The following is a 144,179-nucleotide window of genomic DNA, read 5'->3' as shown; positions in this document are numbered from 1 at the left end:
CTTCTAGAAAAATGTGAACTTGGAAGACTTTCTTCTATAAAGAGCTAATTATTAAAAAAATATCTTTTAGGAAAAGAAGAGAAAAACTCTTTACATTATGTTTGGATTACTTTTAACATATGTCCTTTCCTAATAATTTCTAATGTTTTCCTAACCATCTGACAATGTGTGCATACAAAAAAAAATAGCAGGTAATGAGTTTGAAAGATGGCAAGTATATTGGTCTCAAAATCAAATCAACATTCTTTACCTAAGAAGAGAATATTGTAATTCCAATTCCATGTACATCCTACATAGCATCACAGAATGGTTTGGATTGGAAGGGGACCTTGAAGATGATCTAAATCCAGCCCACCCATACACCACGGGCAGGGACACTTTCAAGGCATTTGGGCCTTGCCTGAGCTCCGCTGCAGCCATGCCTGTGCTGGCCATACACCTTGCTGCCCTGGAGCCTGACCCCTGGCCATGACTCCACAGCCAAACCTTGGGCCTGCCTCCTCCCTGTGGGCCTGGTGTGGCAGTCACTGGACTCACTGCTGACCCTGGTGATTGTCACTGGACTTGCTCTATACTCAATTTCATTAGGTGTCACTAATAAGTCTCTTCAATTAGCCTCTCTATTGAATACCCTCAGATCTTACATGGATTAGGAGTTGATCTACATCTACATTTTGCCTCATTGAATTTTTTCCAAATGCTTATTGAATTTTCCAGCCAAAGGCAATTCTTTTGGGGATCTGAATTTACCTTCGTAAATGTAATAATTAAAAGCTGAAAAGTGTTTCATTTCTGAATTTATTTACAGACCTTTTGGCCACAACTGGTTTATTATTATTTAAGATGAAGCTCTATTTCCCCCCCAAAAAAAAACAACCAAAAACCAAAAAAAACCAACAAACCACACAAGCATCTTACTGCATGAACTGAGGTCAGTGGATGACTAGGATTTCTTATTCTTGCTTATATTAGGCCCATGCACAAACAGCAGAATTTTCCCATGTCATTTTAACTGACATGACTGCAGTAATACCATCTCAGGACTTTTTTATTTGCAGGGATGGTCACCAAAACTGAGCATTCTTCTTCATAATTTATTTATTCCATTCTGTTTTGAAAATTTTTCAAGATCTGCACAGATTGCTTCTTGAAGAGTTTTGCACAAGAGTACACTTAAAATAAGGATGGTTCAGGCCACTTGATGAAGGATATTCAGAAGACTTTTTATACAGTGCATCTATATGCATGATATTTTTAGCACAATCTGTCTTGCTCTACTCTTCTCCACAGGTGTATTATGCCTGTGCAAAATCCTTTGTGCTTGTTTCACTTAGATCAGAATTCTGCTTCTTTCAGAAATTACTTGGAACTTCTGACTACATGCACTTATTTATATGCAGCTTTCCCTATGGTGAGGGCTGAACTGGAACTGCTTTTCTAAAAGCAAGCCTGATGTTATAGAAAGCTTAGTATCTGGCACCAGCTAGAAACTTCCATTTTTGTGTTATTATCACATATTCTCTTCTTATATATTTAAATGAATAATCTTGCATTGGTGTTGGGTTGGCTTTGTATATTGCCAAAAAAACCCCAAGTTATTCTACAGAACAGGTGGCCTTCAGGAAAGAGTCACAGAATATCTGGGCCTCTTCAGGTTTGTTCAGCACTTTGACTACTACTCTACTGAACTGGAAAGGGTTTTTTCGGTCCACTGTCCCAGCTTCTGGCAAAAGTCATTCAGTTCCACCAAGTATTTTAGATCTGCATGCCCTTTTCAGCTCACCTTTCTTCCTCCCTCTCTGTCAGATTTGCTTTGATAAGTGGCCCTGACAAAATGAGTATTCAATTTTTCCATGCTTTAGCTTTGACTGACATAACCTTTTTTGTTTTATTTTGGTTCTAATTGTCCAATTGGTACTTGATGAATCACAACTTTGGTCTATATCTGTTAACATGTATCTCACCACTTGTTCTAAATTCTAATTTACACTATGATCTATTGGCTGTGAGTCAGCCTTTAAGTTTGTAAGACTGGCATTTGTTGGATCCAATTTTGATGGCTTATCAACTTAGAAATGACATTAAAATCTGCATTTCCCACCCTCTCCATAGGATGCCTATGTAGCATGAAAAATTGGATTAAAATTTTCACAAATGTTAAGAACATTAATAACAGCATAGCATAACAATAAAATTTCTAAAAATACATTGTTCCACTGCTTCAAGGCTTCAACCAATCATAAATTACAGGAATAACCTAAAAAACTCCAAACATAAATAATGCAATATGACAAAAGGGATCACTAGCCTGTAATTATTCAGAATCTCCTATGTGTTCAGAAGAGCCTCCAGAACAGGCAACCATTAGCCAGAAAATGTTCTTATTTCCCTTTTTATAAGACACGCTTACTTACTGATTTTAACTAAGAAAGGAAAACTTTCAAAAACAGAATAGCTGAAGATAATCTATATGTACAAGAGCTAATTCCCAGTTTTTATTTTCACCCTTTGCTCTGGTGAGACCCCACCTGGAACACTCCATCCAGCCTGCAGTCCCAGCACAGGAAGGACATGGACCTGCTGGAGAGAGTCCAGAGGAGGGACACCAAGATGATCAGTGGGATGGAGCATCTCTCCTGTGAGGAAAGGCTGAGAGAATTGGGATGAACCTGGAGAAAAGAAGGCTTTGTGGTGACATAACTGTAGCCTTCCAGCACCTGAAGGGAACCTACAAGAAAGATGGAGAGACTTTTTATGAGAGCATGTGGTGACAGGACAAGGGGAAATGGATTTAAACTAAATCAGAGAACTAGGCTTAGATTTGATATTTAGAAGAAATTCTTGACTGTGAGGGTAGTAAAGCACTGGCACAGGTTTATCAAACAAGCTGTGAATGCCCCAAACCTGGAAGTTTTCAAGCTGGATGGAGCTCTGAGCAATGTGGTCGAGTGGGACCTTTCCAACCCAGGCCATTCTATGGCAAGTTTAACAAATTATCAGCAACCCACCATACGATACTGCCTTTTTATCAAAACACACGCAGGAACACCTGGGAAAGGCCACAACAGCATTGCATTAGGTGTAACACTGCATTAGGTGTAGCAGCACCCAAGTCAGAGCCCTGTGCAGGCAGGGATGCGTGTGGCACGCAGCGGCGAGCGCTCAGGACAGAGATCGCCATCTCCTGGCTCCGAGCCGCGCCGGCTCCGGCAGCAGACCACGCCCGTGCTGCTGCACCAGGGAATGCTGGCTCCTAACCAGAGGCCACACACAGAAGAATGTGCAGTTTGTTGTTCCCCACATCACGGGGGAGGTCTCACACCCACAGGAAATAAACTTGTGAAAGCAGCAGCAATTTAAAAAAAGGTAACAGAATGAATTAAAACATGGGAGCAGCAAACCAAGAAATATGATGAAAGACATGGTACAGATATTCAGAATAGATTGGTTAGTTTGTCCTTAAATAATACAAATAAGCTACTAGGAAACTGTGTAATAAGGAAAAACAAAGGAGTAGAAAAATTCGTGCTGTTCAGAATACTACTTGTAAATTTACACCAGTGAGAGAAGGAAGAAGTGAGAGAAAAGGAATAGCTGTTTCTTTTTACTCAAGCTATTTGCATGGTGAGTTTTTCATTGTAAGTACTTCAGAACCAAGGTTTGAAGTGTTCACATGTAAACTGTTCACATATACTCTTCAGTATAACACATCCTTGGATAGAAAGCCCTAAGTGCTAAAACCCCCCTTAAATATCAAGAATCAGTCACTATCAAAACAAGTGAAAACACAGGTAGAATTCTTCTGTGGAAAAATTATGGGCAGAAAAATTAAAAACTCAGCTCAACTGAATGCACTGTGAATATAGCAAAGATAATGAAATTAATTTTCTTATTAGTGAGGATCCTGAGCTGTTGCCAAAAATGTCAGGAATCTTAACACACAATTCTCATTACTGCAATTAACATTAGAAACTAAGAGTCGTAACAATGCCACACAATAAGGGCAGCAAAGAAGCTGGCTTTTAAATTTGATTTTTAAATTAATTTTTAAATTTTAAAATAAATGTTCAGTTTTCCTTGGAAGTGTGTTTATTAGAATGCTGTGAAACAGAAAACTGCATACATATTAATAGAAAATTAGTATATGCATATCTGTATGTAATAGGAAGAATGCCATCTACTGGTATATAAAAATATACACCACTGTTTCTAAGTTAGCAAATAGCTGTCATAATAGGCAACAATGTTTTCATTACTATGTTCTACAAACAACAGTGTCCAGTTTCAAACTTTGCCTCACATATTCACCTCCATCCATCTCCAACTGTTTGTTCCTGCTTACCTGATACTTTTTCTTATATCAGCATCAATTCAGTTACATGAATCAGATGAGTCAGATGTTGTAGATTAAAACAATTGAAGGTTTTTTTTTTGCTCTCTGTAGTAGACTGTCTGGGTACAACTCTCCCTCACCAATTAACATCACTAATGCACATGTTATTAACATGCATCATTAATGCATATTTATATGCTATGCTACTAAAAAGCAAAATGGACAAATTTTGCTCTGTTTAGCAACTAACTGCATACTACTGTGCCTCTCCTATTTCATTTCAAAGAATACAAGGAATCAGCAAGACTACATTTGAAAAGGCAGAGGGTTTTTTTTTGAGTTATTTTACTTTGGTATTCAAGCATTGCCACACTTTGAATTAAAAGTATGCTAATCTCAGTAAAAGCCTCCTGCAAAACATTAAAGACAGGAAAAAAAAATAAGGGTGAATTTACTCAGCACTAAATTGTTCAAATTTTCATGGTAAGTGGTACAGCCCACTAAACAGGTATATACAGGCACCCAAGGGTGCCTAAAAGACTGTGAGAACATATTTCTAAGACTACTGCTTTTATATCAACAATAGCTGTTTATTAACATAAAAATGTGCATCGTCATCATCACCAATTATTTTATAATAATTTGCACATCCTAGTATTAGACGCATACCTAGATAATATGGCATACAAAATAAACTAGTAAGTAAGAAATTATCTACCTGCAGAAATCTAGTAGTATCTTCAGCTTTTGCAGAGCTGTACATAAATATTGATGAGGCTGCTACATTCTCACAAGTTGTGAGGACTAAAAGATTAAAAAAAAACATATTAACAATTCCCTTTATATTTTCTACCATATTTTTATATGGAGCCATGGAAAAAGGAAGGGCACAACAGAATTGTGCCCTCAAATTAGTCAGTCATGTAAAATATTAAGCATCAATATGCTGCAAGCTATTTACATGCTGATGTGCTTTGTTAATTCGGTGTGGAAATATGTAAAATATGAACAGATGTGCCATGCAAAACCCTAATTCTGGGACTACAGTTAAATATTCATTATTCGTTAAGTCACTAAATATAAATCCACACACAAGCACTGCCTCTTCCCTCTCTGACTGTCTTTGAAAAAAGTTCGGATACAATTAAATTCTTCATAGGCAGGAGATTAAACAAAACCAAAAAAGAATAAAAAAACCAGAACAAATATAAGTTGCTTTCTAAATAAACCATGACATTTTCCGAGGTTATTTATTTTATCCTAGTTGAAAGCTTCTTCATTTTTAATAGCAACATTTGCTTCCCTTCTGATTTGAGGTTGCTGCTCCTTATTCAAGGATACTAGACCTGGTGAATCTAGGAGGTTAAGAGCATCAAAAGTATCAAATGTAAAATACCTTAGCCTTTTAAGATTTAAAACGAGACTAACACTGACTGTGTTATAATTAGAGCCATATATTGTTCAACACAATATGTATGCAAACTGTGTTTGGAGCAGTTTCTTAAATGACAGAATCCTATAGATGTAGCACCTTTAAATCATCAATTTAATTCAAAGCAGTCCTGGGAAGGATTCATTCACTTACCCGTATCCAGCTGTTGGCCTTCAGCTCCACAGCATTCTGTGGTTCACTGCTGTACAGACAGCATAAGCACCACATCAGAGTCTTCTGGCTTTCATCTGCAGGGAAAAAAGCAAATACAGACACACTTAGAGGGAAAAGAAAAACCCAAACAAAACACAGACAGAACTACACACAACAATCCCTATTCATCCACAAAATTGAGACCCTAAATATCAGCCTCAACTCAGGCTGCTTCTATTCTACCAGATTCATACCACATACTTAACTTTAATCACTATATACTTCTTGTGTAATCATTTCCTTCAACAGCAGTTTAAAAGGTACCAAAGTGTTCAGAATCTATACAACAGTTAGACAATCTTAAGAAATTTGCAGGACCTAGTAATTCATTCACATAAATAATACCTGAAGCTACCTTCAAGGAACTTTCAACTCAGTAAATAATACCATTAATAACAGACAATAGTCTACAGTAGTAAAATAGTTTATTACATTGTGTTTAAAGCTTGCTCAAGTATGCTCAGTTACAAAAAACTAAAGTTTGTTAAGTATGAAATCATTCATAACTAGAACATAAATTGCCAAGTGCTCTGTAAAAATAAAGAGTCTCCATGCCTCAGGAATATGACATTTCTGCAGACAGCAGAATAGCTAAATGATAATGCAAAAAATCCTATTCCAATTTTCTGTTAAGGATCAGATTGGGTTTTACTTAATTCTAACCCACTGTTTGAAATTAGTTCTCTTCTTTAAGAATCTACTACCAAATGAGCACAACTCTCACTGCTCAGATGAACAGATATTACAGAGGAGCTGATTATCTGAAGTAAGCAGCTGAAGAGACATTTAACTCATAATTATTTCCCACAACTTTGTTTTCAATAGGCTTTGGTGGCTTTTTCCCTAATGTTCTTCTGCACATACTAAGATGTTCTACAGTGAATTTAATGCCAGAACAAAACTGTGTGATTGAAATGAAAATTCTGAAAACCAGATGTAGTTCAGATATAATGTTCACTTAGTAAGCAATAAGCTTCTTGTTAAAAATAATACAAATAAGTGATACTATCAGTTTTAGACATTATGTTATGAAACAATTTGATTATCAAGCTGAACAAATTCTTGGTTTCTGTGTATTTGTTATCCAGGATGCAATAAACAGTATTATTTAGAAGTGTTTTGTTGAGAAAGTCTGAGGAAAAATAAAAGGTCCATTAAGTAATGCCTGTATTTTCACCAGGTGACCAAAGATGTTAACACTGATTTAAACCAGTATTCCTCAATAAATGTCCAACAACCCTGGAGGCCATTACTGACCTCCCACTGACTAACATCTCTGCAACAGAAATGGTTTCACAAGCATACACTTTTAACCCACCACAGTTCAGGGTACTCTGCCATTGTGTGTTTGGGGACTTGTTTTAATATGGATTTTTACAAGGCTAATAACTTCCTATGTTTTGTAATTCTGCAGTTAAAGGATGCATCTTGTATACTGTTCAGCAGAAGTTCTTAAATCCTGATTATATCCAATGGCATTCAGACATCAGCACTAACAGACAACTATCTTCTTCAAAAGCACCTTTCATCAAAACTCTACTATGACATTATCTGGGAGGAAAAAATAATGAGTGGTTTATTTACTTAAATGACTAAATCACAGCAAATTCCTTCTTGGAAAATAAAGATTTTAAACATTATTAATTACTAATACTAAACATTGCCTGATTTTGAAGTCTGGCTTTTGACATACCCTTCAATTATATAAATTACATAGAAAAAGGGAAGAACACATCAACTCCAAACCTCTTATCTCAAACAATGTATACATAGTTCAGGTATTTCTTCTTTTGACTCATACAGTTAATAGTGTATGTCTACAGTACATCAGTAAGTCATTTTATTTAAATTTTGGTTTTCTTTTAACTTAAAAATTAAGAAAAAATGTGAAGAAAATACATGTAACTGCTTGAATAGATTTCTGGATGAGAAGATTTTTTGTTACATGTGATGATTTGCTGCATACTATAAAATACTTTGCATTTATTGCTCCAATATGCAAAATGCAAATCAGTATGATGAAAGCTAAAATGGTGAAAACAAAACCTAGATAATCTGAGTTGGCACACTTTGCTAGCGTAATAAATTTACACAGATTAACACAGATAGATTCAAACTTCATCCCCAGTGAAAACAACCTATGCTGATCTCATAGATAAGTCAAAAGCTTCCAAAAAATAAGGAACTGGTAAAACTTCAGATTTTCCTAGTTCAAAAAATTACTTTTTGACCAAAACTGAGGTAGCGTCTCATAGATCTGTGAAAAAAAGAAAAAGAGCCCATAGTCTTGCTGATATACCCCATGACACACTCTGAGGGAAACTCTTGGTTCACTGTTTTTACAGCTGCCCTGGAACAGGGGATGAAAGATGGGAAGATTAGGACAGATCTTAAAATAATTAGAGCAGCTGCAAAATATAATCCTATCAAAAGACCAAACACAGAGCCATCGAAAACCTACTGGTGGATTTTTCCTCCCAGTTTTCTAGCAACTGTGATCTCAATGGAAAACCTATCATCATGATGAACACTGAAAAGCATTATCAGGATACAAACATAGGCATTTGATCTTACTATGGCATGAAAAGTTGCCTAATGCCCAAACAACCAATTAACACATCCACAGAAATAAAATGAAAAACTCAAAGATGGATACTCCAGCTCAGAAAAGGTTATCCACCACCTATCTACTGGACTCCTTTAAGGAGGTTAATGTTGTATTTCAACAAAGAGAACAAAAAATTTCTGTAGGAAATTTTAGACAGCTTGCAAGCTGCTTTGGGAAAAAAATGGAAAAAAGAAAAACAAAACACCAACCAAAAAAAGGGAAAAGAACCTCAAAGCAACAAACAAGCAAACAAACAAAAGAACTGAAACACCTCCAACCAAACAACCAGTCAAAAGTCCAAACCTTTATGGTAATTTTGTACTTCTTTCCTGCCAATCTCACAACGAAAAAAACTACAAAAAAACAGACAAAGAACAAAAAGCTATGTTTTTCTCATAACACAAGGTAGTCTCAATCATCCCAAGCACATGCAGTTTATAAACACCCTGCGGCCAGACAGAAGAAAGAAAACCCTAATCTTACAGCCAGAAATACTATTTTTAGAGTTTGTTGTAAAATTTTATTGAAACATATCACAAAATGTGGATTAGCTAAAACTGAACTTTCTGTTGAAATTAGTCCATTCCCAAGCTTGCCTGCTCATATACGTGTACTGACATAGAGAGCCATCAAGAAACCTCCCAGCATTTATAGTATTAGTTTGGGATTCGAGGCATTTGGGCTTAAAACTCAAACCAGAAGGGTTCTACTGAGAAGATAATCACACAGCCCACAAAAAAACCAAACAAAAACAACCAACCAAACAAACAAACAAAAAATCAACCAACTGCCCCCCCCAAAAAAACAAAAAAAACACACACACAAAAAAACCCAAACAGAAAAACCACCACCGCTGGAATTCCTAACCAAAACTGAATTCCTCCTGTATCCCTTGTGGTTCAGGACCACAAGTACAGTCATGAGATTTTCTTTAGTCGTGCTTCCCTCACATTAGCATTCTAAATAAGGCTAACTTGGTCACCTCCTCCTCAGGAGTGTTTATGAGGAGATTATTTTCCCTCCGAGACTATACTTCCTGCACTGAGTGGTCAGCCATGTCAGCCTCCAGCACCAACAGACATTCATCTAAGGTGATATATATTGTGGTTTGGACATGATGCAAAAGTATAATGCTTTTCCTGCTCCATTTTTTAGTATGAAAGACTGAATTGAACAAAATTAGTTCCTTGTTCTGTGAGGGTGGCCTGGTCTTGACACATGCCTGAACAAGCTATTTATCCAAATGCAAAACTATATGAAACCCACTTGAGAGTCAGCATCTGCTATAGCCAACACTATCTTAAAGAATATCTTCAGAACCAGTGCCAAACAAAATGAAAAACTGCTGAATCTAAAATGCCACCAGTCCAAAGAGTGCTCAGGTGGCTCTACGAAGAGGAAGTGGTGGGAATGTATAAGCAGACATCTTCAGGTCTACTGATGTCAGAAAATCTTTAAGCATTAAAGTGAAGGATTCCATTTTGAGCAAGTAAAGCTCTCTGGTTTGGTTGCCACTTGGAGACAAAAAAAACCAAACTGTAGCAAGACTTCATTGTCAAGCAAACTTAGAGGTAATGACCAAATTGCAGAAGTGCAAATTGCAGCTTCAGAAAACGCTGAAGGAACACAAAAAAGAGGAAAGAAGTAGAGGAAACCAAGAATGTACTACTGGGATTTTTGTGAAAAGGAGCCAAAAGCAGACAGAGATGGCTTTCAACTCTGATGAGAAATATAGGTGAAGCTACTTTCTATAACACAATATACTGTCAGCACAGAAAAACTGACCATCTGAAGACTTGCATATTCTAAACAAAAACTTAGAAGCAAAGCTTGTAAACATCAATGGTTACCAACACACTCAAAACCCATGATCAGAAGGGAAACCTCTCCATAGTAAAAATAGATCTGTAAGTATGAAAAGGATTTTCAAAAAGCACACATTTGTTGCTCTGCAGAAGTGGTCTATGTCTAAACCTATGTTTCCTTCCCAAATTTTGCTTTCAGAGGTGAAATGCTGACATTACACACATCTACTATGTGTTTTACAGACAAGCTCATTTTGCCTGCGCTTGGAGCTGTCTAGAAGACAAAGCCAAAACAGAAGATGCATGCTGTGCTTGACTTAAAAAGCCCTTCTAGCTGAAAAAATTTTGCCCTTTTCCCTATTTTCCCAAAAAGAAGCATAAAGCAGAAGAGACATAATGTTATTTAATTTTTCTTTTCTTTCCCTTTTTTTATTTCTAGTTGTAATAAGAGCAAAAGACTGACAAAAAGTTATTTTAAGGGAAGCTCAGAATCAGATTTCTGCTTAAATGAGATCCCAAGTAATTTATCAAAAATTTAACAAGTCAGTTCCTGAAAAATGCATCAGAACTGCTAATGACATAGCACACTCCTCCTTCTCAACAGTTTTCCACCACCAAATTTATTTTTCTTCTGTATTCTTATCCACACACATATTCACCACCAGTAAGAGCATTTTGTTTTTCCATATGCCTTTTTCCTATGTTACTACTTTACTGTTTTAATTTAGATTTTATGTGCATTGTCACTAGTTAAGGACAGAGAGATGGGGAAAATACATCCTAAGGATTCAATAAAAACAAAGGCTATCATAACATAGACTAATTACAAAACACACATATCAGAGAAGTTATTTCTTCTGTCTTAGCATGCATGTATATTCTGATACACACAGAAGGAAACTTCCATTGTAAGTAATTTGAAACACTAGATTTTATACATTTTGAGACTCCAGCAAAATGTAATCAATACAACAAAAAATGAGAACAGAAATCCTGATGCACATAAACACTCACTGGGTTTAAAACTTACTGGTCCCAAGGCAAGATTCCATGAAATTAATTAGATCCAAAAGTGAATTTAACATTTTTGAAGCCCATATATTTTAAACACCATGGATAGCCTTTTCATCTCAAAATTTTACTTCAGTAAAAAAGAATGCTGTGTTTTTATGGAAAAAAAATCATAGTATATAACAACTCATATTTTCCTAATTTCTACAAAATAAAGTTTATGGAACTGCTGCAGAAATATCTTAACACATTCTTACCATATCCTATAACAAAAGGATTCCAACAGAGCCTTCCTAGAAGCTGTCCAATTAACGGGAACTGCTGGATTGCTACAGTGGGACCCTGCTAAAACACAAACAAAAAGATAGTAAATATACTGCACATCAAAAGTAGGTTAAGAGAACCATTAATGATACTCATTGCTGTAAATTACAATCCAAATTATTATACTGCGAAATGCTCTGAAAGCAAAACACATGCAGGTATGTAGATTTTCTATAATATCATCATTCAAGTAAGTTAAAACTTAGGTAATTTTCTTACCTAATACTTAACAATACTAGAAAATTTGTTCATTTGCCTCACACCCAGCAGATCAGTATTAGTAACTAGCAAATATACAATTTCATTGTATTAAAAGCCTAATTAACACACATTTTTGTTGATCGTCATTGTTATAATACACTGTCTCACAGTTTCTGAAGAGATTAGTATCTACTGTGGCAAAAAATTACTTCATTAGTTTTGTTTGCTTTCTTTAAATTAACTTCCTTAATAACTAGCCAGTAACAAACTGACATTTAACTTCTAACCAAATAGAAAGATGTTTCACTATAAAAGTAATAGACAACAAGTAGTTTATATACAATCCTGCGTAGTCAGTCTTACTTTTCCATTTTTGTAGCTTTACTATGTAATAAATGAAGGCTTTGAAAAATAGTGCTCCACTGGGACAACGTACAAGCAGCAAGGATGATAAGCATCTCCTGCTACTACAATAAATTCCTTACATTGTCTCATGTTTGGGGCTATATCAAGACTTCCTGGGGCCATATTCACAAAGTCCATTTCAGGCTATGCCTCAGATTACGCGAAGTAGCAACATTCTTTCTCCCCCTTAAGGAAAAAGAAATACAAATATGGGAAGAAATACCACTCCCCCAAAACCTTTTACTTAAAATTTAACATTTAAAGTCAGTTCAGAAACAAACCTCACTCTGCAGCCTACAGATAAGAATATTTTAAAAAACGAACTTCCAGAAGAAGCAAGCCTTATGCCATAATGCAGTACTTCTAAGGCTAATTACACTGAATACATACAGTGAAAAAGTGATGCTCAGAAAAATATACTAGCAACTAAACATGAACAACTACTTTTACTCAAGAGTGCAGACAATTATTAAATCAATAAACAGAACAGGCAGCAGCTTATGCCAGTGATCTGACCATGCTGCTAGAATTCACTGCGTGTGCCATAACAAACACTGGGGTTAACATGCCAGCAGACCCCCAATGATTTAAAGGATCAGTCACAGTTTTGCATGTTAAGGCCTTTAAATCATCCAATTTATGACCTGACAACCAGAATCAAATTCTTCTTTACTTAAAGAGTTTTTTTAAGAGGTTAGAGCATTGGCTGGGAAGCTTCACGTGACATCAACCAAACAAGAAGAAAAAGCCCCTTTCATAATAAACCAGGGAAACAGGAAGCACACTCCTGTTTGCATTACCTGTGACTGCTTCCCCAGTTTGCCCCTCTGATCCAGTATTACCTTAGGTCAACAAGATAAACCTTTTTGCTACTGTTACCTTCTGGTTTTGTCAAATCATGGTGCAGATTGTTTTGGAGGACCTCTTCAAAACAGGTCACTCTTCCTTCTAAAGCCACTTACCAAATGTTTTATTGTTTCATAAAGCTGATGTAGAAATTCCTGGAGCTGGGGCAAGTGAAGGCACACATCTTTCTGCGATTCCAAAGTAGTGGCTTGACCCCACTCAATAGCTTTATCCAACCAATACTCAAAGTTCAGTTTGGGCACTGTAGTGTCCTGAGCCATTCCACAATCCTGAAAAAAATATTTTAACTCCACATCAGCCAGCACTGAACACTGGCTTCAAACCAAGAACAAATATACAAAGAGAGGATTTCTGCTACCTTTTTTGTGTGCAAGAAATGGGTTGTAGGGAGTGTCTGTTTACATCTCATAAGGCTGGTAACTTTATCTGCAATATTAAGAAGCTAAACTAATAACCTTATCATGACAAAGTAGCAAAGCGGGCACAGTAATCAGTAAATTATCTTAGAATAAATGTAACACCCAGATGTGTTTCAGGCTTTTCTTATCCACATTTGTCATCATCAATATTTCACTCAGAATTTTAGAATAATTTGAGCATGCATTTGTTTCAAATACTATGCATGATGAAAAACTAAAACTGCTTGTTCCAAGATAAATGAAAGTATTAAAATTAGGCTCAACTAAAACAAAAGGCACTAGAAGGCTTTCAATCACTGTAATTTCTGTATTTGTAATTGATCATTAGCTTTATGTGAAAAAAAGAGTATTCTCCTTAATAGAAATGAATAAATTTAGTATTTCAGGTCTGTTTCTCCTTGTATACCATACAAGTAAGAGGGAAAAAAATATAACCATATGCAGCTGTACAGAACATACATATGTTCTGAAGCTGGAACTGGGCCATATGGAAGCTGGACCATAAATGATCTACATCCTATGGCACACTTCACTCTAAAAAACTGGTCTTTGTGGGATAAGCACTATCATGAAGCCAGAACATTAAAACCTAACCAAACTGCGCTGGTAAAAGATACCAAAAACCAGCATACAATTCTTTTCTTTGAGGGAAGGACAGAGAATAGCATAGCAGGCAGCGTAACAACCTATAAATCTCTCTGAAAGAAATCTCTCATAGGCTGGAAGACCAAATGAGCTCTTGCAGCCTTTCAATCATTGTTCTTTCTGTCAAAACTGTAAAGACAACTGTCAATTAACAGAATGTGGTGGCAATTTTCAGAAATTAATTGTTGCCCACTTGGAGACAAATTCAGACACTCATAGATGCCACAGAAATGAATGAATATGCATCTTTGCAAGCTATAAACTAAAAAGTAAACCAGAACCCCACAGCAGTCCTGCAAACCAAGCTTGCTTTATACAGCTAACCCTTACAAACACAGGATTTGTATAGCATGATAATCTCAGCCAGATAAAAATTCAAAGATAATTAATAAGTTTGTTTAATTACTATGAGAAATAAATAAATAAATAAACACATAAATACATAAGCCCTAGTGAATCACTACTATCATTTGAGTTTGGATCCTGTCTAGAAAACAAAGTGAAAAATAAAATTGAGGTTAAGCTGTTGGATTGCTAGTGTACAATATGTATTTGCCCCAAACTTGTTCAAAGCCAAGTAAGCAAAGCCACTGCTCTTGTGTTCTTTACTACACTCCCATTTTTATCTGCCACTGTTTCTGTCAGCAGAGCTCTTAAGGGATCTGTGCAGTACCAAGATGTTACTGATCTTCTTTGAGTATCAAAACACGCTATGAGACTCTCCATCATAGCAGCTGGCTGAAGAGACATGGGTCCCACAGGCAATTAGCCATCAAACCCTTTGACCACCACAGGGACATAAGAAAGACTTTCAGAACAAGTTGAAGCCAGGAAGTGAACGAACACATGTGGTTAAATTAATGAGCCTACTTGATGTTCCCAGACACGATCAATCCTACCAAATAACTAAAAAATCAATCCCCTAATAAAATGGCTCCTAAAGCTTCTAGGAAAGAAGATAAAAAGGAAAAAAAAATCAAAAAAAGAGGAAGCATAAAAACTCCAGCATTTTGGGGCCAATCATGAGTTAAGTATTAACTGAGAATCCAAGTAAAGTAAATCAAGCAGGATAATCTAATATACTGAGTACCTGTTTCTACTACTTTAGTATGCAGAATAGCACAGCCATCACTCTTCTTTTTCCAGAAGTCTGAGATCCCAGCTCTCCAATAAGAAAGGTGTTTTGTCTCCCTGGTTAATACAGCTAAATAAACTGGATTGCACATTCTTTTTTTTTTTTTTTTTAGGTACTGCAACTATTTAAAAAAAACCCAAAACAACAGCACAAACCGTAAGTGAAAGAAATTTTAGAAGTGTCTCTCCTCTTTATGCTGATAACTGCAAGTATGAATTTTTTACTGTTTCTGATAGCTAACTCCCTTAAAATATCTGAATAGTTTGGAGATGAGAAAAGTATTCTTCCATCACCAGACTTGCAATAATCACACACAAGACAAAGCAGCTCTATGGTCGGTGCTATTCAAAACCCTCACCTTGTTGCATGGAAGCACAAACGAAGGACCTGGACCAAAAAAACTCCAGCTATACAATCTAGGGTTCAAAACCTATGCTCAGAAAGATCAGTCCTGCCTTCATCCTTTTGCATAATTTTCTCATGAAAATGAAACACCCCACTGTTTCTAAAGCAGAGTTCAGAAATTTTAGCTGCAGTTTAATAGGAGTCAGTTCTATATGCATTTCCAAAGTGGATTAAAGGATAAATATATGTGGTTTTCTGTGCAATTAATTTTCTGAAACTGCTAAAAATCCTAATATATCAGCAATAAGGAATAAATGATCCCTATGACTATGGGAAGATGTAATCTTCAGTGAACCATTTAGAGTGACATGTAAAGATCTTTGCACATTTTGGGGCAAGGGGGAGGAGGAGGAAGGGTTGTGCTCTTCTGTAAAGCTTTGTACAAGAACTACTCTTGTAGATTCAATGGTAGCAGAATCCCTTACAGCAACTATTACACAGCCACAGAATCCTCTGAATTGGAAGGGACACATAAGGATCACTACGTCCAACTTTTAAGGGAATGGTCTATGTGGGAATGGAACCCATGACCTTGGCATTGTTAGTACCAATCCACTGAACTCATCTCAGGGTTGAATGTAGATTTTCAAAAATTGTAATTACCAAAAATGCTAAAGGTATTGCTGCTTTCTGTTTTGGAATACCACCAATTCACATTTTTTATAAAATTATGCTGAGATCAACAGAAGAACACAATAAAGTGGCATTTCTAGGAATTGCTGCACTATTCATATGGGCCACTGGCCCTTGTTAGCATTTAGTATGTGCTTCAATTTATCCTTGGTCAAGAATGTGGTTAATTTAATATACATTAAGATTTTCAGCATCTCAACACCACATATTCCACACTATTTCCAATAGTGCTCTGTTTTCAATAGCATGATTTTTAAGCTGTACTTGTTTGTTTTCACTGGAAGTTTCCAATTAAATAGTTATTTTATTGATTGGTTACTTCAACTATAGCATCTAGTCCTGAAAAGAGCAATTTGATTAATATAGCTTACTATTGTTTTCACCCCAACATTACTGGAAAACACACAGTACAGCTACTGTGTATATATAAATACTGTGAATGTATAAATAACCTGATTAAAAAGCAAACATACCAGAGACACAGATTTAATCTCAAAAACCATCATAGGATATAGAATATGGTTTATTAGAGAAACAGAAAACTGTTAGGTAATCAAAAGTAACTTAAATGTTCAGGTTCCAGTATCATACAGGACATATTAGAAGAGCTATAGGAATCACAGACAATAAATACTTGATCAACAATTTGACTTACAATACTGACAAGTATATTCCTATGGTCTCTTTCAGATTAATTTCCATTCTTTTCAGTTAGTAAGAACTCATTTTAGCTGTTAAAAATCAAAAACTGATTCTCATTTTGACTGGGTTCTCCACAACATGGCAAATTCAGAAGTCAGATTTATTGTGAATCACCTTATAGTATCTTTTACTTCTAGGAAGAAGTGTTTAGTCCTCTTCTCTGAGACCCCCCAGGCAAACCCTCTTGGCCTCATACATTCAAGCACATGGAACCTTGGGGAGCTCTGGTATGAGGGTACTCATTATACCTTTCAGAAGTTAATGGCAGCTTTTCTAACAAGCCATTTTATTCTGTCAAATGAGCTCTCTGGATAGTGCCTGAAACATACCACTTTAGTCACTAACTTTTGTTACCAGATCTTGAGGCAAAGTCCCCAGATCTTGCTTTAGTAGGTTCACAAAAATTACAACTAAACTTTCATTAATTTATTTCTATTTAATCTTGTAAATTCAGCTGCTAAATTTAAATTAAGCCTTTTAAGTAGAAGGGTCTTTGAGGTACTGTTAAGGTACAATACTTCCTTATGTCACAGCGTTCCAAATAAACATGACTAAAACTTGTATTCAAGGTATAAAGCTCTCACTTTGCCTTGAATGAATGATAAGTAGCTCCATACTCCAAATGAATGTTTTACTTTCCACTCCTCCTTCTCCTCTTCCTCCTCCTCTCTTATATCCTACCCACCAGCAACCTTAACTTATGAGGAAAAACATAAAATAAGAAAATAGTTAAAAATACTCGCATGATGTCAGGCCCAAGGGCCCAAACCACAAAAGGTCACCATTAAAGTAAAAAAAAAAATAAATATACACTCCAAATTCCAAACTATTTTTAAGGAGTTTTAATACTTACAAAAGCAATAGGACAGTCCTTTTGTGCATATTTATTACTCTAATAGATATTAGGAGACTCATATTACCAATTAGGAGCACTTCAGTATATTACATAATCAAAAGATACCATCATGTGACTCCTTAATCACCCTTGATTGTGATACAGCACCGTTGATACAGTAATGTAACAAAAGAGTATTCACTTTTCAGCGTGTCAAAGATTATTATAATCATGTCACAAATTTACTATCTAATGGATATTCTGAAGTTATGCAAAGGGGAAAAAATTGTAGCAATTTTCCTGAACATTGTTACTACTTTCTCATTTATTAATTTTCTACATAAAATATGTATTTCTTTACCTTGTTCTCAAGTATATTTTTCATCTTCACCTTGACAAGTCCCATTCTGCTTGCCAAGAACAGAAGAAAATTCAATATATACTTAGATAGAAGGTAAGAGCAAACATAACTTACTTCCTACTGTAAAGACAGTCTGTTACCAGCCTCCCCAAAATAAATTTTAAAAACAGTTTATTAGGAAAAAAAGCATCTTTTTAGGAAGTTCAAAAAGGCCCAAGAGTAGTAAAGACTATGTGAAAATTAAAAACTATTATTAGTTTTAACTATGAAAATTAAAAACTATTACTATAAAAACTATTTATTCCTATTGTCTTATTTTCCAGTACACCTTGTCGAGAAATTAGCTTCACAGGCTGTTTTATAGGTTGGTATTAAGTCTAATCTACACACACTGGCAGTCCAGCAGTCAAGAATAATTGAGAGAATAACTTCCATCTTCATTTTGGACTGGTGTGCTTACAAGCAGTGTTGATTAGTGTCCATTTTTTATTTAGTAACTTTTCACATAAAAACAAGTCTGCCCAAATGTCTTTGTGCCTACATCCACAGATACTTTAGAGCGAGAAAAAACAACTATTATAGAAAACTGCCTGTCTGCATGCGCACTTTCCAAATTAAAACAAATTGCATGCTACTATATCTTCCCCTGGAAATAAAATCAAAGAACACAATTTTGCCAAAACAAAGGAATTGGCTAAGCAACCTGTGAAATCTGGCAAACTAAACAGCTGTCAAGCAGGTGGCTAACATTATTATTATTCAATGTTTAGACTAAAAATCCTCCTGGAGAAAATAATTAACTCTTCTCTTTTACTGCTGTATATTTGTTTCTTCTATTTACTCTGATAATTGATAATTTAACGGAGTTGCATTCTGAATTACATTATCAGGTCTCACAGGAAAAAGAGCTCCATTTTCATGTTTAAGCAATTGTGGCCCCTAGCAGGGCTAATTTTGAGGCCAGCATATATATTAAACCTCTTGCACAGGTATCATCTGAGTATTGCAAACTGCAGAATTATATTTCCAGTTGCATTCTGTTGCTCTGCAGGTCTAGAAAAGACTTGATGCCCTGAGGAAGCATCCTTTGCTGGGATCAATGCAAGATCTCCCTTTCTCAGATACTCTGAAAACATTACATCTCCCTCTCTCCACAAAAGGACTGTATGATCATGATAAAGCTTTCCTGTACCAGAGAGTGGCTGGGCACTGAACAGAATCCCCAGGGAAGTGGTCACAGCACCAGCCTGACAGAGCTCAAGCGCCTTTGGACAATGCTCCCAGTGCGTGGTGTGACTCTTGGGGAGTCCTGTGCAGGGCCAGGAGCTGGACTCAATGATCCTTGTGGGTCCCTTCCAACTCACCATGTTCTGTGATTTCCATTAATCAGGTTAAATATAATTATTATATTTAATAATAATGATATTTATAATATCATTATTATTATTAAATATAATAATTATATTTAACCTGATTATTATAAATTTAATATAATATTTATAAATATTATAAATATTTAATAATAATGATATTATAAATATCATTTATTTGCCTCACAAAAAAATTAATTTTAAAACTTTCTGGCTCCAATAGCTCATCTTGTGGCAGCAAATCTTCCCTCTAACTTACCCCATTTCAAGAGGCTTGAAAACAAAGAATAAAATGTTCTTTAATGGGAAAAGCAGAAACAATATCTCAGCACATCCATCTAACTCTTATCTTCTGCCCACAGGTACAGTGAAAGCAGGAGTGATATCACTGAATTTTACATATGTTATTTGTTACTTTTCCATAATGAATCTTAACAGGGCAAGAAGGCAATCAACTATACTTTCAAATACAAACTATGCAAGTACCAACCCACATAATGGATTTTTAGGAACATAATAAATATAAATAATAAAAAATCTGAATAAAAAATCTGATCACAATCCACTGTAAGACACTCCCGCAAGGAACAAACCAAAGAAGTAACTAATACTCCAACACCACTAGTAATTTTTTAAATTAGATTTAAGAGGAGAAAACAGGCAATAATATAAGGTACCTTTACATCTCTGGCAGAAGACTGCAATTCAGCAAAGCACCAAAACATACAACGTCCTACTTTAAAAGAATTTCAATGTCAGCAGAGGCCAGAACAAAATCCAGCAAGACCTACATAAAGCAATCCATACCAGAACACAGGGAATCAGACAGATGTGCAAAATCTAAATTTGTTTCAAGACAATTAGGCAAATCACAGATTTGACCAGTGGATACTGATGTTAAGCAGATCAACATGACCTTCCAGAACAAAACCCAGACTTGAAAGAAACAGGGGGCTGCCAGCTCACCCCTAAATTCCTTGCTTGCTCTTCCATATGTGGATTACTTTCCTCTTATCAATGACCTACCACAGAGCTAACAACAATACAGCAGAAGCTAAAATTTACATCCTAAAAATGTGCTGCATGGTGAACAGAAGCACAAACAAGAACACACCGTCACAGGTTTCTAGAAATGGAGGGAGGGAAGGGGGTGTGAAGCACATCTACTTTCAATGTATTTCCTCAGTAAGGTTTATGTATTTTGTCTTGCAATCTAAATAGTACACTTCACAAGACTATTTGGTAACACCCAGTCACCGGAATGTAGCAATCTCTCCTAGTGCTTGAAGAATAAAGTTTTTGGGGGGATATCGCTAATGAAAATTAATGTTCAAATATCCTTGGATTTAGCTTGTTGGACAGGGCCTTTTCATTCAGCCCAGCTAATTTTCAGCTCACTTCTGTGACAACAATGGAAATAAAGATGACACACAGGAAATTGCAGCTAAAACAACTAAGCAAAGAATAAAAGCAACCCTGGAAAGAGACACTAGGTCTGATCGAGCCTTCAAACTATAGAAGGCAGAACTGTCTCAGGTACCTGGCAACATAAAAATATTTTTACACCACTTTGCAGAAAGTCCAATTATTGCTAACACCACTTTAGCTTCACTAACAGTCACAGTAACATCACATATCAATTGTGTATTGGGTCTCTGATAACAGCAGTCTAAATGCCACATAAGTTAGATCTTACTATGCAGCTTACAAGAAAAGGAACGAAATGCTGGTTATGTTTACGTCAATGGCAAAATTTTTGTTAGTCTCAATTAAGCCTAAATTTCACATTAAGCTTTAATGACAGTGAGAAGCTCAGCCACGTAAGAGCTTACCAAGCAACTACATTAGAAAAAATAAGCCTTTTAGCAATAATGGTAAATTCTTGTTAGATTAAATCTGTTGTTTGTACCCATTCTCCTATATCGAATCTGCCAGTTAATGTATCGCTCCCTATCTTGTGGGTTACCTAACAGTTATCTGGAATATCTGACTATACAGTTTTCATTACCCAATTCTAGCAAATGAGCAGATTTTTTACCAAATATAAATTCTACTTTTTCACTTCAAAGTTTTACATGTGGTTACCACTGCCTCCCATAGCTTAAAACCAATATTAGAGATTTTATACTGTCATTTCAGACATCTGAAAGATTTTCTTCAACTTCTTCTCTACAGAGTAACACTTCAGAAAAAAAAACGATCTGGGGGTGCAGGTGGGCAGCAGCTCAGGGTGAGCCAGCAGTGTGTGCCCGGGCAGCCAGGAGGGCAAACCCCACCTCGGAGTGCAGCAGACACAGCATCACCAGCTGGGATTGGGATCATCCTGCTGGATTCAGCCCTGGTGCCCTGAGTCCTGTGTGCAGTGCTGGGCCCCACACTCTGAGAAGGGTGGGAAGAAGGTCCTGGAATGGTCCAAAGGGGACCTTGAGAGGGAGTGCTGGTCTGTTTCCAGGATTTTCTGGAATCCAGTAACAGGATATGTGCAAATGGTTCAAGCTTTATCACAGGATGTTCAGACTGGACACTAGGAAATCTTTCTTTATCAGGAGAGTGGTCAAACACTGGAAGAGGTCTCCTACAGGTGTGATTTTTGCTCCATGTCTGTCAAGTGCCTTAAAAAGAGGCATTTGGACAACGCATTTAACACCAAAGTTAACATTTGTTCAGGTGTGAATTGGTCAGGCAGTTTGACTAGATGATTTTTGTCCCAGAAAAATAGTCCATTCTGTTCTGGTCTGAACATGAACCGAACCAAACCAATCACCTAAATTTCCCTCATCACAGAACCTTCTCCTCTATCAACTTCTATTAGTATACTGCTCGAGTGGAATACAGAGAAACCTACTTCCTTAAAATTCATTTCCTCTGGGGAGAAAAAATAGGCAAAGATTAATTCAAAGTTTCACCATGGAATTAGCAGCATTTTGTGTCAGTTACATACTATGAGCTATCAGTGATGGGGATGTTGCATATACACCAATCCTTGGCACTTCCTTTTTTAGAAATTTAAGTTCTGCAATTAACAGATATATGATGAAGTAATTCCCCCACGTCCAAGCATGAACAGAAGCACATACATTAAACTGTACATAGCAAGTTAGAACATTAATTCTCTCATCAGAGGAATCACTTACGACCTGAAATGTAGAAGAAAACATGTATTCCTTTGTATTAGTGTATCAAGGAATAGCACTTACTTCCACCTGTATGAAATAAAATTACAAGGAGGCAAGGGGAAAACCTAAAAGTGCTCCTGCCAGAACATAATCTTCCTCCAGCTAAGCCATGGGGATTGGGAGGGAAAGCAACAGGGACACAACCTGTTTACATTTAGAGAAGAATGACTACTCGCCTTTCTTCCTTCAATTAAATAATGAATGAACATAAGGGGCTTTATAATTCCAACAATGCTTCTATAATAGTCATGCAACTGCTATATTCAAGCTTTCCCCCTGGCTTACACAGGTATACAAAAAGAAGACATATGTTCTGAATTCTTTATCTCAAGTATTTGAACAGAAGGTAAAATACTGTGTTATTGATATCCAGAGCTACTAATAAAGTTGGATTCTAATTCTTATACTAACAATTTTTCTAAGAATCTCTAACATTTATTTAGTAATGAAACACATACTCATTGAAATCCCACTGTTCTACAGAGTTAAAGCATTTCTGCATTAGCATAAGGAAACAAAGGAACAAACAGAAAACAATTTCTTCCAAGTCACTGAGGAAACATATGACAAAAAGAGATGAAACACACAAATCTTATATACTTTAGCCTATTAGGAAACACTGTTTTTCAAGGCTTTCCTCAAAGATAATCTATTATTCACCTTAAGCTCCTCAAGCATGACATGACAATTTATGCAATGATCGTCAATATCCCACCAAAAATAAAATGACCACACAAGAATCCCAAAAAAGTACTTTCTATTCAGTTTATGTTACACATATTTACCTTTATATGAATTCTAATGACAGCTTAATAAGTGTAAGTAAAAACATCTTATATTCACAGTGTCCGCAGTAAAAGCAAGCCTGCAAATGAAAGAATGCACTTCTCTGGCATAAAAGGGGCTCATACTTTTCCCCCCTCTCCTCTCTCTGACTACTCACACTCAGAAATAGCCACAAAATAAAATCTTCAGAATAAAGATGTATTTATGGCACTAAGTACATCTGACAGAAAAAGAAAAATGTATTCCTCAGAAGAATAAAAATAACTTCATGACATCCATATCAACATTTACACATTTTTGTTGTGCATTATCTTAACACACTCCCACAGATACTTGTCCCTGGAGTCCATTGACAAGGTTTCATGCTATTCACAGGCATTAAATCAGGCAATTCATTCTTTGCAAACAAGAGATAAGTTTCCTCAGAAACATCTAGAGCAAAGACTTTTGGTCATTCACTCAGACAAACTCATACCACAGCAACAATTAGCTATGTGGGCATTTAGACTGAAGACAGCGAACTGACATTCAAATCCATGAGACAATGATTTGTGGAATTATTCCTGCAATTAGTCCTGCATATTTTATGAGTCAATTATTCCTGTATATTTTATGAGCATTTACTTTTTAATGCGCCACAGAGGATTCCCTGACTTATCAATAATGCCTGTCACATCCGTTCACAAAAACCTCCAGGTTTTGCCCCTGGCATGAAATTAAAGCTGTATTTTTCTCTTATCTTATGGGAAGAGAGCTTCTTATGAAAGTGGTCAGTTGATGATAAATGAGAACTTCTAATGTACAGCATAGAAAAAAAATACTAGCTGGTGGTATGTCTCTTGACCTCTTCTACTTGGACACTCATTTATGTAAATTTAGTTGATATCTTATTAAAGTCCTATCTGGAATACTTCAATGCTGACACACAGTTAATCAAGATTTACGAAAAAAACATGTCCAATGAATCTATTAATCGGGAGGAAGGACAGCACTACAATTTGGCTTCAAGAGTCAGAAGTCTAAGAATCCAACTCTCACTTCAGAGACATGACACTAAAAAAATTAAAGTCAGTTAAGTAAGGCTCATTCTGCTTCACCTCTGCAGAAGCTTGATTAGTTATGCTCTGATTTTAAAGAATAGTACATTTACTTATATACTTGTTTACTTAAAAAAAAACCCCAAACTACAATCAAATATCTGGTAACATCATATTTACTCCATTTACAATTTTTTTAAAATTTATTGCTCTCAAAGATTTACAAGTTTCTTTTGATGCAGTAGCCTTGTGGGCTTTATTTTGCAAGATTACCATAAATGATGCTGCGCAGATTACACTTGAGCAAGTAATGTGTCTTTATAGAGTGTGTCCAGTAATACCTGTACAACTCATCACTAGTAAAATCATGAAACTATAGCTCACAGTATTGCTTAGAAATGTAATTTCTACTGGAAGTTAAAAATGCATGGAGAACTACTATGTCACAATCCTGCAACCATATGCAAGGCTAACAGTTAAAAAACTAACAGAAACCTCTCACAAACAGCATCTGACATGAGTCTGCCCTTTATTATTACACAGAGTAAAAGTATTCTTGAACAAATTTTAAAGACACTGTAATCAAAATTTCCAAAAGTCATTAGAGTAAATTGTGATTGTTAATATAAAAGATCTAGATTTCTCTTTGTTAATTTATTATTTATGTTTACTGAGTTTATGATTAATATAATAATAATAAAGAGTATTTTGCACCTCCATAATATATAACATACTGTACATTCCTGTAACTTAGAAAGTAGACTAACTGCATGATCCTAAAGTGTTCTTGGGACCTGGTGGTATGTGCCACCAAGTCTCAAACACAAAGAATTTTCTAATTCCCAAAGGTGCATGAAAGGAGTTACAGATTTTTAATGAGTATTACCATTGTCTTCATTTTAATAACATTAACAATGACAGCAATTTATTATAGCATTAACTGAAAAACATTTTCTTGGAATACCCTTCTTGGTGAAGGTTGAATTGTTTAAGATTTGATTTTTGAGACCTGTTCTACCACTTATGCATGTAGCAAGATCTTTACAATCTGGCATACTTTTGCTCATTGTTTAGGTCAGGTTGGCCCAAAATATGCTGTATTCACTTAAAATATTTTTTTCAAAAATCATCTGATAAAGACTAAAGATTTTTATTTGGGAATGATCTCATGCAATATATACATCTTCCTGTAAATGCCAAAAATTATTCCATGTACATCAAGGGATTCTAAGGAAACAGGAACTTTCTGAGTTTCAAGAAAGACTTGTTTCACCTATCTCTGTCACCCTTCTCAAGATCCTCCACCCAAATGTCTTTTGAAAGACATCTTTGCCATAAACAGCACATTCACAATTGTAGAGCAGTATACTGAAACATACATCTTAGGGAAAAAGACAGTATAATTTAAAAGTACACTGAGCACCTAGGGCTGTTCCACTGATGGAACAACTGTATCCAGTGCCTTCAAAGGGGTATCCTTTGTTGCTGTAACTCTTCATAACATCACCCCAACTCCACCAGTGTCCCTTATGACCCACGGTACTCTGTGGTTAATCTCATGTGCACTCACCCTGCTGGTCCATATGCACACGCCAACCAGATGGAATCACAGAATCATACAATGTTAAGGAGGTGGAATGGACCTCACAGATCATCTAGTCCCAACCCTCCCTGCCACAAGCAGGGACATTGCCCACTAGACCAGATTGCTCAAGGACTTGTGCAGCCTGGCCTAGAACACTGCCAGGGATGGGGCACTCAGAACCTCCCTGGGCAGGCTGTTCCAGTGTCTCACCACCCTCACAGGAAAGAACTTCTTCCTAATATACAACCCAAAGTTCCCCTCTTTCAGTTTGAACCCTTTGCCCTTGCCTCACCACTACAGTTCCTAATGTCCTATTTAGCTTCCCTGCAGCCTCCCTTCAGATAATGGAAGGTGGCTGTGGGTTCTCTACACAACTTATTCAAGCTGAACAGTTCCAAATTTCTTTGCCTGTCTTTGTAAGGGAGATTATCCAGCTCCAGAGGACTCCTGCCCAACAACATGGGGAATATCAGTCTTTCTCTTTGACCCTCCCTTCGAATTTTAGAATATATATAGGAATAGAATCACCATAAAACCTTTATTCTGCTTTGAAACTTGGTTAAAATTACCATTTTCAATCCTCAGTAGCCAAAGACATGGAGAGGCAGAATCACACACATCTCGCTTCCTGAGAATACAAAGATAAAAAGCACAGAAGTTATTACCAAGACTGGATTCATACTTGTAAGCAATAAGATAACCTCCGGGATCCTTTTTCGAATCAGGTTTTCCCAGCGCCACGCTCTCAGGAGTCAAGGCCCTGCGGCGGCGCCCAGCCCTGCAGCGCCACCGCCGCCCAGGAGGCGGCAGCAGTGAGCACCCGCCCCGCCGCGCCCCGGCAGGGCCGAACCCAACAGGGTTCATGGATTCGGCAGCGCCCCGCGCCCCGCCTTCCGCAACCTCCCCACCCTCGCTTCAAACACCGCATGGCGACCAGCTCTTACCACACAACTTCCCAATCTTGAGCTAAGGGGACGTGAGCATAAACCCAAATAATGGAGCAAGTAATTCATGTAACTCAGAACATAAACTGAATTCAATTAATTGGGAGCAGACAAAAAAGCCTTCTTTTCACAAGAGATGGGGGACAGCTAAGAGCCTTTAATTACATATCAGAAAAAAATCCCAAATTCTGAAGGTTCTCCTAGTTTTCAAAAGCCCTTCACTGGATTGTTATATAGTAGTTTTACCTAAAGGATTCTTCACTCTAAGGGAGAGAGCATTATGCCATTTTAGATATTTTAGTTATCCTCCCACATGAAAAATGGCCATTTGGAAAATTTTTGAGAGGAGTGGAAATTTAATTACCTACATTTGTGAACCAAACCCAAAACTTAAAGTGTCAAATTCTGCCAGCACTTACGGGACATCTGTCTTCCCTAATCTTTAGTTTAAATAAAAGGCCAGCTACATTTTCTGACAGTATTCCTTAAAAGCCTACTCTGCTGCAGCTCCCCCACCACAGCAGATACCTGTGTCAGATTGCACAGTATAAAAGCTGGCAAAGTCTCCTGAATCAAAAACAAATCCCCCTTCCTCTATCAACTATTTAGGAAAGTATCCGTGTATTATTGTTGCATCCATCTTGCACATACATCACAAAATGACCTTTTGTCACTGTTTCCTCCCTAGAAGGAGGGGAATAGCAAGACGCTGACAGCATAGATGTTGATGTCTCTCTTTGCAGATGTTTTCAGTACCAGATAGTACCTACACGGGGAATACAAGAAGGGTGGACACGGACTTTTTACAGGGGCATGCAGTGATAGGACAAAGGGAATGGCCTTAGACAGAGTGAGTTTAGCCTAAATGTTAGGAAGAAACTTTTCACCCAGAGTGGTGAGGCACTGGCACAAGCTGCCCAGAGAAACTGGGGCTGCCTCATCGCTGGAAGAGCTCAGGGCCAGGCTGGCCGGGGCACGCTGGCACGGACACCTCAGGAGCCAGGCACGCACCTGCAGCTCGGGCAGCAGCGCTCAGGACGTAGCGCAGGCCACGGCCACCTTCTTCTGCCCGCCTCAACGCCTCAGGGGGGGCCGGCCCGACGCCTCGCTGCCCATGTTACCCTTTCCCCGGCGGGCTCGTCGCCGCCAGCTCCCGCGGAGGGCGGAAGAGGAGGGCGCGGAGCCCCGCAGATCATCCGCACTAGCGCGTGCCCTTCCCGCCACGACAGCCCCCGGCCCGTGACCACCGCAGCGCGGCCAGCGCGGGCAGGACGGGCGAGAAGCCGCGGCTCCCTGGGGCGGCTGGGCAGGTCCCGCCGGAGCTCCCCGCGCCCTCTCCGTCCCGCCCCTGCCTGGCCGCCGCTTACCGCGCCCGCCGCGCCGCGCCGCGCCATTGGGGTTTCGCGCGCTGCCCGCTGCCCTGGGCCGCGCCTGCGCGGGGGGCGGGGCGGGGCCGGCTGTCCTCCGGCGGCCAGGCACGGCTCTCGGGAGCGCGTTTAGGTTGGGCTTGGGGAGGCGGCTGTGCGCGCAGAGGGTGGCCGGCACTGGAACCGACCTGCCAGTACTAAGCCTGTCTTAGTTAAAGAAGAGTTTGGACCAGGCTCTCAGGCACATGCTGTGACTCTTACGGATGTCCTGCGCAGGGCCGGGAGTTGGACTTCCATGGTCCTTGTGGGTCCCTTCCACTTGAGGGTACTCTGTGATTCTTTGATTCTGAATCTGTGATTCAGCCCGCCCTAGCCACACGCGCTTGGCGTCCCGACTCAAACATGGGACATCACGAGGCAGAGCTGTGGCAGAAGGCCTGTCGGTCTTGGGGGCCAGTGCACTCCCAGCGGGACCCTAGCGACAGTGAGGCGCCTCGGTGGCCTGCGCACTGAAAACTCACTGGGCACACTGAAAAACACACTGAAAACACGGGCGAAGCCAGTCTGACCCTGCACGTGCAGCTCAGGAGCGACTCCACAGGGAAACCAAAGTGACAGAGACATGGTGGCCCCAGTGTGGGTTGTGTCTTCTCGGCTGCCGTGCACTGAACGCTGGCCATGGCCAGGCCAAGGTGCCTGCCCACAGTCTTTGTCCTTTGACCATGAATGAATAAAACCCTTCAGCTTTACTACTTTTGGTAAGACTAAGTGCAAAATGTGTTAAACTTTTGCTTTTCAGTTTTCTGAACATAGAAGGTCCTTGTATCCCCATGAACATAATGCTATCAATATGAGTACAGACATAGAGTAAGTAAGAAATTTTGTTTTGAATAAACTTAGGGTTGGAAATAAATATTAGATTTACTGAAATTTGTGTTGGTGCCAAAGTGAGAAATATAGACAGGGTGAACCCTACTGTCCCTCAGTTTGTTATAAAGCATTAGTAATAAAACTACCAAGACCTGTACTCTGACGCTGGTCCTCAAAGCAGTCCTCCTGAAAAGACCAATGCTACACAACCTAACTGCTTGGTGCATTTTTGCTCATGGTTCCCTAGCCTACTTACACAGTCATACTTAATTCTCTTCCTCTCATTCTTCCTCTTCAGCTCATCTGCTCAGGTCCTTCTCCTGTTTACCCTAGTAGTTCTTTCATTCCTGCCTAGTTTTACCTCTATGTTTATTATTTGAAAAATAGAGCTGGTGGGAATTTGCTACTATATTCCCACCTGTCTTTTTGAGAAGCCATGAGCACACAGAATTCTTTGTTCCCTAGCATCTTCCTCCAAATGTGTATTCTTACACCACCTTGTCCTTATTTCCTTCTTGAAGAAACTGGATAGTAAAGCACTCATTGCATTCCTACCTATGGAAAAAAAAAAAAAAAAAACAAAATAGAAAAAGCAAAGAACAAAGTTACTCTCTGCCTTTAACCTCGGTTGAATTGTTACTTTTCATATGGATTTTAAATTAAATTGCAGTGACATCATTAGTCTGAATTATAGGCTAGTTTGTATTAGACTTGTATTCAAGATTTAAAGTCTGCTTGAACATATGACAACCACAGTTGCTGAAGTTGCTATTTTTCTTTACTCAATTTTAAAAGACTAGCTGATGTTCAAACTCCTCACTCCCATTCAGCTTTCATATTCTTGCATTCATTCTTGCATTCTTTCTTTTTTTTTAGAGGTTGTCTCTTTTTTGATCACCACTGCTTTCAATTTTCTATAAAATGAGACATCCCTATCAGTACAAAAGCAAGTTCAACCTACCTATATAGTGAAATCCCCATGCATTATTTAAATTACTTTTTACATTTCATCCTGTCAAATCAGAAACACCTGATGAATTAAAGGCTTGTTTGTGAAAATTTCAAAATTTTTTCTTGGGAAACAGCAACTGGTCAGCCGGCAGCCCATCAAGACAAACTGTCAGGAATGTTTCCCATATATCCAACACATTTGCAGACCACAGCTTGGAGCTTTGTATGTAATGCCCATATTCACACAGTGAGTCCAGTTCATAACTCATGCAACTCTTCTAATCATTCTACTCCTCTTTTTTGTCAAGTGAAAACATGGAAGAATTTGTCTTTGTTTTCTACCACGAATTGTGTTAATACTTTCTTAAATGTCAGCATTATTAGTTGTTTCATTCATGACACTTCTTATGGTTCTGGTACACTGGAAGAAGCTTGAGTAGAAGGAGTTTGATAACATCATTTTCCATGTTCCTGATTGAACATATTCCAGAGTTGTCCAAAGTGTATTTCTGTTCCATAGTCAGAGTAGAAAAAACGGCCTCTGTTAATCAGCTTGATGCATACACCCTCAACTTACACAATTTTGTTGCTGCTCAGCAAACCAACCACACAAAAAGAAGTTCTCATGCACACCTGAACATATGGCTAAAGATCACTGTAATATACTAGGAGCTGTAAAAAATAAACCCAGGAATTAAAAAAAAAAAAACAAAAACAAACTAGAGCATTTAAAGAAGTCATGGGAAAGGGTATGATAGATAAATATATAAAAAATAGGAGCAAATAAAAAACAAATGTGGAAGTAAATTACTAATATTAACAAACCCTACTCGGTGGAAAGAACACTTGGTAATATTACCTTCAAAGGACCCTCATTTTAAATAATCAAAAAATAAGTGGAAATGATACAAATAATGAAATAGTAGTGCAAATCAAGTGAATGCCAATACAAACATTATGTTACTTCAGACATTCTGTATGGAGTTTTCCACTCCCACTTTTAATAAATGCAAAACATTTGAGGTTCAAAAATGTCATGGGGATTGCTATTTCTTTAGCCTTGATCTTTAATAACAGATACTACTACATATAGAGCTAATACAGCTAGCGGCCTTAGAGAATTACTAATAGTAAATCTGACACAAATAATATTTGAAATTATTAAGTCACCAGAAATAGCACTGCTACAAATATAAAATTCCATTACTTCAAACCCTGAATATTTCAGAAAGGATATTCCACATACCAGAGAATTCTTGGCTGCTCTTTGAGAACCCTAGCAATCTCCTCTTCCCCAGGGTATGTTGCCAAAGTGCCTCATTAAGCCTTGCACTTTGATGAGACACAGCAGATACCATACTTCAGTTCAGAGTAAAATATCTACATTTGATCTTTTGGCCAGTATTAATTTGGTAGGAAAAAAAGTCCTTTGTTAGGGGAAGAGAAAGAAATACATATTTGACAAGTTTGAGGGGGGAAAAGGAAGAGAGGTAAAAAAAACAAAAAGGAAAACTCCCAGCTGTTTGAAGCTTTTCAGAAGTTTGGAATGTTAGAATAAATGCTGGGGGAGGTAGACTGATGGAATGAACTGCAGGTGAGGTGCACAAAGGTACATGGTAAATATAATTATTAATGCAAATGACCACCACATACATAATATATTTTATGTACATCATAACAATTAGCTACAGAGGACAAAGTGCTCTAAGCAACAGACAAGTACCAAGCAAAATGCCCCCAGACCCCTTAGCTGAGCATGTGCCTTCATGTAGATCTGTGGCTAGCTGAAAATGGTTGGTACAGAGATAACAAAGATAACAAGGAGCTAAGGTAAATGCTGCAGCCATACTGTTGTCCTTTAGAGATGGGATGGGAATTACATGACCACGGCAGTGGCAAGCAAAGCATAAATCATATTCAAGAGATTCCCAGAGAAGACCACAGTGTGTAGCAAGTCACCAATAGATTTTAGTGTATTGCTGTTTCTACCCACAGTAGGGGATTTCTGAATAGGCAGATATGGCATTTCTAGGTGCTGATTATATATTTGAAAATTTACCCACTAAAATACTGTATTTTGAGCAGCTGTTGGCCAAATAGTTAGGCATGTTGACTTCCATGAGTTCCAGGTGTTCATTTTATCCTGTATCTCCTGTTCAATTTGCAGTATAATTTCATGGTTGCTTGTGCTTTTCTATTAAAGAAACGGTCTTTAGTAAGGAGGGAGTTGTTTCTTGGAGGCATCAGAGTCTGCAAATCCTGTTGGTGAGCTTTGTGAGCAGGGCATACCACACAGTCTTTATGTTCACACGGAAATAATTTTATCTCTCCTTCTTTTTTTGTTGATTTGGAATGCAATTCCAAATTTCCAGGATTTGACATCCTGGGGATGTTTACTTACTCCTGAGCAGGACAAGAACATTTTCTGTGTTCTGTATCCCAAGTGATAGATGAATATGTTTGGTTTCTTCTCAATGCAAACACCATTAAATCTTTAGCTGGGGACCTTCTGAAGGATCCAAAAAATTGGCCCTGAATTGACCAGAGCTGTTCAATGTTCTTTAAACCAGACCTGAGGAGTTCTCCTAGGAGTTCTCCTACCTTCTGTTAAGGCAGGCCTCTTGTTTCTCAGACTGGTATAAAACATGGTCACAAGGATAAAATTTGGAAATTGTACCATGTATCAATCACTTAGCTAATCTTGGCATAGTCAAGATTTTCATAATTTGTCTTATTATGTATCTCTCCAAAGTTATTAGAGAAGCTGAAGTGTTTAGGTTGGTGATTATGTTTCTATCTATAGTTTATACATTTTCTTGTGGAAAATAATCCTGAAAATAAATCCTTTTCCTGTACCTGTCTGCACTCACAGCAGGTGCTATACAAAGAAAGCATGAGTTACATCAATTATTCCCAAGAACTGAGACAATAAAAATTTAAAAAAATCTTTCATGATTTCCTGCTCCTGTTGTGTCCTGCTGAACCCTTGAATACTGGAGAGCATTTCCAGAGTTTGTTCCACAGAATCAAGCACAGTACATTGAAGCAGAGAGCTTAGTAATTTCTGTGGTATTCCCTATTGATGTTCTAAAAAGTTGCCGTAACATATACAGAAGAAGCATAAAATACTTGCTACAAGATGGAAAGTTAGTGACTTTGCCTTGACATGTTCTCTTACTGACAGCTATTAACAGTATGAAATACTCCAGTGGGCATTTCAGTTTCACGAGTGTGACTATATTCCTTCCTGCTTTATATAAAATACTCTCCTTAACTAAAAGAGGTATTTACACATTCTAGAACCTGTGAGGTTTAACCAAAATTTGAGATGATAAAAGGGGAAATGTTGTTTTTGCTGGCAGAAAGCAGGAGCCATAATAAATAGTCAGCAAAATGTGATCAAGATTGTGCTTGAATCAATTTTCAGAGGGTTGGAGATATGGGAAATTACCTGTTAAGAATTGGTCTTTCATAAATTCCATTATTATTCAAACTCATTATAAGTTATGAAGCATTAAATCTTAAAAAATAAAGTTACTATCATAAAGTAAAGCACTGAACTCAAAGGTATCACACACTGAAAGCCTTTAGCTTTTTCCTTTGCAAACCTGATTTTTACAGATGATATTTTCAAATTAAGCAAGTAAATCTCAATAAATTCATTTTCTTCACGGTTTAAAAGCATGAGAGAGATGGCCACTACTTGAAACTGAAATTTCAAACAAGCCCACAACACTTAAAACTCTGCAAGTAAAACAGCTTCTAATTTCTAATTCCATTAAATACAGAAATTTACTAAATGTACTAGAAATATATTAAAAATCCATTCCATCAAATAGTCATTGTCCATGGAATATAAGACAAGTGTAAGAATAAAAGGAGGAAAGAGAAGACTTTAAGTGAATAAATTTCTCTAAAACCCCTTTTATCATATGGATTAAATGCTTTTGTTAAAAATGGAAGCACAGTTGCCACACTGACATAGTTTTCCTTGAAATGAGACTGCTTCTTCATCTATAAGCTTTGCCAAGCTTATGTCTCCATCAAAACCAAACAAATCCCACGTGTAAACAAAGATGTTATACATCAGATGAAAGTGAGGAAATTACCAATACTCACTCAATGGATGGATTTCCATCATAATGCTCCTAGTGATGACTTTGCTAGTAAAAAAAAAAGCCATAGAACAGAGGAAAAGAGGGCTGAATGGAAACTCATCTTTATGGTCTGCATTTTTCTATATTTGCTGAATGCTGTATATGATCATTTGTTAACAGCAAAATAGGCCAGTCTATGATTGTAGCCTTTAAGCCTTTACAAATTACATATTTTCAGTGTTGCAGACCACAGCCTTACAGAAAAAAAAAAGGAAACCCCTCAGTTGGGATCCCGTTAAAATGGAAAAGATCTCCACTATTGAGTAGCTTGCCTAAAGTAGCAATGAAAATAGTATAGAGAAGTCTGTAGAATCATTCCAGTGTTAATAAAAAAGTGGCTGAAACAGCTCTCTGACAGAAAATAAGAACAGCAGTTTGTGGATTGCCAACTTTCCCCCCACAGTCTCTGTACATCACTGAAAACCTTCTATTTCTCATTCCTTCATTTAGCCTGTTAGACACTGCAATATCATGCTTCTCTGACCTCCCAAAGGAAGTATAACTCTAGTATTCCATTGCCTTCACTCCTTCTTTAAACAGTTTGTCATCCACACTCCTTTGCCTGCAGTACTCGTATTTGCAACTCGGTGGAATGCGCTCTTTCATAAATCTCCTTTCAGTTATTTTAGCAATCATTCTTCCTTTATTGGTATTAACCTTTCTTTAACCTTGTTTATCTTCAGATTTAATCCCTTCCTTGTGACATCTCCAATGAAATACCAATTTGTTTTCCATCACATTCTCTCATTAATACAGTGTTCCTTTGTTCCCTTAATTTCTTGCATCTTTAACTGAATATTTGCATTGGGTCACCTTTAAATTATCTATAATCTAATACACCGAATCTTATTCACAACTGATAATCACTTGCATTAACATAATTCATAGTGTTCAAAAGAGCTTTATACAGCTTTGTACAGACCACATAAAGCCTGGTTGGAAAACATTTTTTCATATAACTCCATAAATGAAAGGTATATATGCAAATGCATCATGCAAAATGAAATAGCAAAATAAATATTGTATTGTGTTGATGAAAAGACTGAGAGTATGTATCTGTAAACTACAAATAAATGCATTTTTAAATTGTGTTGAATTAATAGCAATCTGAACGTCTCAATGCTAAGTTATTGTCACCTATAAAATAAATCTTAATGTATTAAAAGTCACAAAGTAGGAGCCCAAAAGCTCATAAGGCTGTTCATTCAATCCTAACTTTGAGGTTGTTGCTCCATAAAAGATTTTATTAATTTTGGGAACAGTTGCATCCGCCTGTTTCTCTTGTATGCACAATGTCACATTCCTTCTTTTCCATGTTATCTCTCAGAGATGTGCCCTGAAGTTTGCTTAAGAGCTTTAGCTCAAACCTGAAATTTAACTATGTATTTCCTTACCTTTACATAGTTCTTTCATTTCATAGGACATAAAAAAATATCTGATAGCAGTTACAATACTATTAGAGGTTCTGTCATATTTGATCTCACAAAATAGATTTTGTCATAAAATAATATGGTATCAAACATGATATGTAGCTGAATTCCCTTTCTCCAAGTGGCCATATTTCTCCATCTAGTAAATGAGCAACGTCATACTAGCATTGTAAAATGTTGTAGAAATGGGGACTAAGGAATATGTTTTTAAAAGCAAGTATAATAATTATTACAAATCAAAGAAATACATTCAAATGATAGGACTAAAGAAGTCTGGTTGCTCTGCATCTTTATTATTTGGGTTTGTGGTTTCTAGGAAGACATTAATCCTTGCCTTTTCCAAGGACTAAATAAATACTATAAGGCCATAATGTAAAGAAAAAATTTAAAGCATCAGTAACTTTAGTAGCTGAGAAGGGAACTTTAAGTGACACTGGGCAGGTATCTAGAATGCAAAAAGCCTTCTGTGTGGCTTTTTGGTATATTTACTGGTTTTGGACACCACAGTATAAAAAAGACATTAAGCTGTTAGAGAACATCCAGAGGAAGGCCATAAGGATGGTGAAGGGCCTTTGGGAGAATTGGTATGCGTGACTGAGATCACTTGGTCTGTTCAGCATGAAGAGGAGACTGAAGAGAGGTACAACTTCCTCAAGAGAGGAAGTAAAGGGACAGACATTGATCTCTTCTCTGTGGTGTCCAGTGACAGAACCCCAGGTAATGGCCTGAAGATGTGCCAGGGAACATTTAGGTTGGACATTAGAGAAATGTTCTTGCCCCAGAGGGTGGCTGGGCACTAGAACAGGATCCTCAGGGCAGTGGTCACAGCACTAGCCTAGAGCAGATCTCTAGAGCATTAGGTCAATGTTCTTAGGCACTTGGGGATGGTGCTGTGTAGGGCCAGGATTTGGACTCAATGACCCTTGTGGGACCCTTCCAACTCAGCTTATTCTATGATTCTTTGATTTGGGATACAGCAGTGAAATGTTGTAAAAGTGATCATATGTGGCTATACATTACAACATGTGAATTGCAACATGTAAAACAAATAACTAAATTAGTTAGGGAGACATTACCTATTTTCAGTGTTTCCAGTGTGCTCAATATTCAAAACCTATGTGGCAGCTGTGGCATTACTTACTACCTCTCAAAAAACCTTCTCTATGCCACAGGGTGAGAGCCAAGGTGCACATGGAACAGATGGCCAAAAGGATGAGAAGATAGGGAGCTTGACCCTATCTAGATATTTTTCTCAAGGTGTAAGGAGGGTGGAGAAAAAAACTCCATCAGCAAGACCTTGTGCATCTTTTGTCAGAGCTGCTCTTGTGCTGCTGACACCTGGATGATTCATACGTTGCCAGGCACTCTGTTCTGTACCACTAAGAGGAATCATACATGGACATGATTTAGTGCTGCTCTGAATTGTGCAGTGCATGAATGGGAACTGAAAATACGTATGATCTGTGTCTGGATAATAGTGTGATACCTGTTTGTCATGGGGTAAAGAGAGCCTAATTAAGAAACAACAGGGAGAAAGCACAAGAGGTCTTTTCAGAAAGTCTGCAACAAATGAAAAACAGATCTCTATCTGTCATTTTGCTAGCTTCAGCAGCACTCTATTTAAAATTATAATAAAATGTATTAGTGCTTGTTCAGAGAACTTGTAACCATGTTAGACATACAAAATTCATAGTAGGCTAGTTACAAATGATGATAAAATTAAAAAGATCAATGCTGCAAAATATTCTTTATCAGAAGACCACTGTTTGGGGTTTTTTTCCTGTGGCTTTTGAGGTTGATTTCTCTTGTAGTTTTATGCTCATCGCTGGTTTTTATTCATATCCACATTATAAAATTCCTTAGCCAGCATGTGACAAAAGGTATTTATCATATTATATTTAACACTGTTACAAATCTGTAGTATTAGTTTCCTCTCATGCACAAATTTGAAACTGACAGGTTTAACAGTGCATTGTTATGAATAAATTTCAGGCTCTAGAAGCTCTGTGTTTCTGTGTAGTGTAGCTGCATACCTAGCAAAGCCTTCTGCACAGCCTTTTCTAATGGCCTGACAAAGTCTTAGGTCCTGTGCTTAAGGCTAGGCAGAGTACTTGGCAAGTACATCTGATGTGCATGATGTTAAACATGAGCTTACAGTTTCTCAGCATGAGGACTAAATTCCTTGGCACCTCGCTGATGCTTGTGCTTGAATGGGAAATGGCCTGAATGTGCCATTCTGACTACGCTAGTATTACAGAGTAAGCTAGAAAATCTGGCTTCCAGAGAGGTGCTTCCTCTGGTTTATCAGTCACTGGGTCTGACTCTTCATACTTCTAATGTCATACTTACTAATGTCATCGCAGGTGTTTTTGAAGACATGGCAGCAATCAAAAAAAATTTTTTTTGGCTCATCCTTTTCAGTAATCACATTTTCCTCACCTGCAGCAAGCAATCACTGCAGATGAGGCTCTATTGCCTTAGATGTATTAGATGTTGTACATACACAAAAAGACTTAATCACAAACAACTTACGTTTTTTTTCCTTGCCATTCTGTTCTCTGGTGACAGACATTTGCAGACGTTTGATGTATTTCCCCAGAAGACTTATAAATGTCCACAAAACTCGGACTGTGTTGCCCAATAGCCAGCAGTAGAAGAGAGTAATGCTGATGATTCCCTAGCCTACAGCCAGAAACACTAGCAGTGAGCAATGACACAGCCCTAAGGGTGTCTAATTTCTCAGAGACATGCTGGGAATATGCATCTGCTTAGACCTGTCCATTATGAAAGACTATTTTCCCAGCAATATAATAATTTCTGCTTACCTTCTTTTTCAGAACCCTCACCTTGTAAATAGTCTGGAGTCTTTTCTGAAGGAAGGTACTATGTGCATTTAAGAATATCATTTTCTCTGCTAAGAGCTATTTACAGTCTAGGTTGTCATGCTGTTAGGCAGTAACAAACAAGGAACAGAGCATTTCCTAGGAATTAATGGCTTGCTAGGCTGAGTTTAAAGCCTGAGGTACAGCCAGAGGCTATTAACTCCAGCTGGTCATTAAAAATCCTTCGGAAATAGCTTGCTCCAAGGTCAGTATTACTGTTAAAACAAATGTAGGCAGATGGATTTATTTCATGGGTTGCATTTTCAGCTGGTATGCACAGGGCTTTTCTGGAGAATTTACACCTTCTTAACATTAACCAGTCAATTATTTGAGTCACCTCTCAGCATTCCAGTCATACAGCTTTAATTATCCTTATTATGAAAAATGGAAGTGTAGCACTCTGGCAAATTTCATATCAGTTTGTCTGATTAGCCTTTTACATCTGCTGGCAAATATAGCATCTTTTTTGCCTACCAGGGAAACAAAGTCTCTGATATGAGCATTTATTCCCTAAGAAATAAGTACTTCATCTTCTCCTAAGTATCTAGTGTGTTTGCACAAAGACAGATCATTCAGAATACCAGCTGGCCAGCAGGCCAAAATGAAAATTTAACACAGGCAGAGTTTTACAGTCTTTAACAATAGCCTATAAATAATAAATAGTTCAATTTAAAACATCTTCTGGGGAGACAGTATAGTAGCAAAAGATGAAGTCAAGAAAATACATTTGGAATTGATTTGCTGGAATGGAATAGGAGTATTCAGAGGAATTATTCCTGCTCAGAAGTGGAGATAGGCATAGTTGGAAATAAACCATCGGTTGGTTTAAGCTCTACAAAATAAATCTTGAAACTTACATATCTGATAGTTCAGGTATCTTTCAAAACAGTCATCTGCATATGGGTTTATATTTTTGTAATATTCAGATTTTAAAAAATAAAACACAGTAAAGACACTGTTATTGAAAAATTGCTATTGCTGCTGGGGTAAAAAAAAAAGACATTCTATATGTTTAGTAAAAAAATATTATTTTTTACTGCCTATAATGTGTTTGTACTGTGATAATACAAACAAGTCCAGGTACAGATAAAGACTTTTACGTTGCCAGTTCTCTAATATTTGCAGTTTTTACCTCAGTACTGAGTTTTCTCAGAAATGAAATGTCCTACCTGAAGTTTGTAACATTTATCAGTACATAAAACCTGTTCTGATCTTGTGAAATTACATACTTTTATTTCACCAGAGCTTAACTCCCTGGGTGATTACATATAGAGGGAAGAAGCAGGGCTTTGGGATTTGACTTCACCACTTTTAATAAGACAAAAACTAAGTATCAGCACATCCCTCTCAGCCACTGCTGGGTTCCTATCAGTGGATGGGGAAGTTTCTAAAGTTTTACTGGGCAAACTATATTGCAGCAATGAAACTAATTATTTTCTTAAGGTACTTGGAGCTGTAGAGTAAACGGTGATTCCAGGAATCCTGTTGATGTCCTGCTGCACTACAAAACCTTGCGTCTTTTCTGCTGAAGGGCACCTGTCGTTACTTGCTTGCTTTCGATACACATAGATACACGTACAGATCCTGATAGGTATTCCATCCTATTTTTAAATTATTTCCACTAGCATATGAGTATCTTCTATTTTCAAAAATATTTCAGCACCTCAACAAGACCTTTAAATATTCCAGACTTGACATTCATGGATCTTCATAAGATACAGAAAAGTCTTAACGCTCAAGTCCGGCAAATAGTTACATGTCAGCTTAGTTTTACAAACTTAGGAGTCCCTTGAGAGTTAAGCACTTAGTAAAGATTTGCAGGATTATAGCTTGACTATTTTTATTGTAATATATTGTTATTCATATAGGAGTATGCTTAGTACATGACTGTACTACCTGTTTAAATGTAAATTTTCTTTCTGTGTCACCAAATTCTGATAGCAATATTTGAATGCATTTTCTGATGTCAGACTCCTAACCTGAATTCAAGGCAGTCTAAGAAATGCAGATTTCTCCAACAAAGAAAAAAGTTGAAACTGAAATAGGCTGAAATAGTTGCAAATCCTGCCTGTGGCTGGGCATGAATTATGGACTTTTATAAAGTGTTTGAAAATCTGTGCTTTTAGTGTAAGAGACAGTGTGTATAAAACCAAATTTTGTCCTTCTAAATGTGCTTCGAGATGAAACATCCACCCCTTCAACATTAGCTGGATAAGTTGCAGCAGTTACAGTGAAAGGATGCCAAGACTAAACTATTTACTTAAAGGATTCCAATGTGTCCAAGCACCAAATGGTTTAAGTCTTTCAACCAGGCAATTAATAATAAAACCACTATTCCAAAACACAGTTATCAGCACCCCAGATGTATACCCGAATTTAGCAGTATCTGATTGTTCAACATGTTGCACATTACCCTGAACAAAAATTTCTCACCAAATGGATAGCTTCAGTCCTGAAATCCATATGAGATGTTCAGGAGGTATACTGGCAAAAGATTTGCTCCAGGTTTTAAAATGCAGCTTGTCTTCCTATGGACAAGTACTTGGAAAAAACCAAAAAGCCCCCCAAACCTTTGAAAATATTTTTTTTTTCCACTGGGCTGTTCCATGAATTAGCTCTTCTTCATATTTACTGACTTTTTTCCTTGTGAGGATACCTAGATATCGCTCATCTGGGTAGAAAGGATATTCTTCTTGAACAGAAAATTTTTGCATCAAAATAAAACGAAAATTTCTTGGGGCTGTTCACTTTATTATTTATTATTTCTACATTATCTGACACCTGTTTAGAAGACCTAACTCAAGTGTCTCTGGTTTTTTATCTGAAAAGAAGGGGGAAATTGGAGCAAATGCAAGTAAATATCCAACTGAAAAATGTAAGTGAACATATATAAGCAGTGTAGAGGTCCAAAACAGAAAACTGGGAACCAGAAACAACGACAAATTTTTGTATTTTAGTAAAAGAGGTACAGCCACTGCTGCAACATTCAGAAGTTGCAAATCCAAGTAAGCAACATCCACCAAATTCTGTTCACAAGTCTGAAGTCAAGCCAATTGACATAGTAGATGTTCACATGATAGTGTTCAGATTCCATGAAAGATTAAACTGATCTATACACAAAGTTACAATATTTTGCTGCTATGCCAGAACCACTAATGACAACTCTCAGAATAACTATTTGGATACATTTTGTTCTTTACAATGATGATTTATTGAAGGTAGTATACACTTCTTGGAGGCAGCATTTTATGGGGAAAGCAATGCATTCTCTTTAATTGGATTGCAGGTATCCTTTTATTTATTCCAGGAGTTTTCCTCTTAATTTGATCTCATGTACTGTAAAGATATTAGAGTGAACCTAACAAAGATGCTTTTGCATAAACTTCTTCAATGTGTATGAATTATTCTACACAGCAGCATACAAAGGGGCACATTTCATAGAGGCAATGTCTTCTTTCAGCCACTCACAAACAACATGCAGTTTCAAATTTTGTATGCCATGGAGTGCTGTACATCATTGTTCCCAGGCTATGTCAAACTGCTTAAATGGGCATGTACCTAGACGTGCCATTTTTATCAGAGGGTTTGTGAAGACCAGTATCATGACTGTGTTTCTGCTGACCCAGTGAACATCTGTTTTCAGCAACATGTTTTGAGACACGTATGAAGACAATGAAGTAGATACCTGAGCAGACTACATGATCTAAATTCTTTGCATTTGTGCATGCACAGTAAATTCTATGTATCATATTTCCACATTCACTTCAGCTCATCTCATCTCATCTAGTTAAAGAAAAATCCTTCCTCAATGCCTCCTCCTGAGTTACTAAGCATGGAACTTTCCTTCCATGGAAGTGCACGAGGGAATTTAAACCCTGATAAAGGTACGGGAGACAATTTAAATCAAGTTTAATTGTATGAAGCTTAGAGTCACACATTTTTTAATTAGACTAAAGGATTACACAATTTGTCTCTTTATTAATTTTCTATTTCAGGACCACTCAAAATCCATTTGTATAAAAGAAGCAATAAGCCATTTAGAAAAATGTAATGATAACAAATTGATCTCTGAAAGCACTGAGGTAACTACTCCAATAATGATGGCATAATTTTTGTTTAATATCCTGTAAGGGACAGATTACAAATCTTTGTTTTCCATTACAGTAGCAGAAGAGATCTTAATAAAAGGGTGCCCTTATGAAATATGCTGCAGCTCAAAAAGCTCTGGCGAAAGTGCTCTGACCCTATAGTGCCATTTAAGACAATCATATTGGATCAAAGGCCTGCTGGAATATGGAGCATCTGTGGTGGATGAAAGGCTTAGATTTTATCAGTTAGTGAAAGGTATAATCATAAAGGAATGGGAAAATATTCATGGAACACAATAAACAGAATGTATAGCCACTTTTAATTTTGAAACGTAAAGGACTCATTAATATCAGTATTTTCCTGACAATTTACTACTGTAATTTTACTGTAGATTACACTATCCGTTATGATTTTCATATATTTTCAAGTGACAATACAGCACCCTCTGCTCTCCCAACAATGCAGCGCTGGGTGCAAATCTGAAAACAGAGCAGCAGTTAAACAGATGAGCAAGTATTGAATTTAAGCCGTGATTTACAATGGTGAATGTTTCCAGAACCCACTTCCTTTGGCACAGCCTATAGCAAGAAATAAAAGAGAAAAAGCTTTGATAGTTCTTTCCTACCTCTGTAGGGTGAAACAAAGGGGCCAGCATCCGTCCAATAGAGAAACCATAGCTGAGCTGTCTGTACTCCTAAAAATTTTGTAGCCTCTTTTGGTGCCTAAATAAAATTGTATTATACTGAAGAGGACCACGGGATAAACCAAAGCCAGAAGGGACTTGTTGCAAAGCAGAATTCCCTTCTGACTTGCTTCAGTTATACAGTGTCAGTCTTTTTTATTGTGGCTCTTTCCTGCTTGTTTTTAAAGAGTGCTTTGTTATCAAAACTTTATAGAAACAAATATTTGAGATGCTATCTTAATAAGAAAGGTTCTTTGATCATAGATGTGTATCTATGAATTTGCAAGCAGAATTTCTGAAGTTAAATAATATCTATTGTCTGTGTATTCTTAGTAAGGTTATGCTCTATATACAGCTAATCACAAAATCCTATTTGCCTTTTAAATAATTTTTATTTAAACAAAACCACTAAAATTACAGATTTGATCTTGAAAAAAAGAATCTACTTGTAGGCAAAACAGGAAAGAAAATACAATAATACAATGCATTCTTCCTTGTTGCTGGTTTTGTTGTAGCAGAATTTCAGAAGAAAAGGATCTAGAACTGTGGAAATCCCCCCCATGGACCCCCTGATGGGGAGACCCCTGAAAAGTTCTATGCCAGGATTGAGAGACGAATGGGACTTTTGGTTTTTTTGGTCTTCAGGTTGTTGTTTATTTTTTCTCTTATCAACAGTTCAGTACACCATCTACATACCAGACTTAGCGTACGAAGAGAAGGCACCAAAAGTCACAAGTCACACTGGTTCAAGGTCTTTTAAAGCTATTTAATCCAATTAATTCTTAGAACATATTTTATTTCTATCTTTGTACCAATAACTAATTATTTGTCTGTCCACACAACATCTGCATTGCGGTTCTTTCTAACCAATCACCCTGTACTACCAACACTGCAGAAAATTGAGCAGATGAAGAACAAGAAGGAGATCAGACAATGCCAAAATCCTCCATCCTGTCTTCTATTTACCTCCATACTGAAAACCCAAAACTCTAAGTTTTTCACTCGGTGATAAACTACACTACATTTCACACACTCATAGATTCCAATTCATCCCAAAGACTTGGAAGCTTTCTCTATGGACAAAGGTTAAAAGCAGTGCTCTCCTGGGGATCAGGACTTCTCAGGACAGGCAAAGAAACATTCCCTGTGCCCTGGGTTCCAAGAGAGAACAGCACTAGCCCCCCTTATATTTGGGAGTTTTCTTGTGTCATTGAAAATTTTTTACAAAATGATAGCAAAGAAAACAAAATGTCAACTGAAGCACATTTGTAAGAGAATATAACCCAAGTTTGCCAACAAGACAACTTCTCTCAGTTCTATGAACTGCAAGTGCTTTACCTACCCCTGTGAAGGTCTTACCTTCAAATAATGTCAAACTAAGTCTAGGAGGCACCTGGAGTTTTTGACAGAGAACTTTCTGACACAGCTGTTGTGTGAGCCAACTAGGGACAGCAGCTCCTGGACCTGCTGTTTGCAAACAGAGAGGGTCTAATGGGTGATGTGATCACTAGAGGCCATCTTGGGCACAATGATCAGGAAATTATGGAGGTTTTGGTTCTCAGAGATATAAGGAGGGGGGAGAGGAGAACTGGTGCCTGGGATTCTGGAGGACAGAGGTTTAGGTTGAAAGACTCCCTTGGGGAGCAGTCCTGAAGGGCAAAGTGTCCAAGAAGCCTGGACATACTTAAGAAGGAAATCCTAAAAGCACAGGAGCTGTCCCCATATGCTGAAAGCAGCCAAGGAAGACCAGCTTGGACGAACATAGAGCTTTGGCTGGAATTCAGAGAAAAAAGGAGAATTTATGACCTTTGGAAAAAGGAACAGACAGCTCAGGAGAACTAGAAGGATTTTGTGAGGTTATGCAGTAAGGAAATTTAAAGGGCCAGATCCACTGAGATTCTAATCTGTCTAGCCCATAAAAGAAAATAAAAAATACTTCTGCAAATACATCAGCAACAAGAGCAGATCTAAGGAGAATCTCCATTCTTAACTGGATGCAGAGGGAAACACAGTGATAAAGGATGAGGAAAAGAGGCTGTGTACTTAATGCCTTTTTACACTCAGAATTTAATAGCAAGAACAATTGTCCTCAGGGTACTCAGTCCCTGAGCTGAAAGATGGAGACAAGGACCAGAATAATCTCTCACAACCCAGGAGGAAATGATCAACAACATGAAATGCCTCTTAGACACACACAGGTCTATGGGGCTGAGTGGGGTCTACCCAAGGGTTCTGAGGACCCTGGTGGAAGTTCTCAGAGAGCCACTTTTCATCATTTACCAGCAGTCCTGACTGGTAAATGGATCCAGTTGACTGGCAGTTAGCAAATATGACCCATTTACCATCCACAAGAAGGGTCAGAAGAAAAATCCAGGGAACCATAGACCTGTTAGCCTGACCCTGGGGACTGTCCTGGAGCACGTCATCCTGCCATTATAGGGCAAAATACATGCAAGATAACCCAGGGATCAGATCCAGCCAGTGTGGGTTTGTGAAAGGCAGATCTTGCTTGACCAATCTGATCACCTTCTGTGACCAGGTGACCAACTTAATGGAAGAGGGAAAGTCTGTGGATGTTGTCTACATGGACTTTAATAAAGCTTTTGACACCATTTCCCACAGCATTCTCCTGGAACAGCTGGTTATTCAATGCTTGAGTGAGTGTATCTTTTGCTGGATTCAGAACTGGCAGAATGGCTGGGCCCAAATATTGTGGTTAGTGGAATTAAATCCAGTCGATGTCCAGTTGCTAGTGGAGCTCCTCAGGGCTCAGTGTTGGGTCCAAGTCCTATTTAACATCCTTATCAATTATTTGGAAGAGGAGATCAAGTGCCCTCGGTCAGTTCTGAGAGGACACCAAGCTGGGTGGGAGTGTCGATCTGCAAGAGGGTAGGAAGGCTCTGCAGAGGGATCTAGACAAGCTGGATCGATGGGCCAAGGCCAATGGTATGTGATTCACTGAGAAGTGCTGGCTCCTGCCCTTTGGCCATGACAGCCCCATGAAGGGGGTTGCCAGGCTTGGGGAAGAGTGGCTGGAAAGCTACCCCAGAAAAAGGACCTGGGGGTGCTGAACATGAGCCAGCTGTGCCCAAGTGGGCAAGAACGCCAATGGCATCCTGGCCTGGATCAGCAATCATGTGACCCGCAGGGCCAGGACAGTGATTGTCCCCCTGTACTCAGCACTGGTGAGGCCACACTTCGAATTCTGTGTTCAGTTTTGGGCCCCTCAATTCAACAAGACATTGAGGGGCTGGAGTGTGTCCAGAGAAAGGCAATGGAGCTGGTGAAGGGTTCGGAGCATAGGTCCTGTGAGTTGCAGCTGAGGGAGCTGGGGCTGTTTAGCCTGGATTAAAGGAAGGCAAGGGGAGACCTCACCACTCTCTGTCACTACCTGAAAGATTGTAGCAAGGTAGGGGGGTGGTCTGCTCTCCCGGGTAACAGAAGACAGGAAAAGAGAAAAATACCTCAAGTTGCACCAGGTGAGGTTTAGATTGGATATTAGGAAAAATTTCTTCATTGACGTGTTAGTCAGGCACTGGAATAGGATGCTCTATTGGTAGTGGTATCACCACTCCTGGAAGTGTTTGAAAGGTGTGTAGATGTGGCACTTTGGGACATGGTGGTAAACATGGTAGTGCTGGGTTACTGGTTGGACTTGATTATCTTAGAGGTCTTTTCCAACCTTAATGATTCTATAATTCTATGAACAGAGTTCAGGGATTGAAAAACACCCACCAAGGTGCACATATCGCAAATTCCCACAGAAAAGCCAAAAAACCCCAGGAAATGCCAGCATAACTACCAGACTCCCAGCTGACTCATAAGCAATGTCTTCCTAAGCAGTCCTACTGCATTGCTTCTTCATGAGGGCTTCCAGAGCCTTTGCTTTTTCACATACTTAGTCTGTCACATGGCATGTGAGAAATAATATGGTGCTTATTAAGGGCATGTGTGTTCTCTGGAACTGGAAAAAAGCATCAGCTGGGTCATAGCCCACTTCTGGGACTGACACACAATTTCAGTGGGAAAAAAATTAAGTGTTATTCCAAGTATCCATGCAAAGAAGACCTGAAAGGGAAAGGTACTCCAAGAGAAAATAACTTTAAATGACACAGTGGAGTGTCTTCAATTCAAAGTCCGTTTCTTGTATTACATGTACATTAAGGAAGCTAACAAGACCACTTCCAGTAAGTCAGTGCCCTTCCATTCTGCTTAATCCTATTTGTAGTCCAAAGAAATAAATCAGAACAACAGGAGTGTGGAAAGAAGGTCTAGAGACTCACATGGTGCTTAGAACAGTGCAGAAGAAAATTCTTCATGGAAAGTCAGGGAAGTCAGCCCCCAGACCTAAGACAAACACTTGTCTGGAGCCTCTTCTTCCATGGTTCCCTTTTGCTAAACAACCAAAATTAAAACAGAATCAGAAAATGAAGCAATATGCACTGAAAATGTCAGCCCCAAGGAAAATGTGAAATCCAAGGTGCAACTTCCCACATTTTGGAACTTTTAATACATTTCAGGACAAAAAAGCACATGCAAAAACATAAGCCTAACTGGTATTTATCTTGGACTCAATACTAAAATAACTTGCCAGTAGCAAATTCCATACACTGAAACCACAGTTCTTACTACACACTCGCGTGTTTCCCATCATACACACTCACACACACAGACACACACACATTGCATAGAAAAACACTCAAAAAGCCAGCATCAACATTATAAAAAAATATCCCCCAAAGCAAGTTATCACCTCACCTCTGAGCAGGAACACTGGGCTCTTATGCTCAGCATGCAGGCACAGCCAAACCTCCCTTGTCCATCAGAATGACACCCCTCGTCATTTTACATGGACTTCAAAATGCACCCTTTAAAGAAATTTTTGTGAGTCCTCCTACATGGGCTCAGGTGTAGTTCTCTCTATTTGTCTTTCTGCTGTTTCTTTTATTTTCTACTGTACAGCTCATAAGCCTATTTGCTTCTCTGTGTTTCAGCATCCCTTCACCCCGCATCTACCAAGGCAAACAAACCAGCACCGCTGAGTCTGTGTGTACTCCTGCATGCAGAACATCCAAGTTCCATGTTGCCAAGCTGAAATAAGTCTCATTCAAGTTGAGTAAAACTCAAACTTTCTTATATGTATTTTTATCAGTTACAGCACTCACATCTGATTTCTGAATTAATTTTTCCAGTTTGAACAGTCCTAGTTATTTGCCATGATTGTGAAACAAAGGACTTAACTATTCAAAGGATCAGAGCCCATGTCACTTTTTGTTAGGAGAATCTTGGGCTTTATCTATCAGTAATTTTTCCTCTAAGCATGTCCGATAAAAATGGCTTTCAAAAATGTAAACTCTCCATTAGACTAATGCAAGGCCCGAATCATAAAATAATTTGTGAAACATACACAAAACAAAAAGTAAACAAAAAAGAAGAAGTACAGGTAATCATTTCCCAGGGGATACACTCTGAAGGCTTTTTACAGAGATTTATTTTTCAGGACTCCTCAGGCCTGCCCAGCCCCAAACCAAAACTGTAACATCTTACTGATGCACAAGAGATCTTGTATTTCTGCACAAGCTCTTTTCATTGGCTTTTTGAAAAAATTCAAACTGCCTCTTAGGTATCTGAGGGCAGAGCTCCATTCACTAGCTAACCATGAGCCATTCTGTATGCCAAACTGACTGATATACCTGTAAGGATGTACAAGGGGGAAAGCAAGGAAGAGGAAGGCCAAAGAAAGGAACAGGTGTTGCAGTTGTGAGTAAAATAATATTTAAATTGAAAGGAACCCCACCTCAAATATTGCCCTACATAGATGCAGTTCCAAAGAGGTAATGGTGCAGTAATTTCCTTGACTTTAAAGGTTTTCTAAGATTTAAACTTAGGAGAAATTAAAAAGTGATAAATTAATACCGAATGGCAAAACCAGAACACAATTATAAAATATTACAATACGAGAGTAAGACCAGTTATAATGGCAGTGACCTGGAGGCCTAGGTTTATGATTCACAAGGCTATCCTAGCATAGCTCTTCTGTGCATCTCAGATGAGTGTGACGTGCCCCTTCCACAAACAAAATCAGCTCCTTGTTGTTTCTCCATGTGCAACTTTCTGCTTCAGATGCAGCTCAGAAAGGCTCCTGAAGTATGTGAATCCCTTCATGAAGTGCCAGAGTACCACTTACTAAGTTACAATTACAGTCTAAAGGAAAAAAAACCCTGTACTTCTTTTTACTTGATTCTGAGCTACAGGCAACTAGCTCAAGAATGAGCTGAAGCCTCAGCAGTCAGAAATCTCTACCTCAACAACAGCAGAGGACACCTCCATAGGGATGACCCATAGTGTCCAAGTTATATACTGTGAATTAAAGGAAGGGTATGAACAGCATAACCAGGATCACACCTTTCACTGTACACCAAACCATTAAAGATAAATACAAAGTTAGATTTGCAGATTTGCCTTTGAATAATTCCATTGATGACAATTTAAAAGCTGTATTTCCTTAAAGATCCTAAATGCCTTTGCTAACTCATGGCTTATTCCCATTAGATTTTTCAGGAATTTCCATGCTTCATGTATACTTATTTAAGTAATGAAATGTTCAAATGTTCAGAATGGAATAGCATGGCACAGCATAGAACAGTGTAGTATAGACTGTTTCAGTTGGCAGGGGCCTACAAGGATCCCACTGTCTGAACAGGGCTGACCAGAGAAGTTAAATCCTATCATTAAGGGCCTCTTTTCAAGTCACTGACAGGCACAGGGCATTGAGAACCTCTCTAGTAATCCTGTGCCATTGTTTGGCTATCCTCTCAAGGAAAGAAAGTATTCTGAATGTCAGATCTGAACTTTCAATATTGTGAGAGTTCCAGAAATATTGGCCTAGCAGCCAAGGTCCCCCCAGGACACACCTCTGTTCCCCTGTGCAACCCCAGGGTGGTGGTGCCTGGCCTGCCCTCGCAGCTTTCTGCCCTCACCATGTTCTGCTTCTCCCACCTGTTCCAGCTGCGTGCCTGGGGCTGTTCCAGTGCCTGGGGCCATCTGGAGCCATCTCTTGGCATGGGAGCTGGACCGTCCTCTGTGATAGCAGCAACTCCTGATATGAAACCCAGCAGCTGCCCTCTGTCCCTCTGCTCATTTTGCATGGCCAGCTTGGCTGCAGAAGGGAAGGGCCCTGGGGAGCACAGAGGAGAAGAGGTTTTTTGTGAGGTGCCCTCACAGCAAACAGCGCTGGTGGACATCCTGCAGAGCTTGTGATGGGGAGGGCAGTGTGGGGGGTGGTAGGGGGTGCTAGGGAACTTCAATGAAGAGTCACAGAATCACCAAATCATTTAGGTTGGAAGAGACCCTGAGATCACTGAGTCCAACCTTTGACTGATCAGCACTAACAGCCAGATCACAGCACTGAGTGCCACATCCAGTTATTTCTTGTACACCTCCAGAGACTGACGCCACCACCTCCCTGGGCAGTTCATTCCAAGGTTTAACAACCGTTTAACAAACATTTAACAAGGTTTAAAATTCTGCCTGATGGACAGCCTGAACCTCCCCTCTGACAGTTTGAGGCTGTTTTCTCTTGTCCCGTCACTTTCTGCCTGGGAGAAGAGACCCAGCTGCACCATCCTTTCAGGCGAGTGTGGGGAGCAGTATGGTCTCTTCCTGAGCTTCCTTTACTCCCGGCTGAGCAAACCCAGCTCTCTCAGCTGCTCCTCACAGGACTTGTGCTCCAGACCCTACCTCAGTTCTGTTGCCCTTCTCTGGATACTCTCCAGCCCTTCAATGTCCTTCTTAGTGTAATGGGCCCAGAACTGGGGACAATCACTGCCTGTCCTGCTGGCCACACTATTGCTGGTACAGGCCAGGATGCCATTGAACTACTTGGCCACCTGAGCACACTGTTGGATCATGTTCAATACCCCCAGGTCCTTTTCCACTGGGCAGTTTTCCAGCCTCTCTTCACCAAGACTGTAGCACTGCATGGAGTTGTGGCTGAAGTGCAGGACCCAGCACTTTGCTGTGTTGAACCACATGCAATTGCCTTTAGCCTCTCCAGATCCCTTTGCAGAGCCTTCTGACCCACCAGTAGATTGACTCTCCTACCCAACATGTTGTCATCTGGGAACTGACTTGGGGGCACTTGATCCTCTCATCCAGTTCATTAATAATGTTAAACAGGACTGATCCCTGGGGCACCAACACCGATCCTTGGGGAATCCCACTAGTGACAGGCCACCAACCAGATGTGCTACACCAAGGTTTGTGATCCTGTGCTATAATACCTGCCCTTAGCCTTTACAATCATTTTAAGTTTTACCTGTTAGCCTTCTAAAACGTTGCAACATGGTACAGCAGCATATTAATTGGCTAGCAAAGTAAATATTCTCAAGTAAAATGAATAGCCTAATTAAAATGGTTGCATAATCCTGAAAGAGGGTGTGAATTCTCTTACTGCAAATACTATCTTAGGATGAAAGTTGTGAGTTTCCTATTTACCCTCAATATTATACTGAAATAAGCTGCTCAAATATTTTGCCTTATTAGTTTTAATAGCTGAAAAAATATCTGGTTCTTTGTTTAATGAGAAGCAATAACCTGTTTGTCTCACAGGTGAACTCTATAGATGGTTCATATGTTTGATAACTAGGAAACAGTCAATTGGCATTTTAACCTCAAGATTATTAGTTTAAATTTAGACACCTCAAGGCTATTGGTCACTTGTGTTTGCAACTTACAGGGTCATATTTATACTGTCAGCAAAGCCAGCTTAGTGCAGGAGCAGGCACTCTATGATAGCAGGCTCTCCTGAAGGAAGCTCCCCACTTGCATACCCTGCTGAAATCTGACAGACCATAGAGGTGCAACCCCTTGTCTTCCAGATGAGAGATGACATCTGTCACCAGGTGGAGAAAGAGCAATGATTTCCCTTCATTGAAGTTACAAAATCTGCAAAAAAAGAAGCATTATAGTGTAATTCCTTTGAGTTCTTAGTTGCCAAGTAATTCTTGTTAAATGCCTTTGCCTTCTTCTCTCTTTCAAAAGCCTAGGCAGACATGCCTTCCTACAAATCTTGTCCCCAAACAAACTTCAGATGAAAAAATCCACAGGTGCACACCTTGACTCAACCTGGAGCAGTAAAATCAGTTTTACCTAAGTGTTGAAATAAATTTATAATGTAATTTTGGGTCTCCTAAATCAAATGGTGGAGCTCTCCCTCTTCCAGAGCATCCAGAGTCTCTTGTTTCTTCCATAAATCACTTTTCAAATATTTCAATTGTCTTTCCTCACTCAACAGATGGGGAAATCCACCTCATTCACACACCCATAAGTGAAGTCTGGCCCCTCTTCAACCAAGGCAGAGCCCTTCCTTGCCTAAGAAGCAGTTTCCAACCTCTAGCTTCCAGTCTCCCTGCTTCCCAGCTTCTGTGGTTTACAGCCTTGCTCTCCAGCAGGTTTCATTAGGCTGCAGTATGTTAGGCAGTTGGAGCCTGTGAAGTTGGATCCCCTGCAAAGATTTGAGCTCAAGGGATGGAAAGACCAGAGAGAAAAGCCACATTTTTTCTGCTCCATTGTGCAAAAATTTGCATCCACTGTGCACGCTTGGCATTCTAATTCATCTAGGCGATTCACAGATCTAGTGACTTTAACTGGTAGCTTGAGTTAAGCTTGGAGAAGAGCCTGTGAGAATGCTTGGATTAGCAAAACAGGCTAAAACACAAGCTGCCTTGTGTTCTGTGCATCATTAACCCTAAATACAATGTTCTCCATTGCAGCCTTACCTTGCACCAATGGCAAGGTGCTGCTTTTCAGCTGCTGTGGCAGCTTAAACACTAGTGACCCACCCAATTACAGCTGTTAAAATGAGAGTGGAAATGTTCATAAGGAGAGCTGTGGTAGGGTGATAAGTGGCCCAGATGGCGCTGCAGACAATCAAGTATCTGAGCCAGAGATTTCTTTCCTAGTGTCTATAGCAGCAAAATTATTTCTGCAGTATCAAATATGCCAGCATATACATTAAACTCATTAAACTTTTTTTTTTTCCAAAGCAGAGTACTGCTTCATTTTTGTGCTTAATTAGCTGAAATTAACCAGGGAAAGTTAAACTGGGCGTGTGTTTTTTCCAGCCACTCAAGCAAGGTAGTGCTGTTGCCTGGCATGCATCCTGTTCGAGCAATAAGATTCAACATGTTTGCAACAAAGAAGAATGATTAAATGGAATTGGAAAGTAGTAATTGTTCTCATAGCTTGAAGCAGACATTAAAAATAATTACAATTTGGCAACGGTATATTCAGATATAAACAGTCAGTGTCTCAAATGCTCCTTGGGAGTAAAAGTTAACAAAAATGAAACACCTGTTCATATATCAGTGCTGCTGCACTTTAGCAGCATGTAGCATTCCTGAAGCTGTTAAATACATGCATTATGCCAACAAAAATTTGGCCACATGTTTACTTAAGGCCTGAATAACTATGGCCAATCTCTGGCAAAAATCAGATCAATTTCTTACCTGGGGTTAATCACACTGACAGCAAAATGATAAGAAAACTAAACATGACAAGTAGTATTATGTAAATAACTATTGTTGTTGCAAAACAATGTTTAAAGGAAAAAATCCCATGTTCTGACGGACAGAATGTATTGATTTATTTACATGGTTTCCAGCTGTGTGAATGGAGCAGCTCCCATGGATGGCTGGACATAAAAGATGAAGTGAGTGAGTTGAGCTAAAGCAAGGTCTAAGTGAGCACTATTCTCATGGGCTGTATCCACAAGAGCCAAATCTGCAACCTGACTCAGGCTGGCTAATCCTGAGGGTGTGAGGGAGAGTATTTTGAGTAGTAAAAATATATGTGTTGAAGTTTTGCAGTTCAAGTCGTTTAACTCTGCTTTTCTCTTTTGTGGTTAAACTTCCAGAAAACATAAAATTGAAAATTGTATTTGTATTTACTCTGGCCATGGAAAGTAAAGCCTGAATTATAAATTATCTCAAGACAGGTTTGGGTTTTTTCCTTATGAGACATTTAGAAGTCTCATGTGAAAAAATAATCTAAAGGTTAAAGGATAAAGTGAAGGACTGCTGGCTCTGTGGCACTTAGAAGGATGCTGGGCAGAGTATCTGCACAGGAGAAACCACCCTGCGGTTTGCGACGCGAATGACTTCAGACAGATGTTGTTACCCTGTTCCCTGCTGCCCACTGCAGCTTCTCCCTGCCTAGTGAGGCTTGTGCGGGGCACAGGGATCTGCATCCTGGCCGGCAAGCAGCAGCACGCTTCACGGAGGGAATTTTGTCAAGAGTCTCCCTTCTTATGGACGGCTGTAGTTTTCAGAACTCAGAACACATTTATTTTTTCTTCCACAAAGTGGAAATACCAGACTGATTCCGTTATCCAATTTAGAGTGCAAATTCCCACAGAGATGGGAAAAAGACAAAGAATTTCCTCCCATGTCTAAGAAGAAATAACCTTATATTATATAAAGTGCTTTAGTCAACAAATTGTTTCATTCAGAGTGATAATGACATGGATAACCCATTCCTAAACCTATCCCCCAACATGCAAAGGTAACAGAATCAACAGGCAAGGATCAGCATGCTACCCTTTAGACAGGGCAACAAATGGCTCCTGCTGCAAATGGGCAAATCTGAATATCCCATACATCCCAAATACTCAAAGATCTCAGATTCATGCTTTAAATCAGAATGATTGCATGGTTGCATTTGCAGAGATAACCAGCAGTAAATAAAGAAGCATTCCATAAACAAGCAAATCCATAGCCAGTAAGTTATAATATTTTTTTATTCATGTTAGAATTTCTATCAGTGTTTGAACATTAATATTTAGAGAGTTTGTACAATTTCCATTCAAAGCTTAAAATGAGAACCACGCTAGATCACAAATGGTAACTAAAACACAGTTCAGAATTGTATGAATAGTCACACTCTCTTTCTCTCTTAACACTGTTAAACACTTTCTTTTCTCCAGGGGGTTTACAAGGAAAAGTGTGCACTGTAATTGTATCTCAGCAGTGTTCCAAAACATAATGGTATCATCATTACATATAAACTCTTTAAAAATATACTTCTGTCAAAAGACTTGATGACTACTATGTACACTACAAAAATAAATTTTCATATAAATAAATTATATGGCATAATTTTATCTTTGTAACTGAAATGACACAAACCCACTCCTACCAAACAGGCAGGCAATGAGACCCAGTTTGAATATTTTTTTTCCTTTTAACTCCTTACACTAAAAGCTACAACAAGTCCATAATGTAAATGTTATATACTCTTTCCTATTTAACATTAGTAAGCACTCTATACAAATAAAAATCCATTAAACAGTAAAAACATAACTGTAATAGTGTTTCCAATAGAAATAAAATCCCTGCATTTTGTTTGTTATAAACTGGCATGACAAATACTGTAAGAAAAACATTCTTATGATACAAAAATATAAATATCACCCATGATTAAAAAAGTTAAGAAACAAAACCAAAACAAAACAAAGGTTGCCAGCCACTGAGTTCTCCCCTTGCCAATGTGACTATCGAAGAAGAAGGTCTACATTGTGCACAAAGCAGCAGACAGCTCACTCACACACAAGCACGCAGGAAGACTCGGGCAGGGGCAGGTGGGAGACACTGCAACTTGCCCTGGGCCCCTTGCCTCCCAAGGAAGAGCAGGAAGCAAGGCAGCCTGCGACACGGCGTGGTGCCAGTGGGAGCCCTGCCAATCTCTGACACGTGAGCGCACAAGTTTGGTGGTTGAAGGCGGCTTCCAATTAGTATCATACAGTTTTGTTGCAGAGTTTGTATGATCTGAGGTCACTATGCTGCTAGTGCTAAATTGAGGCCCCTCATCTTTTTGTCATCAAGAGTTTTCATGTTAGACAGTGAACTGGACCAGTAGGCAGTTGCGACATTAACCCTTGGTGTGCACTGAGACAGTAGCTTATGTATCACGGGAATGACACCAGGCTCTCGCCACCTGCTCTTCGAGCGTTCACATTGGAGATCTGTAAACAAGTGCCTCATATCAAAGTGTTTTCAAGTGAGAAAAAAAGGCATGGAATTTTGTGCATTCTAATTATCCCCATTCGTTTTGCTGGCAAGGTCTGTAGGCAAAGATAGACTCCCTGAAGCCACTGGAGAAAAACACTTTCCCATCAAAGAATTGGCCACTGCTATTCAGGTATACATAAAGAAAAGCCCCACCACTGCTGTGTTTAGAAACTGAATATTGGTTGTGTTTGGCTCTAAATACAAAACTGAACATCTACCTGCTCTAAAAAACAGCTTGATGAAGGGCAGAAAAAGATAAAAAAAGAAGACAGAGAAAATGAAAACTTGTGTTGCATTATTTTAAATTAAGGTTCTTTGTTCCTACGGTTTGTTTCCAACTGAAACACAGATTGCAGTGTTTTTCCAGACCCTTCACCTGCAGCAATCCCCTTTTAGTTTAAAAACAATAGTACAAAAAGCTAAATTAGTTTCGCAAAGAGATCCCAGTTTAGCTGTTATAATTAAAAGTGCCAATGCAGCATGGGAAAACACAAACAATAAAGAAAGTAACTACCCAGGCCTTAAGTGTCATTACCATCCTGGCCCACCAGAAAGCCATTTATATTTAAAAGTGAATATACTTCTTTTTTTAATCCTTCCATTTGATTTTTTTTACTTACTATTAACTCCTTCCTACCATGAAAATAAGGTGACCAAAGATATTGCTTTCAATGCTGTTAATGACTCAGCTAAGCTGTGGCTCACCATCAAACAATCCATTATCCAGCTTCTGATCCTATTCAAAATTAACAGAATCAAAACAAGGCAGATGCTCATTGTATTTCTATAACCACCAGCACCCGTCAACATCCAGCACCTTTGGAGGTGAAAAAATAATGGTTATCTTGCTTGCACTTACCTGGCATATTTTGCAAGGGAAAATAAAACCTCAAAGCACTACATGAACTGTAATTAAGCCTCACAACATTCCTGGGAGGTAGGTAAGTGTAATTATAACCATTTTACAGAATGAAAAACTGAGGCATGGGCAGTTAAGTGACTTGACTAAAGTAATGTGAAACAAGTCATTAAGGGTTTGGGAACTCAAACATAATTCTAAACCTCAACTCCTTGTCTTCTCTAGTATTTTAGTTGGGCCTTTGATGATGGCAGTCTATAGTTGTATATATTGGTAAACAACAACAGAGTTTTCACTAGCGCCTACTAACAGGGAAAGCCAGACTCACATCAGCATCAGTGGGTTTGTAAGCCCACCAAGTGTTAACATACAGTAAAAGAGAAACTAGAGTACACCAGGAACATGCACACAAAAGCATGCATGTTTCCAGATGCACACTTGGACACATACAGCAAAACAAAACCTGCACATAGCTAAGTCTATTTAAGCCTCCCAGATTAATTCGCTTTTCTTCATATTTGCTTATTTTAAAAATTACCACGCATAGCGTGTTTGAAAGTTAACAGTAACATTTCATACTACCACAGGGTTGTGATACACAAATTTAAAATATTTTAAACAGACATGTACCTTTTAAAAAAATCCTATTACATAAGCAATATTTGCATAGAATTATACAAGTAAATTATAAAATATTTAAGCAGCAGCAACTTACGCTGAAATTTAGAACTAGATTAAGCTTAGTTGTGGCACAGATATCAATGTACAAAAAGTACAAAGAGCACACAATTTTGTCCCCATTCTATTGCCCAAAGGCAAATTACTCCAGACTATACTACTTTACATCATTCTTTTGTATATTACATATGTGTACATCTTTTAAATACTTAAAAGAATTATTTAACAAAATAATACAATAGGTTACAGTAACAGTGAACTGTTGTCCTGATGCAGCATGTCCTTTTTTACAACTTCAAGCAGTTCTTCTCTTCAAGCAGTTCTGGAATACAGTTTTCCATCTTTGGCCTCTTCTTTGCTTCAGTTATTACCCTGTACAAATAAGGAGAGAGAAAAAACATTCACTAAATTTCAAGAAAAACAAACAAATCAAACGAAACCAACTCATTTCATGATTCTTGTGGTTAGATTTAGCAGTCAGGAAACGCTGCCTCTACTTTCATCTCAGTCATTAATTTCCTGGCAAAGAAATACTGAGGCCAATTAAAAAAAAGTTGATGCTTTAATTTCTAAATTCCCAGTTTTAGATAGCTGTGAAAAATTCAGTCAAAAATGAGAAGTATGCTACATTGAATATTGAGTTTATTTAAGAGTCTCATATTAACGTACACTTCAGCTTGAAAAAACTAAGCCCAAGTTTTTTCTTATTTTGTGGATACTATTATTTGTCATATTTCTAGACTGCAAGGCTAAAGGCATTCACTCCTATTTATGCTTTGGGATGTTTGGAGAGACATTTTATAATACCGAAAGTGGTTTCATTTTGAATTATCATAAAAATTTCTGCCAAAACTCTGTGTGTGTGCATACACATACATGCATGCGTACGTGCAAAATATTCTAGAATCAAAATAAAATTACTTGCTCTGCTCAGACTGCTGTCTGTCACTGAAAAGCTCAGAGAAGCAAAGAGAAAAAACAGTAATCCACAGATAAGTAACTATTCTAACACCTTCTTTTTCCCTGCAAGAGAAGAATATAGTAAAAATAATGAGAAATAGTTTCTCATGTAAGAGCCCCAAGAAGTTTCCAGTGTAAAAACTCAATGGGCAGCTCTATCCTGTGCAAACCTGCAATTGCCACTGCAGATGCCCCTGACACGGCAGAGGTCAGCTCAGACACCTCCAGCGTACGGGGTCACTGGGGACGTCTCTGAAGGCCCCTCCAAAGAGCAGGGGACACTGCTGAGCAGAAGTCCACTAGGCATGGTAGGACTTCCCACTTCTCACCTGGCTCATCTTTCAGAGGGATTCAGTCCTTATTATGGACTTTAAATTCTTTCACAAATTATTTTATTCAAGAGATGATGTCTCCTGAAGTAGCTGGCAATTTTTACACTCTCCTAGGTACTGTCATTTTATATAATGTTTTAGAGCATGCCTGATTCAGGGATCAGAGGACAAGACTTACACAATGGTAAATGCAGTCTGAAGAGGTTATAAAACACCTCTGCTTTATTTTCTTCATATAGTAAACTGGGATTGTATGATGTACTTATCCATTTTGCAAGGCTCTTCGAAGCAGTAAATGTCTGAATGCAGTATGACTTCCCAGTGTTGGAGTGCTCTATCTCAGCCAACCTCATGTCCAGTGCAAAATGTACTATATTCACAATTAGCAGATTTAAGGTGATCAGCGTGACCTGTAAGTAGTGCTATCTATGAAAAGTTACCTCTGAGAAATTTAATTTTCGTCTTTCTTTTGATCACACCATTGCCAGACACAGGCCAAATCTTGCAGTTACACAGGATGGACCTACCTTATTGTGAGCTGTTGCCAGGCATCCTCTCCTCACATTCAACATCTTGCAGTTCTATAACTTCCACTTTAGAATTTCTTCTTTCACACCGCACATTAAAAGGCACGTGGGGGTCCTCAAATGGCGCATGGCCGGCCTCGTGGTGTCCCTCGTAGGATGGAAAGCTCGCTCCCCGAGGGCTGTGGCTGTGCAGGGCAGGGTGGACAGCAACAGTGACTGAGGCCGAGGCAGTCACAGTAGTGATGGGCTGGCAGTAGGCGGCTCCCGCGGCGCCCGCGGCCCCGAACGCCGGGCTCCGAACGCTGTGCGAGCGAGCCTTGTGGCCCAAGCGATCCCTGCTGCTGCTGCCGCTGGGCCCCGAGGGCCCTTCAGTAGAAATTTCAAAAGCGTCCTTGCGAGGGCGGTAAGGAGGTGGTCGCGGCCCTTCCCTCGCTTCCCTTTTGGGCTGCCTGCCCTGATGCCACGGCTGCTGCGTGCTGGGCTCCGGATTCGGCCGCAGCCGAGGGCTCGGCTGATGCCTGGCTTCCGGCTGAAGCACCTGAGAGAGACACGCACGGTTACACCTCTGACACAGCAAAGCAAGCAAATAGCACGCTTGCTTTTTTTTTATGCTGGGAATAATTATAATAATGCTCTGACTCTACAAAGGGAATGTTGTGGAATCTGATAATTGATTTTTCCATGGTTTTTGTCTGAAGTTTTTAAAACCTGGAAAGCACATCTTCAGAGAACACAGGATGACGGCTGAAAACATTATTGTAAGCTTCCTACACGCTGGTCCATCTTTTCAAAGGGATGGGTGACAAGCACTTGGTCTTAACTCAACAAGCAGAATTGCAGGCATTTGGAAAAGGCTACTCCATGCAGGGAACATAAACAGGATGTTAGTGGGGTAGTTTGTATTGACTGTAGGAATCTGTTTTCTGATTTCCATAAAGAGCGTGAAGCACAGCAGCTACATCAGTCAATAAACCGTGACCAACTTCAAATGTGGCTGTGCTTGTACCTATTTCTAGGCCTCTGCTGAACAAAACCAGATCCGCATTGCGGCTCAGCATGCAACATCAGCAGGGGTAGGAGACAGAGCTTTTTCACTTTCCTTTGAAATTGCAATTATGCCAACTCAGTAGCAAGATGCAACAAGGCCCAAGATTTGGTACAACACTTAAACTGCTTTTTTCTAGCTCTAATCTTTCTCTCCAAAATGTGCTGCCACAGAGAGGTATATTATAGATTTCCACAAGGAGCTGTGTGAAAGAGGCTGGGATCTTGTAATGTCTCCTTCTCTCTCTGAAAACAGTGATGAAACAGACTGAGAGCTCTCTCTTGTGGTTGGTGCCAATAGGATGTAATAGCAATTACCCATGCCAAATGCCTGCTTTTGTACCACCACTTTACCCCCCAGCTCAGTTCTAAAGGAGAGAATGAGGGAAACCTTCACTCCCTGTGAACAGGTTTTGGCACAAAGTCACAAAGAACAATCCCTCATAAAGAGTTTTCCATGAAAATAAATAGATCTTTTTAAAAAAACCCAAAAAACAAAATACACCAAAAAACTTCTTCTTGCCCTCCTGCTAATACATATGAAAGCTACTTACAGTGGATCTTGCAAAGAGAGGATTCTCAGTCGCTTCCACTATTACTTGATGGGCTGGTGCCCCAGGACCTCGGGTGGTCTCATACTGATGCAGCTCTTCACTAATTCCAGACACTGTGGTTTGAGAGCTGTACTCAGAATCAGAGGAATCTGAAGCATTATTTGTGTGGCCAGGTGGCAGTGCAAACCTCACAGTACCGGGGGGTGGCTCAGGAGATGGTGTGGGCAATCTGTCCTGTCCATTGGCTGGAGAAACCTGGTGACAGCAACACTTTCAGTTACATTCAGCTAGCTTTACCCTTTTAATCACTAGAGCTTGACAAATGCAAATAAACAATGTTCTGCCAAATACACCCTGCCATGCCATTACAAGCTTAGCAACAGTTTTCTGATGAACACAGATACTGAACTGAAAAAATTAATGGAAGTATAAAAGACATGACCTCCATCTGCAGATACATATTTAAACAAGACTGCACAGATGTCCTTCCGAATATCATTGTATCAGGAAGAGTATGTGCATGCACTTGCAAATATAAAAACAAAAATAATATGTGGGCTCCCCTCCCCTTTCAGCAAGCATTAGCAATGATTTTCATAAAATCATCTCAGTGGGTTGGGACAGTGTTACTCCATGTCTGTTTGCAACAAGAGGTGGATACACACATCACAGCAACATATATGGAAATAACATACACATTCACACTGTTTGAGTAATAGATAGGCCATGCATATTGTTAGGAATTAGGAAAGTACACACAGTTGTCAAAACTGTTTTACTAATATTAAAAGAACCCAAACACTTCTGTGTGTACCAGTGCTGAATACATACCTTGTGTTCTATTCTTGTGCACACACATATATATAGATACATGGAACATAGCACACTGATTCTATTGACACATGATAAAGATAACCCCACATAACACAGTAATTGTATTAACTACAAGGTAGGTAATAAATGACCAACAACCAGATATAAAGTTGGTATCTGTGAATCCTGGAGTCTGGACTTGGGAGTTTGTACTGTAAAGTCATCAACATTTAAGTGAAGCCTTCCCCACAACAAAAATGCTACTTGAGGCCAGAGAATGCCACAGGGAGAGGTGGCTGGGCAATAGGGACCTTCTGGCAGACCAATCCTGGTTATCAAGGTGTGGTCTCTCGACCACCACTGTGTGTGTTGGTCCACACAGGCCTTCCTGGTGGTCTGCTCAGCTAAACACTTCTAGGAATGCAACAGAGCCACTGAGGTAGGAAAATAGAAGTTTTGTGTACAAAACAAACTATCTTTTGCAAAATATTGTGGCAAATCAGTATTTTACAAACTTGTTTGCATATTACATTATTCTACTAGTATAAATAACACTATCAGGTTTGCTTATTGTGACTTCTAAAACAAGACTTATTTTTAAAAAATACTTTAATAAAGAATAGTATCAACTATGTAACAAACAGCACTTTTAATAAAAATTTACAAAGAAGCCTGACAGCAAGAAACTTAATCCAAGAAAATTTAAAAAATATTTCCTAAAACCAGGGGTGATTGAGGGGGATAGCAGTGCAGACATAATATGATTTTTCTGTTCACCATTAATTTTACTGACCTCAGGGTATGGTCCAAAGAATGAGAGAAGAACAGGAAGCAGCACCAATCCATTGAGAACTCCCAGAATGGTTAGGATTGCCAAAACAGCAAAGAAATACCTGAAGTACAGTTTAAATGGTTTGGGGGAGAGAATAGCCACTGTTAGAAACAAGGGATTACAAATTACTCCTACATATGTTAAAATAATACAGATACTAAATTAACTCTAACATATTACTAACATCAAAGGAAACAATTATATCACTTTCTATATAAAATATAGGGGTTTTTACCTTTTGAATTAGAGAAGCTACATTCCACAAAGTGTTAGTTGAAAAGGAAAGAAAAAAATTAAATTTGTTAATTTCCCAGAATTTGAAAGCATGTAATGTTGTTTATGAATGTGTTACACAAACACAAAAATATGGAATGTGCAGGGAATGGCTGAATGGATTGAAAGCACAAATACAATGAAAAGGGGCCCCCATTAGTGAAAACCCAGCAGAAGCAAACAAATGAAGTGAAGGGTGTAGAATTTAAACAATTTAGAGTAGAAGGAAAAGAAGCCCTCTTCTCCCAGCAGCTAATCCACTGTGAAATGCTTCTGCAACTTACAGCAGAATGTCTAATTAAATCTACAGTATATCAGGTAAGGGTTTTCCTTGCCGTTCATTAATCAAACTTAACGCCTAGAATTCTGTGAGTTCCAGTTTTACCAAATAGCTTGAATTGCAACTCTTTTACAACACAGGAACCCGCTTTCTGCAAAGAAAATGCCTATTCTATAGTAAGCTTCAGCATTGTACTGAGTAAGAGCGCTCCACAATGGCAGAGCTGCATTGCAGGCTAATCTTTTGTTGAACAATTTAGCATCTCTGAATACTCTTGTTTTGCGTCAGCCAATTCAAACATAAAGGCTGAAATACTATGGAAGAAGAGAAAAGTGCACAAGTAGTTGTCCTTTCCCACCACTGAGGGCTAAGGTCTGGGATCCTTCATGAATACCAAGGTAAACCTGTCAGTAAAAGGAAAGTCTTGCTAGTTGGTATTCGGCACAGCTGGGGCTCAGACTAAACTTAAGGCTGCGTTGTAACTAATGATTTCAAGGACTCAGTCTTGGTAAATTCCTGAAGGAGAAGGCAAAAGAGGAGAACAGAGGGCAAGTTTGCTACTAATGGGTCCGCTGATTACATTGTCTAGCTGGCAACAAACTTTACTGCCTCCCTGCTTCCACATCTGATCAAATATATCAGACTCCTGTAAAACTATAAATATCCTGCTATTGTAAACATTTGGGAATTTCTGATCTGCATTAACAACAATCAGCAAGCTAATCTACTCTACTAACATAAACCACCAGAACTTTAAACTGGGACACAGATCAACAACAGACATTAAAAACATTTGCATCTCATCCATCTAACGTTAGAATAAACAGGAGGATTATGGCTTTGACCAGTTGGTGTATACAGTGTCTGTTAATTTACTTAATCTTCCACATTGCTGGACTAATCTGTCGCTTTCCGGAAGTTGAGGATCTTCTTCGCCCACTCTAACAATGCTCAGGCTCCCCATAGTTTATTTTATTATATTTTTTAAACACAGCAAACTGAAGTGAGATTGTGCTATAAAAACAGAAACTGATGGCCAAAAAAGTAAAATAACATAAGTTGAAAAGTTGAAAGGCTCATTTTATAAACTGAGAGCACATCCAATCCAAATTTGGTGCGAAGGGCTGCTACAATCTTCCATTTGCTATGACACAAAAACATGTGCCAAAATCTCATCTGTTAAGTAGGAAAGTAGCACACCAAAAATATACCGCTGTAAATTTAGGTTAGATCTATCAGTAACCTACTTGTATGTCAAAATGTTCTGACCCTTATAAAACCAAGTCCTAAAAGAAAAATTATAGTTCTTCAATACCAATTCAATAAAGTAAAAAAATAGTGATTTGGGGGGGAAAAATTTATTTCAGCATGTGGAATACCTGTATAGTAATAATCTTCATGCAGGTTTCACAAGATCTAACTGCAACCCGCCTGCTTTCTTCAAAACTCTTTCATACATAAACAAAAAGCCTGATGAGATTTAGCAGTCATTCTCCCAGTTCCTGCCCCTGACATTTGTTGCTCTTGTTGTCAAATGGATGTCAGTTAAGTCTAGTCATCTATCCAGCTTATGTCTACCTAAGTAGTTAAGCCATCTTTCAGAGCATTTTTATTTGGCCCAGTTCTACCTCAGTTCCATTTTAGGGCTTGGATTATTTTTTTGTGTGTGTGCTATAGTTTACCACAAAGAGCCTGTGTTACTTCTAAGATTAGCCATTTTGCAGAGCTCCACAGGTTGTTTGGAATAGAAGAGGATCTGTTTCATTGCACTTCTCAAATTCCCCTCAAGAAAAGACTTGCTTTCCTCTATACTTGACAAACACACATTCTTAATTATATTCACAAGAAACAGCCTGCTTGTAGTTTTAAACAGAAGGCTTCACTGTACAAATTTTAGTATGAAGTTCTGTGTTTGTATTTATGGTTCCCCAGCTTCCAAACAGCGCCTTCTCCCCCTCACATCCCCCCACCCTTTTTCCTCATTATGTAAAACCTACATAAGGATAGAAGGGAAAGGCCCTGAGAGAGTCACTTGCAACACAGTTGAATGTTTGTAGGTTCACATGTCTTTTGCATACAAATTCTTGTGCATACAAGAAGTCTGGAGGACCTCAAGGCTAAAGGTCAGCTGCAGCTAACACTGGACAATACAAGATGCTTTGAACTAATTCAAACCCAGAATCAGCAAACTTTCTAAAGAGCAACACTTTTGTTTTCGTTCATGCTAAGTCTCAGATTTTCCTGGAACAGATTTTAATGTCAGCAATGGAAACACTACTATGTCTAGCAAGTAACAAGGAGTTAATAAAACAGAGGGAAAGCAGGACCATGACATAAGCATACTTGACACACCATGCACAGTAATAAAATGACAGATTCAGTGAATTGAATAAACATTAAAAGCACACTTATTTTTATTTTTGTAAGAAAGTCAAAACACAAAAATTCTTTACCTGACAATAAAATCAAACTCTGATCCTGCAAGCATTAACACCCCAAGCAGAGTGGATACAGCCCCATCCAGCACTGGTGCAAACATGTGTTCCAGTGCAAGGACAGCCCTATGGTTCCTGTCTCCTATGGCAGTTAAAAACGCCTGTAAAACAAAAAAGTCCATTTCCTTAGGCAGATGTATACAACCTTCCAAACAGCCTCTCTCCTAGCATACACAGGTTTCCATCAGTTAATTACTCTAAACTACAGTTTATCAAAATTATCTCTGTAGCTACCTAACCCTTAAGAGAACGCTTGATCCTGCAGATATACGACAGCAGCTGCTGAAGTCACACAACCAGACTAAGCACTGATAACAGAGTCAGACCATAATAATTCTGGAAGCAATGCCTACTTGCAACAGTGGCCTTTTGTCTCTGGATTTGCCTATTTCCACCTGAAAAGAATCCATATCCTGGTGAAAGCACTTCAGGTGTGAAAATTGCAGGGCTGCTCCTCTCATTCTTGTGGGTCCATGGCTTCTATGACTTTTTTTAACATTTTCATTTCACTCAAAAAAGTTTTTGAAACTTTTAGTACTTCAAAGCCAGTGGTTCTATACATACAAAATTATCCTAGGAATAGTGCTGAACATGGTAGTGCCTGAGCAACAATATCACTAGTGAACTGTCTTCATCCCTACAACTCTGTATGAATAAGCTTTATCAAGAATATGCAAATACTGGTGTTATAAGTTTGTTATAAATTTGTCTACTTTGTATGACGTAATGGTTTAAGAAAACAAGAACCTGACTGATCTTCTTACTGTGATTTGTAAGGGCTCTCTTTAGCTAATTTCCTACTGGCTATTAAGATATGTGCTGAAGCAGCTATCTTCCTCACAGTCCTGGAATTTAAGTCCCTCTTCTCTAGAACTAGAAAAAACAAGGTCACAATTCACAAGCAATAGCAGAAAACTGACCCACAACTGCATTGTGAATCACTCTTTAACTCAATTAAATTTGGCAATAAAAGCAGTACTTTTTTGTTTATACAACACTGATTTGACTATTTATGTGTTCCAAAGTTTTTATCTCCAGTGTCAGTGTGAGAAAACCACTATTTTCAGTTTGCTGGGCATTTTACCTTCAAGCACAGGTGACCCATAAAGTCCTGTAAATTATATTAGTTTCTTCCCAACTAGAAACAACTGTTTTGTCCTTTTTTTTATTCCATTTTTGCTGTTTTAAGTCTTCAGTACTAAGAAGCTGTCATTTCTTTCTTCCTCATCTACACTAACACTTCCCAAACGATTCCAAAGCCCTAGCAAATACATTTACCTCCAAAAGTCTATCTGTAGCAGCAGGGGAAAAAAAGATGCCATCACTTGACGAATTCAATTGTTCCTCTTTAACCTTACCCTACTTCCACTTTGGTTTTTCTCAAAATGATTCTTTTCATTTAGGGCGACTTTGTGTGCCTAACTCTGTACATCATCTAAGCCACTAGATAAACAGTAGAAAAATATTTTCCTACAGACTGCATGTTTGTGCCTGCTATTATTAGCCAATGGCTTCTGAAAAGAAGGTGCAGATTTTACAAATGGAACACTATTTCAAACATGTTCACATTCAAGAAGTCCAGAAATACCAATGACGCTATATCTGATTTTAAAAACTCCTCTGAAGAATTCTCTTTTGCAAGATAGAGAACACACAAGAGGCAACAAAAAGCTGTGTAATGCTGATGCAGCAACACTGAGGCTTCAGACAAGGATCATGAGAGTCTGGAATGAAGCAAGGTGATTTAAGATCTCTCTTTTCTCTACATAATTGCATTAATCAGACAAACAGGTATCACAGCTAATGTATTCTCTCTTGTCTCCTGGGAGACTGACTCAATAGTTAGGAACCACTTCATCAAGATCAACGCTGTTCTATTGAGACAAGCAGAAAGATACACAAAACTGTGACCATTTTCCTTCTGAGAATCATGTCGCTGACAAGAAACTGTAAGGATCTGTGATCTGAGCATTGCCACCATTTCATTCTAAGATGTTTTTAAAGTACTTCTTGATTTTACATACCAAAGCAACATGAACAGTGAATTCCACACCAATGCCAACAGAAGCAATCAGGATAACCACCGGCACTGCACTCAGCTTTATTCCAATTAGACCCATCATGCCAAACAGCTCCACAGTCATCAGAGCCAGCACCACCACCTAGATGATTTCAAACATCTGTTAGTATTTTCTTATATATTTTCTTATACTCCAGACAATGAGGAGAAAGCCATTTCAAAATAACATGGTTACCATAGAACATATTCATCAAAGCCATCCTATATTCACAAAGACAAGCTGTTCTTACTTGTTTCACTATTCTCAATGGCAACGAATGCTGCACAGCCAGTCTAAATTACACCCCAAGAACCAGTTAGCACATGACACACCAGCTTTGTATTGGTAACAATCCATCAGTGATCTGAAAAAACATTTGTTCTTCCTTATCATGGATACTCCCAAAACGTACATTTTTCTTTTTCACCCATCTTTCAGACAATCCTTCCAGATAAAGTATCTTTCAACTATCTGTATGTGAGCTCTCTTTTGTAGAACTGCAAATATAAGTGAGGATGTCTAAAGTACAGAAGAAACTGAATGCCATAATCAGCTGATGTGTCTCAGGTTACAGAGGGACTCTCAGCTTTTAAGGTATTTGGGGGGGATTGGCATGGACAAAGTGAACAGTTAAATATAAGAGGAAGCTTTTATTTTTCTTTCATCTACCTTGTAAAAAAAACTGAGGAAAAGGGAGGGAAGGAAATCTGGAGAACCAACTTTAAAAGTAGCTAAGCCCAGCAGGAGAAAAAAAAATAGACACACTTATAAAAGCAATGGTGGACTCTGAAAATAAACTCCTTTTCCAAAGGAGAAAAAGTATGCACTACAATAAATGATTTTATAAGCTAATGAATCAAGCATAATAACATAAATTGCTTGATAAGGTGCTATGAAAAAATATTCTAGACTAAACATTTACCTTTTAACATACCTGTCATATAAATGTACATTAAAATAAACCTAGTAACTGTTTTATGCTTTTCTACTTCTGGCTTTTTATAAACCATATGATAGTTTATGGAATTTAAACATAGGGACATCATCATTCAATTTAACTTGAATGTTTACTGAGAGGCTTTTGGTGCCTTGCAGAAAGCATGGAGGAGTATTCTCTACAGTTTACAATTTTATGATCTTTCTCCTCGCTCAGTTATAGGCTTTCCACAGTCTGTACCATACAACATAAGCATTTCGGTTTTTTCCAGAAATATTGCATTCAGAAATGGCTGGGAAAATTTATGGACAAGCTAGTCATAAGCAACTGCCTTAAAAATAATTATGTGTGACAAAAGAAGAGAAGGAATACAGAATTAGAAATTGTTTTAATAAAGCTCTTAATTTTCCTCTGTGTCTTTATTTCTTATGTTAGTGTGCATTTGAGCAAAGGTAAAAGTTTATGTACCTTTCTAAGAAACCTTTAAACCTGCAAAAAAGGTGGCCAAAATGAACCCTACCCCCTCAAGTTGAATAAATATATAATGAATGATGCAATATACATACTCCACCAGAGGCCCAGACATAAACAAAACCTTCCCGACTGCAGCAAGAGCTATGCTGAAAGGAATTTGACTTCAACAAAGACCCTTATAATAAACTTACAATGATCCCAGCTGTCCAGGGGTTTAGGAGGAAGAGGGCACACACCAGAAACGTGCAAGCCAAAACCACACTAATGGATAAGAGGAGCCAGTGACGAAGTCCAATGTACTGCTCCCAGAAGAGAAAAGGGTAACCATTAGGGTAGCTGGAGATCCCCAAGCTGGTGTAGTTGTTACAGATAGCTCTCACTTTCTCGATAGCCTCCACAAAGTCAGAAGTTTCACGCAATCCATTGAGGTAGAAAGGAAACTGAGCATATTCTATGGGCTCGGCTGCTGGAACTAGGAAAATGACAGCAGTGTTAAAATGCACTTTTGGGAAGAAGATGATATACAGGTTAGCAAAATACTTTATTCCTCAGAGCAAAATGCAGAAAAGGTGGCAAATTTAAATTTACTTGTTTGGAATTAATTATAGTTTTAAAACTCTCCAATAAAGAGAAACTGAAAATAGTACATGAGATTACTCTATTTTATTATGCAGTGTAATGGGATGAACACAGCCTCTACCAAGTTCCCCAACAGTTATACATAATTTAACAGTTATCTTTCAATCCATTTATTTAATCCTGATCAGTGTTATAGTGCTTTTTACTGAATACCTAGTAAAAAATCCCTAACTGCAACATAAGAGTAGACAATCCCATAATTTAAAAATTTTATCAAAATGCTCCTCTTTTATGCAGTTTCTTCAAAATCAAAGATCATTTCCCTAAGATTAACTGAGATCCGCTGAGACAAAACTAGAGAAAAATTATGCTTGAGCAGGTTGGCTGTTTTTTTAAAGATTTCCAGCAAATATTTGGAAATTCAGACACAGAAATCCACATTCAGATGGAAATTAGTGGAGGAAAAATCCCCAGCATATAGAAGTAATGACTTACTGAATTACTTCCATAACTTTTTATCCCTTAATAATTTGACAAACCAACACTGTCCATACTTCTTTTTGAGTGTAATGCAAGGTCTATTCTATGACTAGAAAAGAAAAGGCTTCTTCAACAAGATTTTAGTTACTGCCACTGTGTGTTCCAACCCTGCAGCTTCATTCAGTTGACTTGCTTAACATGATTTGCCCTATTATAATCTCAACTATAAATTTTCATTAAGACAAAACTTGGCTGACTGCCACAAAGCTCTAGGGCTTGGATACCCTGAAGCATGGTTATCCAACAACATTTCCAAGTGCACCAGTTGTCCCCTATATGCCCTCTCTCCTTCCCTACTGGTGTCCAACTAGCAATCCTCAACTGAAAGCTGAATCAAAGCCAGCTTTTGGTATTGGTGCCAGAAAACAGTGAAGGATGTGAAGTGGGACTTCTCCCCTAGTCCCCTAGAACTCCCTCTAGTTCTTGTACTATATCAGTGCAGTAGCTTAGAGTATGAGTTACTTTGGTAAAAATTTCTTAGATATTAAGAATTGAGAACAACCATGATAGAATTTCAGTAATGAAATTTCAGAATAACTGAGGCAGGAATTTAATTAATTGCCCAGGTTTCTCACACAGGCAGAACTATCAGGTAACACTTTAAAAAGCAATGCTTACTATAAACTTTTAGAGCTTTAAACTGTTCTATATCCCATTATTCAACATGATAAAACCCTGCAATGGTGTCACAGTCTCAGCAGTGCTTGGATCTCCTATGACTACAGCATTGCACAATGTCTTCTCCTACTTATGCTTCCAAGCCCTGTGCAGCATCAGGGGTTACTGGTGCTGGAAGGATGGAGTGGGAGCACTCATGTAAACTGTAGGATGTTAAGATGAAACACTACTTACTCCTCAGCCGTGTTTCTGGCATGTAGTCTGCTTTGTCATGGACCCACTCCGGGCGGTGCGGGCGGATGTTGGCCTGCGAGGCAGCGTAGGCCACAGGGTCATTGCTAACCCACGCTGTCAGGTAGATGTAGAAAGCATTTGGGTTAATGATTCCATCCGCATCCACCAGACGCTGTTTAGTCAACTGCAAAACAGGGAAAAAATTAGAAGCCTTTCAGAATAAGTTTTGCTTTCAGCAGTCTTGCCATAATGCTTTCAACAAATGGCCTGGAGGTGCAACGCACATATAGGAGGGTAAAAGCAAGAGAAGATGAACCTTCACTTGAAGGGACTTATCAGTAAACTATTGTTGGACAACAAAAACAAAATCTAAGAAAATGCAGTGATAGTGGTTATTTATAAATTAGTGCTCATATAATATTTACAATAACCAGTAAATCAACAGATGGTTCCAGAATACACTGAACCAATTAAATCCAAATTCTGAAAGACTGCAGCCAAGAATGAAAAACAACCAAGTTGGAGAAACATATTTAAAGACACAGAAAGAAAACCTGGCAAGATTCCCTATACATGTCTGTGTGCAGTTAACCTCTGTTGTTAACACTGAAGGAAGTGCCACCCAGTAAATGGAGGAGAGCTATAAAAATAAAACAACATCTGTATAAATTTTGCTAACACTTGCCTCCTATGACCTATGTATTCAGAAAATGCCCAGCGTCAAAAAAGCAGATGACTGCCCCGTGTTATTTGGGTCACTGTGGGCAAATGCATCTGTGGGGTAAACAGCAGTGGTATACTTCCAGGGTTCTGTTAGCCAAATCCTGCACAGCTAGAGCTCTTGCAGAAGACTCCATGGGTGAAAAGTATTACTGGGGCTTTTTGTTTTGTTTATTTAAAATTCTGGCTGAGCTCCAGTTCCAGGTCTTTTTAATGAAATGAAAAACAACAGTGACAGCAGTTAAAAAAAAAAAGTTGGATTCCAAGGATCTGGATTCAATTAGTCCACAGGATATGCAACAACTGTATGTCTTCAAGCTGTCTCTGGAACTGCACAGTACAGCGTTCAACCCCTGTGGGTGCACCACACTTTTCTCCCTCCCAGGCACAGGAAATTATATCAGCAGCTGCAGTCCAATTGCATTTGTTCCACAGTGTACCTGGTACACTCTACCAAACAAAATCTCATTGAAGGTTTTCTCTTCTACTCCCTTTCTTTGCCTAATTCATTGCTGAAGCTTCATTCAGACCTGACAGCATGTTGCATGTTGCTATACAGCAGTGTGTTTCACACACTACAGTAACTTTGAACAATGTACTCTGTAAATCTGTCACCTTTAATGCCAGGAAGAAAAAAGAAAGACAGTAAGCAGAACTGCCAAGAAGCTCATTAAAAACACTATTTTTCTGCCTGAAAGCACAGATGATGACTCTCAGAGAAGAGAGGGTATGTTATTGAAGAATTTCTTCTTCAGCATTTGAAATCTAATTTTAGTGTAAGGAGTCATTCCTAATGTATTTCCACTTACAAATGGCTACAGCAAATGCAGTCATGTGCTGTGGTAACCTCAGGCATATTTTATTTAGTCAGCTTTAACAACTGCCATTGGTAGTTCTACAGCACTTTAGATGTATTTAGTGATGCTGGTGCAAGAGTATGATACTGCATGTAATCATTTCAGTCTCCTTCCTCTATAATTCATCAATACATTTTTAAAAATGTTCTTCTTTGAACAAATCAGTAGGAACAAAACAAATAATTGCAAGTGTCCGACATAGGACTAAACTCCATACACCTAGGGATGCAGAGATGTATTTTCACAACAATTTCCATGGAAACTGAGCATGTCTGGCATGGGAGCACAAAATGCACACCAGTAGCAATCTAGGACTGGTATTTGCCATGTAGATTTGAACACTTTACAACATAGGCCATACTGCATCTGAGGAGTGGCGTCAGCAACATCAGCAAGGCCATAAAAGAAAGGCACAATTCAGACATTCAGCTCCCTGAGATGGAAAAAAAGATACTACAACCTCTGTAGACTTTGCACCTCCCCCCACTCCTGAAGACTTGTGTATTGTTGTGTAAACCAGCATGAACACTGATACACTACCTGGCTGATGTCAATGGGCTTTGCATGGTTGCCTGTTTGTACCAAGAGTTTGTAAGCCAAAACAGCATCGTCAGAACCATTTTTATAGCTGTTGTAAGTGATCTTCCCTGTTTCCCAGTCGCTGTCAAATGCATCCTGAAGTCCTGAGGAGTTAAGAAAGACAAGGGGAAGACAGAATAAGCAGGTGAATAATCACTATTATAAACAAGCTTCAGAAGGAGAAAGAATAATGATGCTTTTTCATAACTGAATCAGGAGGAAAATTATTGACCTGGTGCCTCCTAAATTTGGGGCTCCACACTGTCAGTGTGTGGGAAGTGTCAGTTGCATGTCCAATATTTTTTCCCAAGAAAGGCAGGGAAAGCAAGAAAATGCAAGGGAGAAGCCCCAGGAGTCTCCAGGTTGTGTAGACCAGCAAAGTTAAGCTAGCAAGCTGAAAATGCCTTGTGAACTGGCAAAAATGTCTTCTCCTCAAGGGAAATTGAATATCTTCTCCAAGCCTTCCACTTGGGGAAGTGTATGGGAAAACGTTAATCTTGTCTAGAACAGAGAAGGGCTGAGTTCGGCCCTCATCCAGCTTCACCATCTTACAACCAGAGGAGGCATAAGTCTGTTACCTAGAAGGGAAACTTTCTCCTTACTCGCCTCTGCCTCACCAAAACCCTGGCTGAGTGCACGGAACCACAGAGGAGGACACACACCGCTCTCATTACTGTTTTGAGCTACTGCAGAGCACTGGGGCAATAGCTTCTACACTATAACCAGAAATTCCACTACAAGCAGGGAGAAAAACACACTCAAACTTTCAACTTCAAACAGCAACTCAGCTGCTCCTCAAGCACAGCGTGAGTGAACACGATTTTGTCAATTTGTTCCATCTGTTCAACTTGTGCAGCTAATACAAGTCATGGGATCTGCTGCCAGCACATGTAAAGATCACAGCCAACACCTATTCACTCTCAACTGTTATTTTCCTCCTTGCCACCCTTCAAGGGGGAGGGAATACCTCACAGCAGAAATTTGGATCAGATTTAGTACAGGAAGCCACATCTCAGTACAAGGAGGCTCTGTGCAAGCAGATGACAAACCGCATGTCCAGGGAAGGGAAGAAAAAGGCTGGGGGAGTGGCGGTGGAGGAAATCATTGACCCACCTCTACAGCTGGGCCAAGAAGCTGTAATGAAAACCATCAGGCTGGATAGGTTAGCTACAGCTGTACTGAGATAAGAGCACTGGAAGAGAAAATGCACCCAGCTGACACTGTCTCCAGGGCAGAGTACCCATTTCCATTGACAAACTCATCCTCTCTTCCTTAGAAAACTGCCTCCCTAAACCATGTCAAATAATGTGAAGCCAACAGGCTGAGAACCAAATGATGAAAGAAGCCTGCCAGATCTCTGCATGCAATCCTCTAAGCACTGTTCCAGGAGGACAACAATTTGCCATCAGGTTTTCTGACATCATCAAAGGACTTTGAGGCTCCCTTTCAAAAAAGCACTGTTTGCTGGCACTGCAGAGAGGGGAAACATTGGTAAGAGTATGCAAAAATACCAATCCAAGCCTTCAGTCCCATGTCCAGCTCCATATCAGTTTCTCACAAAGTGGCCAGGTGAGAGTATTTGGGCTATCATATCAGTGACAAGAAACACAATTACTTTGGAAAGTGAAGAGGATGCAGTCAAAAAAGCACATGGACAAGAAGGAGATGACCTAAGAACAGTGTAACTTCCATTAGAAGTATCTCTCTTCCACAGAAGGAGCACACAAACTGCTATGATGGACAGCATGTCAGGGCAGAGCTTTCACATAAACATCCCACCCCTGTCAGGGGGTTCCACAGACACAATAATAAATAAATCCATTGGCATGTGACATACCAGTTTGAGGTTGCAAAAAAGGGCATGTACTTGGAAACATTACTGCAGTGGGTGAAAACTCTTATGTCTCCACCACATCCCCCTGCTCCCCTGTTCTCACAAGTTTGGTCATCCTTCAAACCCTGCTCCCTTTTACACTTTTACTCTTCAGCTAGCTTAAACACTTTATGTTTCAGATCATTTCATAACTCACCTTGCTAAAACTGAAAGTCTACGGAAAGAATATTAAGAAACCATTGGCGATTGTACTTAATTTCTGAAGCATTTCAAACTTGCAAGAAGTAAAATTTGCCATTACACTTTGAAATTTGTAGTAGACCTTGCTGCCTTCAAAGCAAACATGTTCATAACAATTATTTTAGTAGATATTTAGTCTATCATAAATGGGATAAACTATACGTTTCTGGGCAGAAAGATGAAAGTATCTTGCTCACATCTTTCTGCAGAAAAGTTATAGAAATTAAAGGAATTTTTAAAACTTTATATGAGGGATTTTTTCCCATAAGCAGTCACTTTTGCCTAGTGCTTCAGAAGAAAGTGACAATATAGAAAATTATGTGAGAGTGGGGGTGAGGGAAGAGTTCCTACTGGCTCATGTGAGCAGCTGCCACCTTGAAACACCAGATAAGATTTCCCTTTGCAAAAACAAGCCTAAGTAGAAGCCATCAGGGAATCCAAGCTACCTCATTTACATTTGGTCACTAACAAAAGTAATGTTAACATTTACAGCTTAAATGAATGATTAGTGTGAATTTTTCTTCTATTGCATTTTCAGTAACAGAAAATACAGTAACATAAACAATACTAGAAAGCAAAATAAGAGGGATCTCTGAAAAGAGAAGTGCATGAGGCAGAAGGCTCACTCCACTGCTATTAGATGAGGAAGAATGCACAGCTAAACCAAGGGTGTCTTCTTGGTAAAAAATGGTTGTTCACATGTTGTTGCATCCTTCATTCTGCTGGACAAATGTGTGCATGTCAGAAGGCCATCTTGAGCCATTAACCTCTGGCACTGGATTCACAGTCAAGTCAGCAGGAATTAGCCATGCAGGTCAAAGCTGTTTCTGCTTCGATTATCCAGCCCTTCCAACACATAAAACTATGCCAGTAGAACTGCTCTACCTCACAGAGGATTCTCCCTGAATCCAGCCTAAACCTGTACCTTGTTTGTAAATTCTATCTTCATCTTCCCTTCCCTTGACTCTTTCGGCATCAGCCACAGCTGGTAACAATCAGGTGTTATTCTGCCTGTTAGTCTGCATTTTTCAATAATTCCCCAACTATGACAAACACAGCAGCTTTTAGTACTACAGTCTAGCTCCCCCCTGCAACATCAATTTCCTGTACCACTTGAAAACTTAATCTCTTTCTATTGATACATATCAAAGTCCTCCTTTACAGCCCTGTGAATGCAGTATCACACTCTATGCCTGCAACTTTACAAAGAAGCAGGGTTGTGACCTCCTTGGAAAAGGTAGGGAGGAGAGGTAAGGATACAGACCTAAATGCTAATTAATAATCATAACGATTAATTCCAAAGCTGTGTATGATCAAAAGACTGATCCATGGCCTATCACAGGACTGGCATGTCACATGGACCATAGCAAGTCACTACAGCTCCCTGGAGTCACCCTGACTACTCTACTGTAACATTCTAGCTCCACACAGCCTGTCAGTATGCCCCACGTACCAGGAATACACGCAGCTCCACTAGTGGAAGAAAAGCAGAGGACAAATAAGGATAGGCTGGCTAATGAGGATTGGAGGGGAAAAGTAACTATGTGCTGAGCTAAGTACAGAGTATGAACACCACTATGGGAGAGCATGTCTGCAAAGAACATGCATGAGCATGTACATATGGTGTGAGGGGACATGCGGACCCTTGGCCACACAAAGAATCCTTAGTGCAAGAGGGACACAAAGGATTGCAAAGAGGACAGGGAGGCACCCAAAGTGAAAGAGGTTTGGGAAAGCATGTGGTGCGCCTGACAGAGGGGCACTGGGAACGCGAGTAGTCCTGGGACTAGCGCCAAGTGGGCCAGCCTCCAGCATTTCACTTTGAGCAGCCTGCAAGGGAGCAGATCCAAGGGCACCTCCTCCTGACTTTATCGTTGGCAGACTGCGCTGAGGTTGAGCACTAATAAAGCTTCCCGAACACAATCTCAGATTTCCATCTCCCTCATGGGGGAGGGGGAAAAAGAGAAAATCAGGACACCAGATACACTTTTTCCTACTGTTTTGGAACAGCAGCAAAAAATAACCACAAAGGAAACAAAGTAAACAGCAGAGGTTTAAGAGAATTTGGAAAAGCATGTAGGAGGACTGCTTAGAATTCTAGCAAGTATAGTAAGGTTCCAATCCAGCAAACATCTAGCTACATTGAATTTTCTTCCTGCCAGTAATGCCGTCCCTTACAGCTCAATATGCTTATGCGAGCAAAATATTTTAAATAAAGCTTCCAGTAAGTAGACTGCAATGAATGGATCCAATGTATTTAAAAATCATTAAAAACTCCCAAAGCTAATAGCTGAAATACTGCTTTGCATTATTTAGGAATGCATTAAACACACGGGAAACCTCATTTTGCGTAGATTTGTCACTTACATGCATCTGCTTTCCTAATATCGTTCAACATATTTTCAGAAGGAATAAAATATATCAGATACTGACAGTTACTTATATGTTCTCTAAGAATCACAGGCTACAGTGGTCATCTGTACACAATTAATTTTAAAATTTACAGTCTCACCAGGTCAGCACAATTTTTTTTTTTTTTTTGCAAACACTTCCTAGAAATTCTCCCAATATAAAGACATAGATAGGACCAAAGTAATCCTGGGCAGGGTATGTTGGCTGTTAAAGTATCTTCAATATTCAATTACTTGGTTTCAATATAATTATCACCATAATACCTGAAAGGCCATGCCTTCTCTTGTCTTTCCCCACCCTGTTACACTTCAGCACAGAAAAGCAGCACCACAGAAAGGGTGAGTGGAGTTGATTAGAAACCTAGACTATGCAGTAAGTTCCTAGCACAATAAAACACATAAGCCACACTGAGTTTTCTTCATGCCAGCAGTCCCAGTTGAAGCCGACAAGACCACTCAAGAGCTGAAAGTTAAGTCTGTGTCAGAATACATCACCGGACAGGGATTTTTCATTCACTGCTCTGAAAACACTCACCAAATATTTATTTACCCAAGACACAGGGCCATATTTGGCGATAATGCATAACATCTCATCAACAGCTTAGACATGACTGGCATGGATATAATCTCTTAAAGCTTCATAATTCTCTTACTAGGGAGTAAACTTAAACACAAAGAAAATAAGTGACAAAGAGTGGGCCCACACGTGGGTTCAAAGCAGCACCTAGGCATTCTCCCTACAGCTCAGAGCCTTTAACTGTGTGACTGAATTACAGCAATACCACTATGAAAAACTGCTCTTTCTGAGCAAAACAAACTAGGAAAAGTTTCTGTAATGATCTCTTACCTTGCAGCCAGTCTCGAAAGTAGTGCAACCACATTTTGGGGAGCTGCCTATCCTCTTCCAACAAAACGTATGCCACGTTGCTGAAACTTCTGTGAAGTTCATAAAGTAACTGCTGGACATTTGGATAGTCTGCTTTCTGTGTCACAATATACATGTTGTAGAATGAAAAGTACTTGAACTGTGCAGCAATAAAGTCATATTCCCGTGTTTCCCGTGGTACAATGTCTGTGAGATCTAGTCCATCTCTTACCCGGGTAGTTCCATAAAGGCTGAGCCCAAGTAAACCCAGAAAAAGAAAAATAACCACAATCTGCAACAGAAAACAGAGATGTATTTGGTTTTAGGCTTCTAAAGGAACTAACAATTCATAATGTCATACTACAAAGCCAAATTCAAAATTAACATCCATCAGTGCTTTCAAGCTTTTATTTTTCTGGTGTTTTTTTCATGCATATACATACTACAAGACTAAAGTCATTTGTTCTTCCTTGAAAGGGCTCTGCATCATGGATAAGAAATTTCTATTGTAGTAAAGTTTAAAAGTTACATTAATTTCAATGTTCACAAGTGAAATTATGTTACTCAAAGTCACCAGAACCTTCACTCATAACATATATTTTGAGTATGTGTCTATAGCACTTGCAAGATAAAACTTATAAAATAAGAAATCAGCTGTATATTATTCAAAACTGTTATTTCCCAAGAGCTGTATTTATTCCTTATATTTAAAACCATTGCTAGGATATTTTTTAAAAACCAGGCAAGGCAGAAATCTAATTTTGAAAACCAGATAAACAATTCCCTCGATTACCTTAGCTTTTGGTTTTAGGAGTAATGGAGCATAATGCTTTTCTGCAAAAGATGAGAGTGTCCACTTCGTACAGGGTTGCTCAAGGCAATGTATACTGGAGTCTGAGAATTGGGAAAGCAAATCCCTCGTCGAGCTTGTGCTTTCTGGGCTCTGGCAGCTCAGGTTATCTTGTGTCACTGTCACTGGCTGCACAGATATTTCTGAGCGGGGCTCTGCTGTGGTGTAGTACACCTGCGTGTGAGGATCATATTCTGTGCGCAGCTGCACTGTGGACTGCATTGTAATCTGGGTTTCATGTGCAAAACTGTGGCTGCTGTACGGGGGTGGAGGACTGTAGCAGGTATTGTCATTTTCTGCATATGCCTGAGGCTCAACCTGAATCACTCTAGTGACACACGGGCTGTAAGAGAAGAAAAAGCCATCTGATCACATTGAGACAGATCCTTATTTTAATCAGGCTAGATAGGATAACATGCTTTCATCTGAGATTTTTTCTACTTCTACCAGACAATTTACACTAATTATGTGTACCACTTAGATATTAATTTCATTCTGTGCATTTAGGAAATATCTCTCAGATATGGTTCATAGTGTAAGCCCCTGAGAATACGTGCTAATTTCTTGTCCTCCAGGAAGAAGGAAACAGCATCTGTCTGAAGACATTGACATGTACACACATCACTCCATTAATTACACATGCTCAACAGGTAGTTGTACAGTCTGAATGCACACTAAGCCTGTGAGTCTGCATCTCTGTACCCACACTGAGAATTAAGATATTTAGATGAAGACGGAAATGCATAACATAGCTAGTTCTTGTGCTTAGAACAAATGAAGTAACTGTTAAATGATATTTGAGCCTTCTGGATAAGATCTCAGACTTTTGAGAGGCAGGTTGAAATGATTTGCCACATACTGACTGAATATTTTATAAATCAGGAAAACATTAAAGTATTAATGAAAGGATTAATTTCTAGGAAGGATGGGCCATATGAAGAGACAAAACCACAGATGTAATTGAAGCATTCCCTTTATTTTAGTCTATGCAAGACCCTAGCAGTTACCTAGTTTATATTAAAAAAATATAATTATCAGAGACAAGCCTATTCCTGTACATGAGAAATGACAAATGGACGATACTAAACAGTACCAGATATTTTTTATCAAGTGCACAAATCCTACAAAAACGAGATGAATTCAGAATATTGCCTACCTAATCAAAGCAAGCTCTGACTAACTACATTTCTTCACATGCAAAGGGGTTGAATTCTGATCCACATTTGGTGCAGCTTTAGATGAGAGAATAACTGGAAGGTCTAAGTGTCCTGAATTCTTAAGAATCAGGGCTCCAATACCCTAATACATTCAGCTGTTCTCTGGAACTATGACTGAATAAGAAATAGCTTGGGATCCACTCCCCGTTTTAACCATTCCCTCAGAGACAAATTTAGTAAAATGTTTTCTTCCTTTGACATTAAATATTAAACTATTGACTGCATGTAAAAGGCTAAAATATCCCAATGCAGATTCTCCACATCTTGGTTATGGCAGTATGAGTACATGTGTAGAAGTGTAGCTCATCCTGTTCACTGCAGTCAAAAGCAAATACTAAGGTAGAAGAGATGTTTGGTTTCCAAGCAGTGGCTCCACTCATGACAGCAGACTCCTAACCCCCATTATAGGCTCAGAGTTGGCTGTGTATCAGATGAGAGTATGTTTGTACACACTTTAGAATGGCAGTATTACCATTCTGTATTACTACTGGAGCCACAAAGGACACTTTATCAAGCATTATCCTGTAATGGTAGTGACTATTTCTTATAGTGCTATGAAAAACTCGCCTAAGGGGAAGTAATTTCACAGTTTATTTATTTAAGTTTAAAGGCATAAATGCATAAAACTTAACATATAATGATTTACTGTAAGTCAGGCTTCTCAGTATCCTGAGTTATGTACACCTTTCCAAGATTAGCCAGTACTGGCACTGGACACCTTGTAGTAAGTCAAAACCTTCTGAAAATACTTCAAGATATTCCTAAAAAGTGGATCTTTCATCTGCTTTCAGAAAGTTGTTCTCCAACAGTCAAAATGAACTGGAGTGAAGGGAAAAGTGTGGGGGAAAGGGGATGTGGGAGAAGAGAGGGAGACAGATGTATTTCAGCTTTTCCCTTCAGGCAGGTAAAAAACAAGGTAGCAAATGTAAGCCAGCCACTAGCAATGAAATGGTAACAATAACATGCTGACCCCACTTTAGTGAAGAACTCCCACTCTTGACAAGGAATGGATGCACTGATTGGTGACCACAGAGAGGACAAAGCTACTGCTAACTCTCACCTTGTAAAACAGCAAAATATGTCCAGTCTCCTGTCCTCCCGACGGTAAAGGTCCATGCTCAGGATAGCAGGGAAAATCAGCAGAACCATAGCAAAATTGAACACCACCACAACTGCTGCCTAGAGACAATCACAGGATAAGTAATGCTGCTAAACGTCATTTAGGGCATCAGCTTTACAAAGCATAAAAATCCCTTTCTCAATTCTCATCTCCATTTACCATTGCAGTCCATCTGATGCTTTCAAGCTTTTGCCTGAGCAAACTGAAAGATATATATTTACATTCCCATTTCATTGTGGTAGGACTATTGTGATGAATTAATTTAATACTCAACCTTGTATTATTATAATTCATCTGTGCCTGGATATGTGGTGATTATTTTCAAAGAGGAAAAACAGCCTGTTGACTCAGTAATCATATTTTTCCATAAAATTTTGATATATTTAGAGTCTCAAAGCAAAATAAAATGGAAGATAATCTGAAATTAGAACTGAAGGTCTTACTTTTATGGGATCTGAAGCAATTTAAGTATCACAATAATATTAAAGCCTGTTATTAAATCAGAGAATTAGATCTTAGTAAATTAAAAAAAAAAAAACTATCACTTTAGTGAAATACTGTGCACTTGATAGTCTTACCTAAAAGTTTAGCCAAGAAAGAGCAATATTTTGAGTTTATCAGGGATTATTTTTTAAGTAGAATCAAAATTAAACCAACACCACATAGCAAATATATGTATTAATAGGCCTGTGTTTAACAGAGCTTGATTTATGAGCCAGTCTACCAAAATGAGTCTTAAATTGGAACAAGAATACTTGATTTAATTTGTAAAGCAAGAAACACATAATGAAAAAAACAACCTTTCCACCCACCCCCTTTCAAACCATACTCCAAAAACCCTTTCCCACACAGAGATTCCCAGAGAATTTCCATAAACATATGTGGTGCAGCATCTATCATTATTATTGATAGCATTTATTTGTAATGCAGAATTGTTAGGAGTCCTACCCATCACAAAGGGAAAGCTGGGCACCAGGAACTGGAAGAGAGTTGTAAGAGTAGGAGAAACACTGGGGAAAAAAAATTTCAGCCACCAACCAATGAAAAGAAAAAACCCTTTGAAAGCCTTATGTTTTATCCATTTGGTAAGCAGCAATCTCAATACTAGCCCAGTATCATATATATAGATAGACCAGCTATCTATACATTAACTACCAAGTCCCTCCATCTGTGACTTCTGAAATAATGACTACTTGGGTTAATACATTCTTAAAGAGCAGCAAAAGTTGGGCTACAAAAATGACACAATATAAATGTGATGTCCTTTTTCCCAAAAGAAATATATGGTTTCTTTTGATCTTGAGAGATCTCAAAACTGGCAGTACAAACAATGTGATATCCAAAATCCATGTTTTAAAAATTCTTGAGTTGCTTTTCAATTAAATTCTATAAATTGCTTAATTTATCTGCAAAAATCAAAGTAATAACACCCTGAATGATTTTTAAAGTTTTGAAATAGTCAGAATATAATAAAAAGCTTAGATATTGTTTTTACTGTTTTTAAAATCACAGCATCAACTAGTTATGTAAATATTTTCTAGTAATTTCAATCATAAATATACTGCTTACAAAAGCTGGTTTTATTGCTGTTTCTTTTTCCTGATCTCCAGCCTGCTTGAAGTAAGATTTTAGTACTGCTGTTTGTCTGCAGACATGGCTACTAAAACAGAATTTACCTGGTACTTGAAGCCAAATTAGTATTTAGTCATCTTTGTGAGAAAAGATCCAATGATTATTTAATGATTTATAAATATTCACACAGAAAGGTATGCAAGGTCATAGCCAGGACTTTAAAATTAAGTGATTTGCTTTTGATCTGTTCTAGAATTAATTCAATCTGTCAGAAAAACAAATGGCGGCTGTTGAAAGAAAGGTGTTTGTTGGACCTTGTTCTTACAACTGCTTTCTTTGCTGGTGCTAAACCAAAAAGAGGTTGAATCACCCATATAACATGAATAATTAGTTGTGCCTAACCAAGACCTTGTATCAAGGATCAGCTAAGATTTACTGAGATTTGGAAAAAATAGCTGAGGTCTGAGTCAATAATTCTTACTCCTCTCAGGATGGCTGAAAAACTAACAGAAGTCCTCTGTTTCTGCTCTATAAACTGCAAACACTTCATGCCATATCAGTTCCCTTTCTAGACCCCAACATCCTTGAATCATCAATATTATTGAATCTCAAAAGTAATACTTAACCTGTGTGGTAGAGATGCCATTAAGGATAGGTATATTGACATTTGATTTTTTTTAGGAAGCTTCAAAACTAATCCAACAACACACAGTAAATCTGCCTACTTACATCTCTTTTAGAACAACTAGATTTTCCACTGTGCCATCCTAGTGCTGATGTACTAACTACCCTGGAAGTAAGATATTTCGAAACAATCTCTGTTCTGATTTTAATTTTAATAGATTCCTAGAGCTTAATGTTGCACTACCTATATATTGCATGCTCTATCTCATCCACCTTAACTCAGCGTTACAAGGATTAGCTGTTCTCAGCTTTCACAACTAAATAAGTTCTTGTACGAATTCTAATACATTGTCCCATCAAAGAAACCCCACCCTCTGACTTGATAAGGAGAGGAAAGAATGAATTACTGAGTGATTCAGTCCCTGACCTGATGCATCTGCCACTGCTGCCCTCCCAATGCCATTCATACATACAGTGTTGCAGAATAGGAAAGTACGAGCACTGAGGTCCTGACAACAGCCACAGTCTGCAAAGGAAACAAGGAACTGTGGCAGCTGAGCTTCCTGAGCACAGACAGCACCCAGCTTCCTGAGCACAGACAGCACCCAGATTTCTGAGAACAGGGCATCTTCTCTCGCACCTTTGGAGACCAGTGGTCAAATGGGAGAGAAAAAAGCCTCAGACCCTGTCCATGGGAAATCAGTGAAAGTAAGATTAGCCTAGGAGGAATAAAATGGGACCTACTCAAGGGTGTAAAATGAAGGCATTCAGTGAAATGAGATTAGAGAGCAGTAAAAAAATTCCATTAATCAGAAAAAAATTCTGTTGGTCACTTCCTGAGAAACATGCTACAGTTTTTGTATCTTTTCATAATGCACAGCTTAAAAATGTTGTTGCCGCTGCAACTGTTAATGGAGACAGAAGAATGGTAGTCTGTGCTGGAGGCAGCAAGGGAGCAGGGAGCCAGGCTGGTAGGTATGTGCTGGGGCCCCGCTGAAGTATGTGCTGCTATGTGCCATTCCTGGCAGCCCACCCAAGGAGACCGGGTGTGCTGTATAGCCAGAGGTGATGAACAGATGAGGAGGTCTGTCATGAAAACTTCCATTCTACTGCTCTCTATCTGCAACTCCCTCCTGATATGGTACAGGCTCAGATCCTCGTCCCTTGCCCCCTTTTCCCTAGGCTTCAACTCTGCTTGTTAAATTCTCATGTCAGGGGCAGGGAAAGGTAAATGGTGTGGATAAAGGTGGGGGATGAACAACTTCAGCAGAGTAAGATAATGGAATGAGCTTAAAAGCATAGATTCTTTCCCTCCAGAAACCCACCACTGCCACGTGGTAATGGACTTCTGCATTTAGGAAAAAAACTTGTCATTCTTGTGGTGAGGGAAAAAGTTATTTCTAACACTTGGGAAAAGTTCCACCTCTGCTCATTAGTAGATCCACACCACTCCTCTGCTGTTGGGGAAGGACGTTTCTGATGTAAGAAAGAAGAGGTGGATAATTTTTCTTACCTTATCTTTCCTGGGCAGAATTTACTGTGTGACAGTCTCTGACCAGTCTGTCTTAGGAAATAATACAGCCCAGAGGTAGTTAGACTCCACCATGGCTTCCTTCACTTATACTCAAAACAAAGGGCTGTGTTTAAGACATTCCTATTGCAAGCTTCAAAACTTTCAGTGGATTTCTCCAACAATCTTGTCCTTCACCACCATTTTAAGAAACAAAACGTCTGAAAATTCAGGAGCTACTCCTTTAGAGTCTTGAGCACTCTTAGACATGATTCCTACAACTGAGTATTTAGGTTGTATTCAGTGATCTCAAAGCCCTAAAACTGCTTAAATAAGGGTCTAATAAGATTAACAAATGAAAAAAAAATTAGAACAGGGAAAGAACTAAAACAGTTGCTACTTGTGCATGTAATTAACTTCAAAGATCTCACTTTCAAAAGAACTAAATTCCACTTTTTAAGTTTTGGAAAGAGCTAACCCTAGACTCTTAAGACAGCATGAGACTTGCAGTGTTCAAGTTCCATAAAGTAAATAAACAACTCAGAGATATCAATGAACTGCTTTATCTGGAAGAGTATGACAGAAGCTAAGACAGAAGAAGGCACTGATGTGCAAAACATGAGTTTCTAACTAGAAGTTTATCTTACAGATGCAGGAAATGATTTATTCTCCCTCAGCAGCCAGGTTATTTTACCAATACTGGGCGTCAAAATTATGCAAAGGTTGACAATTACCTTGTAATGTCTTAAGAAAAGTGAATGAAGACCAAAACAAGGTCAAGAGCAATCCTTCTTTTTCAAGCCCCTCTGTTAAAAATTCATTATCTAGATGAGAAGGTGGTAGTATCTGTGAAAAGTAAATGCAGCAGTATTTTATTGCTTTTTAAGTCTTGCTAGGAAACCATCAAAGACAGCAAGGACTTCTTGTTTAAACAAGTCTGAGTAAGAGGGAGAGAGAGGAAAGAGACTGTAAATAAAGAAATCTATACATAAATACAGACCACCCACCAAAACTGCCATGGTTCTCTGATTCCAAGTAATGAGATCAAAGTATCACCTGATTTTGATTTTACCTTGTGAAGTTAGGCAAAGCAACTAATAGATGTTCCTTCATAACAACAAAGGATTTCATTTTAGTGATTGCTTATAAGTGTATAAGCAATAACTTATAAGTGTATCAGTCATATGTAGCTCTGACATCAATGAATAGAAGTTGCCCACTGCTCCTCCTTTGCACGTTTCACCTCTGATATATGTACACAGGGCTACTGTGTTCCAGCAAAGACAAATTACCAAATGAGAAAAGTGTGAGTAATTCAAACCCTAATTTCTGGACACTCATGCGGGTTCCTACACATAAATTCCAAATTAATCACTGCCTTATAAAAGACATTGATGTTTTTATTCTGAATATCAACATGTTCATACAATAACACAGTATGTTGAAATCTCACTGGAAGCTTTTTACTTGTCATTTTGCTATGCAGACTTTATTTTATACTTTCAGTGACTCAGTCTGTAGCATGGCAGTAGGCAAAAATAAATTACTTTAGGACAGGCATTTGTAAATTAACTGATTATACTACCAATTACAGGTGTTGTCTCCACATATGTTCCAAAGACAACCTGTCACATTCTGATGTTGAAGAGTGAAAACATGTAAAAAAACCAGCAAAATTTGATCAGATATGAGAGAATTAATATTGGTGGCTCACACTCAACAGCTCAGCAGTGGGATTACAACAAAATGGCCAATTTGTTTTGAATACTTCTTTATGAAATGCATTTGGGCTGATGCAACTTCTTTAAAGCAGGTACTACAGTCTGATGACCTCCAGTATCCTGTTAGCTGCTGAAGGTACCTGTCAAATATTTGAAATTGGGACACAGAACTTAGAAGACATCAATAACTTCTTCCAGTGGAAGAAGTTATATACTACCAAAAGTATTTCATGTATAAAGTTTAGTCTTTACCATGCAAACATCATGAGGTTCAACAAAGCCAAGTGCATGGTCCTGCACCTGCACTTGTATCACAGTATCAGGTCAGGCTGGGGATGAACAGATGGAGAGCAGCCCTGCCCAGAAGGACCTGGGGGTGCTGGTGGGTGAGAGGCTGGACATGACCCAGCCATGGGCACTCCCAGCCCAGAGAGCCAAACGTGTCCTGGGCTGCATCCAAAGCAGCGTGGGCAGCAGGGCCAGGGAGGGGATTCTGCCCCTCTGCTCTGCTCTGGTAAGAGCCCACCTGGAACCCTGCATCCAGCTCTGGGGTCCCAGCACAGGGAGGACATGGACTGTAGGAGTGAGTTGAGAGGAGAGTCACAAAGGTGATTTGAGGACTTGAACGCCTCTCCTGTGATAAAAGGCTGAGAGAATTTGGATTACTCAACCTCTGTCTGAAGAAGAGAAATTTCTGAAGGGACCTTATAGCAGCCTCCCAGTACCTACAGGGGGGCTACAAGGAAGTTGGAGAGGGGCTTTTCACAAGGGCATGTAGGGACAAAACAAGAGGAATGACTTTAAACTGAAAGAGGGTAGATTTCAATTAGATATAATAAAGAAGTGCTTTTTAAAAATTTGGGTAGGAAAACACTGGAACAAGTTGCCCAGAGAAATCTAGTTAAACATGTCCCTGCTCAAGCTGTAGGGGACAGGGTTGGGCTAGATGACCTTCAAAAGGTCTGTTACAACTCAAGCTATTCTGTGATTCTATAAAATAAAACAATTCACTATCAAATGATCTGTAAGGAGAGACATCTAGGTTTTGGCAAATCAGCAGAGCTAAACACTAGAAACTATTCAAGGCTAAACATCTAGGTTTAGTTGCCACAAGCATCTGCTAAATGATAAAGAAAACCAATGAGGCCTTTACGTTCTCCAATATTCTCTATCAAATTGCCTATTGAGAAGGAAATGTAAACAAATTATTAATGCATCAGGTTTTAGGTTTTGTATTTTTCAGATTCTATATTATTAGTAACATGATTGCAATCACAGTTTACCATTTTACAGTTTAATGCAGGCATATGTAAATGTCTGAGAACAGCAATAACTGCCACATGTATTAGGAAAAATTGCAGCCCTGCTTCCTCTGGGTAGCCAAGGGCTCAATGAGAATAAAAATCAATGAAGAACCAGGCCAGAGAAGAAGAAAAATAACTACTGAAATAGTACAGTGCTCTGTAGTGCTATAAATTGCTAGTGTCAGGAGAACTTCCGAATCTTTCTTCAGTCTTAACTTTTAGAAGAAATCCTTCTCCAATATCATAAATATTTCATATTTATGAAGGTATATTATCAGAAACAAATACAAGAAGACAGAGGAAGGCAGAACAAGCAATGCGTGGTTCAGCACATAAAATTCACATTTTCTTTGTACCCATCTGGAACACATAATTATTAAATTTTCTCCAAGTTTGCTAAAATTACTGTGAGTAAGGCGGTAAAAAGTGCTACAGTAATTATTAAAATTACAAATTCATATGTACTGCTGCAATTGCACTCGTAGTTTTGAAGAGCAGCAAACTGGACAAACATGAATGAAAGGATTAAATTGCTGCTGAGAAACATTACAGTACACACTACACCACAGTCTATTCCTCTTGACTTTAGAACACAAATCCATCTGGGAACTTGTTTCTTCTTAGTTACATATAGCTTGGGTTCCGCATTCAACCCAGCTGTGCTGGGACAGAGTATTCTTTCACCTGCTAGGAGGATGTGAGAGACTCTGTGCATGAGAAGAGGGAGCAGGAGAAAGGAGAGCAGACAGCAGTTGTTACTGCCGAGGTCTGTGGTGCTGCTGCAGCGAGATTCTGGCTCAGTGAACCGCAGGAGCACCAAAATCAGGCTTCAGTGCCACCACCAACAAATATCATCATCACACTTCCACAGGGCATCAGAGCTAGCAACGGGTAGCCTACTTGGATATAAACGGTATAAACTTACTTGGAGTGAAAATGCTCTTAAAGCTGGAATAGGAATTAAGGCAGCCATAAAGAAAGCAGTAACATTGCTGATAGATGTAAGGGCTACACTTGCTCCTGTTCGCTTCAGACATTCACCTGTTCTGTCCTGCAAAACAAAGGACACATCTTAAAAGTCAGGCGAATAAGCTGATGTCCTGCAAACAATGTGGTCATCCTACAGATGTAACACAGCACCAGTGAAAAATTATCACAAATAACTCTGAATATAAATTCAGACTATGTGAGAAAACTATATATCAAGTTTACTGTTCGGTAGGAACATGGATGAATTGCTCAAGTTTTTGAGGGCAGAAAACATGACTAGAATTGATTCTAGCTTCAGAGCACAAAACTAAATGGGTGCTGACAATATATCAAGTACATCTGCTGTTGAGAAGGATTTAATTTTTACCAGTGGAATCACTTTGTGTTCTCATTTTTCAGACAAAATAAGCATGTATTAACAGCAGAGAGGCATAACATAGCCACACATCTTGAAAAAATATGTAAGAAAACAAACAAAAAGAACTCCACCAAGTCTAGGGACCACAGACAAAACCCACCAAGAAATCAAGATAAACACATGACCCTTTCCTAACCCAACAGGCTATTACGAAGCAGACAGAGATTATAGAGTGAGGTTGCACTGGCTGCATACAAAACGAGCTGGAGAGAGCACATGGAAGACTGCTCATACAAAACAAAATCAGCAAATATACACTAGTTTTAAATGGGATGTACTTTGGATGTGAAAATTTGGACTGAGACTAAAAATATTAATAAAAGTAAAGGATCATAAAAGTGATGATGCCTTAGATTTCCTATCAGTTACCTATCAGTTATATGTAATGTTTTGTAATATCATGGTCAATTATAAACTTCAGAAAATAAAAACAAGAGAAAAATACAGAAAACAACTCAATTTTAGGGTCATAAAAAAAAAGTAAAGGTAACTGTCTTCCCTCTCTTTTCCCCTTTTCTATTCTGTGTGTTCTTTTATTAAAATTATTTTATCATCCCATTGTCAAGACTCCTATTTGAGTTTGTTCCTAGATTTGCATTAATTTTCACTGAAATTTTTGGCAGAATTTGGATTATGGAAGTCTGTATTTATGTAACAGTTTATAAATTAAAATTTCAAGAGAAAATAAACCTAAGACACTACAAAAAAAAAAAAAAAAACAAAACAAGAATATGAACACTCAAAAATGTCCTAGGACCACATGTATTGCTATAATTCCGTATTTTGACAGAAATAAGAATTTCTAGACCCTAGGAAAAGCTATTAAAAAAAAAAACTCCACTGATTAATTCTGGATATGAGTATCTGTTCCTATATGAAATTTTTTGTTTTATTTTCATGCAAATCTCCATTTTGTCATTACCTCAAACGGAATTCTCTTATTCTGTCCTGTTTCACTAAATGCATGTGCCAGAAGGAAAACATCATCTACACCAACTCCAAGAGCAAGAAAAGGCAAAACCTTGGGAAAGAAACAAAACAAAACCCAAATACATTGTGTTATGATCTGCCACACAGCTAGCCATTAAATGGCTAATTATAGCAACTTTTACATTACACTCTACACAAATCCAAGGGTAAAATGAAAATGGAAATGACACAATACAGGTATTAACTTTTATTCTGGAATGTAGCTAAGGAATTTAAAATATACCATTAACAAGTACAAATTCTCATTTGTAATTTAAGTTTTGGATAGACAAATATCTGATAATAATTCAAGTTACATTCCAAATATTTTCAGAATTTGAACATCCTGGTATACTCAGATGTAAAAACAAATCTGCAGCTCTTTAGATACTTAGGATGCCTCCACTTGTATTGGGACACAGAAAAACCTAACAAGAATTATACAGATTACATAATATCTGTTTTTTCTTCAGTATCACTTGTTAGCATGATAATTAAATTTATCACAGCATAAACTATGAAATAGGAAAACAGTAAAGTAAAAATCTAGAGCCAAAATATTTTTTCAGTACTTTACTTCTCAAAGATTGACTTGTGTTCATTCATTAACAGAGTACTTGCAATTTAACAGCAGACTTGTGTCTTCTAAATACCTGAGTTGTGGCAGCATTAAAGGAAATTCCAATCAACGAGCACAGGCCCAATCCTGCAGCCACAGAGAGTGCAACCAACAAGACTCCTGCCAGCCCCACAGCACCCTGAGACTTGGCACAGTCCCACCGCAGCATCGTTAAACAGGCATAGGCAAGCTAAGGAGAGGAGGCAGGGAGGGGAATTTGGGGGGAAAAAAGCAAAATATTAGAACGGATCCTCCTCTATCAGCTGTCTCTCTCCATCCACCTACAGATCCTTACACTATTTTTAATCAGAATAGACATGTCACAGAGGTTACAAAGCGGAACAGGTGAGAAGCCTGAGGTAAAGTTTACAAACTGCAGGTTTTACTTTAAGTATTTGTAAAATACTCTGGACTACAAACTGGTAACAATAAAGTATATTTTTAAGCCTTGCTCTACTACCAAAGAAAATTTAAAAGATTTATTTTATTACCATTAGTAAGTAGCCACTAGCTACTCGGATAGCACTGACATCAGAAAATGACTTCAAGATGTCATCCAGGGTGGTCGTAGTGAAGGAAAGCACCTTCTGAGTAGAATTTTGTGCAACACTTTGATGAACAACCTATGAAAGGAAAAATAAAACTTTGTGCGACTAAAGAATATTTTTGGTTTATTTTAGTCATTTTGTCAAAAAAAGTCATTACCATCTTCTACAGCACACATCTGAAATCAAATCTTTTTTGCCTTTTAGCCCATGCTCTACACAGACATTACACTGATGCGATAAAACACTGATGTGTTTCCTGATTTTTTTCTGGCAAGCTCCTGATTATGAGACAGAATTTGAGCCCTTCAGGAAAGCCTACTGCATGCCCAGCTCATTACAAACACTTAACTTGAACCCCTTCCTGTAACTCCACAACGCAGTACCAGTTCTGCACTTAACCCAGGTCAGCCATGTCTCTGCCCCTCCCTGCCTGGCCATTTGCAGAGGTCAGAGAGAGCGCCGTAGAGGGCAGGGTTTGGGACACAGAGGGCAGGCCTTGTCACACAGCCTCCTCACCTGGGCTGCTGCTGAAGAAGCAGCCCATGGGTGGCTAATGTTTTCCAGACACATTTAGAATAATCACTCCAACCAAAAGCTTTTAAATTCCAGCTAGCTCTTTGGTTTCTTCTCAGCCCCAGCTAAACAAAAATGTCCCAGGCAGCAAAAAGTAAAACCTTCATGGCTTCTCATATAGGAATAAGCAGCTTCTTACTGGAAAAAACAAAAAACCAAAAAAAACAAAAGCAAACAAACAAACAAACAAAACCAAACCAAGAAAAAGGAAAAAAAAAAAACAAACCAAAAAAACAACCAACAAACTACCAAAAGAACTCTTAAAAACAGGGAGGCAATGACTCAGTTCTGTTTTAAGCACATTCCTTAAGGAAATAGTATAAAAAGTAGGCAGTGAACCTTATTAGGATTTTATAGTATAGTATCTAAGTTATTTTCAATTTTACCTCAACATACATCCTCTGCCAGGCTTCCAGAATTGCTGCTGCCTTGTCCTCGTTCCAGTTTATATGTGAAACATATTCATACCCCTTGAAATGTTCATACATTTGCTTAGGGGTCATTAACTGAAACATGGTTTGCAAAGCCTGGGCACTGTGACATGAAGAGAAGAGAGAGGAGAAATAGGCATAAACTGAGCATTTTCAGGAAAATATTTTCATGGCATGAAGTCCCAATGCAATTCTAACAGGAGCTTGCTTGAGTTCTTGATTTTATAGGGCACATGCTTGTATTAAAAGTATAAGAGCATAATTATTCTACTGTGTATCTGGTGCAGTTGTACTGCTATTGAGGCTAAATCTGTTTTCACTAAAGTTAATTAGAGTTCTGACATTATTTTCAGTAGGATTAATTTCAGGAAAAAAGAATATTACCCTACAAATCTGTTCTTAAGTTCATATTTGATAAGACAGATTGCTGTGAGGATGCCACAGAAACAGTTATTTCTATGAAGTCTTGTAAATGCTGACAAAATGTCATTTGAAGACCTTGGTCTTTTTTACCCCTTGGAGAGAAGTAGTAGATTAAACTCCTCATGCCAAATAAACTGTGGGGAATACACAAAGGCAATCCATCCTGAATTTCCACAATATGCAACTCCATCCAACAATTTCAGAAGCTCTTACTGGTTAATAAGAAGGAACCATTAATTAGTAAGAGAAGAAACCTTTTTGTCTTTCAATGGAAGTGCCTTACTTGGCTCTTTCTTGAGAGAATTATCAATGTGTTATGTGAATGCTAAAAAGGTTAAAAATTCTCTGGAAAAATTATGCTTCATTTTGTTTAGTATGGGCTGCGTTTTTCAGAACAGTAAATCACACAGTTTTATTCCGCCACTAAAGTCCAGTGTTCTATGTCTTCGTTCAGAAGTCTAAAACAAAGGGTTTGAGTTTGCATTACTACTCAAAGTTGTATTAACAACACAAGGACATGAAAATAGACTATTCTCTGTATTGACCCTGAATAAAACATTCAGTGAATATTTTGGAATTCTGAGAGAAGTCAAAGGAGTTAGTACATTACTCGCATTATTTTCCTTCCTTTTTACTTTGATCATATTTCAAAATGTGATCAAAGGTGTTCAGTGCTTTACAGACTGTTCAATGCTTTATACATACATTCTGAACAACAAAGCTGCCAGTAAAAAGCTTTTCTTTCTGACTGACATACACCATCATTCTGAGATGAGAAGCAGGAAATGATGACACCACTTTAAAGAACAGTCAAAGCATTCTTCTAAATTCTGCTCTCTTGAGACATGTCACCCTGAAGCGAAATTTATAATACATGTGAAGGGCAATAGAGTTTGCATCATCCTCCTATCATGGCCCAAAAAATGAACCCTAACAAATTAAAGCTGACATTTTCTTTAAATACTTTTTTTACCTGACAAGTTTACCAGAACTGTTCTTGACTGTACCACCTATAATCAGCTCCTCCTGCCAATGCATGTATTTTCTTGATAATCCATAGCATCCACCACTCAAAACAAGGGCTACATCAAGAGGCTAGAAAAAGTTACAAAGAAGCAGTTAATAGGTTTCATAATTTTACAAATTCATAACTTAATTCAGCACTCAGTGAACTAGAATCATGGATGTTAAAGACCATCTGGGTAGTCTACTAGAAGAAAGGCATTCAACAAATCAAGCTAAGAAAGCACCCAGGTCCTTGTTGATCAGATGCCAATTTCTCCAAAGTCTAACGTGACTGATAAAGGGATATATAAATTCAAGGCTTATGACTTTGAATTCATCACAAAAAAAATCAACAAAACTGGAGCTACTTGAGGAAAGGTTTTTCTGCATGGCATGGAGGTGCAGCAGCAGCTGTGTTCCAGCAGTGGCTATTGTCTGTCTGAGGCACCAGTTTGCTGAAATGCCACATCACTGCAGTGCCACAGCAACAGCTGACAACTGTACTTTCACTCTAAATGTACAAGATTAAGCATTGCATCACATAAGGAGGCAAAATCCATGACAGTGAGCTAACAGCGGGTAATAGGAACAGAAAAATGACATCATGCAAGAATACAAGCCATATACTGCTTGGAAGAAAATGGTACTTTCTTCTAGTCTGTTTGACCTTCCCCCCCAACCTTCCCCACCCCCCAGCCTCCCTTGAAAAGACATGCACAAGGACAAGCAAACTTACTTTAGTGGAATTTTTATTGGGAGCTGTGATTGGGCAATCGGGATCAGCAGGATTCAGGCAGGGTCGATCCATATAACCATGACCAACCTCCGCTTTATTCAGCATTTCTTCCCAGCTCTCCACTTGGTAGTTTATTTTCTTTAACTCTTCCAAGAATTCTAAAGGGTCAAAGTTGATCCACTGCAAAGGAGGCTTTCCTCTGCAAGAGCAACCAGGAGAGAAAGACACATAGTAAAAAGACAAAAGAAGTTCTGAAATAAACATACTTTAAAATTCATGTTTGAACAAATAACTGAGTTATTTTCCGCTACAAGTTAAAACCTTTTCTGGTAAAGCTGTTTCATAAAATGTAAGGCATGCTTTAATTAGATTTGTTTGTGTACTTTTCTTGAAGTCCAGTTGTAATTTGAACAAAAAAAATACTTGGTTCTTACAAAGCTATCTTGTAAAATTGGTTAAAAATACTTTCACTTACAAACAAAGCAAAACAAATTATCAAGAACCTAAATAACAAAAAAGCAGCCAACTGCTGCTTCAAAGAATTAGGGGGGAAGGGGAAGGGACAGAAGAGAGGGGGCTGAGGAAAGAAAGCCTTTCTCATAGTATCAGATTACTTCTTGCTAGTCTAATAATCATCTTGCAAATGTAATCAATCAATATAACTGATCTTTGTTTATCTGTAACAATACTGTGCTCCTTGAAATGCCCTGGCAGCTTGACTATCAACCATCAAGCCTTCCTGCTACCATGGCTGTCACCACTATCACTGTCATGTCTCCCACCCCCCACTTCTGAATTTGTGATGTTGACAGACCAGAAAGGCTTTTGACTGCCTTATTCTGTGGTTCAAACCACACTGTATCTGCTTAACCAGGCTTAAGTCATTATTCTGAATCTCCCAACCAGAAAACACAAACCCCCTTATTTCCCCCTCTAAAACTGTACACTAAAGGTTAGGAGATGGCCATTGCAAATTGCTTTTGCAGAGACACACAAACCAGGACAGAAACAATTACTCAAATGCTAACTCTTGCATAATTAACAGAAAATGCCTGCACAGATTAACAATTAACTCTTTAAAGAACTCAGGGCATCTAATATCACACTCGTAAACTGTGAGAAACCATCTACAAAAGATACTATATGGTTTCTTTAATGGTCTCTGAAGCAAAGGATTTGTTCTTTATTCCTCAGAAAGACTTGGAAATTAACCCAAGACATTTCCTTAGGTCTAAAATTCCCAGCCAACCAATGTTTTTGTATTTTATAGGGGGGAAAAAATCCACCAGAAACAACTTTGTTCCAGGGATAAAAAAAACGGTAAAGCATAAAATTCTTAAAACTCCAACTCAGAATTTACATTTTAATTTGCATGCTAGCAACACAGGAAAAATAAAAGAGGATTTAAATTGAGGTTTACAAATGATCTCACAGAAACAGGTAAACATTGTGTTAAATGAAAAAAAAAATCCATGCATATATGCGTATTTTTTATGCAGATACACTACACTTCATATTTTATTTTTCCTGTTAAATCATAATCTGAATAAACAACGGAAATGAAACTGAAGCACTGTACACAGTTATACAATTTAAAACATTCAGACCAGAAAGTTACAAAAAACACATGCTTACAATAGATAGGCAGTTCCTGACTGTAGCTTTGCTCCCTCCCAGAAGCAGTCCAAAGGAGTGATAATTAAGCAAGGATAAAGATATTCTATGATCTGTCAAAATCAGAAAGAGGAAAAACACAGTCACACAAGAATATAATCAATACAGCACAAGCTGAATCATGAAAACACACAAACCTTGTAATTAAATACCTGCTACACATACCTGGTCCATGTAACCTGCTTCGGTGATGAGTTCTCCTGATTTGTAACACAAATGTTCCAATTTCCACTGTCTGTAAGAAATGTGAAGGACAAATATTTTCTTCTTGCACAATTACTGAGAAGCAATTTTGAAAATATAACAGACATTTAAAACTGTGACTCACATACACACACTGGCCTCAAGCAGCAAATCATTGAATAAGGCAAATGTTATTAAAAAAAGATATATTAGACCTCACAAAAAAAAAAAACCCTTTCTTTATTTCAGTTGTTTCTATATTTCCATATTCTCTGTAAAACTCATTCAAAGTAAGGAGGGAGGTGCTTTTGTACATACAAGTTAGTCAACATGTGTTCATGGGACAAAAATACATCTTGTATTTCTGTCAGTCTCATTTATATGAGACTGTGACTTAAGGTATCACTTGGTGACACCAGTAAGAGAAAAGCCATCTTCAGCTCAGAGGACTCAAATATAGTCAGCAGACCAAGACATGCAGAAGCAAATAAACCATTAAGATTCCTGCCTTCTTATTTCAGCTGTATTACAACTTCCACTACCGTGGCTTCTAATGAGTTATACAGGGCAGGAGCTGCGTAAAAGATAATTGGAGCCCTAGCAGCAGTTCATGGAAGAACCAGCTGGGTGTGCTGAAAAGATCTGCTGAAAGACAGGGAGCTTTGTGCCTCACAGGCAGGACTCCTTGGCACATCACTATGTAAGTAGTAACCCTGGCAGAGCCATTTTTCAGGGAGACATCCTAGCCCTATGCTGGTACCCTCCTGAGGTCCTGAGGTACACCATTATTATTTTTCTGCTAGACAACACACAACTGCCAACCATCAGTATGGGGCCACAGGCACTCTTTAAGGCACAGTCTGTTGTCTGTGTTATTAAATAGCTCTTATTCCACCCGCTGACATTTGTACCACATCTGCATTTGCCTTTATAGCCAAACTGCTGGAAGAACACTAGCCTCTGCCACTGTTCACAGCCATTACGTGCCTCATAATAACATTAGCAAGTGAATTCAACCTAGTATGGAAGGATTTTCAATGTTAGGAATCCTACCCATAAGGTTCTACATTTAAGATCACAGACATTATATCTTTACCTAAAGAAATGCTGCATGCTGTGGCATGCCTCACGTAACACCACTTCCCCCATCTTACTTGTTAAATGCCAATTTATCACAGCTATCATGCCACAGTGTCAAGCTATCAGAAACCAGTGACACTCAAATCAAAACACAGCCCCAAGGGAAAGGCTCAGAAGTGCTAACTATTTAAAAATACATTAAGGAAAGCACGCGTCCATTTTTCAGCTACCACATATGATCAAGAAAATTTTTGATTTTCCCCTCACCTGTTGTACATATAGACATGTACTCTGCTGGCCTGAAGTGCAGACTCAAGGTGCTGTCGGAGTGCTTCTGTTGTTAGTACATTAGCACCATCTTCCTGTGGAGTCTGGATCATGAGCTGGGGGTTGAACATGGCCTCTTCTCCAATCTTCTGCCGTGTGTAATTTAACTCCTGACTCACTCGTCCACCAACTGATGGATAAACATTAAGGACTTTGTATTAGCCAATACTTGCTTATTCTGCATTATCTTGATGAACACTCTCTAGTCAGAAAACCCTGACAGTGTGCAGGGCCTATTCTTTCTCAAACTGATCACTGTGTAACTCTAAAACTAAGAACAACTTTTAGTATCTCTGAAAAAACCTCACATTCCTCATTACAATACCATTACTGCTACTGTACTGAAACACTGATGCATAAACTGGAACCTCTGTTTTTTTATATTATTACCAATATTCCAAGTGTGAAAATTAAAGAAGAAGAAAAAAGGAAAAGCTTTACCTGGCAGACCAGAAGAAATACTATGTTACAATTTCTTATACTTGTATGTAGTCTGCTCCAAAAGCACATTTCAAGATAATGGCTTTAATTTACACTCTTCTACTAAATAATTTGGCAAAGATAGAAGGCAAATATTTCTCTTTGGTATTGAAAAAAAATGGCGAAGGGAAAGAGTAAGTGAGCAGAAGTATTTCTTTCAGCCTTAAATAAAAAAAAAAAGAAAAAATGCCAGGTTCATATAAAGAGATGCAGTTTGAGTGTAGCAGAAAGGTCTGTCTACAGTAATTTACCCCAGTGGCCCACTACCTGGCTTAATGTGCTGTGATGCAGGAGATTGCTCATGGGCAATATCTGTTTCTAAATCCACATGAGCCAAACGGTGTGCTCCATATTAAAACATGGGTGGGGAAAAAAAGAAACAAAAAAAAAAGAGGCAGAGGGAGACTGCAGAGTCGACAGGCTCTAGAGGGAGCTAGACACAATGTGCCTTGCCAGAAAACATTGCATAAGAATGGAAAACTGTCTTCCCTTTTACAAAAACCCCAGCCAGCTAGAGTTCATATACTTCATACAACCTCCCCTGTAGTCTCTCTAGCCAAGGCATGTGGGAGGCAACGTCAATTAATTCAGCCTATTAGCTGAATCAAGACCACATCCAGATGAGGAGGACAAGAATGTAAATCCAAGCTACAGATCTGGTCTAATTTGTTACATTTTTCTCAGTCCTAGCAAGCTTGACATTGGCTATCTGAATTACTGCCAAAGTTTAGCTTGCAACAGTGTGAACAGAAATTAAGCATATATATTTATTTCTTCCTAGGTCATATAACAGACTGATCCATAACCAGTTGGCAGAGTGGGAGATGAGATTCCTGAGCCTAAATAGGGACATACTTTTTCAATCACTTGGGCCCTCAACCCACCCATAACACCCCTGGGGCTAAAACGACCACCAGGCAAGAAGCTGGGCCCCTGCAAGCATAAAGCTGTCAGAATAAGACCCTCAACAATTAAACCATACAGACATTCTGGCACGAAGCGTTGCTTAATTTCTCGTTCAAGAATTCTTTGAAGAAATAAGTGTTTCCACAACACACCCAATTTTTTTTTCAGCCTGTCACATGTGGGATTACCTCCTTTATACCATGGAACACAGACTAGCTCACAGTACGCAAAACAAAACCAAGCAAATCAAAGTAGAACCTTTTACCTAGAGTCCCTTTAGAACTTTTTAACATCACTCTTACTACAATGACAGGACATACTATAATTGAGACTGCATTTGCATGGCAACAAAATGTTATTGCTAATTCTTATCAAGATTTAAACTCTAAAAATACTTTCATTCATCAGCCCAGATTTATGCTCGCTGCTGTCTTTCCAAAGTATTCCACCAATCAGTAGTCCTTGATACTTGGATTTTTAATGCATCTTACAGGAATATGGGAAATAAGGGACCAGAGTTATCCTAATCTGTACGTCTTGTAACCAGACCTTTCTTTCACAACCCTTTACACTGCAAGTGCTTCAAAGACAGTGACTCTCCCTCTTTTGTCCCTCAATGCCAGTCAAGACAATAAAGCCAATCTTAAGAGGACTGGGGAGTCTACCATAAACTTCTACTCCTGGTACTATATTCTCTCCCATTCCACCCACACTTTCCTTTTGAATTTAACCAGAACTTGAACCAACAAATCATACTTCATGCAAGACAAAGGGCATCATTCCCACCTCTGCTGAAAGTGACCAACTGTTTACTATCAACAGAGATGATCGCTTCCTAATCAAGGTCTTGTCAAACCACGTTAACTTCACTGAACAAGGCAGATCTAGCTAATCAAAATTGCATCATGCAAGTCAGTCATCAGAACAGAAGCTGGTTTTTCCCTTTCTAACATTTCAACCAGGAGTAGCAAAACCACCCAAGAAGCTGGGCACGGATTCCAGAACCCATCGGCAGATCTGCTTGAAATTCTTAAGGCATTACACCATTTAACTATTCCTTTGATGGGTCCATTATCTACACTTCCTCAGCCAAACATAGTAAAAGTAGCTCCAAATATTGCAAATATTTTATACAATGTAGCAGTCAGGTACAAAAAAATTCACAAGCGTACATTGACAGAATTTTCAGCTGCAAGACCAGGTTCTGTTAAAACATATGGACAGACCAGAAGCAAGTGAACACATCAGTGGTCTTTCAACATATTAGGAGTAAAAGAGAGCAAAAGGGAAGGAAAAAACAAAAAAAAAAATTGAAGTTTTTACCAGTTATGCTTCAATTTATTTCAATTAAAAGTTTGCAAAGATTACTGGAGCCTGCTATACCCACATATCTTCAACCCACACAATCAGCACAATTAGCTGAACAGGCATTAAAATCAAGTCTCTTGTTGCTTTTTTTTCCCCCCTGATTACCCACAAGCAAAAACTTAAGAGAGAAATGATTAAAAATGTCATGGAAATGTACTAAAGCCACTGTGCTGGATATATATATTACGTGCAAGACTCACACATTCTGCAGGAATTCATTCCTTACACTTTAAAAAAAAAAAGGCATTATAGTCATGATAGTATTTCCACACCATAGGACAAACAATATAATGGAAAATATGATCAATGAAAAAAATGCCGGTGTTTTATGGTTTTCCTTTACAGATTCTCTTTTCTTCTGCTTGGTAATAGCAACATTTTACACTCAAAATGCTACTAACAGAAATTTTATGTATAGCATACATACTTCCGGTTCTATTTTATATCAAAGACAGACAAAACCATCTCACTTGAATATTCTGATTAAAAAATCCACATATCACTGTACTTTTTTGATATACCAAAAGCCACTTGATGGCATTCTAGACTTTTATTACATTATTCCTTATGATTAAGTACACAGATGGCTGAGTTAGTGGTCAGAATTCCCACAATCAAAAGATTATTTGAGTAACAGGTCAATGCAGAGTCTCATGACTGGTGATAAGACAGTGCAGTGGCTTGTACACTACCCTTCCAGCAGTGTCATGGGTTTCTGCCTATGAAAAATGAGATACCATGCCATCTGTGTGATTTAGCTACAATTTTTTAAGGAAAAACAGCAAAGCACTAACACCAGTGTCCTGGCATTATTTCACATTTAACGTATCTGTTTCTAATTCTGGATGTATTTGAAGGCCATTGCTCAACATAAAACAGTGTAACTGCAGCATGTCTACTGCTGAGGGTTAGTTATTGTTAAAAAGCTGGTTTTTTTCCAGAGAAGAGGAAAGTGTCTTCCTCCTCCCCACCCTCTCCGATATCCATAGGTTTCCCTCTTAGCTCTTTGCTAGAGCACTCCAGATATGCCTTGGGCAAGTCAGCATCCTACACCATGAAACAAACTGCTGCTCCTCCTGAGCCTCCCCACCAACTGGAACAGAAGCTGGTCAAGGTAATTTGCACTAAGACTGGTGCATAACACCGATACACCCTTCAATGACGTAAGAATAAGACTGTGATTGTTTTCATTGGCACAATTTTTGATACATTTCCTTCCACTGACTTAGTACACATTTTGAAGTTCCTGTGTCATTCAGCTCATGTGCTCATTCCACTGAGAATGTCAGTCTAATCTACACCTTTCTCACAACCAAAGTGAAAATTTACATGGCATTATATTAACATGTTTACAAGAAGTCTGGAATCTATCACTGCAGTCCCTTCCATACCAACTAGCCTGAGGAGTAAATTTGACTCTGTCACACTTCCAGACCAATGCTAGATCAAGCCATCAGGGATAGCCAGAAGTCACTGCTTATTAATTTACTGTCCAGTGGCTCTGAAGGCATTAAATACTTATTTTTCAGAGTGTCTTACAACGTTTCATTTCAGGTTACTGGAATTGCATCACATAGCCCAAGGTTTCTTTATTTTTCTTGGACATGAACAGTACCTCTATTAACCACCCAATAGTTACCTTGTGCACTACCACATGCAACCAGTAGCTTAGTAGACAGCAAGCTCTCTCTAAAAAAGAACATTCCTAAGAGACAAACATTTGGAATAAAAATGTTTGCCTACCAATGTGGAGGACAGACTTTGAGAAACCAAAGCCACGTTTCCCACAAATATATACTGGTTTTGGAGCCTAAATTCTCAGACAAATTTTATGCACACAAAGAATTTTCTGGAGAACCTTCCTTCTGAAGAGTATGGGCCTCAAGGTGTTTCCATTTGACCACCTGAGGAGCAGACACAGTTCTGCTTTGTTTGAGCAACACCACCTTTCTAATTTTTTTCGGGACTATAAATGTGTAGCATTAGAGTAATTCAGTAACCATGTGCCAGTGAAAACTCAAAGCAACAGAATCATGCCTCTAATAGTCATGGACATCTCACACAAACAATGTTTTTGCTTTATGTCTTTGAAAGATGCTAACATTTTTCATAAATCAGACATATGCATAAGTATCCCTTGCAGCGCTTATTTTATGGCAATAGCCAAGGCAGGGAACCTTTGCAATACCTGTAATCACTACAGCAGGAGGTATAGGAAATAAAACTCCCTTACAACCCAGTGATCACATACAAAGACTGAATAATATTCCAACGTGGGTCTCAGCCTTCACCAACCAACCCAAAAAGCAGCAGTGTACAGAGAAAGATGCTAGACTTACAAGGAGAACAGACATCCTGCCTCCACCCTGCCTTCTCACCCTTCAGCACCCTCTCTCTGCCAGGATGAGAACCAGAAAGGGACTTCATACCTCTCTCCCTGACACCCTGCACAGCCCATCTCCCTCAGCCTTGACTGCCATTATGGGCTTTCTTCTACTCCACTTCCTCATGGAATGCTGTTCCCATGTGCATCTCTGTAACACGTGTGTATACAGGTGTTACTAAAACGCCAAGCAATGAAGCTAGTTTCAGTCCATCACAATGGTACCCAGATGAGGCCAGTGAGACACAGTTCTGCTTCTTCATCCTAAGTGGGTACCACGATCACAAGCAATAACACATGCCACAGGGCAGAAAGCTGTAACTAATGGCACCAGTGACAATCTCTGTTTTTACTGATAAAGAACACAGACCTCATGAGAAAAAAAACAGAGCAGCCAAATACTATTCACAAAGGGTTGAAACCTCCTATAAAGAAATTGATATAAAGAGTTGAAGTTCTACAGCAGATATGAAGACTATCCTGTCTCTTACTGGACACAGAAAAATAATGGCCTTTTGATTGAAAGCTTCCTGTTGCTCTCTAGAGAGCTCTGTCTTCATGTTCTCTCATATGTTTGAGCTTGTCTGGTGCTGCTCTTTGTCAGCAACAGAATATAGTTTTTCTGCACACAGACAGTTTAAGTCAGCCTCCTGACAGAAGAGCAGGGAAGACAGCACCTTCCTCAGAATTATCATTCTTTAGGCCTGACAGGCAAAACCATTTACTGGGAGAAAGTTCAAAACACCTTCTGGAAGTCCAAGTTTAGTTGGTAGCAGAAATGGGATTGGATTGGAATGTCTACTTCTTTAAACTTTTAAAACATCTTCTGCTTGTAGAGCCACAATTGCTATTGGTTTACATGGTTGGTCTCTGAATGTATTAACTACAGTGAGATACTGATACATCTAACGATGTATCTAATGATGCTAAGGATGACTGTCATAAATTCATCAGGATTACATTATAAAAACGTAATGCAAAAATAAAGAATTCACAGAAAGTGAATGAAACTGAGCTACCAAAAAACATCTGTTGAGAAATGGTGAGCTTACAAGAGCTAGGACACAGTGGTTAACAATCAGAGTCTTAAAGAGATTACATGGTCATTCAGTGGGCTGTGGAGCAGCTTAATAAAAAAAAATCATATTAATCATGTAACTAGACATGATCTCCGCAAGCACTACACTACAGGCAGTCAGAAATTGCATGCTGCGTCTGTCTAGGTTTTCTTGCACAGCATTCGCTGAATACACATTTCTTCATCTGTATAGCACACACAGAGCAGCTGTTGTGCCTACCCAGGTTAAAACAGTCTGCACCCTACCATCTCCCTTCCCAACAAACAGGTAGACCCTCTACTCTTACCCCTCTCCCCAGTTGTGCTGTCCAACAAAAGGACACCATCTAGAACATCATCACATCCCAATAAGAAGATATAATCAGTATCAATATCTCTTTAGTGCCAAAGACTTTAGGAGAATGTAAAAGCAATATGACAGTATCAACCATTTCTACCACACTGTGAATAAAATAACACCAGGCTCTTCATTTTTACTTAAAAAAAGTGGGGGGCAGAGGGGGGGCAGGAAAAGGCAGAGATAAAAACCTACAAATGTAAAAAAAAACTAACAAAGAAACACAAAGAACAACAAAGCACTTCAAAAGTCTGCTTTTTATCTCTCAAGCCATCATATGATATGAGTAAAGTTACTCCTTACACATGCTGGGGATGGCTCCAGTGTTGCTGTTACAAATTTCGTTAATGCTGACGCGATTATGAATAGCAAAAATAAAAACACACATCAAAGTTGCCTTTTCATTCTGTCACAGTATGATAAAGTTTAGAGCTGTGACAAGGACACAAAGCTGTCTGCATACTCAGGAAGACAGCCCAACAACAGCTGCTGCTGCTTGTAGTGAGAAACCTTCCCTGCAATTTTAGGAACTGAAACCTTTTCTTTCTAAAAATCAGCTAAAATCCAATTTTACATATACACATCTGTATTGCCTATAGGCAGAAAAATAATCGTTTTAATTGGGTAAAACAGATAGATTGCTAAAGAAAAAGAGATATTTTGATTTCTTGCTTGGTGTCCATCTAGGTTGAGAGAGTGGAAAAGTGCAGGGGAAAAAAAGCACACCAAAATGAACAAACAGTACAAACTTAAGAAAAAAAAGCAAAACCAATATGCAATGAAACATACAATAATATACAATACTGGTACATCACAATTCAAACTTTTCAATTAAACGTAAAATGCAGTGGCTGCTTACTGAGCTGCGACACATGTCCTTGGTAACAGGATATGAGCTGTTCACCTCTGGGTCACCGTTCCTAATCCAGCCAGGAACAATAGTGACCTCAAGTTGTTTACCATCTGACAGCTGTTTGCTAACTTATGTGAAATGAGTTGGTGGTCTCAGTCCATTTCCTATGGGGCAGGTGTCCACATTATACAACAGCACTGTCACAACAGGCATCCTTGTTGACCAATCCAGCAAAGAAACTGAGGAATGAATGGGCATGGAGCGCAAACTACACTTCCTTCCAAAGACATGGTCCCTTCACGTCACAACTAAACCATAGCTTTCAGTGGAGAAGCCCAACAACTGAATTTTATGGCTCAAGTAGCAAAGGAATAGTAGCAAAAGTGTCACAGACTATGCTTTTTCCTAGATATCAAGGAGACTGCCTTCAGCAGCTAATATAGATTATTGCAATTCTCCCAACAGTTTATGGTCACATGATGGTATATACCCTAAGAGGAGCAAGCTGAATTCTTACTCTTCAGTAATTTAAGGTAACAGCCAAGCATGCTTCATAACAAGCAAAAATCCTCAATTGTACACAAAAGTGGCAAAGTTTAGAGGAGTTCTGCTGAGAAGGGTATGTAAAGGGCTTCAAGGTCTAAAGCTAAGGATTTCAAAACAGCTGAATATAATTTCTTTAAGTTACTTTAGGTTGAATAAGAGCTTCTGCTGGGTAATGTGTTACAAACAATTTGCAGTGTTATTCCACAGCAGTCAGCTTTCCTCTAGGCCAAACTTTTCATTTAACCTCTCAGTGCCCTTTCCTCAAATATGTAATTGTTTTCCTGTGTGGTTAAAAACAGCATTTTTAGGTCTTTTCATCTATACTCCTGGGATAGCACAAATTTCATCTGTACACGGAGTAGCACAAAATTTGAATGCAATCTTTTTTAAAGGAACAGCAAACAGCAATGCAAACAGATGCAAACAGCATCCAGAATTTTTTAGAGGATATCACTTCCTAAACAGCACTTTTAGGAGATGTCAAAATTAACATAGAAAAATGAAAGGAATGAACATGTTACGACACAGGGTACAGCTCCTTTCAAGTATTCCCTACCAGCTGCTTGCTGTACCATCTGTTGTTGCCTAAGCAGCTTCCTTCTGAATGGCTTTGCACTGAAGCAGAACTGCTCTCACTGTTGGACACAATCAGGTCAGGTCAGCGCTCCCCCCAGCACCGAACCTGCTGCCTGTCACAGCTTCCCCCACCTCGATATTTCTTACTGGCCACCAGCTCCCGAGGCCGTGCTGCATCTGTCAGGAAGCCCATTTTTCATCGCTCGCTCGCCATTGACACCGAGCGGGACAGAGCGCGTCCCACTTTGTGCGGGATGCACTCCGAGATTCCCGTCAGACACTCCGAGCGGGCGACCATATGGCCAGGTTTATGCTGAAGCAGGAAAGGTCGGGAAAAAAAGCCAAACAAATGGCCAAGCACACCCCTCAGCATGGCTTTTATTTTGTTCTTTGGGCCACTGCGATCGTGCTGGTGGCTTTTCACTACGGAGCCTGGCTCGGAGGTCCGCGCTCCCTCTGGACCTCGAGCGGCGGCTCCAAGGTCGGGGCGGGAGGAGGCCGAGCGGGGCCGGCAGTCCCGCGGGGCCACACGGCGGGGTCCCACCTGGAGCCCTGCCAGCAGCCGGCCCCGCCTCCAGTCCCAGCCCTGCCCCGAGGGCACCCTCCGGCCCCGCGGCGCTGGTGCATTCCCAACGCCGCTCCTTCCCGCGGCATCTGCGCAGGGAAACACACATCGCTGGGAGCCACTTTCACGATTTTGTTGCGAGCGGGATTAGCTGGATTAGGGGCCGATTCATAAGGACCCCCTGCGGCTGTGAGGAAGTTTCATCACAAGGTCAGTGTGGTGTGAACTATATTCTGTCAACACCACCACTCCTTATAGCCGGCTACAAAAAATACAAAAGGGGGGGTTGGGTTGGGGAGGGGGTGAAGGAGGAAATTGCAAGTGAAATATATGAATGAACAGTTTACAGCAACAAAAAGATTTACCGATTTCCCCCTCAAATGCTCAAAAAGATGTGTACCCTTCAACGCTGCGTTCCTTTAAAACAAGAAACCTGTACTAGTCATTTTTAATTTATAAAGAATTTAGTGGTTTAGGAGGTGGGAGGAACCTGGGGAATAAGTGTAGCAACCCACACACAAAAACCACAGAGGAACTTCTGGCACTTAGTTTAAAACCAGTCATGCAGCTCCAAGATTGTTGCACTGTTGAGATTTTATGACATTTAATGCTGTCACCTTCAAGACTATTTAATTCCTACCCCCCTAAGTGCAGTAAGTAACAGAGACATTAAAAAAAAGAGGGTTGGATTGAAGAAAGGACAAGGTGAATTAAAGGGTTTTTTTGTTTGTTTTTGCTCTTTAAAGCATAATTACCCACCTTGCACTTCCCCCATCTCCCCCCCAGCAAGATTCCCCTCATCCCATGGTAATGACATCACTCAAAGACTGCAACACTTTTATAGCTAGCATGATGCAAAATAAAATCTATAATGAAAGAGCAGGACTTTTGTTTTGCATGTGTAGTTTTGGGGGAGTTTCGGGGGGTGCGTGGTGTAAGAGAAGTCCCTCTTGCACAGAACCAGGCTGTTCAATCAAAGCCTTATCTGTTATATTTCTGTCTTTCTCTTCTGTTTAGCGCATTCACCGACAAGAGAAAAGGGGCTAAAGCAATGGAGGCTTTGACCTGCAGCTGTAACACAATACTTTCGCACAGCCCTGTCGACCCCTGACATAAATTTTACACCGCAGCTGGCATTTACACACTTAACATTACCATATGTATAGCCTACTCTGTGCTAATTATGCTAATCACCTGTCTAACTCTCTGCTGCGAAAAATGGTTGTATTTAGCAGTCCACTGCCTACCAATACAGCTTACTGTGTGGCTGAAATGTACATTCAGACGGCCCTGAATGGCAAGATTTTTCCACGTTGCTGGCTTCATTCAGACCACAGAAAAATTTATTCAAGTCAACTGGTTTCGGTCCGCAACAAAAAAGTTACGAGAAAAAAGTGAGTGTGTTCCTGCCCTAACATTCTAAGTCTGCTTGCAAGCAAAATGATAAATCAATTGGTGTGGGAAACAAAAAGGGAGAAAGATTTCTTTTGCAAGCCATGTGAAACTGTAGCCTATTAAAAAAAAAAAAAAGACAGAAAAAAGAAGAAAAAGGTCATCCTATTTCCCCAAATCTCTAGAAAGAACAGTTTAATAGATATTTACACCTGCTCACAATTCTCTCAAGTTGCTACCTTTTATCTACAGTTGGAAGTCATACTAAACATGTTTCGGATTTTGTATCTTGATCTTAGTAATTTCCACTAGAATATTATATTTTCTTTTATCTGCTGCTTAAACAGCATCAGCTTCTAAACAGCTAGGGCTTTGCTTCTCTTCTGACTATGGGAACCCTTTGAAAAGTTAGTGAAGACTGTCGTAAATGAAATCAGAATGAGGCCCATGTTGAGAGGCAAATAAGAAAAATGCCCAGGAGATACTCACCAAAAGAACCGGTACAATAAAGTATCTTCTTTAAGTACTTTTTTTACCATTATAGAAAAGGTAACTTAAAAAAAAAAATTAAAGTTGTAATGAAAAAGGGGTTTTTTTTTAATGCTTAGTGTCAGCAGGAAGGGACATGTTTAATTGAGTTCCTAAAGCTCATCATTCTACTGAGTATCACACTGAGGAGACTACACCAAGATCTGCATTGGGATTACATTCCTGAAGTTATTTAAATATGGTTTATCACCCAAGTAAGTTCCTATAACCCCCCTCTCCTCTGCACACACCCAAGGAAGCTATGGTAGTTCACAGATTTCTCAGATAACCAAAATGTAAATCTGATTATGACATCACCCTTGGCAATTTCCTTTCAGGTTAGATTTGTGGAATCTTTTTTCAACTAGTTTTAAATGTTATGAACCAGCATGTTCATACACAAAATAGAAAAATGCGCAAATAAACCTTCTATATCCACTACCGCATCTGAATAAGATAAGTACACTGGAAGGTAAGCTATTGTTAATATACAGCCAAGGGATTTAATTAAAAACAAGAACAGCTCAGCAATGTTTATGCTCAGAAGATCCAGTAACACACCCAGTCACAGCATGAGGCCAAGAAGATCCCTATGTCTGTGCCTTCCCAACTTCCCATCCTTTGTCCACTCTGCTTCCACATGCAAGAGATTGCTGCTCACAATAAGGTAAAGTAATACGTTTTGCTTGTCAGTAATGGCCTTTATTTTAATATTTTACTTATTACATTGCCTGCTTGACTACACTATAGACCCTCAGCCAGGACACATCTTGCTTTCTAGCATCTCAGTTTCAGTCCAAAGCACTAATTTATCTGTGTTCTTTCAGCTCCAAAACACTGGTTGTGCAGCCAAAACCAGAAATAACACTACAACTACTGTTTATTTCAGAGCATGCGGATTTTCCCTTTTCTGCCTTTTTTTTCCTTTTGACTAGGAGATGGACCACCCTGCTCTCATGGCACAGAACACTATTTACATTGCAATACTTGACTGTGTAATACATCTGGCATTTTTGGGCAGGATTCCTGAGCTAGGGGCCAGAAGCCCTTAAGCAATGATTTAACAGGGGAAAAAAATCATACAACTTGACTCAACAGTGCTCATTTCTAGTCTGCTGCACTTAACTTTTGATTACTGACTGAAAGGCAGAAATGCATCATACTGGTAAACAAAAGAAGACTTTCTTATAATTTATTTCACTGTTAATAAAAGAAGACTGTATTACAGTCTAATGACTGAGCTTCAGGTAATATGGGTGTACAACACTGCCTACCTACATGTGAGCACATGTGCAAAATACAAATGTTTCAAATTCACAGTGATTACTTGTATATTTGAAGCTGGAATTAAGTTCAGTACAATTCTCTAAAGAAGCAGCACCTTTGCAGAAAGAATCAGGTTATGGTTTTCTTCATTCCCTTACCTCTTGTATATTTTGCTCAAGCACTGAAATAACTAAGTTTCCCAAAACCAAGCAGAAGTTAAAGCCAAGACACTCATTCTAAAAACCAAAATTAAAATTCTCCATACATCAAAACATGTATATGGTCAGCAGTTTCCATAAAGAACTTTTTACCTCATGAAACTACTACTGCTGCCAAAATCAGTCTGTTTATAGTAACTGAGGTGATAGTAAATGAAAATAACAGAGAACTAGTAAAAAAAACAAGAACAAGTAAATTGTACTTACAGATATTAAACAAAGTTTACACAATGGAAAAGGAATAAAGAAAAATGTTTTATTTTTAAATTCTGCATTAATAACTACTCCTTTCAACTCCATTCTATTATACTGTACTGTACAATGAAAAACTACTCCAAGCCAAAAGTAACTCAATTAAGAGCAAAGGTGAACAAAATTTATTGTATATAGTATTCATCAGTCTTATTTGGCACACTCTGAGTGGATAATGAAATAGTACAGATTATGCAAAACTGGAGTAAAATATTTTCCCGTCCTCCTTAATCCATGGACACAGAAATTAAGGGGCCATTATAACATGGCACACATTCTCAGCACAGATATTACACTTTAAAGCATAGAGTTTTCTGTCATGAGGCACCATCTTGGGAATCTGCCACTCCAGCAAAGCATCAACAGAACAAGGCAGAAAATTTTATGGTTTCTTAAGTATTAATGAATGCTGTGTATATTTACTTTTCTGAACTCTGATAGGTGACTACATTCTTATACTAGAACTGTTATGCAGACCTTAAGAAGTTTTACTGATTTCTTCATGTTTTCCCTGGAAGAGTAACTCGCAAACATAACTGGGGCAAGACTTCCTGCACATTACAAGGCAGCAGAGATCAGAGAAAATAAAAGAACCAAAGCCTGAAACACTGAAAAAAAATAAGACAAATACTGAAGAAAATAAGGATGGCTGAGAAAATGGATTTAACTGTATAGTACATACAAAGAAGAGTGAACTTCTTGATAAAATTTTGCACTTCAGATCCTGCTGAACTCTGAAATAGAGCAGCTAGAGCCACACACACACACACCAATATCTACATCATCTGTAGACAGAAAAAGTACTGTGCAAACAAACAAGTGGACTTCATTCTGTATACAGAAGAAGACACCTGACAAGTAACAGCCCGACAAGATCTATAACCAAAATGCTGTTTTAACCAATCAGAAAAAAAGCTAGCTGTGGGGCAAAGAGCTTTACAAGCATGGTTTTACCAGAGTGGTTATAGGTTAAAGCAGGTAATTCACAGTTAAGTTAAAAAGACTGTGCGCAATAATCTAAGAGTGTGAAAATGAGAATATGTTCCATTAGACACCAAAAGAAAAGTAGTTGCAAACACATCAAAACCAGCATCCTAGTGGACAGAGCCCCAGTAGGTCATAGGGAGGTCAGTTTTTAAGGAAAAATCCAACTGAAATATAAACATGGCATTATGGAAACCAGACAAATCTCCCATAGCTTTGTCCAGCCAGCACTAATCTAGGCATCAGCTGTGCTACATAATCCAAATAAAGGGATCAGTTGGTTCATACATCTGGAAGCTGTCATATTTTGGAGCATCCTAACAGTCATGTGTAAGTGCAACATTCACTTGGATGTAACAGCCTCTAAATTTGTTGAGTGGTCAAGAACAGCTACATGCATACACTACATCATATTATAACTTTCTGGGGAAATATCAAAAATATTATGTAATGACAGGGCTTGGACTACCTCTTGCCAAGAAAAAAAGAAAAAAAAATCATGAAAATCAACAGATTGAGGGTGAGCCGCTCAGGTTTACCTTAATGCATTCTATACTGAAAACAAGCTTGAGCACCCATGGCTTCTAGAGTTCATTCTTTTCTGAACCCACTGGCTGCTGATGAATAATGAGTAAGGAAGGCCAGTTCTCTACAAAAAAAGCAAATAAAACCAGGCCACTTAGCAGGTGGCAAGGGCTGGTAGTAAGTAGGGCCCAAAACACTCACCACCACATCCACAACTTCAGTAGCAGCCAGCCCTACAGCTGATTTAGGTCTTTTGCTTACCTACACTTCCCCGTTCCTGCTCAGCAACAGCAGCATGGGGAACAACAATAAAGCAATGTTGCTTTCAACTACTCTATTTCACTCCAGGACTTCTGTATTGAAATCTGCAAGCTCTCCAGAGCTACAGAAATGCCTTCAAACCCTGTTCATAAGCAGCAAAATCCCCAGGGCACAAGCTCAGAAGAGGAGGACAATGGCACAGCCCAGGCGCCGCCCTCTTTAAATACACATTCCAACAGAGAAAAAACAGATCTTTCCAAACAATGATCTGTAGGGCACATTCTAGCAGGGCATTGGCAACACTGTTAAGTTTGGAAATAACAATGAAGATTAATTTTCTCCAGCCTTGAGTAAATTAAATGCCTCTGAAGTCTGAAAGGCAGAAGGAACCATGCAACAATGTACTTACAGCTTAGAGGGGCGCCAATTCTACAGGAGGAGTTTCTCTTTCCTTTCCCTGAAGAGGCTAAAACATGGGCACACTTAGTCTGCTCTGGCTTTGTGCATGGATAAGGCCTGGTCACACTAAAGTCATCCCAAGTTCTGTCACCACATTCAGTGAATTCAGGATTTCACCCTCTACCTTTTTACTGACCAAAGAATGGTCACAGGCAATACCTTTATTAAGACTTACAGATAAAAGAGGAATTTTATGTACTGAACCTGCAGGGATTTTTTCATGTACAAGCTTTTCATCAAGGAGCACCAACTCCGAGCAATGATGTGGATGCCTGTCAAGGTGGAACTTAACAGAGGTCTCCAGTGATTTTGAATTTAATAGCAGGCTCGTGAAAGATGACAATCAATTAAATACATGTATAAGTAAAACCTTTAAACATCTTTTCCTAACAGCTTGCAATACACAGAAGCAGAGGGAGTTCAAATTCAGAGGAACATAACACCCTGATGTTTTTATCCACAAATATCAAGTAAATATTAGAATTTTATGTTCCTTTTCAAAACAATGGCATGGATGGAAATACTTTTGTGCTTCATCAGTAAACAAATAAACATGTTGCTCAGATGACCATCCTTCAGCTATCATGTGGAAAAAAAGAGATGTAATAAATAATCATACTGAAGTCAGACAAAATAGTGGCTTGGAAATTTTCCAGATGAACACCTTCCAAGGAACTTTCAATATGCGCTGAGGAATGCAAAATAGTGTAAGACAGCATTCAAGGACAAATAAGCTCTTAAGTCACCTGATTCAAAGGAAACTAATGAATTTGCTGATGTGATCAGAGACAATGTCTTGACTGCCACAGAGCTTGCCAACAACCATTGTGAGAGATTGAAGAGTAGAGTAACTTCTGTAACTTCTTCTATACCATGCCACAGGTGATACAGGTGCAAGCACATCTAAAACATCTTCCCTGCTGCTGTCCACAAATGCATATGTTTGTGGGAAAAAGGAATTACACTTGACTGTGTTAAGCTGTGCTAACTGTACTCAAACCAAGCATGTTACTTCAGCCCACTTACATAAATTCGTCTCCTTGAAAAAACAAATTAATGCAGATCTGTTCCCTTACTATTCTTTTTTGTTTCTCCAAAGAACACTAGTGTAAAGTTAACTGGTGCCTTTAGGCAGAACTTAAGAACAACTTTCCACCTGCACTTAATCTTGCTGGGTTAAGAAAACTTGAGAATCTACAGAAATAATACTGGTTCCTGCATCATTTGCACACTTTCCTCATTCACCTCATTCTTAAATTGCAGGGGTAGATTAACATATTTTAAGAAGGGTCAGCCATAAGTACAATAAAGCAACCTGATTTTTGTCCCTTAAGAGAGAAAGGAAATAATACACATATCCCAAATCCTGACTTACAAAGTATTTCTGCTGTACACACTCAATCCTAATTCACTTACAATTTGAACACACTCACTTTATTCCACATACCTGAACTGAAGTATGCAGCTTCTGAGGCATTCTCTGCAAGATGTCCTACCTATTTGTATCATCCACCCTCTTCCTTCAAACTGGCTTAAAGAAGGAGCTCTGCATGTTAGAGCTCAGTTCAAGCTCACAAAGCTTCACAAAGCTTGTGCAAAAGCTGGTGCAAAAAGTGAAGAAAGTGAAAAAGGAAGGGAAGAATAGCATGATCTTTGGCCACTTAGGAAGAAAGCTAATGAAAAAAAGTGAGGAGAAAAAATCCCAAGACAATGATGACATGAAATGAAATACCAAAGCACAAGACTAGACCATCTCCCCCATTATAAGCTGCTCCAATTAGCATCATTTAAGGCATTGCAGTAGCCAAATTTCAAGCTTCATTTAACAGAACCTTCTCTGGAGCCACAAAACTACCTTCTTTCAGCAGCAGAGGCTATGAATTTACATGTGTGACTGCTGCTGACACACTGGATTTTAGACTGCCTATTTAGAGTGGTCGTAAATAAACATATCCAGTTATGAGCATGATTTCTTTTCCATCCAGAGCACTCGCTAGCTATGAATGGAGGATTCTAAAAGCACATCTGTGCCCAACAAAATTCTGTCACCGAGGAAATCAATGCAAAGCCCTTTTTTTCCTCTCTGTGTGTACAATGTATAAAGATGCTAAACAGTCCCCACAACTCCAGAATGCACGGACACCCACATACAGCAGTTCAACTCGAGCTGAATAACAGAACTGCCATTAAAATGCCAGCCCAGAATTTGTCTGCCCTGGCAGACAATCCCTTCCCCCCGCCACCAGCAGCAAGGTATGCACATGAACAGAGAGATCAAAAAGATACAGGCGTATGTCCCAGGCAAATATGACCGAGAGCAAGTCTACAAGACAGCAACGTAGATGGAGCCACTGTGGGACACAGCGTAATAACTGAAGTATTCTGAGCAGCAGCCAGAAGAGTACTATATTTAAAAAGAAACACCAAAAACCAAAAAGCTACTCTATAACACTTAGTGGCGAGAAACAAGCTGAGAGGAAAGCCACTTTGGTATCAGGAGGCACAGAGAAGGCCTAGAATGCTAGCATAAATTCTGAAGGAGGAAGACTACTAGAGGAAATCTGAAAGAATGGTGTTTTGAAGCTCTCTCTTGGAAAGTTTGCCTACAAGGTGAACTTCTAAACTCATGTTTCATAATTATTTCAACCATAACTGCTGCAGGCTCAGACCACTAATCATTTAACTTTGAATGAGTTTTAAGACCATGCACATTCCAAGTTCCCTTCACTGTTTCATAATTAATTCTGTTATGGTTCTAAAGCAACCATTTACTTCCAGCAAATTTCAGTGCTCTATTATGTTCCATGGTATTTAGAAACAGACCATATCAAATTTGTCTTTTTAAATACTGCCAATTTATTCAGCAATAATAACTGTAAAAAGTTTCAGTAGCAAATCAAAACTGTTTCTTGAAGTATATTTCAGGTAACCTATGAATCTACACAGCACATTCAAGACAGTCCAGGGATCGGGCCTAGCTGGAATGCGGTTGGGAAAGGCCGGCGCTGCCTGACCAATCTTATCTTCTTCTACAACTTAGTTGATGAGGGAAAGGCTATGGATAGTGTTTACCTGAACTTGAATAATGCCTTTAACACTGTTTCCTACAGTTCTAGTGATACTGGCTGCTCATGGTTTGGACAGGTACACTGTTTGCTGGGTTAAAAACTGGCTGGATGGCAGGGCCCAGAGGGAGTTACTTCCAGCTGGTGGCCAGTCACAGGAGGGGCTCCCCAGGGCTCAGCGATAGGACAAGTCCTGTTTAAAATCTTTATCAACTATTTGGATGAGCAATTCAAATGCTCCCTCAGCCAGTTCCCAGATATCACCAAGCTAGGTGGGAGTGTTGATCTGCAGGAGGACAGGAAAGTTCTGCAGAGGGACCTGGACAGGCTGGATTGATGAGTCAAGGCCAATGGTATGAGGTTCATACTACGTTCTACAACATGAAGTGTCAGGTCCTGTCCTTGAGTCACAACAGCTCCATGCAGGACTACAGGCTTGGGGAAGAGTGGCTGGAAAGCTATCCCACGAGATGGACCTGGGGATGCTGAACATGAGCCAGCTGTGCCCAAGTGGGCAAGAAGGCCAACGGCATCCTGGCCTGGATCAGCAATAGTGTGGCCAGCAGGACCAGGGCAGTGATTGTCCCCCTGTACTCAGCACTGGTGAGGCCACACTTCGAATTCTGTGTTCAGTTTTGGGCCCCTCACTACAAGAAAGACATCAAGGGGGTGCAGCAAGTCCAGAGAAGGGCAATGTAGCACAAGCCCTATGAGGAGCAGCTGAGGGAGCTGGGGTAATTTAGCCTGGAGAAGCGCACCCTTGGGATGACTTCATCCCTCTCTACAGCTACCTGAACGGAGGATGTAGGTAACAAGTGACAGGATGAGAGGTAATGGTCTTAAGTTGCTCCAGGAAAGGTTTAGATTGGATAGCAAAAAATTTCTTCACAGAAAGGACTGTTAAGCACTGGAAGAGGCCACCTCTGAATTACCATCCCTAGAGGTATTTAAAAAGTGTTTAGATGTGACATTTATAGATGGTTCAGTGGTGAACATAATGGTGCTGGCTTAGCAGTTGGATTTGATGATATTATGAATCTTTTCCAACTTAAACAATTCTATGATTCTGTATTTGGCCAGCACTGCCTAGTTCATCCAAACTCTCAATAAACGAAAGGTAAAGTGAGACAGCTGTTTTAAGAAACAGGACAATTCAGCCACTGCTTCTTCGCTAAGAAACCTTGACCTAAGGAGTCCGTTACTGTACCAACCTCCATGGAAGGTACTTTAAAGCTGTTAGGACCAGCTCCATGTAAGTGCAGAAGAAGAAGTTTGGTGCTGCTTTGCACTTCTGCATAGGAAGAATGGCATTCTCCATGCTATCTGTTCCATCTCAAACTCTAAATTTGTACTCTTGTTTGTAGCTTAGCAATAAAAATATGCAACTGCTATCTGTTAGGTTTAATTGTACAACACCCTGGTTCATGAGCAGAACATTTACAGAGCTTCTACCAAGAAAGCACATTATAGCAAGCTCTTTTCTGTGGACCGTCATGTACTGCTAAAACGGGAAAATTAGAAACAAAATTAAATTTAATCCATAAGATTTTATTTCACCTTAATCTGCTAGCTTTTGCTGGTTAGTTTTGAAATGCAAGGGTTTCTAAATGCAGAGTTTTAATATCTTTTCAATGAAAAAAACTAAACTAAAAAGATATTAAATTACATAGGTCAACTCTGTCAAACTAGCTGCTTTATGAATCCATCTTATCAATAAAAATCTCAGAGATCAATTTCCACTAGATTCTATACTAGGGACTTTCCCTCACTCCTTTCCCATAACAATAATGACATGAGAAGAAACCAGTGTAGCAACTATTTTGCAAATCCTATTTTTTTCCCCTTGAGAATTGTATTTGTACTGACAGGCCAGTCACTGAGGCATCATCAGCAAGTAGTTTCTTGGAATTACAAGGCTACAAAAAGCAGGTGGCACTAATTGAATAGGATCACCATTCTAAGCAAGTGAACACCAGTAACATGAGGATAATAAATGTCAGCAGAGTATGTAGGATGGAGCTGCAATCACACATTAATCTATCTAACACAGAAAAGCAGAAACAAAATATGTAAGAACAAAAATTGACAAAAGAAACCTCTCCACAAAAACCTCACAGCGTATTTGGAAGAAAAATTAACAGCAAAGGAAAACAAGATTCACAGTCATTTCTATTAGTATTTAAGGTACTGTAGAGTTAGTGGTCAGTGCAAACTCTGACTGCATGTCTCTGCCTACAGATGGAACCCAGCAGTGCCTTGTTCTGTTCCTCAGGCAGAACTGTTGGCAGCAGATCTCATCATATTATGAGCTCCTGGACTACTCTACACGGACCAAAAAAAGATCACTACTTTTCACAACAGAAAAAACCAACACCTACTAAATGACTGGCGAGTCCAATCCTGACCCCAATATGGCTGTCATCTGCAAGGGTGGACTCCGATCCCATATGCTCTAATTCACCTCGGGCAGGACAGACCACCTTCAGAACAGGCACCGACTTTGTTTGCAGTCAGCCCTAGCTTTTCCACACATGCACATACAGAGAGCTATTTAAAAATTATTATTTATGCAGCCTCTCATATTAACTTTTATAAGCCAAATACTGCTGCAAGCTACTTTGACATAAACCTAGAGTAGTAATTGCCACAGACAAGGAACTCTGTTTCCACGTCGACCCAGCAGCTAACGGGGGAACGTGATCCTTAACAAACAGTATTTTCCCGCACAGAAAAAAAGAAAAAGGGACGGCGGGGAAACAAAACAAAACAAAACACCAAAAAAAAACCGAGAAAAAGAAAAAAAAAACGAAGAAAAAAACACCACCAAGGACTACACCTAAACCCCAAACCAGCGGCAGCCTGGAGCCATGACCCTCAGCGCGGGGTGCGCCGCCCGGCTGGCTGCCCCACTCCGGGCTCCGCTTCGCCTCGGCTGCCTTTTTTTCGTGGTTGTCGTTTTTGGTTGGGTTTTTTTTTTTTTTCCTCGTTCTCTCCCTCTCCTATTTTCCTTTTTTTTTTTTTTTTTTTCCAGCGCAGCGCCCCGCGCTCCCCACAGCTGAAAGCTACCCAAGGCCAGGACCACACACAGGCTCCCGCCCCGCCGCGCCGCCCGCCCCTCCCCCGCCGCGGCCGCGCACACTCCCAAAATGGCGGAGGGGGCGCCTCCCGGCAGCGCCGCCGCTTCCCGCCGCCGGCGGGGACGCGGAAACCCGCCGCCCGCAGCTCGCCCGCACTACGAGCTGGGGCACAGGCGAGGGCACCGGGCGCTGGAGACGAGCTGTCCCGACGGCCCTCCGCCGAGTGCACGGCCTGGCCACCGCTGCCCCCCGCGGACGGAGTAGTGGTACGCGCCGCCCGGGGCTGCGCGCCCCAGCTCAGGGCCCGCCTCCCGCCCTCCCTGCCGGCGGCCGCTCGTCACGGGCATGCTGAGCGGCCCCGGGCCGGTCTACCCGGCGGGCCGGGACGGCAACAGAAAACAGGGGCATCCCCCCGGACTTACCTTCCACCCACAGCTCCTCCACGTTGGTCTCGAGATTAGCTGCCCTTAATCCTACAGCGAAAGCCCCAAATATCAGGAGGCCGACAACCAAAAACTTCCCGCAGTTTTTCTGAATGTAACAGCCCAGTTTAAACAACAGTCTCTGAAACTTTGCTCGCAGCCACAGCGGCGCTTTCCGTCCCGTCGCCTTCCCCTGCAAAGCAAGAAGAGGTCAGTAGTTGCGGGCTGCGGCAGCCGCAGAAGTGGGGGGAGCCCCCCAGCCCTGCCCCGAGCGGGACAGCTCGCGGCTCTCGGGGCGCAGTCCCCGGAGGAAGGACGGAGCGCCGTGAGCAGCTCAAACAGGCATCTTTCCAGCAGGGCCCCTTGCCCCGCGGCCTTGCCGAGCAGCCACCCTCGAGCACGCACACAGGGACAAGATGTACCTGCTGTCAGCCATCCTTGCCCCAGACCAACGCGCGGGTTTGGGGGTGACAACACTGCGTCGGCCCCCGGACCCTCGCCTGTGCCGGCCACCACCATACTCATCTCTTGCCCGAGGCATCGCCACCACCTTAGGCTGCAAAGCATTCTCTCTGGCGAGACCCGTGGCTCCAGGGAAGAAGGAACCACTCCTGACAAACCTCAACAGCCACAAGAAAGAAAAGTCCCTTTTCCTGTTCTCCTTGGAACCCCAGAATGGCTGGGAGGAGAGGCGGGGGGTGTGTGTGACAGATAGTGGGCAGCAGTGGCTGTTTCCCCCATTCCCAGTTCCTAGCAGGGGCTTGGTGCTGAGGCAAGACCCACGTGGTGAGCAGCGCTGTAACATCTGCAGCAATTCATTTCCATAGAGTTTGGAGACGCTGTGTGATCTGAATTAGGAAGTAGAGCAGCCATCTGTAAGTTACGACAATATTTGTGAACGGAAGAGGGCAGCCACATGGATTTTTTTTTCCTCCTCCTCCTTTCCCTCTTCTTACAAAGCCTAGAAATCCGCTCCCTGAAGTGAAACCATCCCTGCAGCAAGGCAGCTTTCGGAGATTGTTTACTTTGAACATTTTTTGGCCAGCAGAGATTGGCGGCCGGGGCTGGCCCCCCGCCCCGCCCGGCACCTCCAGTCCTCCGCGGGGACCGGCGCGGCAGGGTTAAAGTGGCAATTTGTTTATGGCCCTCGCTCCCCCTCCGGCCGCCGGGCAAGGGAGAAAACCGCTGCCTTCTTTGCTGGGGGACCCCATTCTCCCAGGGCACCCGCCGTCTCGGCGCTCGGCGGAAAACTTCACAAAAGCCCAACTTCTGCCAAGAAGCCGGCCGGTTTCTCCCTTGTTCCGGCCGGGAGCGGGTGTTGCCGAGATCGCAGGGTGCTACGAGGGGATGGAGAAGCAGAAATGAAGTGGAGAGAGAGAGGGGAGCAGGAGAGCGGGCCTGGAGTTAGCTACGGGGAGGCCGGGACCGAGCAGAGGCTATTTCGGGAAGTTTAGGAGGAAAAGTGCTCCGCAGCACAGGCACGCACCAGGGCAGGCACAGGCGAGCAGGGAGGGAAGGAGGGCACTCTCTCCCGCACTGAAGAGTCACAGACGTCCCTCTCTTTTTCCCAGCATTTTATTGGTGGCCGTTTCGTTTCCATCTCCTCCTTCCACCCCCGCGAGAAAACACACCACCTCCCTCCTCCTCCCCCGCGGAAAAAGCAGCACTACCACTAGCGTGTATCTCTGGAAAAAAGAGTGAGAGATTGAATGCACCTTTGAAATCTGCTCCAAGGCGAAAGCCGCATCGCAGTAGCTTGGTCGCTGCAGATACTCCCGGTCGGGCACCGCGGCGCGCCGATTCCCTCCAGTCCTTCGCCGCCTCCCGCCGCCGTTTCTCGGCGCCCGGCCGGGGTGGCCTCCGCCGCCCGCGCTGCTGCTGGTCTCCGGCTCCGACGCGTTACCGGCCGAGGCCATGTTGCCGCCGCCGGCGGGACGGGAGAGCTGCCGCTGGCGCTGCCGCGGCGGGCCCCGGGGCCCCGGGGTGCGGCAGGGCCGCGGGGGGCTGGCGGCGTTGCGGGCCGCGGGCTGATGCTGCTGCTGCGGGGGCTGCTGCCGCCGCTGCTGCCGCCGCCGCCGCCGGGGCTGCTGCTGGGGCTGCTGCGGCGCGGCCGCCTCACGCGGGGCGCGGGGCGGCGGCTGCCGCCGCGGCCGCTCCGGCCGAGTCGCTCCCCGCGCCTCCCATTGCCACATCGCGCGCGGACCCCGAGCTGCAGGCGGCCGCTCCCCGCGCCCGGCGAGGGCGGGCGGACGGGCGGGCGCGACCCCTGGGATCCCCCGGCCGCCGCCGCCGCGCTATCCTCCGCTCCCGTTGAAATCGCCTACTCCGGCTGGCCTCCGCTGCCTCGGGAAGCCGCTGTCCGCGGCGGCGCTCAGCGGCGGCGGCGGGGCGGCGGCGCGGCGGGCCGCGGCTGCTCCTGCTGCTGCTGGGCTGCCTCGCCGCGCTGCACCATCCTGCTTCAGGGCCGGGGTGCTTCCCGCGGGCCGCGGGGCCGGCGCGGTTCCGCGGTTGGCCCCGCCGCGGCGGCGGGCGGGCGGCTGCCTGGCGCTCTCCCCCGGTGTGTGCGCGGCAGCACCGAGCTGCAGCCCCTCGGCTCCAGAGATGAGATGAAGAAGAAAAAAAGGACTCTCTCCATTTGGATAAAGAGGAGGAGGAGGAGGAGGAGGGGTGGGGGGGGGGAGGAGGTGGGGGGAGTATGAGTGGAGAGAGAGCGAGAGAGGGAGGGAAAAAAAAAGGGGCTGAGAGCCCGCCCCCGGGGCTGTCAGATGGCTTGGGTTTCTGCGAGGTGATTGGCTCGGGGAGGGCAGAAATTACTCAGCAAACATGACTATTATTAGCTGCTTAGCAACAGCTCACCAAAGTAGAGAGACCACCCAGGCCGGCAACTCTTGTGTGTGCATCTCCAGCTTCAGGGGGAGCCTTAAAGAGATCCAGTCTTCTTTGCATGCAATACTTCCATTAAGGAATGCCTTCTCCCTCTTTCTTCTTCGTTTTCTTTTCAAGAGCGTTACTCCCCCCTCTCCTTACTCCCCTCCCCCGACCCCCGTCCGGGATGCTTGCAAATACACGCGCGGAACTTTCTCGCCAGGGACATATAGAAATACATTTTTCCCTCTTAAGAAAAAGAGAGGGAAACTAAGAAAAAGCAGCATTAAACGATTTCTAAAGACCTTAAAAGAAAATCCTTTTAGAGGCACCTTGGCCTCGAGCTACAACAAATACTGGGAGGTCCAAGCTGAATTCCCAGGCTTGCAGGAATAATGACAGGGTGGTGGATATTGCGGTAGAAAGTGCCAGATTTTTCTCCCCCTCTCTTTTTAACTAAAGAGGAGACTTAGTTCCTTGCAAGAAAACCACTCCGTCCGGTTAGAAAAACACAATGAAAATTTAACACTTAAGGGATTTAAAGCCGCGCGGTAGCTAGCTGTTTCAGCTTAGGACTCATTCTTTAACTGAAACCAAGTTTCAGGAAAAGCCAAGGAAAGCCAATTCTAATGTTTTTAGTTTAAAAGTCCATGAAACGCTGCCTGCCTGGCCGCGCTAAACATTTCTCGAACTACACGCGATTGTTTACTTTTTTGGCACCGCTTTTCCGCGTCTCTCTTCATTGAGAATCAGCCATTAATTGCTGCCTCTAGAGCTGCGCGCGTCCCCCCCCAGCCCCGAGCTCGGGCCCCGGCCCGCAGCGCGGCTCCCCGCGGGGGCAGCTACGGGCCGTGGCGGACACCCATGGGCACCGGGGCGGGGGGCAGCCGACAACCTTCCCTCCGTCCCTGGCCCGGGCCGGGGAGGTGCTCTGGGGGGCTGCCTTCCTGCAGGACGGCTGCTACACGCCTGCGGAGGAGCGCGGCTGTAAAGAGTTCGGGAGCTGGAGGGCGGGTGGGAGAAATGCAGCGAAGAAGAGAGGGGCGTAGGGACCCGAGGTGAGAAGACAACCCCGTGCAGCCCCTGCCCGGTGCGGTGCCCGGCTTGACAAACCCGACAGCACTGCGCACCTCTCCCTTCAGCCCCGCCGTGCGTGTACCTCGGGCAGTGGTCCTGAGCAAAACCCCTGAGCCCCCGCTCACTGCAAGCGTCCTCCTCTCCTCGGCGGGTTGACGACCGCCTTAGCGGGGCCGCCCCGGCGCCGGCAACGCGGGCTGGCAGCGTCCCGGGAGCCGGGACCGCCGGCGGGAGCGAGCTGCGCACCGCACCGCACCGATTTCTCCTTGAGACTGCCTAAAGGCACCAACTGTCAGGACCTTTCAAGGGCCAGACCCGCCGGCTAGGGGATTCCTTTTTCTTTTGATTTCACCCCAACTCCGTTTTTTCCCACCCTGGGAAACTTGTCTCCGTGAAGGCCCCGCACAGGACTCTCTCCAGGAAAGCTGCTAGGAGCAGCAAGCTGTCATGCACGCACACATAGGTGCATATGTATGGGAGAAGGAAACCTGAAGCAGTTGCAGCTGGAGGCTGTTTTCTGTTTGAGGCTAAAACCTATTCCTGGGGTGCAGTCGGCCACCTCCAATTCAAGTTTCCACTTCCGAAATTGACCATCCATCTAGCTAGGAGGTGATGGGACACTGTTTCTGGAAGTGCTCACCCTGACTGTGTCTGATTGGGTAGCAGGGCAAGGGAATGGAGAAAGAAGGGATTGGTTCAGAAGCAGAAGCATTTTGGTTCAGTCTCCTGGTAGGCTCCAAAAGCAGAGAAAAGTGTCCTTTCAAACACCTGGAAGCCCCAGCACCGTCCTAAGTGCCTCCTGCCTGCTAGTCTTCACACAGTAGCCTAAAGCCCATTCTCACTGCTGATTCCAAAACTCTATCTGAAGACTCAAATTTAACAAGCATTGTCTTAATCTCCCCTCTCTCCCTGTGGTCTGGAAGGATTTTTTTTAAGCGTACACAAGAGATTAATTACTGAAGAGATCTAATTGGTCTTGTTTCTGGGATGGGTGTGTGTATGTATGTTGGGGCTTTTTTTTTCCCTCAAGGAAGAAATGTCAGTGTAAAAGTCTCCACTTGGGTGGTCAGAGCGCGGGCTGCCCCCAGTCTGCCTCATAGCTGATGCCTGCTTGTTACATTCCTGGCAATAATGTTCTTCCTAATCAATCTGCCCTTATTTACATTTGTGAGCACTGCCTGTGCTCACAGTGAGCACACTGTGAGACTGTGATATGCGTGCCCTGAGTGTGCAACTGCTCCTCCACGCCAAGGGCTACCTCCATCGTCAGCCACTCGAAGGGATCTCCCAGACTTCTTATCTAGGACACCTATGTGGTGGAGGCCTAGGAAGTTGTCTTGTTTTGTACAGGGGCTGCAATCTACAACCATTCATACCTGTAGCTTTCAATGCCTAGACAGCCCAGGCTGGTGTACAAAATTTCAGCATTGACTTTAGTCATAGTGGCTTCATTTTATAATGCTCTGTCTCTTATGTACATTCCCTTTGTGTTCATAACCCCTGATACAGCAGAGCACTTCTCCAGCCAGATAAGGGATCAATCCAATGGAGATTAACAGTGGGTAACAGATATTTACAGTGGTGTTACTTTAGCACGTTTTTTCGAGGTTGCTCTTCACCTGCAGACACCCACCAAACACATTTGCACTGCTGGAGCATTACCCTAATAAAGACAGAAATGAAGCACAGCCACTTTGAGTTCCTTTTGTACGGTTTACAAGAGTGCTGGTCCTGGGAGAAGACCAGCTGGTGGAAAAATAATCAGATTTTTTTCTATTCCCTCAAATTTCTATCTCTCACACAGCTTTGCATCGACAAGTGCACAGGTCTGCCCCGGCCCTGTGCTCCGCCCGTACACCTGATTCTGGCTATGACATAAGATCACAGTCACTGGGGTCTGCAGGGCAGCCTGAGCCTCCCTCTCCTTTTCCAGCACTCAGAGTGCCGTGCTGGCCACCGGGCCGGCGGGGGCTGCCGTCGGGGGGCGGCGGCGCGCAGCGGGAGCCGCTCCGCAGGGCAGCGCCGCCGCTCAGCGCCCGCGCCTGGGCAAGGAGGCGGGCGGCCTCTCCCCCTCCTCAGCCCTGGAAGAAAGGGAACTGCTCGAGCCAACTTGTCAAAATAATGCGGCTAATTACCCCTGATCTCCTTTAATGGAAAGCTGCTCTGCACGCCACAAAGGAGCAAATGAGGGATCTACAGCACCAACCCAGGAGCGCTGGCATTTTCTTCCGCGGAGGGCTGCGGGGAAATGTGCCTCCAGAGGAGTCTCCGAAGCTTCTGGGCTCCTCCCGCACAGCAGCGGACTCCCAGAGGAGAAGAGCGCACGGGGAGCTGCGGAAGACAGTGGATGGAGGAACAGCTCCTCTGTCCAAAACCACGAGGACATCCCAGCCCTAACAGACTTTGTCATATTCCACGAGGGGCTTTACCTCTTTAAACCCAAGTAGTCTTCAAATCAGAGTCTCTTCCTGGCAAAATGCCCCGCCACTTGCAGGACATTAATGTGCATTGAGAGGGGAAAGTTACACTGAACCTTTTTTAGCCAGCCTGGACAACACCGGGTCTGTGTAAAGATAGAGCTCAAGTTTTGCATGTGCCAGAAGGCAGGGCATTAACTTCCATGATCTCTGCCATCAGGCCTTGAAGAAAAAAAAAGCTGAACGACACAATCTCTTTGACCCACTGCTGGAGCAACAAATTTATTAGAGATATAAGCGTGAGAAATGAAAAGGAAGTAAAACAATTCAGGCTCATTGTATGTCTTTCTTTCATACTGCTAATCCGGTTTACACATCACGCCTACATGTCTCAATAGGGCTTTATACACTGTGGCAAAGGCAGAACAAAATAAAAGGTGTGTGTGTGAGTGTGTGCGTGCGTGTGCATGTGTGTGTGAAATAAGGATAAAAACACAGAAGCCTAAGACATTTTAATTCAGAGTGAGCTGCCAGTTTTATATCTACAGGCTCTTAAAATCAAACAGATTTTAAAAGATTCCTTCTCCTCCGCTCCCTCCTCAGCCCTAATATTTCTGAACAAGACTACCTGCTGTCCAGATACAATGTCATGTTACAATTCAGACATACAATGCCCCCAGTAGCCGTAACAAGAAATTAGATACACCTATGAGACTGGTGCTGAAACAAGGCGAGACTCTCTCTAGCTCGTAAAGGCTATCTGGTTAGGAGCTGTGAAACACCCACTTTGGCTCCAACACTTCTTTTAAAACCATCCGACGATACCAGAGGTCTCCCCACTCACCCCCGCGCTTTTGCCTCCCCCAGGTCTACTCCCGTAGTGGCGCTAAGGCAGCCGAGAGCTGACATATGTCGCTGAACATCCGCCCCTCTCCAGTCCCTGGAAGCAGTGGGACACACGCTCGATTACAGCAGCGCTGTACGGGTCCCGATGGTGCCGGTACCAGCCACACGAGGGGTCCAGTCCTGAAGCCGGAGGCTGAAGCCACTATTGACTTCAACCTAAGGCGGCCCTTGTCCTGTAGAACCTAGCTCCAGAGAAGTTTCTGCTCCCCACAAGGCAGTATGTTCGGAGCAGAGCTCACAGAGGTGCGAAGTGCAGAGACGGCCGTCCTCTGCGGCACTGCAGTCACCTCGGGAGCCACGTCCCATCAGCAGCGTGTCCCCCGAGCATCCCTACCGCAGCTCTGAGTCACCTCAGCGCCAAGCCGGGCGGGGGGGAGCAGCGCCTGGCCCCGGAGAAGCCCCCCAGCCCCTGCTCCACGCCGAGCCCCCGTCACATCCCGCGCTGGCGTTCCCGCTCGGGCAGCAACCGGTTCCCGGTCGATAGCCCCGGCCCCCGACTGCGAGAGGGAGGTTCCCCCCGCCCCCTCCGGGCGCCGGCGAAGGCCCATGTAGCCCCTCCAACACTGGCCCGGGCCCGGACCCTCTCCGCCGGGTCCCGTTGCCGCCCCGGCGAAGGGAAGGCACCTACCATTACTTTCTTGGCGGGAGCCGCTCGGGGTGAGCCGTGCTGGGGGTGCGTCCTCATTCACTGCTACTGACGGCTTAAATGGAACATCAGTGCGTTTCTCTTTTCTCTTTTCTTTTCTTTTCTTTTCTTTTCTTTTCTTTTCTTTTCTTTTCTTTTCTTTTCTTTTCTTTTCTTTTAGTTCCTTCCTTCCTTCCTTCCTTCCTTCCTTCCTTCCTTCCTTCCTTCCTTCCTTCCTTCCTTCCTTCCTTCCTTCCTTCCTTCCTTCCTTCCTTCCTTCCTTCCTTCCTTCCTTCCTTCCTTCCTTCCTTCCTTCCTTCCTTCCTTCCTTCCTTCCTTCCTTCCTTCCTTCCTTCCTCCCCCTTTACGCCGCCAAAGGAACTGAAAATGTAAAAAGCCAACCCTCCTAGGTTGCAGACATTCTGCCGAGTGCTGGAAAGCCTCACAATTACATGCCTGTTTCTATTAAGCAGCTCCATCGTCCTCTACGTGGGTGGTCTGGCTCTCAATAGGCAGGACCTGTCAGGATCACGTGACCGACCCGCGAGCGTTGCCCCTTTACAATAAACTTTAGGGCAAAAAAAAAGGGCGAAGGAAGGAAGGAAGGAAGGAAGGAAGGAAGGAAGGAAGGAAGGAAGGAAGGAAGGAAGGAAGGAAGGAAGGAAGGAAGGAAGGAAGGAAGGAAGGAAGGAAGTGGCGGAAGGAAGTGGCGGAAGGAAGGAAGGAAGGAAGGAAGGAAGGAAGGAAGGAAGGAAGGAAGGAAGGAAGGAAGGAAGGAAGGAAGGAAGGAAGGAAGGAAGGAAGGAAGGAAGGAAGGAAGGAAGGAAGGGCCCCACAGTGCTGACCCCGCCCCTCTGCTCCCCCCAGCAGCACAGCACGCCAAAACCCGCGGGTCTCCTGCAGCCCCTGCCTCCTCCCCCTGCTCCCACCTGGGCTGTCGAGGGGAGGAAGAGTGTGAAAGGCCCCAGGCTGGTGGCATGCGGTTTCCTCGTCAAAAGAAATACATAGTCGGACGGGTACAGAGAGCAGAGAGAAGCAATTTCCTTCTGGCTGCTGGGCATCCCAGACTGCACCAGATTTAGCAGCATGTTTCTTCCTAAAACCTTTATGCCCATCCTCCTCATTTTTGGTAGAATCCACTAGAAACACATCTTTCAAGTGAAGCAGGGCAGTGCAAGAAGCTACCACCAGTGAATAACGCCTGAACATTACTGGTGAAGACCACAGTGATTTTATTTTAAAAGCAACATTTTCTTGAATAGTTACAAGCAGGATATACAAGCAGAAATTTACTACTACTTTTTTGGAGCTTCAGCTTTGTGGCTGATATTGTTACAGGACCTGAGACTAGTGTTGTCAAGTGTTCCTTCTGAATTAGGGCACATTGTAAGGAATAATTACCTGTCTTTGGAAGATGATTGTCACTCACTGTTTATGGACGACCCTTTTCCTCCAGTCAGTAGCATTTGACTTATTATTATGTTTGGAATCTATAGAACATATTTTGAGAATAAAATACATTCTATATTGCTGCAGAAGTTGACCAGAAAATTCTGTTTGCAGAAATGTTTATGTTTTGAAAATGTGCCTCATGGTTGGGTTCAGTGATTCACATGACTTTTTGGAATACTTCTTAGCCATAGTTTATATCACTGTACTGTTAGAGAGTTCTCTTAACAGAAAATAATGTGTGTGTTACAGTCATGTGTTCATTATCAACAATATAAAAAGATTGTATAAGAAAAACAGTAATGAAACCTCTTATAATCTGATTGCATTGAGCGGCCTGTACTCCATATATGTGATCTGCATAAAACCAGGCTAGGTATCAAAATAATGAGTAAGAAAGACATTTTTTTTCCCCTACAGAACTTACATGACAGAGGCTTGTGTTGATGACAAAGACTTGGAAGAGCCTGGGAAAATACATTTTACAGGATTTTTAAGACGTACATGAAAAACATAGAAGGGGAGGAAAGGGAAACTGAGAAAACTAAGCCCAAACTGACTTTGCTGCTGGAGACCAGATATCGTCCCACTAAGCAGCGCTACACTTCAGTGCTTCAGTTTTATCCTGTTTTATTCCCCTTTGCTCCTATATGGATAAAGACCATATTTCAATCCAATTCTGTATTTTCCTTCTGAAGCCACTGTTGAAGGTCTTCACTAAAGTTATTTTGGCTGCAGCTCTGGGGTGGTTCTGCCAAGAAAATGGTTCTGAACAATGACAAGTCCATCCTGTCAATAACCATGTGCTGCACCTCTGTTTGAAACACAATTAGACAGACAGCTAGCTATGATTAAGAGAACTGTCTCATAGTCTTGGCCAGGCTAGAGACCCTCATGCCTGGAGAAATGAATCTTGTAAAAAGCATCTTCAGATCTGAACAAGTTTCTGAGTTTTGGGTTTTTTTGTTTGTTTGTTTTGCATAAAAACTGTCGCTTATTACTCCAGTCGTGACTCTCACTATCAAGAAAATGAGCGCCATGTCCTTATCACCCGGCGCTTTAAAATCCACATGGTTTTCAGCTATAAGCACATTCTTCTTTGAAGCAGAAAGAAGGGAGACGCTGTTTTCATTTACTTTGTTTACTTTGTTTTCATTTGTTACGCAGAGGAAGGACATGGAAGCCATGGGTACGAGTCTGATAATCCTTTGCTACTTGTATCACATGTACTTGCTACTTGTATCACATGTATCACTTGTATCTTCACGGCTAGCGATACAGGAAACCCTGTGAAAAGAGACGTTCGAATGGCAGTGTACTTCAGAAAACCCTACTACCAGAAGTGTTAGATCATTTGCTCCATCCTTTTTCTGAAAATAGGATTGGTTCCTATGATATTCCTGGAAGATGGTTGCCCAGTCTGACCTTTAAAATATCCTTCCACAATTTTTCTGCTCAAACAGTAGGGAATATGGTTCTGGCTGATGGAAAGTTATTAATATTTTCTCAGCGTCTAACCCAAAATTTCCATTTTTATAGTTTAGACATATTGTTTATTTTCCATTTTGGCATTGATCATAAAATTTATTTCCTTTCTCATTACATAAAAAAGAGATAGTTAGATTATCCATGCCTTTCTTCAATCTTTACTCTTCAGGCAATTCATTCTACCTTTCTCCATTGGCATATTTTCTAAAACCCTAATGGGTTTTACCAGTCTCTCCATGATGCTCCACAGCTTGTTCCAATGTTGTGGTATGAAGGTTCATATACAGAACCTCTCCCAACAGATCCTTATTCCAATAAGGAATTCACCTTATTACCTTATTTGTAGTTGTGTTTGTTTTTTGTTTTGTTTTTTGTTTTGTTTTTTTTTTGGGGGTTTTTTTTTTTTTTTTTTTTTTTTTTTTTTTTTTTTTTTTTGCTTGTGCTCAGGATAGAAGTCACTATAATCCCCAGATCCCTTTCTGCATTATCCTTCCCTGAATTCTTCCCTTCAAGCATGTGTATATGCCGCTGGAAAACACTTTTATTATGCCTTTATGTATGATATTCAGCTGTTATGAAATATCATTATTTTCGTATTGGCATGTCCATGGTATCATAGTGCAATAAAATATGCATTCCAGTAAAAATTTCATCATCTTTTATGAGCACATTAACACCATAACTCTGTTGGGCCTTTTCAGGGAAAAAACCCCTGAACTTGTCAGTCTTGCAAGTGAACTCGAAAATCACTGACTTAATTAAAAAATATTGCTAAAAAGTTTTTGATAGAAAGTTTTTCAAAGATTAGTAAATACTAGACCTCAGCTGTTAGAAATTAGCCCATCTTTTGTAAGACTTCAACAGTATGTGATTTACATGGCTAATTCATTGACTAAGACTGACAGTTTACTTCAGAAAGTCACATCAAGGGCACAAGAACCAATGGCACACCAAGGATTCCTACCATACCAACAGAAATTTAGAGCTGAAGAAAACTCTGCAGAAAATAAATAACTGGGCCTTTAAGCTGCATTCTCAGACTGTCCCTGGCTTGATATGGGCTTGATAAACCTGAGAAACCTCTTAGGTCATCTTTGGGCTAATGGCATCCCTGGCCTAAGAAGTTTCTCATGTTTATTGGTGTAATTAACCTAGCACACATGGTTTCTGGTGTGTTCATACAGGAAGTACAGAGAGAATGCAAGAAGGCAAAAGAGAAGCAGATCCTCTGTATAGTCTCTTCTCCATCAGTCTCAAAGCTGGAGCTGTGAAATTTCAGATATGTGTGCCACTGTATGTGACCCTTTGTTGATCCTACATATCATTCTAAATATGGTGCAAGACATCTCCATGAGACCAAAAATTTCATGTGGTGCAGAAAAGTTACAGAAACAGTACTGTGTGTCTGAGTGGTTGACAAGAATTTATCTGGATCTAAGAGACAGAATCACACCTTGTACTTACTGAAACCATGGTGATTAATGAGAGAATTCATGATTAGGAGGAGGTGTTGAAGTGTGTACCAGTTTACAAACATCCTGTTTCTACTGCAGTGTTTCCCAGTTCTATACCTCTCTGTGGGAGAGTGACACCTCATCCAAGAGAGTCTTGGAATCTGGTGAAAAATCCTTTGGGAACATGAGCATTAATGGCCATGGCAAGCCATGGAACTCTGCTATGGTTTTGGTGACAAGTCATTCCTACTTGTCTGCCACATGAAGAAATGTTATACAAGGGCTAAACAATCTGCTCTTCTCCCTGCTCCTAGAATATTAATAAAGCCTCTGTATGGCCTTTATTAATATCGGGAGCCTTATCTCCAGGGGAACAAAAAGCCCGAATAGCCAGGCTCAGCTCAGGCTGTGGCTGCAAGGCTTCCTGCTAGCAAGCGAGAGTAGTTATCAGCTCTTAGTGAGTCTCAGCTCAGAATTTCAGCTGGCTTGCTAGGCAGTAGTCAGCCCAGAGTTAGGGGTGTCAGCAGATGGAGAGAAAAGAGAACGGGTGACATGAGTGCTCTGCTAAGATGTCTTTATTGAAGATGGTGTGAAAGAGTCTCAGTCAGCTTCTCATTCTGAGGAGTGGGATAAAATATGCCACTTTTATACGGTTTAGAAAGATTGAGTTTGAACTAATAGAAAGAGTTAAAGTCCTAGCCTATAGAGTTAAAGAGATATGCTCTAAAGTAAGAAATCAGGAGAGTCAAGAAGTAAAAATGCTGTCTCATTCTCACATTCGATTCTCCATAGAGCTTTCCCTACGTCTGTAAAGACTGCTACACTAGAACACTAGCGGTCACCAGGACTGAGATTGTTTCCTAAGCCATCACTTGCTACTAACCATATTTGACTCCATCTTTAAGACAGAGTGAGAGTTGTGTTGGGATGTTGGGATCATATGTGGTAAAAATAAGCCAAAGGGTGGTTTGGGTTGTGGAAATTTAAAAAAAAAAAAAATTGGAACAAGCACAATAGTTGGGAATCTCAGTAAAGTCATTTGTACACAAGTCTTTCTTCAGCTCTTAAACAGAAATAATGAACTTCAAAGTCATGTGCATGTTAGGAACAGTGCCCGTGAATCTAATTATGCTGAGTTTAATTAGAAATGAGAGGAAAGGTATTTGAGCCTCTGAAATAGAGAGGAGTTAAGAGGTGCTATCTTCTAATATAGTTGAGAAATAGGAATTTATTGCCTAGGGAGCACACAGAGGTTTTTGGAAGGAGCTGGAGGAGAAAATGGAAGAGGGTTTTTTATGCATCTTATATACACACTTAAGTATGCCCTAAACCCTAAAGAATCCAGGATTTCTAATGTCTTCCCTTTTTATGAGTTTCAGCTCCCAAGCGCATAATTTGAAGGGAGTTTTTTATAACTATAGGACTTGCACACCCAAAAGTTATCCTTTTTTCTCCAGCTGTACAAGCTGGACTAATAAAAAATACTATCTCTGCCCTTACTTCTTCCCATTTTAACAAACTAGCAGCTCAGCTACAAGGAAGTCCAGTGTTTCTGAATGCCAAACTGCTGGTCAGGAAGCCTAACATTCTTCTCTTTAGGTTTTTGGTTGCTTGTCTATAGATGTCAGGACAGAAATCTGTCTTGTCCTTTGCGGATATGTTTAAGCCCTGAGGTGTAAGAATTGTTAGATTGCTCTTGACATTTTATCTTAGCTAGGTTAGCAATAGGGTTTTTCTGCCCAGATACACGTGCCTCGGTGTCATGATGAAGCTGTGCTTGATACGGTTTCTTTGCCTTTTCATTTTGTCAAGTACTTTCACGTTCCACTGGGGGAAGAACAGCCAGTTAGCTTTCTCTACTATATTTAAAGAGGCGGGGTAAAAACACTGCATTGCGAATTGCAACCCAAGACTCTCTTATGGTATATTTTCTCTTAAATAACAATGGAAAAAAATTGCCTATTATTTTGCAAAGCAGGGAAGGAATGCACAGAGCAATTCTTTCCCTCTTTCTCTAAGAATCATGCATCACAATACATTTTTTTACATTTATGAGTTTTGTTTTCTTTATTGATGACATTTACTCTAAAGTAAATGCATAAATGAAGTCTTAGCAGTCACTATGCTCTTACACTAAAGTAAATATTTTCACAATGTGTGGAACTCAATAGAAGCATCTGTATTAGTGATGTTCAGTGATGTGTTGTTGAGAATTCTGTACTTATCTGTAACAAATTGTTTGGACAAACAGTCTAGCATTCACGACTCAAAGACACACTTGTGAGTGCTTATGAATCTATGTTTAATGTTTACTTGTGTTTCTGTATATTGTCTTTAATACCATTGTGCTTTCTTTGAAAAAACACAATTTTTTCCCTGGACAGGTGGCTGGATCTTTGTAAATGGCTATTTCCAGCTTGTACTGGTAGTAGTGAGAGCAACTCTTCTGGTTCACTAAAGACCTGTGACTTCTATTCTCTTTTCATGCATAATATTCTTGATTGTGGGAAATGCTTGATTTCACCCACTTCCCATGCTGCCAAGAACCCCTCTGCAAACAAACAATCAAGCAAACAATAATCTACTTTAAAATCCTGGGATTTTACATAGCAAAAGTGAGTGTTCATATCTAGGTAGATATTAAGCTTCTAAAATACCTATGTGGTGGTAATTTTTTGTGCAACAATTCCATTGCAAGCTGAGGCTACATGATATTTGGATGGAAGAGCTTAGAAAAATGCAGACTGTTAGAATTGTGGGCTTATTTCCAGCAGTGTTGGCTTCTCTGAGAATTAATTGCAGTTGAATACCATGGTGCTGTTGAGTTATTCGACAGAATTCTTCCATCTGTGTGTCTTAGTATTACAAGATAATTAAAGAGTTCATTGCTTGTTTTCAAAACTAATAAAGTATTCTGACCTGCTCATGGATCCTGTAAGGGCCACAATTCCTAATATTGGGGTTTTTAAAATTCTTTTTCTTATATTTTATTTAGGGTTTGGAGCTGGATTTTTTTGTGGGGATTTGCTGGTTTTTTTTGCAAACCAGGTTCCTATTTGCTACCTATATATTCTATATAGAAGCTGTGTTGGCTGAATGACACCAGCTGAAATTTTAAGCAACTATAACAGTGCATTGTGCTGAACTGTACTGTGAAAACTGCCTTTGTCTGCTGGCATACAAAAAATCATTAAAGCTTCTAAACCATATTTTCTTGGCATAATACTTCAAAAGGATGCTTTAGAATGTGAATTGCTTTAGATAATTAAAGAGAAATGTAAATGCCTTTTGGCATACTGCCACAGATTATAGCTTTGGTTGCAGGAAATAAATTTCATTCTCAGAATTTACTCTTTTTTTCCTTAATTCTGCTGTTAATTGGAAAGTACCATGGCTTAAAATACTGTCAATCATCACAGAAAGGTTGATAAAATTAGACAATCTGAAAGAACACCTCTTGTAATGTGACATCAAGAGGAAAGCTTATGCTTTGATTTAGGTAATTGCTATCAGCACTACAGAGATTTGTAGGTGAGAATAACTGTGGTAGTGGGAATGGTGAAATCTGACCCATCAGGTGTAACGAAGTCTGTACAGTTCTATGTATGCTAAGTGTCATTTGAGTTGAGATTACAACAGTTTGATATCAAAGTCTGTGTGGTTGCTGTGGCTTAAAGAAACCAAACGCTTCTCTATTCTCCCCACTCCTACTACCCCAGACTTTGTCATTAGGAAATGCCACTGGAAAGCAAACAAAAGAATGGTGTCTCATTAGTGGTAGATGTCAGGGAACATTGGCTTTGTTGACACATTGCTCTCTTAAAAGTAATCACCTTCAGCTATAACGGATTACTCCACCAGGAGGAAAACTAATCCTCCTCTTCAGCTGCCAATCAGGGCCAAAGAATGTTCCAAGAATTCCACAAGATGACACTCTTAGCAAAATAAGAGTAGTTTGGGAAAATATTTGCCTTGGTTGCCTTGTGAGGCAGTAATGATTTACAGGGGTTTCATATTGCCCTGGAACTGTTACCAAGATTTCAGCACCTGCGTCATAACAGCAACTCTGGTTTTTCCTTATTTCATTAAGGAATACGCTGTTGACCCACAAACTGAGCAAAGCTGTCATGGAAGTTGTATATATGTATCACACGGGAATAATTGTTAACTCTTGCTAAGTAATAAATGTCTTTTTCGGAAAGGCTTTTCTTATATGAAAAAGAAAAGTAGGAAATACACCAACTAAAATGCATTCAAATCACATATCATAATTCCTGGTATTTCATCCTTAGCTGCTAGAGTAGGCAGCAGCCCCCTTGGCTGGTTGAATCACCTTGACATTTGTATGAGACCAAAAGGAAGCTATTCTGAACTTGTGGCTTCTAATATTAATTGGTTACAAAAGAAAAAAAAAGCAAATATATAACAGTCCTTATTTTTCTTCAGAATACCTAAAAAACATAAAAAATACAATACTGAGGCTGAATTCAGTGTGGCATGTAAGTCTTCAGAGGACATTCTGCAGATCTATACCATGGGGAAGGATTTTGAGACCCTGGGAGTTCCTGTGGTAACCTGATGGGCAACTGGTGGTTAAGTGAACAATCTTTAGATTTAAGACACCGGTTTGAACAAGCATCTTTGTATTTAGGTACTAAATGGAGGTGTAGGAAAGGGACTGTCTACAGGTGTTTGATAACATCAGGGGGTGAATTCAGATGAAAGGATATGAGTTTATGGCATTTCAGCTTTTTCTGGCTTATTTTAGCTGCGCAAAATCTCACTGGAGAGTAGATGGACCTTCCTCTCTTTCAGTTTACAGATTTTCAGGATGAATTAAGATGCTGTAGAACACAGCTTAACAAAGATTTGGAATCTATTTGGGGACAGCTCTCCTACTTTACCTCCAATCAAGTTTTTTTCTTATATCTTCTTTAGGAGGGTTACAGTTCTCCCTACACTTTTAAGCTATTGCAATACAAATGAATATGTGACAACTATATCAAAGCCAATTGCTAATCTGAAGGGTGAAAGAGACTCTTCTGATTTACCTAATATTGTGGGATCTCTTAATCTTGCCACAGCATAAACAAATGAAAATAATAATACATTGATATGTGGATGTTATTCTGAAATATTGACAATGCTCTTCAGTTTGTAAAACTAGACTGAAAAACTGATGTGTGCCAAGGTCCTTCTGAGCAGGTGAACAGCTCTCTGTAAACAGGTTTTCTTATGTTCTTTCCCTATTTCCAATTACAGTCTCTGCAGGAATCATACAGTACTAGGGGGAAAAAATAGAAAAAAGATGAGGAAAACAATGGAAGAAAGCAATTGCAGTCTTTCAAACTGCCAGCAGCATTTGCTTTGCGCTTATATTTGTCCTGAGCTCCAGCTCTGCTTACAATTTCGGGTATGACGCAATTGAAGGGGTGGGGGAGAGACATCAATTGTTTTCTGTGGTGAAAAAGGCAATAGATTTCAAGGGCAAAACCCACCAAAACAGAGGTTTCTTGGGCATCACATTGGGATTTGTTCCTAAATTTAAGAGTCAAATAGGGCTGATCAATGGTTATATTTGGTTAGCACTGGCTGAGTGGTTTTCAATGGTTGCTTCTGTTTTGTGCTTCATGAAACTAAGATGCAGCTTTGTAATTTTAGACAACAGCCAGTAAAGATACAGTACTACAGAAGGAAGTCTTCTTTAGCACGAATTGAGGACTCATGGAACACTTTTCAAATTGTTCTAAGACTTTTTTTGAAGGAGCTTATCAGTAAAAAGGAAGTATTTTTCTATGTGTTAAGAAGCTCCTGTATAGGAATATAGGCTCTTCGTCTGTAGTTAGTCATAAGGAAAAAATGGGTGTGATGTACCACTGTATATCACAAGTTATGGAGTTTTTTACTCTTTAGCAACAAAGACCTGTTGTCTCAGTAAAAATTCTATGCTAAAGTCCATTGTGGAAAGGCCTTTCATAGCATGGTCAAGCATTAAATGTTCTATTAAGTGTACCTCAAGATTGCTCATAACTTGCATGCTCTTATGTAGAGATCAGATTGGTGTGTCTTTAACTTGGTGCTTAAGTCTTTACCTACAGCTAGACCAAATTCTGTATTTTCAAAGATTTGGCATCTCTGCAGTTCCTTCTGCCTGATCATTGAATTTAATGCTGTGACCACTCAGTGCAGCTCTGTGTCGTTAGCACTTTTAAAACTATGGGAAACCATTTCCAGCAAAGATTGTTAAACACAAAGGGAAACATTTTAAAAATATATAATCATTGAATAATCCAAGTATCTAATTTATTTTTAAGTAAAAAAAGACTCTATTCACTTTCTACACCTTGTGTAAAAAAATCAGTTGAGTTAGAATTTATCCAGTTAAACTGACAGCATACAGGCTTAATCTAAAGCAAATAGAAAGTTCTGAATGTTGAAATTTTTAGCTTATTCAGTTTTATCTTTCTTAATTCTTGATAGAGATTTCCTCTTAAATAATCAAATAGGCATTTTACTTAAATTTGCAACAATGTTCTACATGTAAATCATAGTTTATGAATCCCTAATATGAGGATTGAAGGTTAAAAATTTACATTTGGCATTTACATTTTCATTTGGCATTTCTTGATGTTACAGTAGAGTTTTAAATATAGTTTCAAAGCTGTATTTCTTTTTTCATTCATACAGCAGCCTGAGCATCTTATTTTCCCATAGGATATCTGAATTCTGATTTCTAAAATTGAACACATACTGAGTTTGCTGCAATATGTCTACAATAAGAGGATTGAATCCTACTAGAATGGGATTTTAGAAAATATTTCTCCTCATAGAATAGACCTAAGCAGAGGTAATAAAATATGTATCCATATCTTTATAACTGGTTTCTTCCTCTGAAAACACATTGGTGGAAAAGTCAATTCACTAGCAGACTGAAGGAAAGTTATGACTGCAAGAAGTTATTTTCAAAAGGAAACATTGAACAAGAAATGTTAGGAAAATAATAAATGTTTATGTGACTAAGCATTGTAGCTCCTGCAGTCCTATGGTACAAAGGTCAGTCCAAGGCCACTACCTGATTGCAGTGCATGGCTTAAAACAAAGTAAGCAGGGATGTGTTCTTATGATATAACTGCTTAGCTTTTTAACCAGGTAAGGCCTGAGAACTGATGACATCAAGCCACACAAAGCAAAACTCTTGAGGACTCATAACCAGTTTTTCTTCTGGTTATGATTACCTCTCAGCCAGATCAGTTTTGTAATCTGTTTCACTATGTAGGTATATAGGCTCCAGAGCTGGCACAAGTGGTCCAGAGCAAGGAAAAAGCACTAGGATGGCCCAGACTGGAAGCCTTCATGGTGATGAATGGCTACAGCTGGGAATCTAAATATTTGGAAGGCTGATATGAAGTCAGAGGAGAAAGAAATGTTGCCTTCGTCATCTATCGTAAAGAAATGAGCAAGTCTTGTTGACCTTAAAATGGTTCTGCTGGCTTTCAGTGTAGACCAGCTGATCATGCGGATTGTGTCCAGAAATGACCAAAGAACTGCATAAAATTCTGCTGTTTTAAATACCGAGCCTTCATAAACCAAATATTGTTTTCCACTAAGGACTCATTCTCTGGTCAAGAAATATTAAGAACATCAGTACCACCTTACCTGCAGTGTAGTCCAAAATAGAATAATTTCCTTTCTGGGATTTAGGAATTCTTCATTAATATTAGCTTCTGCTAATCACCCAGAAGATTAGCTTCAAACATCACCCAGAAGTTATTGCATTATTCTTTTATTATATTCTATTTGCTCATCTCATTGTATTTTTATCATGTGCTAAGAGAAATAGGGAATGCCTGTGAAAATCAGTAGTTTCACTCTAACACAAGAAGGTAGTAGACCATGTAGACAGAGCATAGTGAGGAGAATTGTCTTGTAGAAAAAGCTTAGAAAATCACAATTGTTGTCATAGCTGACAGAAGAGAAAAATGATGCAAGCAGTAAAATGTAGTAAACCAACAAGAAACTTTTCAGGTGCTTCTTAGAAATTTATCAGAAAAACCAGTTACATACCTATTTTTATTATCCTTTTAAAAATTAAATGAGGTAAAATATATTTATTTGCCATCTATGGAAGGGGGGAAGGTAGACTGTGCAAAGGCTATCTTGCCTTTCCTATCCTTTTTCAGAGCGTCACTCTACAGCTGAGAAGCAAAACTTCTCCATTCTGACTGTATCAATAAGATGACAAATGGAGTGCCCTTGAAAATGGAAATAAACAAGCTGCTCTATTTGATTGAGTACTAATGAATCTTGGTTTCCCAGACATATTTCACTCTTTTGCAAAACTCAGTGAAAATTAAATCTGGTTAAAATCAGTTAACAACTAGACTAAATAATTCTGTCCTTCCCATTTCTTCAGAAAACCAAACTAAAATCATGTAGTCATCTTCCTTAAGAGATGGGATTGAAGAATGCTTTGTAGATATAGCATTAGTTTTGTGCAGTTTGGTCTCTGACGAGACTACTTAGTAGAACCATTGTTTGCACAAAATTTTACTTAGCCTTCTTGCATTAATTTCCCTGTAGCTGCAAAAGCTCTGTGTTATTCAACAAGATTCCTGAGAATGGTTGTATTGTCCTTTGTGGTCAATCTGTACAGTTGAAAGTACTGCTACCCACTGAGATCACCTTCCCCAGTACTGGGCTATAGAATACTGAGTGTGTGCAGTGCCTTAGTCAATAGCAACCCCATGAAAAACAGGACTTACACACCCTGAAAAGTTGAAGCATTTTACTGTGTGGCCTCTTCTGCCAATAGGGATTTCACAGGTGTTGGGAACTGCACCAAAGGCCTCTGGATATCTGTTCTCAGTCTCCTGTTTTCTGTGGGCTTGCTATCCCAAGTACCACTGTGGACTCAGGTAGCAAGCCACAGGTGTCAAATGGGACTGGCATTTGCATCTTATGGTAAGGTAACCAGAGGTCTCAGTGTGGTTTAATGGGCAGAACTAGATTTCCGCAACTTTCACAGCACCCAAGTGCAGTCACGGCACAGAAGATGGTTAATTCAGTTTCTGGATGGCTCTCTGTTCACAAGCTGCCTTATTGCAGAAGGGTCTGTGTGTCTTTCTGACAGCTGAGGCTGTGTTGATGACTTCCCATCCAAATAACAAAGTGGGCAAAAGTAGCCTCATCTTGCCTGAGTCATAGCCTATTATTTTTTTCCACGATCATCTCTACATAGTGTGAGCTGAAAAAATCTACTTAGTGGATGGAAGGCTTTGTGGGCAGACTTTAGAAGCAATATGATTCATTATTGTGAAGAAAATATGGAAGATACAGCTAAAAAATAAACAAAATAGAAAGGTGTAATAGGATGATATTTAGATTTCTTCCAAGCTGTCTCTCTGTTAAAACTCACACATTCGTCACTGAAAATCTTTGTTGGGACTCATTTGATTTTTAGGAAAATCCTCAGTAGTAAATCTTTCCAGTACAGGTCTTTGACTAGATTGCTCTAAAGTGATTTAACATACTTTTATGTGAAAACTGCCTCAGTGTTCCTTGCCTCCATGTACTTGATTTTCAGAGCTAGTATCATGGGCCTCTAAAATTATTGTTCCAGTACTGGCTGAAAGTGAACACTGAGCTAAATTTTCAAGATCTAGACCTGGCACTTCACATCTTCCATGTGGATGTAAAAGAATCCAGATTTGAACGTTTGGCAGGTGTTGAAGATTGCATGCAAGATGTTTTCCATTACCATCTGTATGGCTGATTACCTTGTCAAGTGAGCAGTTTGCCTTATCTCTCTCTTTGAATGACCACATTCACACCTTCCTCGGGAGGGGACCTCCGCTGATAACAGACTATTGAATATCGGTGCATGACTGATAAGAACTGTAACATCCCATTGTGAGATGCTCCGCCCAGAGGGAGGAGCCAAGCACTGCTACCCCATATACTCTGAGATTCTGAAATTGCAGTTCAGTTTTGTTCTCCACGAGATTCCCCAGAGGAACAGCAGCTGCCTTTTCCTCCTGGATCTTCAGAGGAAGACTACATCCTTCTCTACAGATTCCCCTTGCTCCAACAGAACCACACCTGATACTTCAGAGGACTGCAGCCACATTTTCAATCGGACTGCCACCAACACCCGGACCCACAGGGTGTCAGGTTGGGTTCTGACTCTGTCAGTGTTGTTCCAGTGGACTGTATTGTTTATTTTATCCTTTTTATTTCTTCCCTATTAAAGAACTGTTATTGCCTGCTCCCATATCTTTGCCTGAGAGCCCCTTAATTTAAAATTGTAGCAATTCGGAGGGGTGGGGAGGGTTTACATTCTCAATTTCAGGGGAGGCTCCTGCCTTCCTTAGCAGACTCCTGTCTTTCCAAACCAAGACAGATTTTGGCGCCCAACGTGAGGCTCGAGGGCACAGAAACCAAAAGGGAATAACAGTTCTTGAGTAATCTAACTTTTGCGTGTGGCTATAGAAACCTCATTAAGCGACACCATGTGGTCCAACTTGCCCCGGTTTGGGTGGCACGTGATTGTGGCTGTATTTCTCCCATTTATAGGCCCTTATCTAAACATGGGTCCTATAACCAAGGCTACTGTGTCTGTTATCCGGTTTGTGTTATGGGTGAATAAGGTGAGGAATTCATGGATTTTTAACTTCCTCTGGAAAGCAGGCACATGGATTCACAGCTATCACACATTAAGTGTGTGTTTTTGGGGTTACTTTAATAATGGCACCTGCTGTAAGGAAATGACCCCAGGCGAAATCTTCTCCCAACCCTTTAGCCATTTCTTTGGGTCTGCCCCACCAGTTTTTGAAGGGTTCAGATCCACTCTAAATATTAATGATATCATACAGTGGCTGGTGTTGCTGATAGGCCTGCTCTATTTAGCATTCAGAGAAGGGGAGACTTACCTGGATAACTACCATGACACCTACCCCCAGAACCTAATGCGCCACCAGAGTCTAGGGATGCTGCTGCCCCAGAGCCTGACCCTGCCCCACAGCCCACCCCAGCTAGGGATGCTGCTGCCCCAGAGCCTGACCCTGCCCCACAACCCACTCCAGATGTGAACTACCCAGATTGGGTGGGGGTTTGGTGAAGGAGATAGGCCAGATGCTGAAGGA

At 40.1% G+C, this 144,179-nt stretch overlaps 2 protein-coding genes across 7 annotated transcripts in view; both read right to left on the bottom strand.

Moving 5' to 3' along the window:
• Positions 1–43,629, bottom strand: part of FANCC (FA complementation group C) — a 92,303-nt gene extending 48,674 nt beyond the window's left edge. For 2 of the 4 annotated variants that reach the window (XM_030968666.1, XM_030968669.1), the window contains exons 1-5: positions 28,244–28,514; positions 26,858–26,916; positions 13,295–13,468; positions 11,660–11,747; positions 5,919–6,013 (exon numbers count right to left, since the gene is read on the bottom strand). In XM_030968666.1, the coding sequence (XP_030824526.1) occupies positions 5,919–6,013; positions 11,660–11,747; positions 13,295–13,468; positions 26,858–26,860 (360 nt within the window). In that variant the 5' untranslated portion in view covers positions 26,861–26,916; positions 28,244–28,514. Of the gene's footprint in view, positions 1–5,918; positions 6,014–11,659; positions 11,748–13,294; positions 13,469–26,857; positions 26,917–28,243; positions 28,515–43,603 lie in introns of those variants that run through there. The other 2 variants (XM_030968667.1, XM_030968668.1) reach the window with 2 other exon arrangements.
• Positions 43,630–55,439: 11,810 nt separating this feature from the next.
• PTCH1 (patched 1) lies at positions 55,440–128,811 on the bottom strand. 3 transcript variants are annotated; one of them, XM_030969541.1, is made up of 24 exons: positions 128,651–128,811; positions 120,758–120,950; positions 99,157–99,346; positions 97,792–97,861; positions 97,588–97,679; positions 95,953–96,151; positions 95,185–95,306; positions 93,744–93,891; positions 92,728–92,859; positions 92,271–92,426; positions 91,571–91,669; positions 90,166–90,291; positions 82,450–82,568; positions 80,116–80,515; positions 79,305–79,614; positions 73,934–74,076; positions 71,817–72,000; positions 70,037–70,317; positions 68,399–68,536; positions 66,333–66,475; positions 63,288–63,387; positions 61,682–61,936; positions 60,084–60,621; positions 55,440–58,636 (listed from the first exon to the last, which is right to left on the bottom strand). In XM_030969541.1, the coding sequence occupies exons 1-23, from the start codon at positions 128,705–128,707 to the stop codon at positions 60,085–60,087; spliced, it is 4,194 nt and encodes a 1,397-aa protein (XP_030825401.1). In that variant the 5' UTR covers positions 128,708–128,811; the 3' UTR covers positions 55,440–58,636; position 60,084. The 3 variants fall into 3 exon arrangements, 2 of the variants coding, with proteins under 2 accessions (XP_030825401.1, XP_030825400.1); XM_030969540.1 differs by lacking the exon at positions 128,651–128,811 and adding an exon at positions 122,473–122,681; XR_004061527.1 differs by lacking the exons at positions 55,440–58,636; positions 60,084–60,621; positions 128,651–128,811 and adding exons at positions 63,562–63,578; positions 122,473–122,757 and having other exon boundaries at positions 61,799–61,936.
• Between the last annotated feature and the right edge of the window lie 15,368 nt (positions 128,812–144,179).

This window comes from Camarhynchus parvulus, chromosome Z (genome assembly GCF_901933205.1).
Source record: "Camarhynchus parvulus chromosome Z, STF_HiC, whole genome shotgun sequence".
Classification (NCBI taxonomy): domain Eukaryota; kingdom Metazoa; phylum Chordata; class Aves; order Passeriformes; family Thraupidae; genus Camarhynchus; species Camarhynchus parvulus.
This window is presented reverse-complemented; position numbering and strand designations above follow the sequence as displayed.

Bases quoted from the DNA above. Each gene is read 5' to 3' on its own strand.
- PTCH1 (XM_030969540.1), bottom strand. From the start codon at position 122,673: ATGGCCTCGGCCGGTAACGCGTCGGAGCCGGAGACCAGCAGCAGCGCG. The intron at 95,307-95,952 runs GTAAGTTTGCTT...AACTTTTTCTAG, and splicing joins CCAATAAAAATTCCACTAAA to CCTCTTGATGTAGCCCTTGT. The intron at 90,292-91,570 runs GTAATGACAAAA...TTTGTTTTGCAG, and splicing joins ATAAGAGAATTCCGTTTGAG to GACAGAACAGGTGAATGTCT.